Genomic DNA, 144,179 nt, shown 5'->3' with positions numbered 1-144,179 from the left:
TCATCTCCAAATGTTTTCTCTATCCTGGATCTTTTACTCCTCCTAGGTTCTGCTTCTACTTCTATTGTTCTTGTCCTTATTCTACTAGAGCTACTAGCTATACCGCTATCTACTCTAGTCTTAAGTGGAAAGGTGTCTTCAAAATATGTTGCATCTCTGGCTTCTATGATAGTGTTGTTACTAATATCATTTATTTCTGAACTTATTACTAGAAATCTATTGGCATTACTATTGGCTGCATAACCTATGAATATGGCATCCACTGTTTTAGGGCCTATTTTCTTTCTCTTAAAATCAGGTATTTTTACTTTTGCCAAGCACCCCCACACTTTTAAATAGCTAAGATTAGGTTTTCTATGTTTCCAAACTTCATATGGGGTTAGATCATTATTTTTAGAGGGAATTCTATTAAGGATATAACAGGCTGAAACAAGAGCTTCCCCCCACAAATTTTCTGGTACTCCTGAGCTTATAAGCATGGAGTTCACCATATCCATTAAAGTCCTATTCTTCCTTTCTGCTACTCCATTTGATTGGGGAGAATAGGGTGCAGTCACTTCATGAATGATTCCATGATCTTCACAGAATTGAGTTATGTCATTTGATGTATATTCACCTCCCCGATCTTATCTAAGAATTTTAATTTTCTTTTCCTGTTGGTTCTCAGCTTCAATCTTAAAAATTTTAAATTTGCTGAGCACCTCATCCTTGGTTTTAATTAGGTAGATATAACAGAACTTCGATAGATCATCTATAAATGTTACAAAGTATCTGTTACCTCCCCTAGAAGTTCTACCAGAGTCACAAACATCACTATGAATCAACTCTAATAGATCAGAATCCCTATTAACAGATTTAAAAGGCTTCCTAGGGAGTTTGGCTTCTACACAAGTTTGACATTTCTCATGGTTCTTGAGATCACTTTTTGGTATTAGATTTAGGTTCATAAGTTGCTTAATTGAATTATAATTTACATGACCTAATCTACCATGCCAAATAGAAGGAGGCTCTATATTCATAATCAAAGGATTTTCATTTATTGAAGGAGCTATTACATTCAATTTGAACAATCCTTCACTAAGGAATCCTTTTCCAATAAACATAACACCATGAGAAATTACAACCTTATTGGACTCAAAGACAAGACGAAAGCCTTGCTGGACAAGCAAAGAACCACTAATGAGGTTTCTCCTAACAACTGGAACATGTTGGACGCCGTGCAGTGACAGAACTTTTCCAGAGGTAAGCTTTAAGTCCACACGTCCTACTCCTAACACACGTGCCTCCGAGCTGTTTGCCATGATCACAGCTCCTCCACTTGAGATCTGGTAAGAAGAAAACCAGGAACGATCCGAACAAATATGAATACCAGCTCCGGTATCAATCCACCAATCTAGTGCTTGTAAAGTCATGTTAACTTCAGGAGTGAAGGAAACAGACCTGAAAGCTGTCTCAGAGGAGCCAGCGCCGGAAGTCACCATGTTGACTTGAGCACTGGATGTATGTGGACCCTTCTTCTTAGATTGAAGAGGTGCAGTCTTCTTATAGAAGCACTGTGGAGACAAATGGTTGGTCCGACCACACACATAACAGAAACGAGCACCACCTTCCTCTTTCTTCTTCTTCTGCTCCTGGGATTGAATAGGCTTCCCATTGTAGTGGTGGTTAGGGTTTCTAGGGTTGTAGGGTTTCTTCTTGAAATTCTTACGGAAGGGTCGGTTCTGATTTTTCTTAGGAGGAGCTTCTACATTATATGCATTATTTTTAGATCCAGTAGAGGTATTATTTCTGAGCCTATGCTGCTCTTCAATCCTAATGGAGTTTAAGACTTGGGTTAGGGTGAGAATTCCTTGGGTATGGCTCAGGGTCTTAGCAAAATCAGACCAGGAAGTAGGTAGTTTATCTATCAAACAGGCTACCTGGAATGATTCATCCAAATTGGTTCCATTAGCCCTAAGCTGGTGGATCAGGGTTTCAAATTCATGAATTTGGTCATTCATAGGCTTTGAGTCCACCATCCTAAACTTATTGAAATCGGAGGCTTTGAACCTCTTTACCCCAGCATCATCAAGACCATATTTGCTATCTAGGGTGTCCCAGAGTTCTTTGGCACTCTTGGCTGTGTAATAGACATCATACAGCCTCTCAGAAAGAGCACCTAGAATTCTATGGATACAATGATAATCTATCTCATCAGGTGTCCTAGAGGGTGTGCTAGTGGAGGCAGAATGTTCGGTGTTGGAAGAGGTAGTTGGGTTGGACCCGTTATCAACTTCGATCGTACTTTCACCTATGGCTGAGATTAACCCTAATGTGGTGAGCCAGAACCGCATTTGGTTCTGCCACCTCCTAAAGTTATGGCCATCAAATTTTTCAGGTTTGGCACTAAGATGGTCACTAGTGTTTGAGGCCATAGGATCAGGGTTACAGAATAGTGACAGAAACATGATTGAAATCAAAAAATCTATGTCAAAAGATTGCAGTAATATTTATATTGAACTTTGGATGTCTAATTGATATATCCAAAAAACTAATAGCCAGATCAGCTCCAGATCGGTGGTGGAGCACTAGGCTCACTTAAGTACCAGCCTTTCTTAGGCACGTATGCCTTTTTGACAAGCTTTTCTTAGACACTATTAGTTAGTGGATATAATCACTAGAAATCACACAAATTCAATATTTAAAATAACCTAAATGCAAATTTAAATTAGATATTGTGGATTAACTAATTTCAAAATTTTTCGTTTGAATTTTCCGAATTAGCAATAATTGATTACTAATTTAGTAGTAGCAAATCAATTATTTTAATTGAGATCTAAAATATCAATTTAATGAATTATATGTTAGATTTGAATTATTGCCTTATTGAAATAATTGATTACTAATTTTATGGCAAATCAATTATTGTAATTAAGATCTAAAATGTCAATTCAGCGAATTAAAATATTTATTCCTTTATTAGAATAATTTATTGAGATCTAATAAGTCAATTCAATAGATTAACTATTATGTATCAACCAATTTCCGAATTTCCCGTTTGAATGGGATCTGGAAATTACTCCTTGAGAAGTCCAAATGGAGGTATAATAAATCTCTTGGAGGTTAACCAAATTATTAACTCTTTAGAATAATTTATTATTGATGATGTGCTAGCAAAAACAATTATTGCAATTAAAATCTAATATGCCACAATTGCAATAAAGAATTTAATTAATTATATATTACTAACAAAAATAAATACTTCTTTGGATTGATAGCAATATATCTCCTAACTAAATAAATAAATCTATAAATTCAATTAATAAAAAAAAACTTAAAGGAAATAATATACATGCATATCATTCGACATCCAAATAATTCTATTTTAATACAAAATAAATCTATTCTAGCACAAAGTAAATCTATGCATTTAATAAGTTTATATCATAGAATTTCAAATCCTACCAATCTACTAATATTAAATTAAAAATAAAGGTAGAAGAAAGTAGCCTGATTGAAAGCAGGTCGAAGCGCGTAGACGCTGTCCCAAAGAAGTATTTGCCCCCACGTACGGGTCACCCGGCAATCCTTCTCGGAGATACGACGACCCTACAACCTCTTCTTCGGCACGTCTCGGAAGAAGTCAAAGTGAACCCGATCGGACTTGCAGATCCAGCAAAGAACGGAATGAAAAGAACTAAATAAACTGAATAAAAAAATGTAAAATAAAATTTGGAAGTGGCTAAGAGGGAGAAGAATTTTTCCAGAATTTTTCCACTATTTTTCTGAAATTTTTCGTGTTCCTAAAGAGATGAAATGGAGGAGTTTATATAGGGATTTAATCGGGGGTAATATGGTCTTTTCGGCGGACGCGTCCGCGCCTTCCACGGACGCGTCCGCGCAACGTGCGCCAACGGGCGCACGCGTCCATTAAATGCGAACGAAAACGCCCGTTGGCGTTTTCGTTTTTAAATGAGCACGCGGCCGCGGCCGCGGCCGTTTCCAAAGCGTAACGCCCGCTGGGCGTTACCCTTTTATTTTTTTTTCTTCTCTCAAACGCGCACGCGGCCAAATTTCGGGCCGCGTGCGCATTTAAATTTTTCCCAACAAATTTTTCCATGGGAAGACTAAAATGGTTTTGTGTGGTACTCGTGTCTCACTTTCATGGCTGCTGCTGCCACGTTCGAGCACTGGAACAACTGCGGAGTTCTTTGCATAGTGACCTTCATACTTCCCAAGGAGTAGAATGCCAGCAGCTAAGATTCTGTGGTCCAGTTGTAGCAATAGCAATGACATTTAATCTCACAGCAGCTGTTGGAATTATCATGGCAAACAAAGTGGTTGGTACTACATATCTTGGTTGCTCTGTTCCTTATCACTTCAGTCAGTTGCTAGGATCTTTACACTAACTGTACTTCCTGTTAATTATCTTCTTCTGCAAAAATTAAAATGCTTGCTTATGCAGTACATTCTATGATAGGTGATGGGCAAGGTTGGATTCAATTTCCCAGTGACGCTGTCACTAATCCACTATGGGACTGCTTGGTTTCTGATGGCCATCTTCAATGCTCTTTCACTATTACCTGCCTCCCCTCCCTCTAAATCCACACCTTACTCTTCTCTGTTCATCTTGGGTGCTGTCATATTTCTTTCCACTGGTCTGTCTAACATCAGCTGAAAACGTAAGAGGTATAATTATGCCTGTAATTGCTGAAACAACTGCAGAAACCATCAGTGATTTTTGATGCTGAACTGCCACTGTAAATTGTTTTTAATGCTCATTAATTTATTCTTCAATTTTTCTGAGTGTTGTTTTCCTGTTTGCAGTGTGGGGTTCTATCAGATGGCTAAGATAGCTGGGACTCCAACCATCGTTTTAGCTGAGTTCATGCTTTTCAGAAAGAAAAAAAAAAGTTTCTTTTCCGGAAGGTGTGTTCGGATTCTTTCATATACTATTATCTCTATTGTTTTTGGTTATTTGTCCACTAAATTGGAGTTTCCTAAGGATGTCTGTTCCGAAACTTTCGGGTGAATCATATGATGATGCTCGTTGGTTTTCTGATTTAGTGGACAAATAACTGTACTTGTATCTTATCATCTGGGTGTTATTCTAAAATGTTTTTTTTTTTTGTCATTATTTTTTTAACAACTTTCGTAGTTCTTGTAATTATCTACCATTATTTTTTAAAATGGTAATGAATTATAGAAGGATTGTTAGAGTAAGAGATAGAGTTAGAAGTTTGAAAGCATTCGGCTTGTTGAGTAATAGAGAAAAGAAAAGTAACCATAAAATCGAGTAAAATAAACTGAAATTTAAAGACATCTTTTTTGATGAGCTATATCAGTTCGTTTGATTGGCTAATTAAACTTCGGGTGAAATGACTTGCACATTCCTCGTTTTGTTTTTTTGGTGCCGTCTGCATTTTGTTATAACACTACATTAAGAGTGGCAATCGGGTTAGGTTGGGCCAGATATGGGTCGAATTGGATGCGAGTTGGATTAAACATTCATCAATCTAAATCCGATCTGTTTATTAAATGGGTTAAAATTTTAAATCTAAATCCGACTTGTTTATTCAATAGGTAGCTAGATCAGACCCATATAACTCATTCATTGAATAGGTCAAACTAAATTAAATGACAAGACAACTTGTAATTATTGGGCCAGACGGGCCAACCTGGATCGTAGTCGGTGGCCCATCTGGAGGTCCAACAGTGGGAGCTTCGGGAAGGAAGCTGTTGAGGCGGTTATAACCACTCAACAGTGGCCGTTTTCCCTCCCCCTACCTTCTGATGAGGCTATAAATGCCATGGCTCCTCTGTGAGATTCCATCGACCATCCTTCACTGCCTCTTACCCTCTTTCTCCTGCTACAAGGAATTGGATTGAGAGCGGCGGCGCCGGAGGAGGAGGCACCCCAGCTCGACATCATCGCTCACAGCCCCTTCCCGGAGCTAGGTGAATCTTCTGATCACTCTATCCTTTCCATCTCATATTCCGACCTGTCCGGATAAATGATTAGAACAAAAAGAAAATTAGAGAAATAAAAAAAATAATAAAAAATGGCTGTGGGCCGAAATGGGCCTGATTCCGAAATGGGCCTGATTCCGGAGTGCGCTTCAAATAAACTTGGCTTTAGAAGCCTGAAGCCGGGCTGGGCCCTGATTCAAGCCTAGTGTTCTTAAAACTAAAACTAACTGGGCTTGAAGAGCTCAAATTTTAATATAGGAACTAAATTGAATATAGTTTGAGACTAGGCTCCCTTTTAAATTAATTAGAACTGATAAGGGTTAATTATAAATTAACTAATTGTGTTTCTGGGCCTGAATACAAATGGGCCCAGTAATTGAATCAGGCCACGGGCCTGATCCAGAAACCAATTAAACTTTGGGCCTGAATGCAAATGGGCCCTGACCTGAACCAGAGAGCAATTGGGTCAAACCCGAACCAGAAGGTAAACCAGACCTGAATCAGGAATTTAATCAAATCCGAACCAGGAAGTAGATTAGACCATAACCAGAAATTGAATTGGGCCATGGGCCTGAACCAGAAATTAAATTGGGCTATGGACCCGAAAATGAAATTGAGTCCTAGGGATGGGTTGTAAATGACTTTAAGATTATAAATAAATAGAAATTAAATATGTCAGTGATATGTAATTTAATGATCTTGCTAGGTATTGAAGAATTGGCATTTGATGGGCAAATTAAAGTAAGTAACATGTCTTAATCTTATTATGGATCATGTATCACGTTTTATATGGTGAAAAAGTATTATTTATAGAATTGGAATTGTGTATATAAATTGTGGAAAATATAAGTAACCCGGATATAATCTTATGTTTTATCAAATACTTGTGACTATTTGATTATGAAATTGTATATGATTATTTATATTTTCACAAAATTAGGATCCAACATGTGTTAGCAAATGATTGCATGATTTTGGATAAATAGCATCCATAATGATTATTATATTATTTACACATTATTATGATGAGGTAGAAAGATGCATGGAAAGAAAAATAAAGTTTTCAGCATGATCATGAATTTTATTCAGCATGATGCCATTACTCACTTTCCAATGTACCGATGAGAAAAGATTTATGAAAAGCATGATATGTTTTTAAGAACTCTCAGATCGCTATGTACGGCCCTCGCCAGCGGGTTATAGTAGCTTGGTTTAGACCCTGCCAACGGGGAACAATAGTTGGCAAAGATTATGGCCCTCGCCAGCGGGTTACAGTAGCTCGGCATACGGCCCTCGCCAGCGGGTTACAGTAGCTCGGCATACGGCCCTCGCCAGCGGGTTATAGTAGCTTGGTTTAGACCCTGTCAACGGGGAACAATAGTTGGCAAAGATTATGGCCCTCGCCAGCGGGTTACAGTAGCTCGGCATACGGTCCTCGCCAGCGGGTTATAGTAGCTTGACTTAGACCCTGCCAACGGGGAATAGTTGGTAAAGATTATGGCCCTGTCACGGGTAATAATAGTGACCATAGCTGCACTATCATCTGAGAGCACGAATTTCAAAGTATGAATAATGATAAGTACGGATTTCAAAGCATGAATAATGATGAGTACGGATTTCAAAGCATGAATAATGATGAGCACGGATTTCAAAGCATGAATAATGATGAGCACGGATTTCAAAGCATAAATAATGATGAGCACGGATTTCAACTCATGGGATAATGACAAAAGTTTTATGATGCATAGCCATGTTTATGAAGTTGCATAAATGGACATGCATAGTTTATATGACTGGTTTGTTATATGAAATGCTTACTTTGTTACAACCGTTAGTTTCTTAAATTAATGCACTAGTATGAGAAAATATTATGATTGATCAGATAAGATTATGCATGGTTACTTACTGAGCTTTATAGCTCATACCTATTTATTTATGTTCTTACAGATGAATAGGAGATGCTAGGAACGAGGAGCGTGACATGCTTCAGGGTTATGGGGAAAAGAAAATGACACATTAAATGTTGCTATTTTTAGATGCTTTGTAATCAATCTTTTATTGATGAAACATTTGATAACATTCAAGAAAGAAATTGTTCATAATTGATTTAAAGTTTTAAAGTGGCTGCGTGTTATTGTGGGCAAGGGTTCGCAATAGCACGGCCGTGTCATGAACCAAATTCGGGGCGTGACACAACTAATGTGAAGATAGCTGTGAATCTTGTTTGAGAGAACAAACCCTCGGCTTGTGCCGCACGTGCCAACTGACTGTTTCACTCCTCATGTTAACTTTTTGTCCCTCTGTTCTTTCTTTTTGCAATTTTGATTTTTTTTTTGAAATTTAACTTATGCACTGCAATAACCTGATTTTGGCAATTTTGGATGCTTATAATTCATTATCAGTTTCCATGTAAATTTGTTATACACCTCTGAACGGAATGACTTCCGTATTATCTGATAGCTTTTTTTGGTGTTTTACGCAGATACAGCGGTCTTTAGATCGAGAGTATAAGGTGGACACGACACACCCAAGCAAAGCCCACGTAAACAAATGACTCCAAATGGAGGAAACAACTTTGTGCAATTTGCTCTTGATCATTTGCTCAATGATCGTGATATGTTTGCAACCTCCCCCCTCAAAGGAATAGTTTATAGCTTCACAACAAAACTCATACATTGGACTTCCTACAAATGTTGATAATTTTAAAAGATATGATTTCAAATCTTAAAATATTCTCCAATAGTTTTGCTTGTCCAATTTTTTGGATGAAAACATCTTTTCTATTAATTCTAAAATACCTCGTGCGCATAAAAAAGAGAAAATTATTATCAAATATCATCAGCGGTTTATTATTTGTCTTTAAATTATCTTATTCTTGATTTACATCTGAAATTATTTATTAATTTTTATACTTGATTTGCATGTGCTGTGAATTCATATAATTATGAAGTAGAGGATTTTTTTGGCTAAACAGATACGAGTTTGTGAGTTTAGTACAAAATTCAATATTATCATTTAAAATTGTAAGAAACCATAACCCCGAATAGCTAAGTGGTGTTCCATAGCAGCACTCGTGGCTTTTTGCAGTTTTACGTAGCTTTTTCTTGATATACTTCGAATTTGTATTACCTAAAAATCTTGGTTTTGTTCCTTTTTGTGGAGGAACAAGCTTTTGTTTGATCCAAAACTTTTGAATGAAAGGCATGTTTACAAAAACAAAGGAACTATGATGATCTTTCAGTTTGGTATAGCCTTGTTGGATAGTAACGTGTTAATTAGGGATAGTAAAAATTAACTTGCACTACCAAACGTCGAAACCCACCTAGAATAAATTAGTTCAAGCACAATCTTTTGGTTTCGGGTCAACACAAGATCAACCTAATTATAAATAAGCGAATTTGGATTTAAGTGACCTAAGAGGTCATCGTGGATGAACCAGCTAGGAACCAACCAGCCCCCATACCTAACATAGTTTTCATTATTTTTTTCATGTGGTTTGGTTCACCTATTTCTCAAAAAAAAAAAAAAAGGTTAAAGGAAGCATTGGATATGACATACAAGTTATGTGGTTTTGAGACATGGGATCGCATTTTAACTAGTTTTATTCTTAATTAAACTATGGTTGCTATACGCCAAAATTTAAATTGATCTTTAGTTATGATCATACCTATGGATACTAATTGGTCAGGTCATGTCAGATAAGGACAATATACATAACCTTGATGTACTTGACTTAATCAGAAAGCATGTCGAGATCTAAAAGCCCATACCCACTCATGAGTCATTTTGGGTCACCTAATTTGACCATAACCTAAGCTATTCTGCAAGACTCGATCCTTAACAACCACAACCTAACTTGTCTAAGTCCATTCTTTCCTATTCTTATCAATTAACTTCCCAAAAATATTTAAATAATTAGAACTAGTATCAAGAAAAAAAAAAAAACACAGCAATTCTTATCCAAGATCATAACTCGATCCAATTTAAATTATTTTCATTAAATATGACTATATATCCATATCAGATCAAAGCTTCAACCCAGACCCAACCCTAATTAAAATTCCTGATCTAAATCCAACCATTTAGCTTTATCCTTTTCTAGCCATGCACATGATTGATGAGTAAAAACTTGAATATACTGGTGGTTGCTACGGGATCGTGTAAAATAAATCGATTAGATATAATTTATATTTTTTTACTTAATTATGAATGACTCATATGTAAGTTTAGAGTTTTTTGTTTTTTTATAAAAAAACCCAGAAACTAGCTCAACTAGTTCTTGACTCGACGTATTGCCGCTCTTAATAATTTTGAGAAGGCTTGTAGTGAAAAAATATGCACATTCAACATTTGATGATGACCACAACGATACTACAATTTTTAGCAACATGTCATGATAAATATATCATAAGAACATATGCTCATAAATTATTTTACTAATCTCAATATCCTTTGATTTTAAGATTCATTGTAGATAAGCCTTGAGGTTTAGATTGCTAGCTTGCATGAAATATTTTTAAATTCAATATTAATTCTAATTTCTATAAATAAAGATATAATTAATTCTATCATTACTTTATTATGGTCAATACTTTTTTACTATGCATCACATAATGCATTAAAATATTTTTTGAATTAAATCAAGAAATTCCCATTCATTATCATTTTTAATTCATTTTGTTTTATAAATTATACATGAAATAATTTTTTTACAAATTATTATTTATATATGTAAATAAAATTAAATTACTATATTTAAAATTTATTATATAGTCTATTTTATATTGTTATAATTTATAAGTGCCTCGTACTAGTTTAACTATGCAAAATTGCAAATCTTAAAATCCACACTTTTCGCATTGCAAACCACCACGTGGACTGATATTCCTTGAGCCCCCTTACAGATCAGTCCATGCTACACAATACATTTTGAGGGTTTCTTGATTGTTTGGAAATGACTTTAAAAATGCTAATATTTTTGTTTTCAAAAATTGTTATTTTATATTATTTGGATAGTGAAAAATATCATTTGGAAATAGTCCAAACAACCGCATACACAATGCATCAAGGCTTATTTCATGATCATTTATGTACATGTGCCTTTTTTTTTTTTGCCCCAAGGAGGGCATCAACAAGTTTGATCCCACTTCACCTAAGTTCGACCAGATTTTCTCAAGTGTTATTTTTTTTCTTATATAGTATAAATAAAACCATTCAGATTTTCTCAAGTGTTAGATTTTCTTATAGTGTCCCCAGGGTTTAGCTTTCATATTTTTTATCCCCATAGCCTCAACCATAATTAGAGGTATCAATGGGTTGGGTCGGTTTGGATTTGGGTCAGATTGAAGCAGGTTCATGTTCAAAAAACTTTGGATCCATACTTAACCCATTTATAATGGGACTGAAAAATATCAATACCGAACCTATTTATTTCATAGAAACTCATTTAATTTTTTTATTTATTACTTATATATAACTAAAAATAAAGCAAAACATAGCATTCAATGATCATAAGTGAGAAATCAAATTTAATTAGAAATATATTATCATAATCACGGTAAACCTAGAAATTTAGGATACAAGCATAAATTAGCTAAAATATAATTTTATATCCTAAAATCTAATGGCCCGTTGGCCTATTTATAATCGGGTTAATTTCGGATCCCTTGTAATTGATCCGATTACGAAAGACACGACCCAAATTTATTTATTTCTGATGGATTAATGGGGCAGAGCCATAAGAAAGGCTGACGACCGGACGACCGCTAAGCCGTCTATGCCGACCATTCGATAAACACGATCAATCTCAGCAAGATGGAAGCTTCCGGAAGGAAAGCATTCCAAGGAAAATATCACACGTGACCTGGTGGTTGCCATAGGCGGTCGTGACTCCTCCATTTGGGCGTCGGACCCCAAGCCTCTATCCCAGCCCTCGAAACCCCGAGCCCTAATCTCGCTCTCCTCCCTCCCCCTCTCGAAAACCGTAGCCTCTGCTCCAGAGATCCGGTGGCCGCCATGGGTTCCAAGGACGAAGCGAAGGCCAGGGAGCACGACGGAGCGAGCCCCGGGTGAGATCTTTATCGATTCGTCGTTTTTTTTCTTTTTATTCAATAAAGATTTCGATCCATCGTTTTATCCCGGTTTTGCGGTTCGTTTAGAGGGTCTCTAACGCGTTCCTCCTCTTAAATCTTCTCTTTTGGCCGCAGAAAGATCTTTGTTGGAGGACTTCCCAAGGACACGAGCATTGGTGAGTCTCCTGTGCTATTCCTCATTCCTCTAGGGTTTCTTCCATATAAATTTTGGATATTTTTAATTCCAGTCAACTAAAGTGTGGATTCATTGCTATTATTATCATGCGGTTTTCGTGTGTTAATTCCTTTTTTCAAGAAAAAATGAAATATTGGAAGGGTTGTAAGCACGTCGAGCTGTTTTAATTGTGATATGATTCATCGGTTTTTTTTGCTTAATAAATCGGATTTTAATGCCTGATTTCGGTGCGATGGATCCGTGTTGTCGAGATCTAAACTCAGATGATGTTGATTGCCCTCAGCATGTGTCGTTCCTGATTTGGTTGTCTTTCTCCCTTGATTACACTTTGATATCCTGACTTTATAATTATTCACAGATCTGGCCCTTGTTCAATGCTTGATTTCTTCTTCTGTTACTCTAATGATGTTGACCATTTTCCAGAAGGTGAAATTGTCCCTTTTTTTGACTTTGGTAATTATTCTCCCTATCAATGCTTTTACTGCCTGTGTAACCTTGTTTCAATGTTAGTCATTTATTAAGTTTTGATGAACCAAATACAGGTTTTTCTTTTTCTTTTTCTTCTTTGTATCTCCAGTGCAATTTTTGTTGGTCTATGTGGTTGGATATAACACCATTTAAGTTTTTTTTGGGTTTAGCAAGCTATGCTAGGCTATTGTGTCTATTGGTTTGTTTGTTGCAGTTTTAAGGATCCCATCCGCCTTCAGGCCATTTTTGCTGTAATATACTTATAATCAAGGAGATGATAGCCTTAAAGGCTTAAACCATATTTCTGGGCACTGCTTTTGTTGTTGTTCTTTCCATCAGGACGCTGAAGCCTTGGTGTCAAATACACTCCTTTCAAATTGTTATTTCCAGTGGCTTTACTTATATGGTGCTTCTAGTTTGTTGATAGCCCTACGCCTGATCTTTTTTTTATCTCTTTTTTTTTAATTTATAGAAAAACCTGGTTTCTATTTTAGCCCAAGGCATTTTTCACTTATTGCTGTACAATCACAATTTATTTTGTCACTTTATCTTTTACATCATGTGTCTTAACATCCATGTAATGCACAGTTTCTTCTCTCATGTGTGCCTTACTGGGAAAGAGAATTTATGGAAGGAGAGCATTGAAAGCCTTAAACTGTAGAATGTCTAATAAACCACACATATATAATGTTTATGACATGCATTAAATTTTAATATGTAAAAGAACATGCTTATGGTCTCATATCCCTACCATATCCTATCCCACTTTTTTTTTTTTTAATTCAAGATTTCCATTTTCTGTATGACCGTGTATGTGTTTCATAGAGAAATGATCCTCTTATCCGCACCTGGCAAATACAAACACCCCACAACAATGTTGTTGCTTACTCGATATTGTAGTGTTTGTTTGAATTGTCCTGTTTTCCTCCTCTTTTTTTTGTTGTACTATATATCCTTGTTGGCCACTAATATGCTAGGGCATAATTTCTTTATGCTTTTTTCCTTATCAAGACCATTTAAAATTTTGGGCTGATTCTATCAATATTATATGCTTTTATTTTTTGGATATCGTAATTTTCTTGTGATTATGTTGTATTTTCTATTATGTTTTGCGTGGTTATTGTTGATTATCTATTTCCTGGAGTACTTTTTGATATTTGTATAATATCCACATGCCATGTTAAATGTTTCTCCTGAAACTGCATTATCTCTATTCCCCATAACAGCTACATTTACAAAGCATTTTGGGAAGTATGGCGAGATTATAGACCATGTGATAATGAAAGATAAATACACATCGCAACCAAGGGGTTTTGGTTTCATCACCTATGCTGATCCTTCCGTTGTTGATAAAGTAATTGAGGATACCCATATAATCAATGGAAAACAGGTAAATGTCATTTGCAAGCTGAGAATGTTATATTTAGCTTGATTCAATTATTAGCTTATTCTTTCCGGTGCTTTCCAGTTGAGAAATTAGTTGTATGATGAAACACATTTTTCCCCTCCTTTAAAATCTCATGTGGATGCGTTTTCATTTTATATTCGAAGTTACTTGCATAATTTGGATGCTCAGACGCTTTACTGAGTCTTTATCAATTATTTCCTTCATCTATTGCTAATAGTTTTCTACTATTTATCATCAGTGTCATGGACATGAGAATCAGATAGGTGAAGTTTCTGAGTATTCGATTCAGCAAGTGGAAAAAAATTGGATACGGATATATGTAGAAAAATTATTATTAATAAATAAATCATATAAATTTTTTGAATAGAAAAATTAATATGTTGTATCTTTTACTTTTGTTTTGTGTGATGCTTCTTTTGTTGACAAGTTGGAACTTATTAGTATGAATTATACAGGCATGATGCAGTACTTTGTAGTATTGGACTCTTAGTTTCGACATTCATCCATTGTTATTAATCACACAATTACCATGTTGTTTGGTTTGTATGTTGAGATGCAGAATGCTAGCTAAGTGACCTTAGAAAGCTGCACAAGATAATTTTGTTCATTTATAGTTGATTACAACCAGAAGAGTATAACATCTAGGACAACTGCAACAAACTAGTCAGATATTATCTTAAACTAAAATGCTGATGTTGTATTTTTTGCCTTACTACTAGTATCTTTGTCATAATATATGACCTATATATCTCCAAAATTAAGCAAATGTCCAAGATTTTCATCAACTGAAAACCAAGATTTTCATCAATAAAGTGCGAATATAAAAACAAAAAGTTGAAAAGTTAACATGTAAAACCTTTAGCAATGATATAGATTTTCACATTCTTGTGTACTAGTGCTTCAGTTTTTATTCCCATGTTTGATAAAAAAAAATAAGCTACCAATTTGGGGGAACTTGTTCTTCACATTTTGAGAACAAAAATCCATTCATCTCTTGTTCGTGTAGATTTCAAAAAGGATCAGAATAAGACAAAATATAATGGCAACATTGCACCTTCATTCCCTTCACTGTATAAGACAAGCAAATAAGTTAGAATGTGTGACATCACAAAAGAGACAATATACTCATTCTTTTGACTTATTATATTGAACATGAAAACGCAAAAAGAATAACTTCAAATATAAATATTGAAATACAAGCACTTGTTATGATAAAGCTATAAAAAGAAATATACATACTTACATAATATTATGTTGCCCAAAAATGGCAAAATGTTTCATTCTTTGAAGTTAATTATTCCTTCCCACCTCTTGTTGGGTGAGATCCTTATACCAATTAACATAAAAAAGCCTTTTGGTGTAGTGATAGGTTCACCCAGTGAACTATTAGCTATTTCTAATTCTGTGGCCTTTTCCAAACAAACATCATCAGTTCATCACCAATAATATCCCAAAATTGGTATGGGCCTTGTGAGTATTCTTTGTCCTTGAAACAAGTCTGAGATTGCCATGGATATCAACATGAGCAATTGCTCATTGAGATTTCAACTTCTTCCTCTTAAGATTCTTTATAATGTGTTACATACTCCAATTCCTTCCACAACATAAGAAGAGGTAAGCTGACAAAGCAATCTGCACATTGAAATTCTCAAGCTTAAAACACATTCAAATAATCCAAAAGATAAGAAATAAAGCATTTAGGAGTTATTGATAGTTTAATTTTTCAAAATTAGGAAATGGTAGCCTTACCTATCAGTTGATTATGCTAACGTTGGAGCATGAGATCCATGGTTAGCCCATCATGATTGTGGAGGAGAAAAGTATCTTTCACACGTCACATCTCATTGTCCAACATAACCTTCACATTTTCTTTGGCATTACGAATTGTACTTTGAATTTAATAGTAGCCCCATCGTGCATTAATGACAGGTATATCTATGAATTTCTGATATTGGCATTTCATGGCTTGCCATCTCTTTTTCATTTGTTAGTCAGTTAGTGCTTCTGAAATCCCCAATTTGTTCCACACGCATGAAAATAGATAACATTATTGGGATATATTTTCTCATTACATGTGTCTCTAAAATTGCACTTTCCAGCAAAGTGAGAAATCCTGTGAAGTTTACTTATTCTTGGACTCTGAAGCTTAGAAACTTTAAAGCCATTTTTCAAATGGGTCTGATTGTAGGAAAGAGAAGAGAACTCTGATCATAAAAGGTTTTCACGTTTTTATTGCATTGGAGTTTTTGCATACAAGATGACAGCTTGTCTTGATCAATGTTGGAAGCATAAACTCTGCAAACCTGAACATTTTTTTTGATTGAAATTGTTGCTGGAAATTAGACCCGGGGGCTGCCGCGAAGCCAGGGGAAGGAGGAGCTCCGCTGCCGGAAGGGCGGACGGCGGTGCGCCGGCCGGTGACGTCCTCCTGGAGGGGTGTAAGTCCTGCAAAAAAGCCGGTGGCCGGACTTTCCGGCGCCGGCCCTCCGATGCTTAAGTCAGAGGGGGCAGATATGTGGAGAGAGCAAGGAAGAGAGTATATGGAGAGGACAGCCGGAATATTTGAATAAGATGAAGAAGATGAAGAGGGTGATATCCTCTATTGTGTCTGTGCTGTTTGCTTCTTTTCACCCGGTCCAGGAGGGTTCTGTCCCGGGGCCCCCAGTTTTTTCTCCCTTTTCCCTTTTTCCCCCAGGTTTCCTTTTATAGGAGGATTTTTGTTACCTGGGAGGTGACAGGAGGTTTGTCCTGTTTTGTAATAATTGGGCACGATTTGGCCCATTAATGGCGTGGTGGAAAATAAGGCCGAATCGGACCGGAACCAGGGAGTTGTCACGGTCGATCGGACCTGTTGGGGTGGTAGAACCGCCGGCCGTGGTAGGCCTGGGGTCCGTGGATGGTAAGTGTATTTATTACCGAGTGAACCGGCGGTCAGGGAGAGCCATACGCTTTGATGGTTCGGTGATCCGGAGATCGCCTTGAGCCGTGTTCATTAAATGACTGAGTGCATTGGAGACTCGAGGGGGTCTCATGCATTAATGGCAGGTCGTGCCGAATACCTGCGGAGATCTTATGCCTTGATGGCTTGGAGATAGCGGCAGGTTGTAGTGGAGTTGTCAGGTCCCTCAGGCTTAGAGGGTTAGGCAGAAGTTGAACATTTGGTCCAAGGCAATCGGCTCGGCAGGGGTGCCGAGCTGAGCTGGTCGCCCAATGGGGCGCCCTGTGGCGGGGTTGCTTCATAGTACTTCTGCTCGGCGCCCTTTGGGCGAGTACCTCCTAGCCGAGCGCCTCTATTTGGCGCTCTCTAGTCAGCGCTTTCTAGTTGAGCGCTTCTCTGGTCGGCGTCCGCTGGTCGGCTGTTCCTATCCGAGCATCTCTACTTGGCTATTTTGATTGGGCGCCTCTTGGCGCTCTCTCTGGTCGGCGCTCTTTAGTCGAGCGTCTTCCTGGTCGGCTCTTTCTAGCCGAGCATCCCTACTTGGGACGTTGGTTGGTCCGAGCGCCTCTTGGCGCTCCGGTCGGCATTCTTGGGCCGAGCATCTTTTCAGATTGGCGCTCTCTAGCCGAGCACCCCTCTGGTTGGTGCTCTCTGGTCGGCACTCTTTGGCCGAGCTCCTTTCTGGTCGGCGCTTTTTGGCCGAGCGCCTCCGTGGTGGTATGACTTTGGGGTTTTTTCCCCCAACACTACCCCCCGACTTCCGAGTTCCAGTTGGCTACCAGCTGGAGCGCGGGAAGTAGCTTTAGTTGGGCCGTTACGGATTCCGAAAATTTTTTAATTTACTGCGCATTTTGAATTATCGGAGGTTTCGAGGTGCCTTTAATAGGCGGCGTCTCTTCTTTCCCGAAAAGCCTCATTATTGGGGCACCTTTCGCGAAGCGTCCTCGCGTCGTGGGCTCATGATGGGGCCACACGATCTTCGATTGCGGACGCCTTTCCACACGATCCGATGGGGCGCTTCAGCGTCCGAAGCGCTAGCCCTAATTAAATGCGTCGTTCTGTCTTTTGGACCGACACGCGTCGCCATCTAAACAGGATACAGCGTTTTTCTCGCTGATCCGGGCCGTTGGGGAGGTCTATTTAAACTCTCCCCTGGCCCCTTGTCCTCTTTCTATTGCCTTCTGTTTCCAGCTTTCCTTCCAGTCTTCCTCAGACCGAAGTTCCTTCTCTCCGGCGTTTCCCTCAGGTCCCTCTTCTTTTTGATTTCTTTTTCTCGCAATGGGTTCTCTCCCTAGCGAAGTCGAGTCCACCATGAGCGTCCTGGAGGTCGAGATGACCGAAGAGTGGTTCTTCCCTCTTCACGGGTTCCGTTTGGAGCCCGCCAGGCGGAGGGACCGGATAACCGATCCTCCGGTAGGCCGGATCGGAGTGCATCTGGAATCGCTCTGGGCCGGCCTCCGATTTCCTCTTCACGGCTTCGTGAATGAGTTGCTAACGGTGTGCCAGTTGGTTCCGGCGCAACTCACTCCGAACGCCTGGAGGACGGTGGTCGGTTTCTATCCCTGTGTTTACTGCAGGGGATTCCGACTTCTGTCAACGTCTTTCGGCGACTTTTTATTTTTAAGTCGAATCCGGGAGACGGGGAGTGGCTTTACATCGCCCTTCGGGCGGGTCGGCCACTCTTTCATGGTGCCCCCTCGTCCATTCATGGCTGGAAGGAGAAATTCTTCTTCCTTGGTTCTGCACAGTCCTGGGGGTTTGACCCCCGGTGGGGACCGGCTCAGCTCAAGTCCATCAACAAACCCCCCAGACTTTCTCCACGTGAGCAGGGGATCCTCGACGCCATCCGCAGCCTCGGGGACGGCATTTTACTAAACGGCCTCATATGTGAGGACGCTTTGGTGAACGTGGGCTTGAGCTCGGCACGTCCCCACGGTAAGGGTAGTTACAGTGTCTCTTTTTATTTCCTCATTGTTCTAATGTTCTAATCCTGTTCGCCTTTGCAGATATCGCAAAGATGGTGACGAAAAGCGAAGTTCTTTACGCCCGCTTCCAGAAGAGAGCGGCCGAGCTCTCGGGAGAGCCCACCGAGCCGAGAAAGAAGCAAAAGGTCTCGGCAACTTCGACTCCCTCGGCGGCAGCGGTGGCCGAGGCAGGTCCTTCCCGCCCTGCGCATCCCGAGGCGGGGCCTTCTCGCCCCGCTGACTCTGAGGCGGGTCCTTCTCAGCCCGCGCGCCCTGAGGCTGATCGGGGAGAGGGCGCGGGTTCCGGGGGCTCGGGCTCCAGAGGAGCCCCGATGGCGCCCCCATGCCCGGCGCCCTTGGCGCAGATCCCTGGTCGGCAGGATGCTCCAGTTGCCGACCAGGGGAGGAGTTCAGCGGGTCCCGTGCTTGCACGCCCCGCTATAGTTGTGCGGCGGTCAGATCGGCCGCTCGTCCGACCCCAGCCCCCTAGCTTCGAACCGGGGGGCAGTCAGGGAGCTTCGGGGTCGGCTCTACCTAGGCCAGCCGATGCTGGCCTTCCGGGCCCATCGGGCTCGGGGGGACGGGTGCCCCTTGCACCCACCTGGTCGGTGTTCGAGGGTGATTCAGCCCTCGAAAACCCTCGAGTAGCGCTGGAGGTATTCTGGGTCGCGCTGCTCCCAGCCGACCGGGCAATGATGCAGTCCATGAGCTATAATGCTTTCATGGACTATACCCGCTGCAACGCCGTCCGGGTAAGTAAAATCTTCCACTTGTGTAATCCGTATAGATTTTCTACTAGTGGCGCCTTATGTTTTTCTTTTCGTCTCTTTTACAGCATTTGCACGAGACAGAGATGCTGATGCACCTAGTCCAAGAATACCGGGAGAAAGCCCGGAGGTGCCAGCGCAGTTACGAGGAGGCCCAGAAGAGGTACATGGCCGCCGAGGCGAAGTACCAGGCCTCCGAGGAGAAATACCAGGCCTCTGAGGCCGAACGACAGGTGTTCCAAGGAAAGGTCGGAGCATCTGATGAAAAGATTCGAGCTCTGACCGCTGAGCTCGGTGAAGAGAAGGGCGCGCATGCATTGGCGAGGTCCGAGCTGCGCGCCGCAGAGGCTCGATTGGCCAAAGCGGAGCAGGCGCTGGCCTCCCGCGAGCAGGAGGTGGGGAATGCCCGCCTCCGACATTCGGAGCTCGAGCGGGAAATAAAAACCCTCGAGAAGAAGGCCACCTACCACGAGGCTTGGGAGCAAGCTCAGAGCGCGGTGGCGCTCTTTCGCGAGTCGGAGGAGTTCCGCGACCTCCTGGAAGAGGAGGGCGTGAATGGGCTGATCCAGGGCTTCCGGGATTTCCGCAATCAATTGCGGCGGCTCTCGGATTTTGACGTGAACTTGCTCCAACCGGGAGCAGGGGTCGAAAGGCCGGATGCGGAGGCGGATGCTCCGGAGGCCGAGGCGACCGAAGCCGCCCCCGAGGCTACTCCCATCGCTGTCGAGGCCACCGAAGAGGTTCCGGCTGCTGAGTCAACCACTCCCGGTACTGCCGAGGCCGAGGTGGTCGAGCTCGAGCCTTTGATGTAATTTTTGTTATTTCTTGTAAAGTCGGGATGGCCTCCCATACTTGTAAGGGTCAAACCCGAATTTTGTACTTAGCCTACGGGCCTTTTTGAAATGAATATGCATTTCTTTTTTGGAAACTCGTCTGTCATAGTCCAAGTTTTTCTGCTCGGATCCGTTTTAGGTTCCGAGGATATGGGCTCTAGGGCCTCAGCTTTTTCCGCCACAGGGTTTGAGTTTAAGTTTGGCTTGCCGAGCTCCATTGCTCGGTCCTTCAACCAGTGGTATAGCAACGCTTGTGCTTATACCAAAGGATTTGGGCTCGGAGAGTCTTCCCGAGCTCAGTCCAGAATTCGACCGAGCCCTAAGGCGGTCTCTAGGACTTAAAATTTTTGCGAAGTTAGTGAACTTCGATCCTCGCGTTGCCGGGGCGGACCAGATTCGTTTCCAACGAATGGGTCGAATGCTCGTCAACTCGTGACGGAAATTCACCGGACTTAGTATAATAATGTGCTGGTGTCATGAGCACTCCTTCGCCGAGGCGATTGAAGACGCTCCTCTGCTCGGCGTCCGTTCTTTGAGGACATCGGCAGAGAAAAATCCAAGAACAGAATAGATGATGTAGAAACATTAAATAAATGGGTACCTTGTACCGTGTGCGTCTTTGCGCCAAGGCGACTGAAGACGCTTCTCTGCTCGGACTCCATTCTTTGGGGACGTCGGCAGAGAAATCCGAGAATAGAATAGATAATGTAGACATTAATGTAGAAACATTAAGCAAATGGGTACCTTGTACCGTGTGCGTCCTGGCGCCGAGGCGACTAAAGACGCTTCTCTGCTCGGACTCCGTTCTTTGGGGACGTCGGCAGAGAAATCCAAGAGCAGAATAGATAATGTAAAAACATTAAATAAATGGGTACCTTGTACCGTGTGCGTCCTGGCGCCGAGGCGACTAAAGACGCTTCTCTGCTCGGACTCCGTTCTTTGGGGACGTCGGCAGAGAAATCCAAGAGCAGAATAGATAATGTAAAAACATTAAATAAATGGGTACCTTGTACCGTGTGCGTCTTTGCGCCAAGGCGACTGAAGACGCTTCTCTGCTCGGACTCCATTCTTTGGGGACGTCGGCAGAGAAATCCAAGAACAGAATAGATAATGTAAAAACATTAAATAAATGGGTACCTTGTACCGTGTGCGTCCTGGCGCCGAGGCGACTAAAGACGCTTCTCTGCTCGGACTCCGTTCTTTGGGGACGTCGGCAGAGAAATCCAAGAGCAGAATAGATAATGTAAAAACATTAAATAAATGGGTACCTTGTACCGTGTACGTCTTTGCGCCTAGGCGACTGAAGACGCTTCTCTGCTCGGACTCCGTTCTTTGGGGATGTCGGCAGAGAAATCCGGCGATGGAGAACGAGCCGAGCTCGTTTGGCCAATAAAGACAACATCCCAACGTATCGGGGCATCCCGATGAACCGGGGCATCTCGACGTCTCGAGGCATCCCGGCCGAGGTCGGGGTAGGAGCACGAGCCGAGCTCGTCCGGTCAGAGAGGACCGCTACTCAATAGTCGATGGAGCACGAGCCGAGCTCGTCCGGTCAGAGAGGACCGCTACTCAATAGATGGAGCACGAGCCGAGCTCGTCCGGTCAGAGAGGACCGCTACTCAATAATCGATGGAGCACGAGCCGAGCTCGTCCGGTCAGAGAGGACCGCTACTCAATAGATGGAGCACGAGCCGAGCTCGTCCGGTCAGAGAGGACCGCTATTCAATAATCGATGGAGCACGAGCCGAGCTCGTCCGGTCAGAGAGGACCGTTACTCATGTCTCGACGTCTCGAGCTTCCCGGTAACCGGGGCATCCCGACGTCTCGGGGCATCCTGACCGTGGCCAGGGTAGGAGAACGAGCCGAGCTCGTTGGTTGATGGAGAGCGCACCACGAACTCACGGACATCTTTAGGAGGTCCACGCAGGTACTCCATCATCCCGAAGCATCGAGGCATCCCAACCGTGGTCAGGGAAGAAGAATGAACCTTATGCCATGAGATAATCAGGAAAATTGGTGAGCTCGGAATAAGTTCGCAAACCATCAGTTTATTGTGAAATGAAATTCATAGAATGAAATTCAATGGTTGAATAATGGGGAACCCCTCAGGGTTCTACTGGTGGTACACGCGGAGATTTTCAGAGCTCCAGCTCCACGGAATGGGAGTCCCATCTAGAGACTCCAATTGATAAGTTCCGGGTCGGCGAATGCGCGTGACTCGGTATGGTCCTTCCCAATTCGGGGCCAGCTTCCCTCGCTCAGTTGGTCGGGAGGTTTCAGCTCTTCTTAGGACAAGGTCCCCTGGTCTGAAAGATTTGACTTTGACCCTGGCGTTGTAGTACTGAGCTGTCTTTTGCTGGTACCTCGCCATACGTACTCGGGCGACCTCCCTTGTTTCCTCGATCAGGTCGAGGTTGCCTCTGAGCTGCGAAGAGTTGGAGCTGGCATCGTGGTGCTTGACTCTTGGAGAGGGGAGCCCAATCTCTAGTGGAATGACGGCCTCCGTCCCATATGTTAGGTTGAAGGGAGTCTCGCCGGTGGGGACGCGGAACGTAGTCCGGTAAGCCCACAGGACATTGTATAGGTCTTCGACCCATTGTCCTTTGGATTTGTCGAGCCTGGTTTTGAGACCCTGCAAAATAGTACGATTTGTTACCTCGGTTTCTCCGTTTGTCTGAGGATGCGCGACCGAGATGAAGCGGTGGTCAATGCCAAGCTCGGAGCAGAACTCTCTGAAATGGATGTTGTCGAACTGGCGACCGTTGTCAGAGATAAGGATGCGGGGAAGCCCGAATCTGCAAATGATGGACTTCCAGACGAAATCCCGCATCTTCTGCTCAGTGATCCAGGCGAGGGGCTCAGCTTCCACCCACTTAGTGAAATAGTCGATGGAGACGATCAGGAACTTCCTTTGCCTGGTGGCCAGTGGAAATGGCCCAAGGATGTCAATTCCCCACTGGGCAAAAGGCCAAGGGGAGCTGATAGAAGTCAAAGGAGCCGAGGGCCGGCGCTGAACATTGGCGTTCCTTTGGCACCGGTCGCATCTTTGGACGAAATCCATAGCATCCTTCTGGAGTGTCGGCCAATAATATCCTTGGCGCAGAATTTTATGGGCCAATGCTCGCCCTCCCAGATAGTTTCCACAAATTCCTTCGTGGACTTCGCGCAGGGCATAATTAGCTTCCGTTGGGCGAAGGCATCTGAGGAGGGGAGAGGTGGAGGATTTCCGGTAGAGCTTTCCCTCGTATAGTATGTATCGGGTGGCGAGGCGCTTGATTCGGCGAGCCTCTCGTACATCAGCAGGGAGGGTTTCGTTTTGCAGATAGCTGATGAGTTCATCCATCCAGCTTGGCTCGAGCTCGGTGCAGAAGGTCTGCTCGGGCTCGTCTGTGCTGGGCTTTTGGAGATATTCCAGTACTGCTTCTTTGGGAAGCTCGCTCATGCGAGAGGACGCCAGCTTTGATAGCTGGTCGGCCTTGAGATTCTTCGACCTGGCAATATGTTGAATGTGGAAAAAGTTCAAGGTCGAGGCGAGATCCCGTACCTTCTGGAGATACTTCTGCATGGTCGGGTCTCTGGCTTCGAAGTCGCCCACAATTTGGTTGACGACGAGCTGAGAATCACTGAAGGCCTTCAAGTCCTTCAGTTCTAGCTCTTTGGCTAGCTTAAGCCCGGCGACGAGCGCTTCATACTCCGCCATGTTATTGGAAGCAGGAAACTCGAGGCGCAGGGCCTGCTCGGCGACCACCCCCTCCGGGCTGGTGAGAATAAATCCTGCTCCGCTACCCCCCGAGTTTGAAGAGCCATCGACATGTAGAGTCCATGTCAAACTCGGGTTCTGCTCCAGCGGTGGCTCAGGTTCAGGCTCGACCTCATCCGGTATGGTGCACTCGACAATAAAATCTGCGAGTGCTTGTGCTTTGATCGTCGGTCTGGGCCGGTACTCGATGTCGAATTCTCCGAGCTCAATGGCCCATTTAGTGATCCGACCCGCACGATCTGATCTCTGCAAGATCTGCTTGACCGGCTGGTCAGTCAGCACAGCCACTGTATGAGCTTGGAAGTAGGGTCGGAGCCTCCGAGCCGAGATGACCAAAGCATAAGCGGTCTTCTCAAGCTTGGAGTATCGGGTCTCAGCGTCCCTTAAGACCCGGCTGGTGTAATACACTGGTTTCTGAAGTTTCCCCTCTTCTCGGACCAGGACCGAGCTTACTGCTACAGGGGAGACAGCTAGATACAAGTAGAGGAGCTCACCCTGTTGAGGCTTCGTGAGCAGGGGAGGGGAAGCCAGCAGGTGCTTGAGCTCTTCAAAAGATTGCTGGCACTCGTCCGACCACAAGAAGCTCTTCGGCTTCTTGAGGGCTGCAAAGAATGGAAAGCAGCGCTCGGCCGAGCGGGAGATAAATCTCCCGAGGGCTGCCACTCGGCCTGTGAGCCGCTGTACCTCCTTGACCGTCCTGGGAGGCGTCATCCCTTGGAGGGCTCGGATCTTCTCTGGATTGGCCTCAATTCCTCGTTGTGTAATGATGAAGCCGAGGAATTTGCCGGAGGTGACCCCGAATGCACATTTAGCTTGGTTGAGCTTCATCTGGTATTTTCAGAGTGTGGAGAATGCTTCATTGAGGTCGGCTATGTGGTCTTGCGCCGCCTTGCTTTTTACCAGCATGTCATCCACGTAGACCTCCATGTTTCGGCCTATTTGGTCTTTGAAGATCCGGCTGACCAGCCTTTGATAAGTTGCCCCGGCATTTTTTAGGCTGAACGGCATCACTTTGTAGCAGTAGGTTCCCCCGTCGGTGATGAAGGCTGTCTTTTCCTCATCTTCTGGCGCCATGCGGATCTGGTTATATCCGGAAAAGGCGTCCATGAATGCCAGCAGCTCGTGACCCGAGGTGGAGTCCACGAGCTGGTCGATGCTGGGAAGTGGAAAGCTGTCTTTCGGGCAGGCTTTATTCAGGTCGGTGTAGTCCACGCACATACGCCACTTTCCGCTAGCTTTTTTGACGAGGACCACATTGGCGAGCCATTCCGGGTAGGATATCTCCCGGATGAAGCCGGCTTCAAGGAGCTTGCCGACCTCCTCGGCTGCTGCTCGTTGTCGTTCAGGAGCGGCGCCTCGCTTCTTTTGTCGCACGGGCTTGCAGGTCGGCTTTACTTGGAGCCGGTGGACCATGATCTCTGGATCTATCCCTGGTATGTCTGCAGGCGACCATGCGAAGACATCCATGTTGTCTCGTAGGAAGTTGACGAGGCGACTCCTCTCGTGTTCGCCAAGGCCAGAGCCGACCTGCACGGTTAGCTCGGAAAAGTTCTCTCGTAAGGGAACTTGAATTAACAACTCACCAGGCTCTATCCGCTCTTTCTGGGGGTTGACCCGTGCCTCCATAACTTCAGTTGAGGACTGGTCAGTCGTTGGGGCAGGCACCTCGGCTGGTCGTCTTGCCTCGTGGGTCGCTAGGTAGCATCGCCTTGCCACCATTTGGTCCCCTCGGGCTTCACCGACTCCCTGGCTGGTGGGGAATCGCATCAGCAGGTGGTGAGTTGAGACCGCTGCTCGGAGGGCGTTGAGTCCTGGCCTTCCGAGGATGGCGTTGTAAACCGAGGGCAGGCGTATCACAAGGAAGCTCATACCCACGGTACTTTCACGAGGGGCGAGCCCGGCTGTGACCAGAAGGTCGATCTCGCCCTCTACTGGGACTGAATCCCCAGTGAATCCAACTAGCGGAGCATTCATTCTCCGTAGCTGTTCTTTTGTCATCCCCATTTTACAATAAGCACCAAAATACAAAACATTCGCCGAGCTTCCATTATCAACCAGGATGCGTTTTACATCAAATTTATTTATGATCATGGAGATGACCATGGCGTCATCATGGGGAGTTTCGACTCCCTCTAGATCGTCATCTGAGAAGGAGATGGCTTCAGAGGTGCGCGGGCGCTTCGAGGAGGCTTCTTCCCCTGAGGCTTCCCCAGCCGAGGTTCCGCCTCGGATAGTGTTGATGACGCCGGCGATGGGCCTGTTGGCATTTGAACCTTCAGGCTGTGCTGCTCCTTCGGCTGGCTTCTTCCCTTCACGCCGGCCTTGCACAAACCGATCGAGCACCCCTCGGCGAATGAGTACTTCGATCTCATTTCGGAGCTGATAACAATCCTCGGTATCATGGCCGTGATCCTGGTGAAAACGGCAATACTTCCGGAGATCACGCCGGATTCTGGTGTCTGGCTTTGGAGGGGGGAGCCGGATGCAATCCCGGCTCTCAATTTCCATGAGGATTTCAGCCCGAGGAGCATTGAGGGGAGTATACTTTTCATACCTCCCTTGGGGTGCACGGGCCTGCAGTGGGAACCTCGGGCGGAGTGGTGACCTCTGCTGTGGCGGTCCTCTCAACCGGGGTGGACTCTTCGGGCGGGGCGGATTCTTAGCTCGTCACGGAGACGGGCTTCTGGGCCGGCCGCGCTCCTCGCGGCATCTTTTCTTGGGGTTCTGCTCGGTCCCACCCCGCCTAACTGCCACGGCCTCTTCTGCCTTGGCATACTTCCGCGCCCGAGCGAACATTTCGGTGAGGTCTATGGGGAAATTCTTCTCGATCGAGAAGAGGAATCTGTAGGACCGGGCTCCAGTCTTCAATGCTGACATGGCGATTGACTGGTCAAGCTCCCGGACCTCCCATGTTGCGGCGGTGAACCGGTCCAAGTACTCCTTGAAGGATTCTCCCTCCTTTTGTTTGATGTCAAGGAGGGAGTCGGATGTTCGCCGCTGGGGCTGGCTGGCGGCAAAGTTGCCAGCAAATTGTCTGCCGAGCTGCTCAAAGGAAGAGACAGTACTCGGCTTCAGCCCGGTGAACCAAAGCCGGGCTGGCCCTCGGAGTGTCGCCGGAAAAGCTTTGCACATCATGGCCTCCGAGGCTCCTTGTAGGGCCATTAAGACTCGGTAACTCTCCAGGTGGTCCAGGGGATCAGCCTTGCCGTTGTAGGGCTCCACCTGGGGCATCTTGAACCGTAGTGGGACCGGTTCATCTTCGATCTCCGGGGAGAAGGGAGACTTCGTAGTGAACTCGAAGTCGTTATCATGTCCTGATTTTCTCCCGTGGAGTGCCTGGATTTGGCGCTCCAGCTTCTCGACCTTCTTGTCGAGTTCATCATTCTGGAGGATCGCTGCAGCGGTTCATTCGAGCGCAGGTTGCCCTGGAACCGACTCAGCTTCTGAAGGCTGTGGCCAGCCTCCATAGCCTCTGGCTGGGTGCTCTCTCCAGAGGGAGGCCTGGACTTGGGAGTCCTGACCTCGAAGGGGAAGTCCGCTTGTAGGAGGCTCCGGTTGAGCTGGAGCCGGAGGAGGCGGTGCCGTTGGGATGCCCCTGGGTTGCAAGCTTTGGACAGCGGTAGCCAAGAGGGGTTGACTCGGCCGGAAGTGGTGAGTTCCGGACGGAATGCCCAGGGCTGGGTGGAGGACGTCGAGAGGCGTTGGAAGCCCCTTTGCTTCTTAGCTTCATGGCAGCGAACTCGGTGCCCTTCCTCTAGCGCCAACTGTTGCTGGAAATTGGACCCGGGGGCTGCCGCGAAGCCAGGGGAAGGAGGAGCTCCGCTGCCGGAAGGGCGGACGGCGGTGCGCCGGCCGGTGACGTCCTCCTGGAGGGGTGTAAGTCCTGCAAAAAAGCCGGTGGCCGGGCTTCCCGGCGCCGGCCCTCCGATGCTTAAGTCAGAGGGGGCAGATATGTGGAGAGAGCAAGGAAGAGAGTATATGGAGAGGACAGCCGGAATATTTGAATAAGATGAAGAAGATGAAGAGGGTGATATCCTCTATTGTGTCTGTGCTGTTTGCTTCTTTTCACCCGGTCCAGGAGGGTTCTGTCCCGGGGCCCCCGGTTTTTCCTCCCTTTTCCCTTTTCCCCCCAGGTTTCCTTTTATAGGAGGATTTTTGTTACCTGGGAGGTGACAGGAGGTTTGTCCTGTTTTGTAATAATTGGGCACGATTTGGCCCATTAATGGCGTGGTGGAAAATAAGGCCGAATCAGACCGGAACCAGAGAGTTGTCACGGTCGATCGGACCTGTTGGGGTGGTAGAACCGCCGGCCGTGGTAGGCCTGGGGTCCGTGGATGGTAAGTGCATTTATTACCGAGTGAACCGGCGGTCAGGGAGAGCCATACGCTTTGATGGTTCGGTGATCCGGAGATCGCCTTGAGCCGTGTTCATTAAATGACTGAGTGCATCGGAGACTCGAGGGGGTTTCATGCATTAATGGCAGGTCGTGCCGAATACCTGCGGAGATCTTATGCCTTGATGGCTTGGAGATAGCGGCAGGTTGTAGTGGAGTTGTCAGGTCCCTCAGGCTTAGAGGGTTAGGCAGAAGTTGAACATTTGGTCCAAGGCAATCGGCTCGGCAGGGGTGCCGAGCCGAGCTGGTCGCCCAATGGGGCGCCCTGTGGCGGGGTTGCTTCATAGTACTGCTCGGCGCCCTTTGGGCGAGTACCTCCTAGCCGAGCGCCTCTATTTGGCGCTCTCTAGTCAGCGCTTTCTAGTTGAGCGCTTCTCTGGTCGGCGTCCGCTGGTCGGCTGTTCCTATCCGAGCATCTCTACTTGGCTATTTTGATTGGGCGCCTCTTGGCGCTCTCTCTGGTCGGCGCTCTTTAGTCGAGCGTCTTCCTGGTCGGCTCTTTCTAGCCGAGCATCCCTACTTGGGACTTTGGTTGGTCCGAGCGCCTCTTGGCGCTCCGGTCGGCATTCTTGGGCCGAGCATCTTTTCAGATTGGCGCTCTCTAGCCGAGCACCCCTCTGGTTGGTGCTCTCTGGTCGGCACTCTTTGGCCGAGCTCCTTTCTGGTCGGCGCTTTTTGGCCGAGCGCCTCCGTGGTGGTATGACTTTGGGGTTTTTTCCCCCAACAGAAATAATGACCATATGTGGTTTAGTTTGCTTCTAGCTAACCTGCTCGAGCAATTTGCTCTCTAGCAATTTCTTTGATGAAGTGCAGTTGCCTTCATGTATAGTCTTTTTATTTATTCACCAAGTAATCCAGCATGTATTGTTCATCCCGTTGTTTTATGGGCTTGTGCTTATTGATTTTTGGTCATGTGCAACATATCCCCAATGTTTGTGAAATCATTTTTTGCACTGATTACTTTAAGCTGTCTTTGACCCATTGTTAATTTTGCTAAATGTTTGGATTGTGATTTGTTGGTTAAGTCTTAGAAATATGGTTTTGTATTATGCAACTATTTGTAGGCTTTGTCTGGCCTTCCATGTTAGGAGCTGTATACTTAAGTGGCACCAGATCCTCTTCTTCAATTTTCCTTTAAGCAAAAGTACAATTGAGTTATTAGAAAGAGATTGTAGGTGAAGTTTCGGGCTAGGTAACAACATCTTCAGTGATGGGAGATTAGTTGCAACTGACTAGAACGCCTCTATGTCAGTCCTTTCTTCTTCCTCCTCCTCTTCTAGCAATAACATTAGTTGCAGCCTTGTAAACTATGACTGCATGCTTCTTGCACATCTGCGTACCAATAGAATATATGCCATACATCTTGCTGATTGGATGCCGTACTGCATTCTTTTCTTTTTAATTTTGCTTGTTAATTCTTTTCCTCATTTTCTTTTGAGTTTGCTTTAGCTTGATCATTTTCAAGTCTTTTATATGTTATACTGTTTCTTATGCATGTATTTCAGTAGCTAGTGCTGGATGATAATGTGGGAGGTAAAGTAATATTGTTGTGGTTCCAAATATTTAAACACTTGGTAGCTGATGAGTTGTGACCTACAGGTTGAAATCAAAAGAACCATCCCAAAAGGCTCTGTGCAATCGAAGGATTTTAAAACAAAAAAGATCTTTGTTGGTGGGATCCCATCAATGGTTACAGAAGGTAATTTAGTTTATATATTATGTTTTTTTTGAGCAAATATTATACACTTCCTGAATGTTTCTATTGCTTGCTGCTCATTCTTTTTGGTGCTTTATCTATTGATTAGATGAATTCAAGGATTTCTTTTCAAAATATGGGAAAGTGGTTGATCACCAGATTATACGTGATCATGCAACCAACCGCCCTCGAGGCTTTGGCTTTATTATTTTTGATTCTGAACAAGTTGTAGATGATTTATTAACGAAGGGCAATATGATTGATCTGGCTGGTTCTCAGGTGAGTTTTCTGCAACCTTATATGAAGGATATGGAACTGAACCTGATTTTGGTGTGCTCCCTGTCATGCATTGTTTTTGTTTCATTGTGGTTTATAGAGCTATTATACTTCATATGATTTTGCGTATATCACTGATTTTTGTCAAATTTATTATGTTCTTAGGTTTAAGGTTACTGTAGGTTCAATTATATTCCTGAGACGAGGCTTACTAGACTGTGTAACAGGAATTAGGTTAATGCTGTTGCTTTGTTGTAGGTGGAGATCAAGAAGGCTGAACCAAAGAAAGCCTCAAACCCACCACCTCATGCATATGGTAGTGAACCTAGGTCTCGTTCTTTTGGTGATGGCTTTGGTGATTTTGGCAACTCTTATAGCAGTTTTGGTGGCGGCGAATTTGGCCCGGCTTCCTATAGGACCTCTGGAGGTCTTGGTGGTAGGTTTGGTGGTTATGGTGGCTATGGTGCTGGTGGTGGTGAATTTGGTGGTGGATATGGTGGTTTTGGTGGAGGATTAGGGGGTTACCGAGGAGAATCTTCTCTTGGTTACTCCAGTCGCCTTGGATCATATGGAGGGTTTGGTGGGGGATATGGTGGAGGGGGCTTAGGTGGCTATGGGCGTGGCGACGAGGGATTTGGTGGGTATGGAAGTTCTAGCTATGGTGGTGGATATGATTCTGGCCCAAGTGCTGGTTATGGCTCTGGTGGACTGTATGGTAGTAGGGCAGGCTATGGTGGTGGTGCTGGTCGATATCACCCATATGCAAGGTAGGAAAGAGGCCAGTTTCTTCCAGCTAAACTTTGTTATAGACATTTTTCATTACAGGTTTCACTAGTTACTGGGATGCAAGGTTGTGCCAGGTTCCGTAGATGCTATAGAAGGGTCTCTCAGACTGTTGAGCTCCGGCTTGCTAGTTTGCTTATTTAGAGTGCTATCAGAGTCATGTAATGTTTAGAAACCCGAACTAGATGATCTATGGATTGTGTTTTTTTGTTTGGTTATTTGTAGACTTTAGAATTTCATGTAGCTTGGGATGTACTCTGTAGAATGCTGTAGCATCAATATTTTAGGCCTTTATGTGTGCCCTTTGGTTCTTAAGTTTTGTATGGCGGCACGGCTAGATTTTCTAGTCTGAAATTTTGACAGGTTGGGACAATACTAATTTCTGTTTTAGCTGGTAGCAACCTGAAACGTTGAACAAAAGCTACTCAACATTAGTATTATGTTGACTGTGGCTTCCATTGTTTCGTGCTGGTTCTGCAGCAGAGGGTTTTTTTTAACCCTTAAGAATTTCAAGTTTTTACTATTTAGCGCACGTTTTCATGTTATAGTGAGCCGGCAAAATGGTTTACTAGATAACAGTTTCAGTAAGGGAGTGATTTAGGCTCACTGCATGGTGGAAAGAAGAGTTTCCATTGGAGCGGGATGCCACTCATAGTGGACCTAGAGACTCATTCTTGGCAGATGATGTTGGGATTTGTATCCTAAATGTCAATCGTCAGCATATTGATGATTGAATTTTGTAAATGAATTGACAAATTAATAAAGTGTTATTCGGCATTATTCATCATTTCATCTTCAAATGAACTCTTATATGATGAAGTCCTTAGGACTTATGTTATGATAAAGGAGGATTTATCTTTGAGTTCTTAAACTTGTTCGCGACCAAATGATATGTTGTTACTAGGACGACAGCATTATCGAGATTAGGTCGTTATGTGACATATACGTTGGTTGTCCTCTTAACCAAGGAGTGTGGAGACACTGGTATGCCACACAGGTGAAGTGTAGGAGTACATTTCACTGAACGTGACCAATTCCGGAATGCTCTACTGTCGAGAGATGTTCCGAGTGGATATGGGTATAAGTTTGGCCCTCTGACCTGAGACCGCAACCTGTGACTAGAAGCAACTCACTGTACTTTGGTACCGGACTATCTGAATTTCTAATTCAGTGACGGAAGGTCACTGGGTGCAGTCAAGTACTTGCGTAGTCAGTTGTGAGTCAAGATGGAATTGACCCCTCCTGAAAACAGGAGATAATGTCTTGTGATTAATTTAGCAAAACCTTGGCCAGGGTAATCCCAGTGAGGAGTCACGGGATATCTAAAGTTAATCACATAATGGATGTACTAATTATAGGGTTGACAGTGAGCTCTAAGTCATCCTGGCATTAGGAGTCAAAGGGATTGAATTATACAGTAACCATAGTTCAGGGTTCCAGAATATTTGCTTCGCATATATTCGGCCTATCCGGACGTTGGGTACCATTGCTAGATGGTCACATCAATTAGTGTAGGAAATTGTTCCTATACTACCGGCTTAGGTTCGAACCTATGAGGTCACACGCATAGAAGATTCCTGATTGATCAAGAAAGCTGATGAATGATTAAGAATCATTCAGGGATAATTTGGTCAATTTGATTGGCAAATTATCTTATAAGATAATTAAAGTAATTATTGAAGGATTAATTAGTAATTAAATTACTAATAAACTCAATTTGATTGAGTAATTGTGCTAAGGATGAGCCAAATTGAATTGGATTCAAGTTTGGGCTCAATCAGGATTTTGACCTGATTGGATTAGGTTAGAACCAAAAAGGACTTAAGCTGATCAAATTAATTTTAAATTAATTTGTTCTTAATTGGGGATTGACCTAATTGGATTAGGTCCAACACAAAGTAATTAATTCAATTTGATTGAGTTTGCATGAGCCAAAATTGAATTGGATTCAATTTGAGCTCAATCAGGGTCTGACTTGATTAGATTGGGTTCAACCAAATTGCTTTGTTTTAATTTGGGTTTGACCAAATTTGATTAGGTGCAACCCAAGAGGATTAGGCTCAGATGATGTGGCAATTATTGGTGACATGGAATTGGATTTCATGAATTTTAAATAAACCAAAATTATTGCATGGCACATGGACCCATTGCTTGACACATGGCGACATTGTTTGTTATTTGAATTTAAATTCAAACATTAAGCAATGTGTTAAATGATTTTAATCATTCAAACCATCAGCCAAGGTGGCGTATGAGTTTTTGAATGGATTAAATTTGAATTTCAAGAGGTGATTTCGAAATTATGAAGTGTTTTACCTTGCCGCATGGATTTCAAATTCCTTCCCTCTTGCACATGTGTTTAAAATTTGAATTTAAATCAGATTTGGTTGAGATCTGATTTGGGTTGTTCCTATTCCTTTGCATGTGCCAACTAAAAGAGGTTTTCTGAAAATAAATTTCGAAATTTGAATGAAAATTCGGAGGCCATTAAAAGGGGTCAAACATGGGCACCAAAAACAGATCCATTGCAGCCTTCTTCCTCACCCGCCTCCTCTTCCTCTTCTTCTCCATTTTAGATAGGGTTTTCAGGGTGAATATCTAGAAGATTCAAGATCAGATCTGAGTCCTCTACTTCTCTTACAAACCTCATCTCCATCTGCTTCAAGACGATTGATCAAGAGTTGATTGAATCCCGACGGGCAGATTTCAGCTTTCAAGAAATTCTGCGCAAGCTAGCACTTCCGCAGGATTGGATCTCTTCAGGAACTTCGCGTGGACTTCTCGTAGAGGCCATTCGTGTGCGTGGCTGCGAAGTCGAGGATCAGATCCACAAGTTTCTTCCATCATAAAAGGTATTAATCCTACATTAATCTTTTATTATGGTGTCAAGATCTAGGTCTGATTCCCCGAGGTTTTACCCTCTTTTGGGGCTCCTCACGGAGATATCTCCAGAATCCATTCAATGGATATTCGGAGATTAATCGGAATAGAGTTCTTAAATTTCAGATCTGATAGTTAATCATGCATAAAAGTTTTAGCATAATTGTTTAAACGATTCCGGCATAATCCTATGTGTTCTTAAGGTGCTGATTTCTAGATTTGATCTTGTAAGCATGCATGAATTAAATTGTTTGATTCGATTTTTCCGCTGCGTTTTAAAACTTAAAAAGAACTACGTATGGCTTGATCCCCCTTATGAAGGGGTACGTAGGCAACCCGATCAGGTTCAGCCATGGTTTTTTTTTAAAAAAAAAAAAAAAAATCAGCATGCTTAACACCGAAGAACCTAGGATTCACTTTCAGTGGTATCAGAGCCAGGTTTATGTTTAAACTTTTATGTTTTAATTCTTGCAATTAAATCTGAAATCATTAACATGTTTAGATTAGATCTAAAGTGCTTTTTATGATTGATTTAATTGCTGATTATGCATGATTAAGTAGATCTGAAATTTTGGATGCATATGATGCATGTTTGTGTTAGGATTAGTAACATGAATAAATCTAAAATCATAATATTGTTTAGATTAGATCTAAATAAAGTTTATGATTCATATGATCTCTGATTTTAATGAACAAATCAGATCTGAAAATAAAAGTGAAAAAAAAAAATACATAAGATGTATGTTGTTTGTATTAATTCATGTTGTTATGTATATGTGATGCATGAACATAAAACATAATGACTTAAACATGAATTAAATCTGATTACATGTGATTAATTACAAAAACTCAGATCTGAAAATATGTTTTAAGAACTGAAAGATTGTAATTAATATGTAATTAAAAAGAAATATGCAATGATCAAAACTTTCATAAGTCTAAACTTAATTGAGAATTAAGTGTTATGAAATAGAATTGTAACTCAATTAATTGACATTGCATAATTCTTTGGGCATATGGGTTAGCTTGAATCAAATTCTTAGGATTGGGTTAGACCTAAGGTTAGAATCATACATGGAGAAATAGAATTAATTGATCAAATCTAATTAAGTAGTAACTAGATTAGGTCAAGAAAATTCTAGATCAATTTACAATAGTTGTAGATGGATCAAGTCCATGTCTTTGATTAGACCAAGATGGAACTTGATTTAGGCTCAGAGGTGTAGCCCGAGTCATTTGAGTAATCAAATCGAAATTGATTAACCAGTCGGTGTCTAAGGTAAGTTTGGCAGTTTTGACCGGTGGTTTTTAATTGGGAGCTACTCGCACTGATTCGTCTTTGCCGAGTTAATGGCATATCCCTTCCACCGATCTCACTTACCTGGCCGACATGGTCAATCACATTTTGATTGGATCACTTAATGATTCGAGTTAGCCCATGCCTATAAGGAAAATCAGTTTGACTGATTTAGGTGTCTCCTTAACCGGTTTGAGTCTAATCTGATTTGGTGAAGTCAGTGGGAGAAATTAGACTAACCGGATCTTCTCATCTATCCTAATTATGAAATCCTCTAAAATTATTAGGTCCTTAAAATGAAATGGTTATGGAGATAACTAGGTCATAGCCTCCCATTAAGTTGGGTGATAATGGGTCCAATGTTTTGATAATTATTGGAGGCGCGACACGCCTGGTACTTATCAAGCATTGGAATTGTCATTCAATATATGATGAGTTAAGTGTACCTTCAATAGGCGATCAGGTGAGCCGAGCCACACTCGGGCTTGGTCGTCTATTAGTTGATTAGACTTAACCCTATCATTTAATGGTTGGACCTGACTAGGGTATTCGGTGGAGGCGCCACACGCCTGCCGGAAAACCTAGGGCAAAATCATCACTAGAAGTTGCTTGGTGAAGCAATTGGTTAAGAACCTACCAATAGGTGCATATGGGTTGGCCGAGCCACACTCGGGCCTATATGTGATCTATTGGGTTCTAGTGCCCACTAAAGAATTAGGAGTAATTTTTCGAATTAGAGGTAGAGGCTACCAATTTGTATAAAATAGTGGGAATACCTTTAGACTAAAGTCCAAGTCTATTGAGTTTAGTCAATTCATATACTAATAGCCAAATTTTCTTTTTATGCAGAAATGGCCACTCATTTGTCACTTCGCTCATTGTTGGACAATGACAAGTTGACTGGTCCAAATTTCAATAATTGGCATAGGAAACTGAAAATAGTGCTAGAGCATGAGAGGATCCTTTATGTGATAACGGATCAAGCACCTGAGCAACCCGCTGCTAATGCATCAAGATCGGCCAGAGACACTTATCAGAAGTGGCTCAGTGACCGGATCACTGTTCGATGCATCATGTTGGCAGCAATGAGTGATGAGTTTAGTAGGCGTTTTGAGAATACGCAGCCGGAAGATATCATTCAAGTGTTGAATGAATCATTCGGCGTTCCTGACGACGTTGAGAGGCACAAAACTAGTTGTGCCATCTTCAGCGCCCGAATGAAAGATGGGACCTCGATAACTGATCATGTACTGTACATGATTGAGTTGATCGAGCGTCTAAGCTCTCTTGGCTTTCCCCTTCATGATCAATTGGGGAAGGATGCCATACTAAACTCATTGCCTGGATCATACCGTCCTTTTCTCACTCATTTTCGTATGACGAAACCTGTAGTGAATTATCACCAATTGTTGGGGTTACTACAAACGTTTGAGAATGATCACCAACTTCTTAAGAAGACGGTGAACTTAGTGGGAGGTTCATCCAAGGGTCGCTCCTTTAAGAAAGGAAAAAAGAAAAATAAAATCCAAAAGAAACAGGTGCACCATGCTCAGCCTAGTCAGAAAAAGAATAAAAAGGCTGATCAGAGAAAGGCGGAGTGCTTCTTCTGCAAGAAGCAAGGACATTGGAAGAGGAACTGTCCTCTTTACATTGCATCCCTCGATCCGAACCGGCCTAAGAAAAATGGGCAATCAGTTGCCAATCAAGGTACTTATATGATAACACCTTGCAATTTTTCTATTTGTGATAATTCGACCTGGGTATTGGATACCGGTAGTCCTTTTAATATTTGCAATTTGTTGCAGGGGCTACAAGTCAGTAAGAGATTTGAAGAAGGAGAAAGGTTCCTGAATGTTGGAGATGGAAGACCAGTTCCAGTTCTAGCTTTAGGAATTCTTAAACTTAAATTCAGCTCTCATGTAAATGTCCTTAGTGATTGTCACTATTGTCCAAGTTTTCTATTGAATATCATTTCTGTAGGCCTTTTGGCCAAAAATGGTTATGAAATATCAATAAAAAAGGATTATTGCAATGTCATTTGGAATGGTGTTGTTGTAATGAATGGAATTCTGAGTAATGGCATTTACATTTTGTCACAGCCTGTTCATGTAATGTATAAATCCAATAAGCGCCCTAGAATAGATAATGTCACGGATGTCTACCTTTGGCATCATAGGCTAGGTCATATTAACAAGAACAGGATGAACAGGTTAAGTAAAGAGGGAATCCTTGATTTTAATGATTGTGAATCATTGACAACCTGTGAATCATGTCTTCTTGGTAAAATGACCAAATCACCTTTTACCGGAAAAGGTGAACGAGCCAGTGATTTATTGACCCTTGTACATTCTGATGTATGTGGGCCAATGAGCACAGATGCTAGAGGTGGGTATTCATATTTCATTACGTTTACAGACGACCTTTCTAGGTATGGTTATGTCTATTTAATGAGACATAAATCTGAATCATTTGAAATGTTCAAATTATATCGTAATGAAGTAGAAAAACAAACTGGAAAGTGTATTAAAACTCTTCGATCAGATCGAGGAGGTGAATACCTCTCCAGTGAATTTTTGACATATCTAGGAGAAAATGGGATTCTCTCTCAATGGACTCCTCCTGGTACACCACAATATAATGGTGTGTCAGAAAGGAGAAATCGAACTCTGTTAGACATGGTTCGATCCATGATGGGGTTTGCTAATCTGCCCATATCCTTTTGGGGATATGCTCTTGAGTCAGCCTGCTATATTCTAAATAAGGTTCCAAGTAAGTCTGTAAATAAAACACCACATGAGATGTGGACTGGACGTAAGCCGATGCTCTCTCACCTTAGGATTTGGGGGTGTCCGGCGTACGTCAAACGTTTGAAGACAGACAAACTTGAACCCAAGTCTGACAAATGTTTCTTTGTTGGTTACCCTAAAGAAACTAAAGGATATTACTTCTACTTTGCTGAAGAACAAAAGTTGTTCGTAAGCAATAGAGCAATTTTCTTAGAAAAGGAATTCCTTGGTGAAGGAACAAATAGCTCTAATGTTGAGCTTAGAGAAGTTCAACATGTAGAAGATCCGACACCATCTACTGAACCAGTTGAGTCGGATTTGATTAGATCAGATCCAGAACCCATATTAGATGTACCATTAAGGCGATCGGGTAGAGTACCACGTCAGCCGGACAGATACTACGGTTTCTTGGTCCGGGATGGGGATCCTATCGAACTTGATGAAAACGATGAGGATCCGATCACATATATGGATGCAATGCAGAGGTATGACTCTGATAAATGGCTTGGAGCCATGCAATCCGAAATGAAATCCATGAAGGTCAATGATGTTTGGACATTAGTTGACCCACCCGAAGGAATTAAACCCATAGGGTGTAAGTGGATATTCAAAAGGAAACGGGGCGCAGACGGAAAAGTAGAGACCTATAAAGCCCGTCTGGTTGCCAAGGGATATCGTCAACGTTATGGTATTGACTATGACGAGACGTTTTCTCCTGTGGCAATGCTCAAATCCATTCGGATTATGCTTGCGATAGCAGCACACTTAGATTATGAGATCTGGCAGATGGATGTTAAAACTGCTTTTCTAAATGGAGATTTAGAAGAAGAGGTGTATATGATGCAACCTGAAGGTTTTATATCTGCAGATGAGTCTAAGGTGTGCAAGCTTCAAAAATCCATTTATGGATTAAAGCAAGCTTCACGGAGTTGGAACATACGATTTGATAAGGTGATCAAATCATATGGCTTCATTAAGAATGAAGAGGAACCTTGCATTTATAAATGGGCAAATGGTTCAATTATTATATTTCTTGTTTTGTATGTGGATGACATTCTTTTAATCGGGAATGACATTCCTGCATTACAAGGAATAAAGGTTTGGCTGTCATCTCAATTTGCCATGAAGGATTTGGGAGAAGCATCTTACATCCTAGGGATGAAGATCTATAGAGATAGATCTAGAAGATTGCTTGGATTATCCCAATCCACATACATTGATACTATACTGAAAAGGTTCAGTATGATTAATTCCAAGAAAGGCTATCTTCCAATGGGCCATGGAATTAACCTCTCTAAAAGGGATTGTCCGACAACCTCGCAAGAAAGAGAGAGTATGGATAGAACTCCATATGCTTCGGCAGTGGGATCTATAATGTATGCCATGACATGTACTAGACCAGACGTGGCATACTCACTAGGAGTAGTGAGTCGATACCAGTCTGATCCAGGTAGCAACCACTGGAAGGTTGTCAAAACCATCCTTAAGTATTTGAGAAATACTAAAGATCAGTGGCTTGTCTACAGTGATTCTGACTTAAAACTTGAAGGATATACCGATTCAAGTTTTCAGTCAGATCAAGATGATAGCAAGAGCGTGTCGGGATATATCTTCACTCTTAAGGGTGGGGCCATCTGCTGGAAGAGTTCCAAGCAGCATACAGTGGCAGATTCTACATGTGAAGCAGAATATATCGCAGCATCTGATGCCGCCAAGGAAGCTGTATGGTTGCGAAAGTTCATCACCGAGCTTGGAGTGACACCCTCAATTGATGGTCCAGTGCCTGTATTTTGTGACAATACTGGAGCCATAGCTCAAGCAAGAGAACCCAAAGCACATCAGCGGACCAAACATATTCTACGTCGCTACCACTTGGTTCGAGAGATCGTCGAACGAGGTGATATTGATCTTCAGAAGATCGACACAAAAGAAAATCTGGCTGACTCATTTACCAAAGTCCTCGGCATCAAAGAGTTCGACGAACACAAGTCGAAGATGGGTATTAGATACTGTGCCGATTGGCATTAGGCTAAGTGGGAGTTGTTGGGATTTGTATCCTAAATGTCAATCGTCAGCATATTGATGATTGAATTTTGTAAATGAATTGACAAATTAATAAAGTGTTATTCGGCATTATTCATCATTTCATCTTCAAATGAACTCTTATATGATGAAGTCCTTAGGACTTATGTTATGATAAAGGAGGATTTATCTTTGAGTTCTTAAACTTGTTCGCGACCAAATGATATGTTGTTACTAGGACGACAGCATTATCGAGATTAGGTCGTTATGTGACATATACGTTGGTTGTCCTCTTAACCAAGGAGTGTGGAGACACTGGTATGCCACACAGGTGAAGTGTAGGAGTACATTTCACTGAACGTGACCAATTCCGGAATGCTCTACTGTCGAGAGATGTTCCGAGTGGATATGGGTATAAGTTTGGCCCTCTGACCTGAGACCGCAACCTGTGACTAGAAGCAACTCACTGTACTTTGGTACCGGACTATCTGAATTTCTAATTCAGTGACGGAAGGTCACTGGGTGCAGTCAAGTACTTGCGTAGTCAGTTGTGAGTCAAGATGGAATTGACCCCTCCTGAAAACAGGAGATAATGTCTTGTGATTAATTTAGCAAAACCTTGGCCAGGGTAATCCCAGTGAGGAGTCACGGGATATCTAAAGTTAATCACATAATGGATGTACTAATTATAGGGTTGACAGTGAGCTCTAAGTCATCCTGGCATTAGGAGTCAAAGGGATTGAATTATACAGTAACCATAGTTCAGGGTTCCAGAATATTTGCTTCGCATATATTCGGCCTATCCGGACGTTGGGTACCATTGCTAGATGGTCACATCAATTAGTGTAGGAAATTGTTCCTATACTACCGGCTTAGGTTCGAACCTATGAGGTCACACGCATAGAAGATTCCTGATTGATCAAGAAAGCTGATGAATGATTAAGAATCATTCAGGGATAATTTGGTCAATTTGATTGGCAAATTATCTTATAAGATAATTAAAGTAATTATTGAAGGATTAATTAGTAATTAAATTACTAATAAACTCAATTTGATTGAGTAATTGTGCTAAGGATGAGCCAAATTGAATTGGATTCAAGTTTGGGCTCAATCAGGATTTTGACCTGATTGGATTAGGTTAGAACCAAAAAGGACTTAAGCTGATCAAATTAATTTTAAATTAATTTGTTCTTAATTGGGGATTGACCTAATTGGATTAGGTCCAACACAAAGTAATTAATTCAATTTGATTGAGTTTGCATGAGCCAAAATTGAATTGGATTCAATTTGAGCTCAATCAGGGTCTGACTTGATTAGATTGGGTTCAACCAAATTGCTTTGTTTTAATTTGGGTTTGACCAAATTTGATTAGGTGCAACCCAAGAGGATTAGGCTCAGATGATGTGGCAATTATTGGTGACATGGAATTGGATTTCATGAATTTTAAATAAACCAAAATTATTGCATGGCACATGGACCCATTGCTTGACACATGGCGACATTGTTTGTTATTTGAATTTAAATTCAAACATTAAGCAATGTGTTAAATGATTTTAATCATTCAAACCATCAGCCAAGGTGGCGTATGAGTTTTTGAATGGATTAAATTTGAATTTCAAGAGGTGATTTCGAAATTATGAAGTGTTTTACCTTGCCGCATGGATTTCAAATTCCTTCCCTCTTGCACATGTGTTTAAAATTTGAATTTAAATCAGATTTGGTTGAGATCTGATTTGGGTTGTTCCTATTCCTTTGCATGTGCCAACTAAAAGAGGTTTTCTGAAAATAAATTTCGAAATTTGAATGAAAATTCGGAGGCCATTAAAAGGGGTCAAACATGGGCACCAAAAACAGATCCATTGCAGCCTTCTTCCTCACCCGCCTCCTCTTCCTCTTCTTCTCCATTTTAGATAGGGTTTTCAGGGTGAATATCTAGAAGATTCAAGATCAGATCTGAGTCCTCTACTTCTCTTACAAACCTCATCTCCATCTGCTTCAAGACGATTGATCAAGAGTTGATTGAATCCCGACGGGCAGATTTCAGCTTTCAAGAAATTCTGCGCAAGCTAGCACTTCCGCAGGATTGGATCTCTTCAGGAACTTCGCGTGGACTTCTCGTAGAGGCCATTCGTGTGCGTGGCTGCGAAGTCGAGGATCAGATCCACAAGTTTCTTCCATCATAAAAGGTATTAATCCTACATTAATCTTTTATTATGGTGTCAAGATCTAGGTCTGATTCCCCGAGGTTTTACCCTCTTTTGGGGCTCCTCACGGAGATATCTCCAGAATCCATTCAATGGATATTCGGAGATTAATCGGAATAGAGTTCTTAAATTTCAGATCTGATAGTTAATCATGCATAAAAGTTTTAGCATAATTGTTTAAACGATTCCGGCATAATCCTATGTGTTCTTAAGGTGCTGATTTCTAGATTTGATCTTGTAAGCATGCATGAATTAAATTGTTTGATTCGATTTTTCCGCTGCGTTTTAAAACTTAAAAAGAACTACGTATGGCTTGATCCCCCTTATGAAGGGGTACGTAGGCAACCCGATCAGGTTCAGCCATGGTTTTTTTTTAAAAAAAAAAAAAAAAATCAGCATGCTTAACACCGAAGAACCTAGGATTCACTTTCAGATGATTTGACCAAGGCTGTGTTGAGGTGATACAGAAGTGATCATCTGTGTTGAACAACTCTTAGCATCCACCAATAATGGCATGCCCCTCCAGTTGGAACTCAGTTTCACTGCATGTAATACTTGGATTGTAGCCTTTTCAGTAAATATGTGCTAGTTATTTCCATGTTACATCAGTTGGACTTCTGTCAGTTTATTTTGAATATTTTTAATCTGCTACTTTTCTTGAAGTTGTTCATCCTAATCTTTTCGTTTTCTAAAAAAAGAAAAGATCTGTTCTGAATATCTGGCCAATGGTTTTATTTTAGCAAAGTCTGAGCTGCTGGACTGCTGGTAAATATACATCATTCTATCGAAGTTCTCCTGAACAATGATATAGAAATAATCTTTACCTTTATTTTTGGTTTTCCCCCTTTTTGTTGCTTGATTGGGTTATTTGGTAATGAAAATCCAATAAAGTTTTTTCCATATACAATTTGTTATTCCTCTCTTTAGTTTGCTGGGCTATCTGAGCTCATGATGTGCCTGGCTAGCTAATACGTTACATCAAGCTTAAACCTAAGCTTAGCTTAGTTCATGCCTAACTCTCGGAGGCCTCTGTTAGACAAAAGCCTGCAGTTATAAGGTGACCTCAGTCTGTTCTCTCATTTCTTCTTTTCCTTTTGAAAAATTGTCTTAAATAACTTTTTACTTTTTTGAAAATGATATTATCTTCATGGTATTTTAAGCATAAATTTTGATGATATCAACTTGTCCCGTTTGTTCTCCTTCAGAATAAAAAAGGGTTTGTTCCCTTTGTAATTTTTTTCTTGGTTCTAATTTTATGGAGATCCATTAATCAAGACTGGAGATGCTCTTAGAAGTAGGGAGATCCTGGCCGCTGATCCTCGCACATGTTTGTGCTTGATAGTTGTAGTGTGGAATTTTTGGACCCTCTTTACCGCCGTCAGGATGGCACTCAATGATCCCTGCATGTATGAACGAGTGGCTGTAGACAACCCATGAATGCTTGCGGCTCGTGCTGGTGTAATGACGATTTCCACGGCTCAAATTGTACTTGAAATTTTTGTTAAAATATTGATCGGTGGCTGGCAAAATGTGGAAGATAGGCGTTATCCGACTTCGTATGGGCTTGTTAGCTAGCCAGGATAGCTGATCTTTATATATCTAAATTGGACATTGTTCGGCGAAACTTGCCATGTTTTCGGATGGTTGCAAGTTGCGATGTTTTGGCTTGCATGTTGCTCTTGTAGCATATGTAATTCACGGGGTCCATTGCGTGATTGCCTCTTGCTAGCTTTGTCCTTTATGTGGATTATTTTTCTGGATGGACGGATAAAGTCTAATCTCATTGTTCATCGTTCGAGGTACGCTTGTTCAGTGTATTCTATTTTGTATATTAAAAAAATTTATTAACACTTGGTGCGGGGCCGCTCTTTCTGCACGTTTAATAGGAAAATGAGTTGTCGTTTGATGGTGCCGAGTAAATATGATTTGATCTAAACAACATTAGTTTTTGATAAATTCGGAGTCCAAGCTACTTGTGAAGGATGCTGTGAGGGCAAACAATCTCTCTTCATAAGGTATAAATTGTACGGTGCTTCTCCTTTTGTCTATTTCCGAGCGCATATTTTACATTTATTGCCAACAAACGCCCGCTATGTGAGTTGATGGTTCATTCCTTAGAGAATGGGGGTTTCATTGTCCCGTAAAGTCCCTTATATTCTCTTTTCGTGAAAAAAATCTCAGCCACTTAATCTTTCCAAAGTGAAAATATTGGGCGTTGTGTGACATCCTCTAAATTAAACCACAGTGAGTTTTCCATGAGGTTAATTTAAGCCGTATAAAGATCTGTCGATACCTCTTCTCAGAAAAGAGGCCGCAAAGTGGTCTTTGATAACGTGCAATCTTTCAACGTTTCCAAGCCTTTAAGAAACTTATCTTCTTCTTCTTCTTCTTCTTTTTTTAATTTATTTTTTATAAAGAAAGTAAAAAAAACTTTCTGCTCCTTGCCGTGCTGTTGATATGGTGGTGGATGGATATTAAATGGCTGAATTTCTCTTGAAAAATAGCTGCATTTCAAGCAACGTTTATCGTCGTCTCATATGTTGTGCCAATTCTTGATTATCATTGTAGGATCGAGGAAGTGAATAGGACTAAAGATCAAAATAGGAAAAGATGATAACCATCTTTGAATCGCTACTTAATTGGCATGTGCATTGTCTGAACTTATGAGAGCAACGAGTATGTCTGAACTTATAACTTTTTTGCATCCTTGCAGTCTTGGAAGATCGTGATAACACGTAAACGGCACAAAGAGAAAGTTATGGGCTAAGTTATCTGGTGGCATATAACTGGAGTGCATTTCTCAATATCAGCAATCTATGGCTACCACGAATTGCAAGTGAATCAGCGAAATTACCTTCTCGTTTGAACTGCATAATTAATCCATTTTGACCTAAAATTCCCCGGCGTGATTTCATCAGTTTCTTTTTTTTGTTCCCGTTTTTTTCCCACCATTCTGTGTATACTTAGATTTTCATTGTTAAAAGAGGATAAGCACAATTACTCATGTTCATGCTTCCATTTATGTATGTATGTATGTAGGTAGATTGGTTTAGAGTGGAGGCCGGACTGATCCACATCTCTCCCTACCCTGTGTTTGTTATTGTTCTCTCTTAATTAAAACACGGTGGAAATTAGAAGTGTTTTAAACGTAAATACCATCCACATCTCTCCCTACTCTGCGTTTGTTATTGTTTTCTTTTAATTTAAGCACGGTGGAAATTAGAAGGGCTTTAAGCGCAAAAAACCAAAAAATGACCAATTTTAGGAATACGAAGCACATAATTAAATCATCCCATCTCCCACTCGTATTATAACGATAATATGTCGCAAGGCAGCTATATTTATTACATGTAACGTCGCGGCTGACGGCCGGACTGCGGCCGCAGTCTCCCGCTCTCTTGAATAAATCACGTGCACGGCACGTGCAATGTACTCGTGGACCCCCCTTTTTAACCCCTCCCTCGTCCCATCCCTTTTTATGGTTTTCCGCTATAGGTCGTAAACCCCTTTTTAAGACCGGTCAACGGGGACTTTTTGTTATAGCGTGGTCTAAAAGAGGGTGGGTGATTAATTTCCCCTATTCTTTTCTTCCCCGAAACTCTTCGACTGTTCCTCTCTTTGCCGCCCTCTCCTCATTCCCGCTGAACGCCGATGGCTTCTCGGAAGCAGCAGGAGAAGGATGAGGAGGAGAGAGACCTCCTCTCTTCCAAACCTGTCCATGACGTCGAATCCCTCGACGGCGCTTCCGGCCCCGAGGACGAGGAGGAAGAAAATGGCAGCCAAGGGTCCGACCTCGAAGACGAGCTATCTCGATCGGACGTCTCCTCCGATGGGGACCCCTTCACCAATAACTTCCTAGGAGGCAGCGACAATGGTCTCATCTCTATCTCTGATTTATGCCTTCTTTTGGAGGTTTTGGGTTTGGAGGTGGGATTTGTTGTGATTATTTTTTGTTGGGTTATTATAGAGGAAGGAGAGGAGTCGAGGTCGGAGTCGGACGAGTCTGATTTAGAGGCGAAGTCCAGAGCGATTGATGAGGCAAGGGCGAGGGCAGAGGCGGAGGCAGAAGAGGAATTGAGGCTCAATATTAAAGAAGAGTCGGATGTGTTCAGATTGCCGAACGACAGAGGTTTTGTGAATATGCTGCTTCTTTTGCTCATTTTCAGCATTAGTTTGGATTTATTAGCTCACGTTTCTTAAAAATTTTATATTACAGGAGCTCGAAGAAGAAGCTCGTCAACCGCCGAATCTTCCGAATCTTCAGCGGAGGATAAAAGAGAGTGCGTAGGATTGATCTCCGATGCTCCGTGCCTTTTAAAAAAATTCTTCTTGTGATTATGTAATATTTTTTTTTGGGGTTTTGGTTGATTAAAATCTTCTGGGATTGTTGTCTGTCCAGTTGTTCGTGTTCTCACGAACTTCAAGACTCTGAGGCAGGAGGGGACCTCTCGGAAGAATTACATTGGCCAGCTCAAGGCGGACATAATGTCTTATTATGGCTACAATGAGTTTCTTGCCGATGGTTTTATTGAGGTATGAAGCTCTTCCATTTGTCTTTGTTTGTTTATATAATTCGGGATTTCCTCCCTTTTCCATGTTTTACGCTTTGTTCTTTCTCTATGTCTAGATGTTCTCGGCTGCTGAGCTCATTGAACTGTTGGAGGCTTTTGAAAAGAATCGACCTGAATGCTTGCGTACAAAAACTATAAAGGTACCTGTTGTTATTTTTCTTTCATTTAATGTGACATGATAATTGGTATGCCATCATACCCATTTATGTTTTCTTAAAATAGCTAACTTTCACCTAGTGATTTCAAAGTAAAGTTTAACGCTGTTTTTTAGTTTTGTGTAAATTGCTTATTTAGCTGTATATGCTTAATCACTCCATATTTTTTTTCTGGTATAGACTCGTAGGCGGGATCTTGCTGGTGTTCTAATAAATAGAGGGGTCAATCTAGATCCAATAGGGAAGTGGTCAAAGGTAGAGATGGGTTCATGCGGCCGGTCGCGTACTGGACCCGGGTGATGGGTTTGGAGCGTGACAGAGATGTAGGGATTCTTACAGAGATTGTAGACTGACTCAAACACGGATCCGAATCACAACCTACGTGCTGGGGTACTGAGTCCCCTGATCAAAATCTCCTGGCACCGCTGACTCTTCCCCTGCAATATCAATTATATTTTATAGACTAAATTATTCAATATTTAAATATTCTAAAACATAATTCACATCTACTATGAGGTCCATCACCAGGTTCCCAAACATCTCAATCCCTCCAAATATAGGGCAATCGGGGTGGGCTGACTCCCACCTTGTACCACCGGCCTACGTCGTCGCCAGCCGTGGCTGCTGCCACGCCGGCGATGATGGCCGGTCTGATTTATCGTTGGACTTATTTCATAATTATGCTGTGATTGTTTTATGAGCTGATGCGATACTTATGAGGCGTGCATTTTGTTTATTATGAAAATATTGAAATAAATTCATTTGGGAAGAAATAACATATTTTTGAGAATTTAGGAAAATATGTGATGTGATTGGAATTTGATTAAACATGTAAAACTAGACATGTAGAATGGTTTGGACTAACCTTGTCATGAGATAGCCTCTACGAGCTTATGCGTAGGATAGCTGCCACGAGCTGATGTGTGGGATAGCCTCCACGGGCTTACGCGTGGGATAGCCTCTACGAGCTTATGCGTAGGATAGCCTCCACGGGCTTACGTGTGGGATAGCTGCCACAAGCTTATGCGTGGGGTTTGTGCAGTCTTGGTCTGGGACATGAACTTGGTTAGTCCAAAGCCAGAAGTGATAAATTATAAAACTTGGGAATCAGAGTAATACGTGAATGGATCACATAATGTGAAAATGGATTTATGTATATGAAATGGTTATATAAACTTGTTGTTTGTTGAGCTTTTGAAATGATGAAATGACATTTATTTGTTACTTTGATGATTTTATCATTATTATTGTGTGTGGCTGTTGGGATTCTTACTGGGCTGGAAAAGCTCATACTATACTCTTACTTTCTTTTTCAGAGGCACTGGATTTGTAGAGTCCATCGGATGGGACGAGAAATGAGATCAGCATGGAGTCTGACTGCTAGATAGATAGAAGTTAATTTATTTTTTGCTTATGGACATTTGAAATTATGTAATAAATCAGTACATTTTAGTTAGTTTGGTTTAAATACATTCGAGCTCAGGCTCATCGACTCTTTTCGGAGATGGACTTCTCCATCCTTAAAGCCAACCTCGGCGATGAAGATGATGAAGGCAGCAACGACGAATAATGAAGTCATTTGTTTCTTTTTTCCTTTTGTTTCTTTTTGCTCGAATAGACTGAGCTCAATGTTTCCAAGTACTTGTCTTTGGTTCCTTCTTTCATGATTTATTTTTTTCAATTAAGTTTGGTTCATCATACCAAACTTCTTTTTTATGCCTTTTCTTAGCTTAATTCCGACTAGAGAATTGGCAAGGATTTTTAGCCAATTTTGGGCTCCTCGAATAATTTCTTGATAATTCCGACCAGATGATCGAAGAGGATTTTCAGGCAATCTTACACTCCTCGGTTGATTTTTTGGCGTTCGTCTCCAAATTTACTTCGAATTCTGAGTGAGCTCGGCTTAAAAAGGTCTCGGACAGGTCCGAGGTGTCTCCATAGAAATGGTTGGTTTTGTTGCCGAACTATCGTTGACCTAGGAGGTCTTAAGTTAGGGCCTAGGCATTTTTGGGTTGTCTCTTATTTTGTCTGAGTCGAATATGCTTGTCATAATTGTCCAATCTAAAAGATAACATGACCAAGTCGGCCCAAGATTGTATTGTAGGCTGAGGGGACCTGAACCACGAGGAAGTCCAGTTTCAACATGCTGCTTCGAGGCTCGTCCCATGGTGATCGGCAGATTGTTCACGCCTTCTATAGGGACAGAATCTCCTAAGAAGCCGGCCATGAGTGCATTTAATTTTCAGAGTTGTTTAGCATACAGTTTCACTCGTTGGAATGCATCGTAGAACAATACGTCGGCCGAACTTTCATTATCAATAAGGATTCTCTTTACATCATATTTTGCAATTGTAAGAGAAATGACTACAGCATCATCGTGAGGAGTTTGTGCTTTTCTCTGGTAGGCATCAAAGAAGAAAATGATGTCTCCCATATGCTGTCTCTTCGAGGCAGCTTTGGCTCCCGAGAAGCTGGATCGTCTGAGGTGCTTGGAGCCTCAGCAAGTCCGCCAGCAATGGCCTTGATAACCCCCTCTGTCGGACGATTATTGATCCATAATGGGGGAGGCAGATCAAAGGCTGAGGTAGGCCCTTCTCGGTCACGCCAGGCCTCGATCTCATCCTTGAGTTGAATGCGCTCCTCAGTGTCATGGTTGTGGTCTTGATAGAAACGGCAATACTTCTTCTTATCTCTCTTTCTCATCGAAGCCTTCGTTCAATGTGGGGGGCACATATAGCTTCGGCCTTCGATTTCTATAAGGATCTGACTCCTCGGGGCAGTGAGGGGAGCATACCTTTTAAACTTTCAAGGAGGGCTTTTGGGACGTCGCAAGCTCATTTCATGCTAAGATGAAGTACTCTGTGATGCCCCTCGCTCTTCGTGCCTTCTTTTGCCTCCTCGGGGAGGTTTTCATAAACAGACTCACGATGGGAGGCCCTAGCTTCCTCATATTGACATATTTTTCTGCTCATGACAACATTTCAATGAAGTTGGCAGGGTAGCGCTTCTTTAAGAAGAAGAAGATGCGTGACAATCATAAACCGTTCTTCAATGCCGACATCGCGACCGATTCATCCAAGTTGTAGACCTCCAATGTCGCCACATTGAAGTGGTTGACATGACCTCTAAGGAACTCTTTCTCCCTCTGCTTGATGTCGAGCAGTGCATCAGAACCATGACGCTACCTTTAGCTAGAGATGAAGTGTGCCATGAAGATACATTCGAGCTGCTCAAAGGACTGAATAGATTCAGGCCGAAGCCCTAAGAACCAAAACGAAACCACTTTGTGAAGAGTTGCGAGGAAGGCCTTACAAACAGCATCGATAGCTCCATGCGCGTCCACACACCAAGCTCTCCTGTTCTGGATCAACCTCATCCGCAAGCCATCCCGTGATGCATATCTCTTCCTCGGCTTCATCCTCCCGTGAACCCCGACTCCTTCATCCACAGAAAAGATCCAGCTTTATCCCTTCCGAAATGCTCTGCATCCTTCCCACGTCTCTCTACCAAACAGAGCCCATCTACATCTCCCAGCCATTTCCTTCTTTCCGTGACCCAATCCTCTCAAACATTCCACCGTCCGCTTGGATCTAGGTCCCATCTCCTCCCACGTCCGGATACTCCGCAAGCTTCATCCTTATCCCGTTCATAATCATCTCTTCATCTCCACAGATTGCGTCTCAATCAAACTCCCAAACATGGATCTCCTTCTATCTTGGTCCCACGCTTATCTTCCCATTCCGGTATCCATCTTCCTTCAACCCCTATTCCCATGCGCTCCCAGCCAACCGAAAATCAAACTCAAAGTCATTCGTATCCCCTGCTTCTGAACAGATCTCAACTCCTCTTCACCCACGGATCACTCCCTTCCCAGCTCCCATGCATTCAAGACATTCATCTAAAACCAAGCCTCATCCTCTTCTCCCGTATCCAAACAAAATCCCATGAACCCAGCAACCGTATTCATTCTCATCTCCCGTTCGCATATGCTGTGATTCTCCCCTGTTTCACGTACATCCCGTTCGTGAGTTCCTCCCAGAACAGCCGAGATCCTCTCCGCTTCATTCCTTCCACAATCAAAGCAACCCACTCTCATCTCTGCTTTGGATCACATCTTCTCCGTGATCCGACTTCATCCTTTCCGAACCAAATCCGAAACCAAGCCAACTCCATCTATCTTCTGCATCCAATAAACAGGGCTCTGTTTTGGAACAGAGCCAAGACTTTTTCCTTCCCCCTTCCGCATGATTCACGGGATAGACTCAAATCCTAGTTTCTTCCGGATTGATCCCAACATCCCAAGCTTATCCCCTGCTTCCCGTTCGCATTCAACCATCCGAAATCCTCTCAAACTGCCATGTCTCCTCTGCGTTCAGCCGTCCCAGATCCCGTTAACGAAGTCCCAAACTCCCATCGTATCTTCATCCCATTGTGATCCATCTTCATCCAAGTTTATCCCAGCATCTTCTTCTCTCCCGCTGCATCCAAGGAATAACACTGACTCCTTCAATGCGATCAGCTCCCTGTTCCAACAATCGGATCAGCTCAAGCTTCATCCTTATCCTATAGCCAGGCGGGATGAAACCTGAATCCTCTGCATCCTCCTTCCGTCCGCATCTTCTTCCTAGATTTCATCTCGTTCAACCAAACTCCCAGCTCTCGTATCCCTTGTATCTGCAAGAAATCTCCCAGCGCATCAAATCCCCTACAGCCGAAGATCAAGCAACACAACTCCCGGATCAGCTCCAACTTTATCCCGCGTCCGGATCTCCCGCGGCCAACAAATGTCAGCTTCGATCCAACCTTATCCCCATGTGAAATAGGGAAGAGGAGCGAGGGGGAGTTGCAGCCTATAAAAGGCCCAGCGTGAACCGAGAAGGGCATTCCCTCTTGCCCACCGGGGACTGCTCCCATTCCTCCTTCCCCATCGGGGGGGGGGGGGGGCTGATCCCAACTCTTCTCAGGCCAAATTCCCACAAAAATAAGAGGGAGAAAATTTTGGGCATTTCGAGAATAACTTCCCATATGAAGAAATAATGAAGTCCACGTTCGTAGGGGAGTTGCCGGAGGAAGAGAAGGAAGGAATGGGAGCCTGGTGCTGTGCTGCTGCTGCCGTCCACCACTGCATGGAAGCCTGATCTCCTCTCTAGGGCCGGATGCAGCCCTAACAAAGGGACACGGGTTTTATATTTTATTTTATATTCTTGGGGTTGTATAAACTTATTGTTTTCAATGGATATCTTCTTTTGAATCATATTTAATTTATGTGATTTTAAGTATGATGTTCGTATAATTGTTCTTCATGATCACTAAGTAAATATAAGATAGTCCATGCTTAGGGAAGATGCAGTGTCCTGCCACATTAGTTTAGGGTAGACATTTCGTGCCAACTGAAGATGGATTATTTCCAAATTACTTTTGTGAATTTCTATTTAAATGCTTATTAGGCTTGTAGCCAATTTGTATGTTTATCCAAGAATAAATTAAAATACAAATAAACCTTATTCCGATGTTAGCGGTGAATTCCTTGTCCTAGGTTTCCTCAAACTGATATCATTTTAATTACATTTTTCTTATTTAATTCCTTAGTTTAATTTTCTTCACAAACTCTTCCTTTTAAATATTTTTATTTTTTTAAAAGAAAAGCAACTGTACCCCAATCCCTGTGGATCAATACCCGTAATCACTATCCTACCAGATACGTGCTATTGCGTGGTCTTTAAAGTTGACTATCATTATCCACGAACCTCAGGCCCTCCATGGCAGGCAGTTGAACCACTCCACCACGTCTGATCAGCCACGACGACTCACTGACTCCGATATGATCTCCCATGACACTATTAATGCGCATGATCGTGTTCAATTATGGCAAAAAGGACAATCTGCCCCGTCACTTCACAGGTAATACAATACCCCTCTATAAAAGGGAAATCCCTCCACCTTGGAGGGGGTTGGACGCTGAAACCCAGAAAAACATCTCCCATCTTCTCTTACATATTAGCCCCCTCTGACTTAAGCATCGGAGGGCCGGCGCCGGAAACCCCGGCCACCGGCATTTTGCAGGTCCTCCGGAGGACGCCGTCCGCCGACGGACCGCCACCTGCCATTCAAGCACCGGAGCTCCTCCTCCTCAGCCGACGGCCGCCCCCGAGTCCAATTTCCAGCAACAATAGTATAAATAAAACCATTTAGATTTTCTCAAGTGTTAGATTTTCTTATAGTGTCCCCAGGGTTTAGCTTTCATATTTTTTATCCCCATAGCCTCAACCATAATTAGAGGTATCAATGGGTTGGGTCGGTTTGGATTTGGGTCAGATTGAAGCAGGTTCATGTTCAAAAAACTTTGGATCCATACTTAACCCATTTATAATCAGGCTGAAAAATATAAATCCCGAACCTATGTATTTCATAGAAACTCATTTAATTTTTTTATTACTTATATATAACTAAAAATAAAGCAAAACATAGCATTCAATGATCATAAGTGAGAAATCAAATTTAATTAGAAATATATTATCATAATCACGATAAACCTAGAAATTTAGGATACAAGCATAAATTAGCGAAAATATAATTTTATATCCTAAAATCTAATGGCCCGTTGGCCTATTTATAATCGGGTTAATTTCGGATCCATTGTAACTGATCCGATTATGAAAGACACGACCCAAATTTATTTATTTCTGGTGGATTAATGGGGCAGCCGCAGCCATAAGAAAGGCTGACGACCGGACGACCGCTAAGCCGTCTATGGCCCTGTTTGGGGGAGCTTTTGGAGGGCCAAAAAGCACTTTCTGGCCCTCCAAAAGTACTTTTAGATAAAAAACTGTGTTTGGTAAATTTTTGGAAAAGCTGTTTTAGCTTTTGCGGGAAGCTGAAAACAGCTTTTGAGAGGAAGCTTTTGAGGGAGCTTCCTCTCAAAAGCTGTTTTCAGCTTTTTCGGAAAGCTATATGTTTGACAAAAATGCCCATATTAAAATATAATAATTACACAGTTTGTCCCTTTATAAATCTAAACCTAATAATTAAAATATTTTATACCTTTATTATTGTATTATACTATAAATATAATATTATAATATGTTATATCATAATATATTAATACGTTATTTTAAATAATATAATATAATATAATATTATGGGAATTATTTTATACTAATAATTATAATATTTTATACCTTTATTTTTGTATTATACTATAAATATAATATCATATTATATTATATCATAATACATTAATATGTTATATTAAATAATTTAATATTATGTTATATTATGAAAAATTAATTTATACTAATAATCATAATATTTTATACCTTTATATTGTATTATACTATAAATATTATATTATATTACATTATATTATAATACATTAATATGTTATTTCAAAAAATACTATGTTATATTATGAAAAATTAATTTATACTAATAATTATAATATTTTATACCTTTATTATTGTATTATACTATAAATATTTTATTATATTACATTACATTATAATGCATTAATATGTTATTTTAAATAATTTAATATTATGTTATATTATGAGAAATTAATTTATACTAATAATTGTAATATTTTATACTTTTATTATTATATTATACTATAAATATAATATATATTACATTCCGAAATAATACATTAATATGTTATATTAAATAATTTAATATTATATTATATTACCAAATATTAATTTACTCTAACAATTATATTACTATTATGCTATATTATAATAATATTATTTTATATTACAATAATATTATACTATATCGTATATTTATGTATTAATATATGTTATGTTTTATTATGTTCTGTTGTATAATATTATGCAATGTCTTTTATAGTAATTTTGTTATGCAAAAGTACTTTCTCAGTTTGTTTACCAAACACAAAACAAAGTACCACAGCACTTTACGAATGTAGTTACTAAACAGCAAACAGCTTTTTATAACAGCTCTACTTCAGATAGCTCTACTTCAGACAGCTCTACTTCCAACAGGTCTACTGCTAACAGCTTCTCCAAATAGGGCCTATGTCGACCATTCGATAAACACGACTTGCTAAAATAACGTAGCTAAGAGACAGCAGGGAGCTCTTGGGGGGGGTATGAGCAGGTGTAGGAGCTTTGAGATTCGTGCACGGAGGGGGGGGGATCAGTGGGGAAATTGGTCGAATAGGTGTGGGGTGTGTGCCATGGCTGAGCCTGGAGCTGGGCAGCCGGAGACGCCGGTGCGGGGGACGGCTGGAGGGGCGAATCCCACTGTTCCTAAGGCTGCGGCAAAGGGCCCTTCGTGGGCGGAGGTGGCGAGGGGAGCGCCGAGGCAACCGGAATGGACAAGCCATCGGATCTCCCCTCGTGAACTGGAAGCTATGCAAAGCAGGTTCTCTGAGGTGGTGGTGGTGCCGGAGGAAGAGCTGGAGGCGGCACGCTTGGAGTGGAGGAGCACCACTGTCTTGGTGAGGAGTCTGGGGAGGAGTGTTCCCGGTGACTGGGTGGCGAGGGAAATGCAGAGGGTAGGGGGTCTGAAGTACAAAGTTGGGTGTTTCCCGCTGACGGAGGGCTGCATCGCCGTTAGGTTTGCCAATGAGGCGGATAGGGAGGCGGCTCTGCGGAATGGCCCGTGGGTGGTCGGAGGTCAGATGCTGGCTGTGGACCGGTGGCGGCCAAACTTCATCCCGGGAGCTGGAGGAGTTGGGCGAGTGGTTGCTTGGCTCCGGTTGCCTGGATTACCATTGGATTACTGGAGGAAGGAGACCATCTTTCGGATTGCGGCGAGGGCCGGCAACCCGTTGGCTTTGGATGGCTTCACGGAGAAGGGCAGCAGGTATGGCTTCGCCCGGGTAAAGGTCGAGTTGGATAGCTCTGTTCCGCTCACACCGGGAACTTTTGTAATGGGTAGCTCGGCAGGGGTAGAGATGAAGTTTCGGCAAAGCTTCATATATGAAAACTTGCCGGCCCCATGCTCCAGATGTGGGAGGATCGGCCACTCGCAGGCAGAGTGTCTGTTCATGCGCCCGGCGATGGGGACGGAGGCGGTGGAGGAGACCAGTGGTTTGGGGAAGTCGGCAGCTGAGAAGAAGGCAACGGAGACCTCTGGGCAGGAGGCCAGGAAGGGAGATGGATCCGGGGAGGAGGAGCCGGTCTACGGCCCGTGGATGGTAACCAATCGGATCGGATTCCGGCGAGCGCCGGTGGCGAAGAACCGGAGGAAGGAAGTAAGCGAGTCCAGGGCAGGGAACTCAGTGCCCACATCTCCACATCTCGGTCCTAGCGGGAAGGGGGATGGGCCGTCCTCGCCGTCCTCATCGTCCTCTCTGGTGGATCTTGAGGGGTGGCAGAAGACCATCGGATCGGATTCCGGCGAGCGCCGGTGGCGAAGAACCGGAGGAAGGAAGTAAGCGAGTCCAGGGCAGGGAACTCAGTGCCCACATCTCCACATCTCGGTCCTAGCGGGAAGGGGGATGGGCCGTCCTCGCCGTCCTCATCGTCCTCTCTGGTGGATCTTGAGGGGTGGCAGAAGCCTACTAAGGTGGCTCGTCGGCGGACGCCGGAGAAGGACGTGTCCTTGGGTGAGTCCACAGTCGGTCCGAGTCAACCCGCGCCAGAGTCCGGGTTGGGAGCCGAGTTGGGCGAGTGTCCTGTAGACCGGGCCAATGTTGACTTGGGCCAGGCTGCGGGGGGGCCCAGCTCCGGAAGTGGGCAGGGTGTGGGTGGGCCGGGCCCGAGCCCGTCGAAACGAGCGAGGAGCCCACCCAAGTTAAAAGGCCGTGCGATGGGAGGTCCGTCCAACACCGGTGGAGGGACTGTGCCTTCCGTGGAGGAGTTTGAGCGGTCGGTGGTTGGCTTCCGCCGGCGGTCCAAGAGTTCTCCCCCGCCCCTGGTGAAGGATCGAGGACGGCCTCCCCGGCGGGAAGCGGTGCACAGGGCCGGCAGTTTTGGCCCACTCTTGTTCGGGAGAGCGGAGAAGGCCGGGAGGCGTGCGGCTCTTGTCCCTTCCGTGGCAGCGGAGAAGGAGGCGGCGGGGTTGTCCGGCACCGGCGCTGATCGGGTGGAGTGCAGCGACGCAACGGCAAGGGGTGGCGGATTAGGTGGTGCGGCGAAGGAGGGAGCTGATGTGGGGGAAATTTCCAAGCAGAGGGCATGCCATATGGCACGGGAGCACAGTGGGATGGTTTCCGAGATGGGAGTGGGGAAGAAGGTCACGGGTGAATCAAGCTCCCCAAGGCCTGTGGGTGGTGTCAACACTGTGACAAGAGGGGAGCTGACAGCGGGCCTTGGGGCAAGAATGGGTACCAATGGAGACTTAGAGTGCCATTTGGCACAACCCGGGGATGGAAGGGATCACCATCGAATGGTGGCTCAGTTGAAGGCTGCAGCCAAGGGAGTGGTTTCTACGGGCTCGGAGAGTGGAAGAGCTAGTGAAGAGTTAGTGTTTCACGATTGTAGCCCCGGGACAGGGGGCAGTGATGGACTCCTGGGTGACCAATGAAGATCATCTTATGGAACTGCCGTGGCGCGGGGAAGCCTTTTTTTGCTCCGGCTTTCCGCAGGATGGTGCAGCAGCATAGGCCGGATATATGTGTGTTGTTTGAGACCCGGCTATCTGGAAGGAGCTTACAGAAGGCTAGGAGAGCGGTTCCTAGGTCATGGGGATTTTATGCAGTGGAGTCCCAGGGGTTGTCGGGTGGAATCATTGTCACTTGGGCGCAGGATTCTTGCAGGTTGGATGTGTTCCATGTATGTACCCAGGAGGTGGTTATAGTGATTTCGGAGGGTAGTAGAGTTTCATGGGTGCTTGCTGCAGTGTATGCCCGTACTGATTTCAGGGAGAGGAGGATATTGTGGGAGGAGGTGTCTCAGTTGATTATTCAGGGGTTCCCTATGATGGTGGCTGGTGACTTCAACTGTATTACGGGTCCTCAGGAGAAGATGGGGGGGAAACCCTTTTCATATGAGAGGAAGGTGAAGGAATTCCAAGATTTTCTGACAACGAATGGGCTGATAGATCTGGGGTTCACGGGCTCTAGGTTTACATGGTGCAACAATCAGCAGGGCCAGGCTAGAGTATGGGAGCGACTTGACAGAGCTTGCGCGACCGCCGGGTGGGTTCAGTGCTTTCCGGATCACCGAGTGAGTCACTTGCCCCGGATCGCGTCGGACCACAGTCCGTTACTGGTAAGTACAGACACTTATATTCCAGTCCGGTCTCCCTTTAGATTTGAGAAAATATGGCTTGATTACCCGAGATCATGGGAGATGGTGAGGGAGGCATGGAGTGCACCAGTTAGAGGAGACGCTATGTATCGGGTGTCTCGGAGATTGGAGTTGACGAGGAGACGGCTGAGGAGGTGGAACCGTGAGGAGGTGGGAGATATTTTCAGGAGGATTGAGGAGTCTGAGGAGGCTATTGCTAGGCTACAGAATCAGGAGGACCAAAGGGGAGGCCTAGCGGATGAGGAGATGGGGGAGCTTAGATCACTATTGACACTGCATGACGGCCTCTTTAGACAGCAGGAGATTTTTTGGAGACAGAAATCAAGGGTACAGTGGATCGTGGAGGGGGACAGAAATACCAGTTTCTTCCACCAGGCGATAGTTATCAGGAGGCACCAGAACAGAATTAGAGTTATCAAGGATGAGGAGGGGCAGCTGTTGGAGGAGCCGGAGGTGATTCAGAGGATCTTGGAGAGCTTCTTCAGGGCCAGGTGGACAGAGCACCCTATAGGTGGGAGCCTATTGGACATACCTTCGCCTTCAGTTGGGGTGTCAGAGGGGGAGACAGCAGCATTGATCAGACCGGTGTCGGAGGAGGAGGTTAGAGAAGCAGTGAGGTCCCTCGCGGGGGACAAGGCTCCAGGGCCGGATGGATTCCCACCCTTATTCTTTCAGAGATACTGGATGATAGTAGGTCGAGATGTGACGGCGGCTATACAGCAGTTCTTTCGCACAGCGGTGATGGCAGCAGATTGGCAGAGGACTTTTATCACTTTGATACCGAAGCGGCAGGATGCCACGGAGCCGACTCACTTTCGTCCGATTAGCCTTTGTACGACTCTGTACAAGGCTACGGCGAAGATACTTGCCGTCAGACTGAGGGATGTTCTTCCCAGGCTTATTAGCCCGGAGCAGGGGGCTTTTTTGGAGGGGCGGAGTATATCTGACAATGTGCTTATTGCCCAGGAGTTTATGTTTGATCTGGGTAGGGCTCCGGTGAGGAGGAGTTTTATGGGGATCAAACTTGATATGGAGAGGGCCTATGACAGGGTGAGGTGGGATTTCTTACAGCAGTCCTTGCAGGGTTTCGGTTTTCCTGAGCTGTGGATCAGATGGGTGATGGGTTGTATATGTGCCCCGTCCTTTGCTATCTTGGTAAACGGGACGCCGTCTCGTTTTTTTGTGTCGTCAGGGGGGCTGCGTCAGGGGTGCCCCCTTTCTCCCCTATTATTCATTATGTGCTCAGATGCCTTATCTAGAGCCCTACGACGGGCAGTGGACTCTCAGGAGCTGGAGGCTTATAGGCCGGCGGTGAGGGCTCATTCGATCTCCCACTTGTTGTTTGCTGATGATTGTTTGCTCCTGGCTAGGGCGTCACGGCAGGTGGCCCGAGTTATTTGTCAGATTATGCGGGATTACTGTGCAGCATCGGGACAGCGGGTCAATCGGACCAAGTCAGCTGTTACTTTCAGTCCGAAGACCAGAGTGGCAGAGAGACGGGCTATAGTGGAGATTCTGGGGGTGGGAGAGCAGGAGGGCATGATGACATATCTGGGGGTCCCGCTCTCCGGTCAGCGGTTGAGGCGTAGGGACTGTACTTCTCTGGAGCTCAGTATCAGACGCAGACTAGAGGGGTGGCAGATGCATACACTTTCTATGATGGGTAGGATCACTCTGGTCCGATCAGTTCTTACATCGGTTCCCATCTATCTACTTTCCAATACTCTTATCCCAGTTACTGTCCTAAGGTCCCTTGAGCAGCTATTTAGGAACTTCATTTGGGGGAGGTGCAGTGGCAGGGGGGGAGTCCACCTGATGGCGTGGGATGTTGTGTGTCAGCCGATTATTCATGGAGGTTTGGGGGTGCAGTCCCTGGTGGCGATGTGGGAGGCCCTAGTGGCTAGACATGCAGTTAGATTTGTGCTTGAGCCCGAGAGTATGTGGTCCTCACTGATGAGGGCCAAGTATGGTGCTTTGGCTACTGGGGTGCGAGCTGGTCGACGCCATTCACCGATGTGGAGGGAGATCTGCTCGAGAGCAGGGGTGGTGCTTCCAGAGATCAGATGGACCATAGGGGACGGCCGGTCTATTGATGTGTTGGAGGATAGCTGGGTGACTGAGTCTCCGATTTGTCGCATGCCAACTATGGTGGACTCATCGAGGTTAGCTGGATGCAGAGTTAGTGAGCTGCTGACCGCCGAGGGGGATCGATGGAGGGAGGAGATGGTCCGGGAGGTCTTTGGGGAGCAGCTGGCGGAGTCGGTTCTGTCTCTCCCGATTCCCGGTGGTGGGAGGGCCGATAGGCTAGTATGGGTCCCGACGGGACGGACGAGGGTGCGTACCAGTGATCTTCGTGCATTGATCGGTAGGGAGCCCGCTCGCCGGATTGAGGGTGGCTGGATATGGAGGTTGCGGATTCATCCGCGTGTGGCTTTGTTCATCTGGAAGGTGGCCTGGGGTTGCCTTCCTACGAGGAGTTTGTTATTCCGGCGTGGCATGATGGTCTCTCAGTTTTGTGAGGAGTGTGCAGAGATTGAGGAGACGATTGAGCATATTCTTCTGCAGTGTCCCAGGGCCAGAGAGATATGGAGGAGGTCACCGGTCCTACTACCAGACTCGATAGTCTCTGTGCAGGATCTGATTCAGATGCTGAGAGCTTCTATGCAGAGTCCCCGATCTACAGAGGTAGGGATTCTGATGGCATACCTGTCCTACCACATTTGGTTGGACAGGAATGCCGGCCTTTTTGAGGGGAGCAGGGTGACCCCGAGGAGGGTGGTGGATAGAGCTGCGCTATATGCGAGGGAGGTCATAGCGGCTACCGTTCAATTTTCTTCTGGGATAGTCAGGGACACCTGGGGTACTCTCTACGCTGCTTCAGCGCCCCGGTTTGCCTGTGTTTCTTGGGTACCCCCACCCCTTGACTATCTCAAAGTAAATTTCGACGGCAGTCGGTCAGTGGATGGTGTAGCTGGAGGGGTTGGATTTGTGATCAGGGACCACTTTGGCAGATTGATAGCAGCAGGAGGGAGGCGCACGCCAGGACTCACAGTGGTTGGGGCGGAGCTGCAGGCAGCCTGGGAGGGTATATCCTATGTACGGCAGGTACTTGGTGCGGAGCGGGTCTGCCTTGAGGGAGATTCATCTGTGGTTATCGATTGGATCTGAGGGGCGGACCGGTTTGGGGATGGTCACCCCCTCATTCGGGAGATCCGTAGGGTGGTGCTGCTGTTGGGCGATGTTCAGATAGGACATGTGTTCAGGGAGGCGAACAGGGCTGCAGACTGGGTCGCCTCTTTTGTTGCTCGGCACTCCGGGGATTTTACTTGGACGTCAGCTTCTGATGTTCATCCTTTGTTGCATCTTTTACTTTCCCGTGATTTAGCATGTTGTACTCACGTTAGAGCAATATGAAATGAGTAACCGTTTTTAACCAAAAAAAAAAAAAAAAAAAAAAAAAAAACACACGATCAATCTCAGCAGGATGGAAGCTTCTGGAAGGAAAGCATTCTAAGGAAAATATCACACGTGACCTGGTGGTTGCCATAGGCGGTCGTGACTCCTCCATTTGGGCGTCGGAACCCAAGCCTCTATCCCAGCCCTCGAAACCCCGAGCCCTAATCTCGCTTTCCTCCCTCCCCCTCTCGAAAACCGTAGCCTCTGCTCCAGAGATCCGGTGGCCGCCATGGGTTCCAAGGACGAAGCGAAGGCCAGGGAGAACGACGGAGCGAGCCCCGGGTGAGATCTTTATCGATTCGTCGTTTTTTTTTCTTTTTATTCAATAAAGATTTCGATCCATCGTTTTATCCCGGTTTTGCGGTTCGTTTTATCCCGGACGGCCGGACTGCGGCCGCAGTCTCCCGCTCTCTCGAATAAATCACGTGCACGGCACGTGCAATGTTCTCGTGGACCCCTTTTTTTAACCCCTCCCTCGTTCCTTCCCTTTTTATGGTTTTCCGCTATAGGTCGTAAACCCTAGGGTTTATTCTTTTCTTCCCCGAAACTCTTCGACTGTTCCTCTCTTTGCCGCCCCCTCCTCATTCCCGCTGAACGCCGATGGCTTCTCGGAAGCAGCAGGTGGCTGCGAAACCCCCGAAGCCAAATTCGAAGAAGAACAAGAAGCCGCAGGAGAAGGACGAGGAGGAGAGAGACCTCCTCTCTTCCAAACCTGTCCATGACGTCGAATCCCTCGACGGCGATTCCGGCCCCGAGGACGAGGAGGAAGAAAATGGCAGCCAAGGGTCCGACCTCGAAGACGAGCTATCTCGATCGGACGTCTCCTCCGATGGGGACCCCTTCACCGATGACTTTCTAGGAGGCAGCGACAATGGTCTCATCTCTATCTCTGATTTATGCCTTCTTTTGGAGGTTTTGGGTTCGGAGGTGGGATTTGTTGTGATTATTTTTTGTTGGGTTATTATAGAGGAAGGAGAAGAGTCGAGGTCGGAGTCGGACGAGTCTGATTTAGAGGCGAAGTCGAGAGCGATTGATGAGGCAAGGGCGAGGGCAGAGGCGGAGGCAGAAGAGGAATTGAGGCTCAATATTAAAGAAGAGTCGGATGAGTTCAGATTGCCGAAGACAGAGGTTTTGTGAATATGCTGCTTCTTTTGCTCATTTTCAGCATTAGTTTGGATTTATTAGCTCACGTTTCTTAAAAATTTTATATTACAGGAGCTCGAAGAAGAAGCTCGTCAACCGCCGAATCTTCCGAATCTTCAGCGGAGGATAAAAGAGAGTGCGTAGGATTGATCTCCGATGCTCCGTGCCTTTTACAAAAATTCTTCTTGTGATTATGTAATATTTTTTTTTGGGTTTTGGTTGATTAAAATCTTCTGGGATTGTTGTCTGTCCAGTTGTTCGTGTTCTCACGAACTTCAAGACTCTGAGGCTGGAGGGGACCTCTCGGAAGAATTACATTGGCCAGCTCAAGGCGGACATAATGTCTTATTATGGCTACAACGAGTTTCTTGCCGATGGTTTTATTGAGGTATGAAGCTCTTCCATTTGTCTTTGTTTGTTTATATAATTCGGGATTTCCTCCCTTTTCCATGTTTTACGCTTTGTTCTTTCTCTATGTCTAGATGTTCTCGGCTGTTGAGCTCATTGAACTGTTGGAGGCTTTTGAAAAGAATCGACCTGAATGCTTGCGTACAAACACTATAAAGGTACCTGTTGTTATTTTTCTTTCATTTAATGTGACATGATAATTGGTATGCCATCATACCCATTTATGTTTTCTTAAAATAGCTAACTTTCACCTAGTGATTTCAAAGTAAAGTTTAACTCTGTTTTTTAGTTTTGTGTAAATTGCTTATTTAGCTGTATATGCTTAATCACTCCATATTTTTTTCTGGTATAGACTCGTAGGCGGGATCTTGCCGGTGTTCTAATAAATAGAGGGGTCAATCTAGATCCAATAGGGAAGTGGTCAAAGGTACCGATGGATGTCCGGTTGTTTAATTCAGACATATAAATCAGTTACTTGGAGTTTAAAAAGCTATTCATGATATAAAATGACAGGTTGGGCTTGTGGTATATGAGTCACAAGTGCCTACTGGTGCAACTCCTGAATATCTGGCCGGGCACTACATGGTATCTAATGTTTCAACTCCAACGATCTTATTGTATTTGTCCATCGACATTTCTGGATTTTCTTAAGAGAGATGATTAATGTTTATTTTGTGCAGAGACAAGCTGCAAATTCTTTTTTACCTGTCATGGCACTTGCTCCTCAAGAAAAGGAACGAATTGTTGATATGGCGTAAGATATTCTGGTCATATGCTTGAAGAAAGTTGTTCATTCTTATATCAATAAGTTCATTCAGTTAACTGCTATTCATCACAGACTACTACTCTAATTACAGAATAACTTAAAGCATGGCCACCGTAGATTTTATCATAATTGAAAAATATACTAAGAAAATCAGTCAGGCATTTGGATGAATTAGGCTTCACTGTGTTGTCAAAGTTCCAATTGCTCTGCTATAAAAACAACAATTTTTCTTGTGTTTCTGACTATAAGAGAAAGTATGTTAGAATGGACAAGGCAACAGAGGTACATCATTTCCTTATCTGGACCCCAATCTTGTTCTAAGCTTGAATAGTTGTGGTGTATTTAAATCTAGTTGGACCCAACACAAGCTGAGATCTCTGCCAGGTCTTGAAGTTAAACTGCAAATCTATTTGTGAGCTTATTGCTTCCACTCTTCAAGCTCTAACGCACCTTTATAGGCAAAGAATAATCTTAAATTTATATGACAAAAGGCGTTTGCAAGGAACAAAAAAATACTTCTAACCGAAAGCTTCTAAACCTGTGGAGTTATCCACTGTAGCCTCCCCAAACTAGTCAGTTGCTACAAACCAAAGAAAATGACTCCTGAAACATTGATTTAAAAAAAGAAAAGGAACCTTTGAGACACACCCTATTTGGCGATATTCTGAATGGTTTGTGCCTGCAATAGTATCTGGTTACAGCTTCGGTTACTGATGGCACTTGGTAGGCATCTTCAAGAGCCCTAAAGTAGTCTTGATCATGCAGTTCTTACAATGAGAATGACTTGATAATTGGATATGTTTAAGTATTTATAAACCTAGAGTTTGATAATGCAAGTCGTTTAGTGTTTCTCATCCAGACCGGTTGCTTTATTACCTTTTTTTGAAAATTTTTAGTTTGAAATTTATTTTTATTCCACACTTATCTGCTTATTAATTTTATTATATGCTCCTCCAGGGCTGCTCCAGGAGGTAAGACGACGTACATTGCAGCTCTTATGAAGAATTCTGGTAAATGCAATGCATCCTACCTAAGTGTTTGCATGCCTAGCTAATATGTTTCTTCAAATAGATTCTCCTATCTTGTTTACATTATTTTGGATGGGTTCAGATGGGCTGGTGGGCCCCGGTCAGAAATTGCCATCCCTAGTTGTAGCTATGCACACTATATACGTTTCTGTACTAGTATTAAAACAATTTAGTATTAACAGTATAGAAGTATATGTATCTCCTAATCTGAGTTACCTTTTTACGAAAGGCAAAAAATAGCGTGGCGGCCAACATTTCCCAAACAAAATTCTCTATTTGAAGAAATGCATGAGTGGATCAGTTGCAAATCTTGATAATTTGAAAATGGCTTTGTAATTTGTCAATTACAACTTTCGAGGATCTCATACACGCCTTCCTTAGTTATGTGGACCTTTTCTCATCTTTCCTATCTGTGATGCATATAGTACTAGTAATGATCTGCCTTTCTATTCTTTGCATATAAATCAATCAGTTGAATAACTTAAAGCTGTACATTCTAAATGATTGATTAGATAAGCATGTTATCAAATCAATGTTTTTCTAAGCTGATTTTGGCCTTTTCATTTCTAAGCTGTTAATCTTGACTATATCCTGTCATCATATATTACAATTCTGTATTATCTCTAGTTTTATTTTATTTTATTTTATTTTTTGAAAATCTCCTTAATCTCCCAGGAATAATTTATGCAAATGAGTACAAGGAACCAAGGCTTAAGTCACTGCTAGCAAATATACATCGTATGGGTGTGACAAACACTGTAGTGTGCAACTATGATGGGAAGGAGGTTAGTATATTTATCTTCTATATGGTATTGAATATCAGCTGTATGCTGTTATTTCTTATCATGAATAGCTGATTGGTCGTCTTTGTTTTGTGGCTTTTATGTTTTGTGCTTGTTCTCTTGACGTCAAATGAATTGAAATTTTTAGTCTTTGATATTTTTAAAAATATTTTCAATCAAGGTCTGTAGTATTGGAACTGGCACTCGTGCCAGTAGGGCAGTGGTATGGTATGGTACTGTGCCGAGCTGTTCTGGCATGAACTGACATGGGAGAGGGAGAGGGAGAAGAAGAGAGAGGAAGAGAGGGAGGGAGGGAGGAAGGGAAAGGGAGAAGGAAAGAATGGAAAAGAGAGAGGGAGGGAGGAAGGGAGGAGGAGGAGAGAGTGGCGGAGAGCGAGAGAGGCGGAGGGGGTGGGGGTTGAGGGCTTTCGAAGCCTTCTCTCCTCCACGATGTTGGGATGCGGGAGGAACCCCGATTTTGAAATGAAACAGGGGCGTTGGCTCCTTTATTTTTATTTCTTTTGAAATTTTTTAAGTAAAATCATCTAAAAGGGCTGAAGCCCCTGTTCCGGCACCGGTACGGCTCTGTCCTTCCCTCTTCCTTCCTCCCTTCCTCTCTCTCTTTTCTTCTCTCTCTCCTCCTCCCTCGCTGGTTTCTCGATCTAAATGCTGGTATTGTTCCGATTGGCCGCTGGTACGTCTCGGTATGCCTCGATTCAAGTGGTTCGGGACGGTACCGGCGACCTTGTTCTCAATTGATGATTTTTGTTATATCTCATGTTGTGCAGACCATATTCTTGTTTTCAGATGTCTAGTAGTTTTTTTAAGGAAACATCTCCTCATTTTTATACATATCTCGTGTGTTGTTTTCCTTCATCAATGAATTTGATTTATTGTGTCAGCATACTTCATCAGCCTGGTGATTTTTGTGTACACTTGCTTGTCCAGTAGAATAAAATATTGAAATAATTACTGAGGATTGTTTTTGCTGAATGCAAGAGATAGAGCAGTAGGTAATTAGAAAATTGAAGTTATTGATGATGTGGTATCTTTTGAGTTCAGCTATCGAAGGTTCTTGGGTTAAATTCTGTTGATAGAGTATTACTGGATGCCCCCTGCTCCGGCATTGGAGTGAGTTTAGCTTGTCACCTTCTCTTACAGCATGTAGTTCTTATTTCTTGTACGAACTGTTCAACTAATGAGTGCCTTGACCTTTTTGTTCTTTGAAGACTATCTGCCCAGAGCAACAATCTATTAAAACATCCAAGTCCATTGAAGATGTACAAAATTGTGCTTTCCTGCAAAAGGTAAGTTGGCTTTTTCTTTAGCGGGTGATGTTTCTTTGACATTGTTGAAATGATCAGATCACGACTTCTCCATTTTTGGGAATGAGGCTTGATTAACACCTTTTTTTATTTATTCTCAGCGGTTGATGTCCCTTAAAAAGGCCTGTCATGGGTTTTTCGGTTGAGTTTAGGGTGCTCTTCAAGTCTCATTTGTTTAAATGTCTTCTACATTTAGGAAGTCTAGATTCTAGCGAGCCTATTAGTGCTTTAGGTTCACAATATTAAAAATCATGCTTGTGTCATGCACATTGTATTCTGTTTTCTCTTGCAAACTGCTACCCCCCCACCCCCAAATCCACCCACCCGCGCGCGCGCGCGCGCAGAGAGAGAGAGAGAGAGAGAGAGAGAGAGAGTTACAAGAGTTGTAAAAGATACAATAATATATGCTAACATTTGCATAAGTGACCGAAATTCTTCCTATTCTAGATATTTTAATGTTATCTCAATTAGTTAGAAGAACAATTGATTTGTCTAACCAAATAACATATTCTTTATCATCTCTAATGTGCCTGCTGATAATAAAAAATATAAGATGCACACCCTGCTGACAAACGGTCTCTCTTGTTAGATTAAGATTAGCCCCTTTTGTTGTGACAATGATATTATTTTTCTCCAGCTACTCCATTCTCTGAGAAAGGTATCAGTTGTGTATATTTGAGAACACTATCTCTTGATTCATTTAGCACACGAGGGTTTTATTTGGGACCTATTACCACCTTGCCAATCAAATCCATTTGCTTGATATCCAATTGTCTATTTTTGTATGTGCATTCTCTGATTTATGTTCATTGAATAATCAGATTCAGATGGGCAATTATATATTGATTTCCTGAATGTGTATTAATGTTCTTGCAGCAACTGATTTTAGCAGCAATTGATTTAGTGGATGCTAATTCAAAATCAGGGGGGTACATAGTTTACTCAACTTGTTCTGTGATGATTCCTGAGGTTTGTATAAAACGTGAATGCCTCCTAAGTTAATTAAAATTCAAGATTAGCATGCTATTGTTTTAAGGCATTTCTTTATGTCTTGCAGAATGAAGCAGTTATAGACTATGCACTCAAAAAGAGAGATGTAAAGCTTGTGCCATGTGGATTGGACTTTGGTCGCCCAGGGTATGTTACAATTAATTTTTTACATTTTTTATACTCTTATAATAGCTTGAACTTTATGGCAAGTTTCTCTGTTGTCCAGATTCATTCGCTTTAGGGAGCAGCGGTTTCATCCTTCTTTAGAAAAAACAAGGCGGTTTTATCCCCATGTAAACAACATGGAAGGCTTTTTTGTGGCCAAGGTAAATGATTTTCTAAAATATATCAAACAAAAGGGTTCAACTCAATTTTTTGGTGATTTATATTCTAAAAATAGTAACTTGTGTTATTTCATGTAGCGATACACACAAAGTTGACTCTTTGGCTATGAACCTGAGCTGTGCTTTACCTGCATTTCTTTATCTGCAATAATATTGTTTATTATTGACATAGAACATCTTAACACGAGTTAATGTCAAACTATTTTCTTAATGTATGCCCTAAGAAATTGCATAGCATACCTTTATAATGAATAAGTTGTCTGTGTACCTATCCCTTGAAGATACATTGATGTTGTATCAGCATTGGTTAAATATGGCGACTTTGAGACACATGGGTAGTGTATAGTAGTTAAAATATAAAGCACAATATAAAGGAGGTGCAATTTTCCTTATGTTATTGCACAGATATACACCAAGATTGGATGTGATTAAAGTTGCACCATAGCTATTTTAATCGCTTGTCTCTTCAGACCTGTCATAAATGAATTATGGAGAAGGGGCTGCATGGTTCATGTTATTTGTGAATAATGCTGTCGGTAGGGAAAATAAACATGTGATTGGTAAAATTAATATGATGGAAGGAAGATCAAGGAAGGTTATAAATAACAAATGAAACTGAAATCTGAAGTACATAGAAAACCACAAAGCATAATTGATGTCTGAAAATCTGCCATAAAATTTTATTTATTATCTGGGATCAGTTACACCAAAGACTGCAAGGATAGAGCAGTGCTGATGAAATTTTGAAGTCTTACATGAGATCAGCAAGCCGTAGGAGTTTGGAAGATCCAAAACAAGAACAAGGTTGATATTATTATTGTTGTTAAAATTTTCCATGATACGAATGATGCATATATTTAAGGTAATACATATGAAGATGAAATCACTTCATAGGATACGTGTTACGGTTTACAAGGATATGGTTTGAATAATTACATTAGAGAGGTGATGGAAACCTGTTGGGTTTTTCAAACGTCTTGAACTAATATCTCGAAAGGCCTTGGTTAGAGATGCCTAAATTTGTGTAGTACAGCTGAATGGGAAGAGTTGACATAGGACATCTTGGACGGAAATTGCAGGGAACAAGTTGGAAAGGCTTGAGCTGACAAAAGGTGTGTGATTGGTGGAAGGAGTGATGAAACTGTATTTAATATGAAAAAAAACTCTTGGTGGTTTATGATTTATAATTTGTTTTACTGCATTGAATTGTCTTGATGGCCTAGAAACGCCTGATAGCTAGGCAATCATCCCTTTCTGGTCCTAGCAAATTTTAGTGGTTTTGTTGCTATCATGGGCTTTATTTAAATCAGTTTAAATTTTAAGTTAGTTGGAGCTATATATACTAGTCTCAGGCTGTTAGTAAAAGTTGTTTGTACTAGATGTAGTAGTTGAAATCATGCATTTTAAATTAAATGATCTAGATTACTTCTAGGGTTTCTTCAATTGTAAGCCTGATATGTTTATCCCTTTTCTTATCTTTTAATCCACAAGGCTTATACAAAATGGTTATCCTAGGAAACTCTTGCCAAATAACTGAAAGAGTTCACTCTTGCCTTTCCGCCATATTTGCTGCCTATACATTCTGCCTCTTCTTGCCATGCATTGAGCATTCATATTAGATTCTGAAGGAACACGTGACAAGAGCCTTAGAAGTTCTAGCGGTGGCACATTTCCTTTCTCAAGCTTTCCAGCTACTTAGCTAGCCAATGCTTTGATGCTCAAGCTTCTGTCTCCATTTGGCTAAACAGCTCTTCAGTGCTTGAGTATCTATTGCCAGCTCCTTTGGCTAAAGGGTATGATATGAGCATCTCTCCTGCATGCTTTGCAGTTTCCACCTCCATTAAGTAATCTTACCCATAATGGCTTCACCGCCACTGCACAAAGAAGTAAAAAAAAACAGTAATTCACACACAAAAGGGAGAAAAAAATTCAAGCCAAAAATTTCAGTCCTCATTCTGATGCGTCATTCCGAATATATATGAATTTCTTTTTCTTTCTACTTTAACATTTAGGCATTCTTGCTTTAACCCAAAAGAAGGGAACACATTTAGACTTTCTTTATTTCCTTGCTTGTTATTTAATCCGAATTTTTCCCACCTGAGTATCCTGTTCCTTACTGCATTTGCCCTTTGCATATTGATACTCTTTCCATCGTACAACTCTCTTAACTTCCAAGCTGTGATCTATCACACAACACATTGTCATGCCTTTTTTCTTTCCCCCAATCCCTTTGGGAATATCTCCATTTATCTTCTCATTTTTTCCATGACTGTGCTGATGCCTTATGTCAATTAATCTTCCATTAAAGTTAGTTGGTCATCAATATTAAGCTTCCTAGTTAAACTGTATTTTACATTAGAACTTGACAACTTCTTCCATCATGATGTATTTTATAAAGTAATATAGCACTTCAACTACAAAATATCGATCAAAATGAGAAGAAACATGATGAAGTCTTTTAATGCATCAACACGAAGCACCAGACTCCAAATTTTAGATACCTTTCCATATGTCAAAACAACATACTTCGTTGTTCTATTCCCCAGACTAGTATATCCTGTTCATCAACTATAGTTATGTGTAGACAGAAGTGCACATTTGACCGAATTGTACTCAATTTATCTGCAAGGCTTGCATCTCTCTTTTTCTCTGTGTAGAACAATTGGTAATATTGCTACCATGTATATATATTGATGTGTGGTCTAACTTTCGCAATTTTGTTATAATTACTTCCTACAGCTGAAGAAGCTAAGCAATTCCAAACCAGCAGCTTCAGAAGCTCCTAAGACATCAGAAAAAACAGAAGAGGCAGCAGTTACTGATGACAATACGGATGTACAGACTGATGTCCCAAATGGAAAACCTGAAAAGCTAAAAATTTTGAAAAAGGGTAAAGGAAAGAAAAAGAGTGGTTCTAAAAGGGGAACCCCAAATGAAGGAAAGGTATCACCTACATCCAAAGCCAAGCTGAGGAAAAAACGGAAATTTCCTTCTAGAGAGGAAATTTCCCAAGCTAGGTAAGGCTTCTGTGATCTGCATCATCCTATCTTCCCTGTTATTCATGGTTATTAAATATCGTTTCCATACAGTTCCCTTTTAGATTAGAGTTTTTAATTATGAATCCAAGAGCATATTCTCTCTCTGTCCTGGATGGATATTTTCTTTTTAAAATCTTACATATGAATCACTAACAGAGAGGAGAAACGGAAAGCCTTGAAGAAGAGAAAGGTCTGAGGAGCAATGGAAGAGCAAGGGAGAACAACCTGATGAATTGATGCAGGGAGAAGAGGGAACCCTCAGTTGCTCGGTTGACTTGTTGCTAGCTATCAACTGGATTCAGATCGGGCCACAACAAATTTTGGATGCGAAAAATTGATATAGTTTTGGGTCTTCCGTGCAGGCTTTTAATTTATCCTGAGCCATTCATGCTATCATTTCCCATTTTTTATTGGAAGTTGCCTGTCGGGACTGCCAAAATATACTGTTCTACGATTTCTAATATATATCTAATTATTGTTGTTTCTCCCTCGGATATTTACCTGTAGCATGAAGTGGTCTGCTTCAATAATTTCTCTAGAACATGTGTACAACAATATTATGATTGTTTTTGCTGATTCTTCATGATTGTTTTATTGCCACATCATGGCTCCAGTAACGGAACATGTAAGATGGTCTAGCGAGGTGGTGCTCTGCCGATCAATTAATGGATGTGCGGTCTGTGGTTCTTGGGTCTACCAGTATGGGCTGAATTTTTGGTTTTTTTTTGAAATTTTGAAATTTTGGGACACAGTTTTTGGACTCCGATGCACTGAGATGACCTGTTAATGGGAGCTTATGAGCTGAGTCTATTTTAGAGTTCTTCGACTAATTTTCAGTTGAAAATTAACTGCCTTGCTATGATATCCTGGCAAGTCATGGTTGACAAAATCCAACCTTGAGCACATATACGGGAAACATTAAGGCTTGAATGGTTTGCGCAATTTATATGTAGTTCATATACCACAACAACGATTCTCTCCGGTTGTACCTATACTAGAATGGGGTGGCTGTACTTATAGTAAAATAGGTGAGCAGTCATTGTATCAAAAAAAAAAAAAAAATTCTCCCTCTCGTGTATCTGTTTCTTTTCATGGTTTATCAAGGCTGGACTCCTATATTTAAACCTTGTGGCATCTCTACGGTGTAGGATTCCTTCTTATACCAATTTGTATTGTGAAAGTTGGTGCGCACAAAAAAATAGAGTGAGAGATTCTTTCATAACAAATGCAGAATATTATGATCCAATGAAAATTGATACATCAAAGTGCATCAAAGTGTGGTTCATTGTATTGATATGTATTGATGGTAGAAATATTGAACATCTCGACTTTGGATTAGGCCGATCTCGTTGACCTTGGCATAAATCGAGGTGAACAATATCTCGACCTCGGATTAGGCCGACCATGTTGACCTCGGTATAAATCGAGGTGAACAACTTAGGCGATAGTGGAGGAGCCAATCAGCATGTGTCGATAGAAACTGATAATTTTGGCAATCGGCAATCAAGGCAGCACTGCAGTCGGTGCACGATCAGCGTCGTATGCCGCCCACGCTGTAAACGTATAACTGGCTATTAATGCACATTGCATCAAATTAGATAACGACAAAATAAATTACCCTAAAGGTGTAGTCTAGGAGTCCTCAAGTATGTGAAGTTCGTTTAGAGAACTCTACTATGTAAAAATTTCTCTTTTCTACACTATTGCTTCTCTATTCTAAATTAGGCGTTGGAGGGTTCTCGCCGGAAACTTTTCTTACAGGCTACTAGATGGTCACATCAATTAGTGTAGGAAATTGTTCCTATATTACCGGCTTAGGTTCGAACCTATGAGGTCACACGCATAGAAGATTCCTGATTGATCAAGAAAGCTGATGAATGATTAAGAATCATTCAGGGATAATTTGGTCAATTTGATTGGCAAATTATCTTATAAAATAATTAAAGTAATTATTGAAGGATTAATTAGTAATTAAATTACTAATAAACTCAATTTGATTGAGTAATTGTGCTAAGGATGAGCTAAATTGAATTGGATTCAAGTTTGGGCTCAATCAGGATTTTGACCTGATTGGATTAGGTTAGAACCAAAAAGGTCTTAAGCTGATCAAATTAATTTTAAATTAATTTGTTCTTAATTGGGGATTGACCTAATTGGATTAGGTCCAACACAAAGTAATTAATTCAATTTGATTGAGTTTGCATGAGCCAAAATTGAATTGGATTCAATTTGAGCTCAATCAGAGTCTGACCTGATTAGATTGGGTTCAACCAAATTGCTTTGTTTTAATTCGGGTTTGACCAAATTTGATTAGGTGCAACCCAAGGGGATTAGGCTCAGATGATGTGGCAATTATTGGTGACATGGAATTGGATTTCATGAATTTTAAATAAACCAAAATTATTGCATGGCACATGGACCCATTGCTTGACACATGGCGACATTGTTTGTTATTTGCATTTAAATTCAAACATTAAGCAATGTGTTAAATGATTTTAATCACTCAAACCATCAGCCAAGGTGGCGTATGAGTTTTTGAATGGATTAAATTCGAATTTCAAGAGGTGATTTCGAAATTATGAAGTGTTTTACCTTGCCGCATGGATTTCAAATTCCTTCCCTCTTGCACATGTGTTTAAAATTTGAATTTAAATCAGATTTGGTTGAGATCTGATTTGGGTTGTTTCTATTCCTTTGCATGTGCCAACTAAAAGAGGTTTTCTGAAAATAAATTTCGAATTTTGAATGAAAATTCGGAGGCCATTAAAAGGGGTCAAACATGGGCACCAAAAATACATCCATTGCAGCCTTCTTCCTCACCCGCCTCCTCTTCCTCTTCTTCTCCATTTTAGATAGGGTTTTCAGGGTGAATATCTAGAAGATTCAAGATCAGATCTGAGTCCTCTACTTTCCTTACAAACCTCATCTCCATCTGCTTCAAGACGATTGATCAAGAGTTGATTGAATCCCGACGGGTAGATTTCAGCTTTCAAGTGTTCTGCAACTGCTAGCACTGTTGCGGAAGAAGATCCTTCAGAACTTCGCGTGTACTTCTCGTATAGGCCATTCGTGTGCGTGGCTGCAAAGTCAAGAATCAGATTCACAACTTTTATCCATCATAAAAGGTATTAATCTAGCATTAATCATTTATTATGGTGTCAAGGTCTAGGTCCGATTCTCCGAGGTTTTACCCTCTTTTGGGGCTCCTCACGGAGATATCTCCAGAATCCATTCGATGGATATTCGGAGATTAATTGGAATAGAGTTCTTAAGTTTCAGATCTGATAGTTAATCATGCATAAAAGTTTTAGCATAATTGTTTAAACGATTCCGGCATAATCCTATGTGTTCTTAATGTGCTGATTTCTAGATTTGATCTTGTAAGCATGCATGAATTAAATTGTTTGATTCATTTTTCCGCTGTATTTTTGAAATTTTAAAAGAACTACGTGTGGCTTGATTCCCCTTGTGAAGGGGTACGTAGGCAACCCGATCAGGTTCAGCCATGGTTTTCAAAAAAAAAAAAAAAATTCAGCATGCTAAACACCGAAGAACCTAGGATTCACTTTCAGTGGTATCAGAGCCAGGTTCATGTTTAAACTTTTATGTTTTAATTCTTGTAATTAAATCTGAAATCATTAACATATTTAGATTAGATCTAAAGTATTTTTTATGATTGATTTAATTGCTGATTATGCATGATTAAGTAGATCTGAAATTTTGGATGCATATGATGCATGTTTGTGTTAGGATTAGTAACATGAATAAATCTGAAATTATAATATTATTTAGATTAGATCTAAATAAAGTTTATGATTTATATGATCTCTGATTTTAATGAACAAATCAGATCTGAAAATAAAAGTAAAAAAAAAATAAATACATAAGATGTATGTTGTTTGAATTGATTCATGTTGTTGTGTATATGTGATGCATGAACATAAAACATAATGACTTAAACATGAATTAAATCTGATTACATATGAGTAATTACAAAAACTCAGATCTGAAAATATGTTTTAAGAACTGAAAGATTGTAATTAATATGTAATTAAAAAAAATATGCAATGATCAAAACTTTCATAAGTCTAAACTTAATTGAGAATTAAGTGTTATGAAATAGAATTGTAACTCAATTAATTGACATTGCATAATTCTTTGGGCATATGGGTTAGCTTGAATCAAGTTCTTAGGATTGGGTTAGACCTAAGGTTAGAATCAAATATGGTCTAATTAGAGTTAATTGATCAAATCTAATTAAGTAGTAACTAGATTAGGTCAAAGAAACTCTAGGTTAAATACAATAGTTGTAGATTGATCAATTCCATATCTTTGATTAGACCAAGATGGAACTTGATTTAGGCTCAGAGGTGTAGCCCGAGTCATTTGAGTAATCAAATCGAAATTGATTAACCAGTCGGTGTCTAAGGTAAGTTTGGCAGTTTTGACTGGTGGTTTTTAATTGGGAGCTACTCGCACTGATTCGTCTTTGTCGAGTTAATGGCATATCCCTTCCACCGATCTCACTTACCTGGCCGACATGGTCAATCATATTTTGATTGGATCACTTAATGATTCGAGTTAGCCTATGCCTTAAGAAAAATTAGTATGACTGATTTAGGTGTCTCCTTAACCGGTTTGAGTCTAATCTGATTTGGTGAAGTCAGTGGGAGAAATTAGACTAACCGGATCTTCTCATCTATCCTAATTATGAAATTCTCTCAAATTATTAGGTCCTTAAAATGAAATGGTTATGGGGATAACTAGGTCATAGCCTCCCATTAAGTTGGGTGATAATGGGTCCAATGTTTTGATAATTATTGGAGGCGCCACACGCCTGGTACTTATCAAGCATTGAAATTGTCATTCAATATATGATGAGTTAAGTGTACCTTCAATAGACGGTCAAGTGAGCCGAGCCACACTCGGGCTTGGTCGTCTATTAGTTGATTAGACTTAACCCTATCATTTAATGGTTGGACCTGACTAGGATATTCGGTGGAGGCGCCACACGCCTGCCGAAGAACCTAGGGCAAAATTATCACTAGAAGTTGCTTGGTGAAGCAATTGGTTAAGAACCTACCAATAGGTGCATATAGGTTAGCCGAGCCACTCTCGGGCCTATATGCGATCTATTGGGTTCTAGTGCTCACTAAAGAATTAAGAGTAATTTTTCGAATTGAAGGTAGAGGCTACCAATTTGTATAAAATAGTGGGAGTACCTTTAGACTAAAGTCCAAGTCTAATGTGTTTAGTCAATTCATATACTAATAGCCAAATTTTTTATGCAGAAATGTCCACTAATTTGTCACTTCGCTCATTGTTGGACAATGACAAGTTGACTGGTCCAAATTTTAATAATTGGCATAGAAAACTGAAAATAGTGCTAGAGCATGAAAGGATCCTTTATGTGATAACGGATCCAGCACCTGAGCAGCCCGCTGCTAATGCATCAAGATCGGCCAGAGACACTTATCAGAAGTGGCTTAGTGACCGGATTACTATTCGATGCATCATGTTGGCAGCAATGAGTGATGAGTTTAGTAGGCGTTTTGAGAATACGCAGCCGGAAGATATTATTCAAGTGTTGAATGAATCATTCGGTGTTCCTGACGACGTTGAGATGCACAAAACTAGTTGTGCCATCTTCAGCGCCCGAATGAAAGATGGGACCTCGGTAACTGAACATGTACTGTACATGATTGAGTTGATCGAGCGTCTAAGCTCTCTTGGTTTTTTCCTTCATGATCAATTGGGGAAGGATGCCATACTAAACTCATTGTCTGGATCATACCGTCCTTTTCTTACTCATTTTCGTATGACGAAACCTGTAGTGAATTATCACCAATTGTTGGGGTTACTACAGACGTTTGAGAATGATCACCAACTTCTTAAGAAGACGGTGAACTTTGTGGGAGGTTCATCCAAGGGTCGCCCCTTTAAGAAAGGGAAAAAGAAAAATAAAATCCAAAAGAAACAAGTGCACCATGCTCAGCCTAGTCAGAAAAAGAATAAAAAGGCTGATCAGAGCAAGGCGGAGTGCTTCTTCTGCAAGAAGCAAGGACATTGAAAGAGGAACTGTCCTCTTTACATTGCATCTCTAGATCCGAACCGGCCTAAGAAAAGTGGGTAATCAGTTGCCAATCAAGGTACTTATATGATAACACCTTGCAATTTTTCTATTTATGATAATTCGACCTGGGTATTGGATACCGGTAGTCCTTTTAATATTTGCAATTTGTTGCAGGGGCTACAAGTCTGTAAGAGATTTGAAGAAGGAGAAAGGTTCCTGAATGTTGGAGATGGAAGACCAGTTCCAGTTCTAGCTTTAGGAATTCTTAAACTTAAATTCAGCTCTCATGTAAATGTCCTTAGTGATTGTCACTATTGTCCAAGTTTTCTATTGAATATCATTTCTGTAGGCCTTTTGGCCAAAAATGGTTATGAAATATCAATAAAAAAGGATTATTGCAATGTCATTTGGAATGGTGTTGTTGTAATGAATGGAATTCTGAGTAATGGCATTTACATTTTGTCACAGCCTGTTCATGTAATGTATAAATCCAATAAGCGCCCTAGAATAGACAATGTCACGGATGTCTACCTTTGGCATCATAGGCTAGGTCATATTAACAAGAACAGGATGAACATGTTAAGTAAAGAAGGAATCCTTAATGTTAATGATTGTGAATCATTGACAACCTGTGAATCATGTCTTCTTGGTAAAATGACCAAATCACCTTTTACCGGAAAAGGTGAACGAGCCAGTGATTTATTGACCCTTGTACATTCTGATGTATGTGGGCCAATGAGCACAGATGCTAGAGGTGGGTATTCATATTTCATTACGTTTACAGACGACCTTTCAAGGTATGGTTATGTCTATTTAATGAGACATAAATCTGAATCATTTGAAATGTTCAAATTATATCATAATAAAGTAGAAAAACAAACTGGAAAGAGTATTAAAACTCTTCGATCAGATCGAAGAGGTGAATACCTCTCCAGTGAATTTTAGACATATCTAGGAGAAAATGGGATTCTCTCTCAATGGACTCCTCCTAGTATACCACAATATAATGGTGTGTTAGAAAGGAGAAATCGAACTCTGTTAGACATGGTTCGATCCATGATGGGGTTTGCTAATCTGCCCATATCCTTTTGGGGATATGCTCTTGAGTCAGCCTGCTATATTCTAAATAAGGTTCCAAGTAAGTCTGTAAATAAAACACCACATGAGATGTGGACTGGACGCAAGCCGATGCTCTCTCACCTTAGGATTTGGGGGTGTCCGGCGTACGTCAAACGTTTGAAGACAGACAAACTTGAACCCAAGTCTGACAAATGTTTCTTTGTTGGTTACCCTAAAGAAACTAAAGGATATTACTTCTACTTTGCTGAAGAACAAAAATTGTTCGTAAGCAATAGAGCAATTTTCTTAGAAAAGAAATTCCTTGGTGAAGGAACAAATAGCTCTAATGTTGAGCTTAGAGAAGTTCAACATGTAGAAGATCCGACACCATCTACTGAACCAGTTGAGTCGGATTTGATTAGATCAGATCCAGAACCCATCTTAGATGCACCATTAAGGCGATTAGGTAGAGTACCACGTCAGCCAGACAGATACTACGGTTTCTTGGTCCGGGACGGGGATCCTGTCGAATTTGATGAAAACGATGAGGATCCGATCACCTATATGGATGCTATGCAGAGGCATGACTCTGATGCATGGCTTGGAGCCATGCAATCCGAAATGGAATCCATGAAGGTCAATGATGTATGGACATTAGTTGACCCACCCGAAGGGATTAAACCCATAGGGTGTAAGTGGATTTTGAAAAGAAAACGAGGCGCAGACGGAAAAGTAGAGACCTATAAAGCCCGTCTGGTTGCCAAGGAATATCGTCAACGTTATGGTATTGACTATGACGAGATGTTTTCTCTTGTGGCAATGCTCAAATCCATTCGGATTATGCTTGCGATAGCAGCACACTTAGATTATGAGATCTGGCAGATGGATGTTAAAACCGCTTTCCTAAATGGAGATTTAGAAGAGGAGGTGTATATGATGCAACATGAAGGTTTTATATCTGCAGATGAGTCTAAGGTGTGCAAGCTTCAAAAATCCATTTATGGATTAAAGCAAGCTTCACGGAGTTGGAACATACGATTTGATAAGGTGATCAAATCATATGGCTTCATTAAGAATGAAGAGGAACCTTGCATTTATAAATGGGCAAATGGTTCAGTTATTATATTTCTTGTTTTGTATGTGGATGACATTCTTTTAATCGGGAATGACATTCCTGCATTTCAAGGAATAAAGATTTGGCTATCATCTCAATTTGCCATGAAGGATTTGGGAGAAGCATCTTACATCCTAGGGATGAAGATCTATAGAGATAGATCTAGAAGATTGCTTGGATTATCCCAATCCACATACATTGATACTATACTGAAAAGGTTCAGTATGATTAATTCCAAGAAAGGCTATCTTCCATTGGGCCATAGAATTAACCTCTCTAAAAGGGATTGTCCGACAACCTCTTAAGAAAGAGAGAGTATGGATAGAATTCCATATGCTTCGGCAGTGGGATCTATAATGTATGCCATGACATGTACTAGACCAGACGTGGCATACTCACTAGGAGTAGTGAGTAGATACCAGTCTGATCCAGGTAGCAACCACTGGAAGGTTGTAAAAACCATCCTTAAGTATTTGAGAAATACTAAAGATCAGTAGCTTGTCTACGGTGATTCTGACTTAAAACTTGAGGGATATACCGATTCAAGTTTTCAGTCAGATCAAGATGATAGCAAGAGCGTGTCGGAATATATTGTCACTCTTAAGGGTGGGGCCATCTGCTGGAAGAGTTCCAAGCAGCATACAGTGGCAGATTCTACATGTGAAGCAGAATACATCGCAGCATCTGATGCAGCCAAGGAAGCCGTATGGTTGCGCAAGTTCATCACCGAGCTGGGAGTGGCACCTTCTATTGATGGTCCAGTTCCTATATTTTGTGATAACACTGGAGCCATAGCTCAGGCAAAGGAACCTAAAGCACATCAGCGGACCAAGCATATTCTGCGACGCTATCACCTGCTTCGAGAGATTATAGAACGAGGTGATATTGATCTTTAGAAGATTGACACAAAAGAAAATCTGGCTGACCCATTTACCAAAGTCCTCGGCATCAAAGAGTTCAACAAACACAAGTCGAAGATGGGTATTAGATACTGTGCCGATTGGCTTTAGGCTAAGTGGGAGTTGTTGGGAATTGTATCCTAAATGTCAATCGTCAGCATATTGATGATTGAATTTTGTAAATAAATTGACAAATTAATAAAGTATTATTTGGCATTATTCATCATTTCATCTTCAAATGAACTCCTATATAATGAAGTCCTTAGGACTTATGTTATGATAAAGGAGGATTTATCTTTGAGTCCTTAAACTTGTTCGCGACCAAATAATATGTTGTTACTAGGACGACAACATTATCAAGATTAGGTCGTTGTGTGACATATACGTTGGTTGTCCTCTTAACCAAGGAGTGTGGAGACATTGGTATGCCATACAGGTGAAGTGTAGAAGTACATTTCACTGAACGTGACCAATTCCGGAACGCTATACTGTCGAGAGATGTTCCGAGTGGATATGGGTATAAGTTTGGCCCTCTGACCTGAGACCGCAACTTATGACTAGCAAGCAACTCACTGTACTTTGGTACCGGACTACCTGAATTTCTAATTCAGTGATGGAAGGTCACTGGGTGCAGTCAAGTACTTGCGTAGTCAGTTGTGAGTCAAGATGGAATTGACCCCTTCTGAAAACAGGAGATAATGTCTTGTGATTAATTTAGCAAACCCTTGGCCAGGGTAATTCCAGTGAGGAGTCACGGGATATCTAAAGTTAATCACATAATGGATGTACTAATTATAGGGTTGACAGTGAGCTCTAAGTCATCCTGGCATTAGGAGTCAAAGGGATTGAATTATACAGTAACCATAGTTCAGGTTTCCAGAATATTTGCTTCGCATATATTCGGCCTATCCGGACGTTGGGTACCATTGCTAGATGGTCACATCAATTAGTGTAGGAAATTGTTCCTATACTACCGGCTTAGGTTCGAACCTATGAGGTCACACGCATAAAAGATTCCTGATTGATCAAGAAAGCTGATGAATGATTAAGAATCATTCAGGGATAATTTGATCAATTTGATTGGCAAATTATCTTATAAAATAATTAAAGTAATTATTGAAGGATTAATTAGTAATTAAATTACTAATAAACTCAATTTGATTGAGTAATTGTGCTAAGGATGAGCCAAATTGAATTGGATTCAAGTTTGGGCTCAATCAGGATTTTGACCTGATTGGATTAGGTTAGAACCAAAAAGGACTTAAGTTGATCAAATTAATTTTAAATTAATTTGTTCTTAATTGGGGATTGACCTAATTGGATTAGGTCTAACACAAAGTAATTAATTCAATTTGATTGAGTTTGCATGAGCCAAAATTGAATTGGATTCAATTTGAGCTCAATCAGAGTCTGACCTGATTAGATTGGGTTCAACCAAATTGCTTTGTTTTAATTTGGGTTTGACCAAATTTGATTAGGTGCAACCTAAGGGGATTAGGCTCAGATGATGTGGCAATTATTGGTGACATGGAATTGGATTTCATGAATTTTAAATAAACCAAAATTATTGCATGGCACATGGACCCATTGCTTGACACATGGCGACATTGTTTGTTATTTGAATTTAAATTCAAACATTAAGCAATATGTTAAATGATTTTAATCACTCAAACCATCAGCCAAGGTGGCGTATGAGTTTTTGAACGGATTAAATTCGAATTTCAAGAGGTGATTTCGAAATTATGAAGTGTTTTACCTTGCCGCATGGATTTCAAATTCCTTCCCTCTTGCACATGTGTTTAAAATTTGAATTTAAATCAGATTTGGTTGAGATCTGATTTGGGTTGTTCCTATTCCTTTGCATGTGCCAACTAAAAGAGGTTTTCTGAAAATAAATTTCGAATTTTGAATGAAAATTCGGAGGCCATTAAAAGGGGTCAAACATGGGCACCAAAAACACATCCATTGCAGCCTTCTTCCTCACCCGCCTCCTCTTCCTCTTCTTCTCCATTTTAGATAAGGTTTTCAGGGTGAATATCTAGAAGATTCAAGATCAGATCTGAGTCCTCTACTTTTCTTACAAACCTCATCTCCATCTGCTTCAAGATGATTGATCAAGAGTTGATTGAATTCCGACGGGCAGATTTCAGCTTTCAAGTGTTCTGCAACTGCTAACACTGTTGCGGAAGAAGATCCTTCAGAACTTTGCGTGTACTTCTCGTAGAGGCCATTCGTGTGCGTGGCTACGAAGTCAAGAATCAGATTCACAACTTTCATCCATCATAAAAGGTATTAATCTAGCATTAATCATTTATTATGGTGTCAAGGTCTAGGTCCGATTCCTCGAGGTTTTACCCTCTTTTGGGGCTCCTCACGGAGATATCTCCAGAATCCATTCGATGGATATTCGGAGATTAATTGGAATAGAGTTCTTAAGTTTCAGATCTGATAGTTAATCATGCATAAAAGTTTTAGCATAATTGTTTAAACGATTCCGGCATAATCCTATGTGTTCTTAATGTGCTGATTTCTAGATTTGATCTTGTAAGCATGCATGAATTAAATTGTTTGATTCATTTTTCTGCTGTATTTTTGAAATTTTAAAAGAACTACGTGTGGCTTGATTCCCCTTGTGAAGGAGTACGTAGGCAACCCGATCAGGTTCAGCCATGGTTTTCAAAAAAAAAAAAAAATTCAGCATGCTAAACACCGAAGAACCTAGGATTCACTTTCAATTTTGTGGTAACATATTGGCACTAGAGAAAGGGCGCCAGTTACACTGACATCAAGCGAATGGAGAAATTGTCAACATGAGGTCGCGAGGGGCACACAGTGAGTCTCATGCATCACAATGTCGTGCTCCGGCCTCACGAGGATCTTTGCAGAGCCCAGAACTCTTTTGGCCAGCACAACCCCTTGCGTCTGTGAATAATGAGCAGTTCAACCTGTACATACAACAGGTGCAGGCTTTGACCACAATAGTTCAGGGCTTGTAACAAACAGCAGCACGACTAGGACCAGACTGACCAAAATTTGTACAACCTAGCTACCACTCTTAACAACCAAAACGCCACATGCGCCTGATCAGTCAACACTCTCGACACCAAGGCTCGAAGATGTCTCGCCAGAGTCGGCACACCCGACGAAGTGTCTTGGTCGAGATGGAAAATGGCATATTCTAAGCCCCCATTCCGACAAGGATTCTGCTCCGAGTTTCTTGTGATGCTGCAAGGAGCCATTGATGCTGTTTGTAAGGCCTTCCTCGCAACTCTTCGCAAAGTGGTTTCGTTTTGGTTCTTAGGGCTTCGGCCTGAATCTATTCAGTCCTTTGAGCAGCTCGGATGTATCTTCATGGCACACTTCATCTCTAGCTAAAGGTAGCGTCATGGTTCTGATGCACTGCTCGACATCAAGCAGAGGGAGAAAGAGTTCCTTAGAGGTCATGTCAACCACTTCAATGTGGCGACATTGGAGGTCTGCAACTTAGATGAATAGGTCGCGATGTTGGCATTGAAGGATGGTTTATGATCAGAAATGTTGTCATGAGCAGAAAAATATGTCAATATGAGGAAGCTAGGGCCTCCCATCGTGAGTCTGTTTATGGAAACCTCCCCGAGGAGGCAAAAGAAGGCGCGAAGAGCGAGGGGCATCATGGAGTACTTCACCTTAGCGTGAAATGAGCTTGCGACGTCCCAAAAACCCTCCTTGAAAGTTTAAAAGTTGCGCTCCCCTCATTGCCCCGAGGAGTCAGATCCTTATAGAAATCGAAGGCCGAAGCTATATGTGCCCCCCACATTGAACGAAGGCTCCGATGAGAAAGAGAGATAAGAAGAAGTATTCCTGTTTCTATCAAGACCACAACCATGACACTGAGGAGCGCATTCAACTCAAGGATGAGATCGAGGCCTGGCATGACCGAGAAGGGCCTACCTCAGCCTTTGATCTGCCTCCCCCATTATGGATCAATAATCGTCCGACAGCGGGGGTTATCAATGCCATTGCTGGCGGACTTGCTGAGGCTCCAAGCACCTCAGACGATCCAACTTCTCAAGAGGCCAAAGCTGCCTCGAAGAGATAGCATATGGGAGACATCATTTTCTTCTTTGATGCCTACCTGAGAGAAGCACAAACTCCTCACGATGATGCTGTAGTCATTTTTCTTACAATTGCAAAATATGATGTAAAGAGAATCCTTATTGATAATGAAAGTTCGGCCGACGTATTGTTCTACGATGCATTCCAACGAGTGAAACTGCATGCTAAACAACTCTGAAAAGTAAATGCACTCATGGCCGGCTTCTTAGGAGATTCTGTCCCTATGGAAGGCGTGAACAATCTGCCGATCACCATGGGATGAGCCTCGAAGCAGCATGTTGAAACTGGACTTCCTCGTGGATCAGGTCCCCTCAGCCTACAATAGAATCTTGGGCCGACTTGGTCATGTTATCTTTTAGGTTGGACAATTATGACAAGCATATTCGACTCAGACAAAATAAGAGACACCCCAAAAATGCCTAGGCCCTAACTTAAGACCTCCTAGGTCAACGATAGTTCGGCAACAAAACCAACCATTCCTATGGAGACACCTCGGACCTGTCCGAGACCTTCTTAAGCCGAGCTTACTCAGAATTCGAAGTAAATTTGGAGACGAACGCCAAAAAATCAACCGAGGAGTGTAAGATTGCCTGAAAATCCTCTTCGATCATCTGGTCGGAATTATCAAGAAATTATTCGAGGAGCCCAAGATTTGCTAAAATTCCTTGCCAATTCTCTGGTCGGAATTAAGCTAAGAAAAAGCATAAAAAAGAAGTTTGGTATGATGAACCAAACTTAGTTGAAAAAAATAAATCATGAAAGAACGAACCAAAGACAAGTACTTGGAAATATTTTTACTTTCATTACTTTTTAAGTTTGTACATAACCTTGGAAAAAACTAAGCAAAAAGCAAAGTACATTGAGCTCAGTCTATTCGAGCAAAAAGAAACAAAAGGAAAAAGAAACAAATGACTTCATTATTCGCTGTTGCTGCCTTCATCATCTTCATCGCCGAGGTTGGCTTGAAGGATGGAGAAGTCCATCTCCGAGAAGAGTCGATGAGCCTGAGCTCGACACTCTTCAAAGGCCTTCGTGAATGCATCGATCGCATTCACGGTGACTCATCTTTGAACTAATCCGAGGAGAGATATTCCTCGACTGCTTTGGTGGCCTTCTCCTCAGCTTGGATGACAGGCTTCGTGGCCTTCTCCTTGGCCATGGCGGCTAACTCCTTGGCCTCGATAGTCTCTTGCTCGGCCCGAGCAAGCTTTGTAGAAAGCTCTACGACATTCTGCTTGGTAGCCAAGAAGGCCTCTCACAACGGACATATGGCTTCCCATGATCATTGCCTGGTTCACGTGGCTGAGGTTTGGGATTTCACCAACTCGACTTTGTCCTCGAATGTCTTCGCCCTCTCCTCAGCTTGCCAGCCTCCCGCTTCATCTTGGGCTCTGAGCCATGCCTCTTGAATGCCAGGATCAACTTATACATGTAGTTGACCTTGTGAGCATATTGAAAAGAAGAAAAATTAGTGACCGAAGTGAATGACTTGGCGAAAATTCACAAAACAGAAACTTACCCGGATGACCGAGGAGAAGGCCCCATCGATTAGGCTGTTGACGGTGAAGGAGTGCATGAGCTTCTAGTTGGCCTGAAGCCGGATAGCTCGGACCACCTCCACGGCCACCCCGGGGGTCGCCAACGTTAAATCGGTCTCTTGGATCGACCACCTCGGGACGTAGGTGTTTGAGGCGCGGGCCAAGGTTGAAGGGTTGTCCTCAGCTGGGGAAGATGAACTCAGACGGGAGCAAACTGAGCTATGAGCCTTGGAGGATGATAGATGTGAATACGTGGTAGCGGCAGACGGCTGGGTGAGGTCGACCCCCTATGGAGGGGCTGACCTGATCGGAGATACAATTTTGACCCTAGGGTCGAGCTCCACATTCTTTTCTTGAGGTATGACACCTCGGGGGAGATCACAGAAACTGAGGCCTCGGTAGCTTCGGCAGTAGAGGTTAAGAGGATTACCCCCTCGACTTCTTCCTTTGTGGGGCTTCACCCTCGGATGACATGGTCGACATCTTGTGTTCTTGCGGACCAATGCCAGGTCGGTCTTCATTGCTGCAATAGCTATAAGGCCAAAGACAAAGTTAGACAAGAATCCTAAAGAGAAAAGATAGAAAAATTTCTGAAGAAGTTTACCCTGGGGGTTGGTTGGGTTTACATCGACGTTGATTAGCGTCACTTTGGACAACAATTCTTGCAATGTAGGAATCTTGGATCGAGATTTAAGAAAAGCACCCAAGGACCTTTGATCGTCTCTAGACAATCTCGAGTGCTGATTCAATGATCTCTGAAGTATCCTCCATAGGGCTTCAAACTGCTATGGATGCTGGGAGAAAATAAGAAAGTATCTCCCTTTCCATCCATGAATGGAAGAGGGAGTACCTCGAATCAATTGGTGGCCCTTTTGAGGAGAAAAGTATCACTAGCCTCTTTAGAGTGGAGTATCTTTAAAAGAGAAAAATCGAGGTCCGAATGTTCAAAAAATGAAAAAGAGAAAAAAAAAATATTGAAGACCTGCCAAGAGTTCGAAATTGGCTGGGTCGGGACAAGGCTATAAACCCTCATCAACTGAACAAAGAAGGAATGTAGAGGTAATCTCAGCTTGGCCCTTAGAGTTTCCTCGTATAGGCCGAATCGAGATGGAGGAGGATTGGTTACCCGAAAGGTGAACTTGGGAGGTTAGAAGTGTTGAGCTCGGATGACATCCATTTTCTCTTGAGTGAGGACGGACACCTCATAGTTTGGTCTAGAGTGGACCTCAAGTTCCTTCCTCATCTAGAGGTAAAGACTGTCAAGCTTGAGTAGAATGGTTGGACGACCAACTCCTTGCCGAGATGTGGACCTTGACATCACTCATCATGGCAAAAAAAGGAAGAGAAAAGATTAAGGAGAAAACAAAGGAAGGAATCCGAGTAGCCAAGAATGGGTACCACTGGAAAGTAGAGGAACACGGAGGACGTTGGTGCTGGAGAGGAGGAACTTCACCTGAACACCACTCGGGAGCTTGAGCACTTGGGAAGATTTGCAAATGAATCGAGAAAGCAAACTGAGGGAGGGGGTTACCCTTATATAGAGGCATGGACGACCCTGCTCGAAGCAACGATTTGACTATTCGAGCGGATTCAACCACGAGTCAGCTGGGTATACGATGGGAGCAATTCTCCAGGATTGCTGCATTAATGGCCCTTCAGGATAGCTCAGATATGGTGATGCTTCGAGAAGATCAACCGATGCATTAATGCTCTCTTCCAAAAGCCTTATCCTCGATCGGGATGACGATATGACTTCCATCATCCGAACTAAAATATAGCTTGGCCTCGAAAGTGGGAGGCAAGTGATAGAAAAAAATGTTGGACATCTCGACTAAGGTGAACAATATCTCGACCTCGGATTAGGTTGACCACCTTGACCTCGGTATAAACTGAGGTGAATAAGTTTGATAACAACCGAGGAGCCAATCGGCACGTGCCGATAGAAACTGACAGTTTTGGCAACCGGTAATTATGGCAGTACTGCAATTGGCGCACGATCAGCTCCGTATGCCGTCCACGCGGAATGATTTCTATGTTGTAAACGTCCAACTGGCCATTAATGCACGTTGCATCAAATCAGGTAATGACAAAATAAACTACCTTATATAGAAGGGTAGTCCGGGGGTCCTCATGTATGTACAGTTCATTTAGAGAACTTCACTTTGCAAAAAATTCTTCCTTCCACACTGTTGCTTCTCTATTCTAACTTAGACATCGGTGGTCCCCTACCAAAAACTCTCCGATAAGCAGATTTCTTGCAGGCTATCTTTGGAGGAGATCGACTTTCCGCACCTCGGCTGCCTCGTTTAGCTTAGTTCTTGCCGGGGGTCCTCATGTATGTACAGTTCATTTAGAGAACTTCACTTTGCAAAAAATTCTTCCTTCCACACTGTTGCTTCTCTATTCTAACTTAGACATCGGTGGTCCCCTACCAAAAACTCTCCGATAAGCAGATTTCTTGCAGGCTATCTTTGGAGGAGATCGACTTTCCGCACCTCGGCTGCCTCGTTTAGCTTAGTTCTTGCCAATCTTAGAGTTAGCCCAGCTGTGCTCCAACCTCAGTTCGAGATTTGCGGCAACACGTACTGTCTCCTGTTGTATGGATATGCTGTATTAGTATTGCACTGAAATTTGTCAAGGAAGATATATTGAGTTTCAGTGCGTCGAACCTATCTTATATTGAGTGTATCAATATAGTACCGGTACGGGCTTTGATGTCGAGATGATGAACTTTGTACTATTTTTTTTTTCTTTTTCTTTTGTAACCTTATTTCCAAACAAAACACCTAACTCTAGGAAATAATCTGGCTGCATGACTCAACTGGGTCTGCTATACAAATGCTTAATAGTTTGTTTTTTCTTAAAAAATCTTCGCTTGGACCTCGAGAAGGAGATACTTTCCCCCAAGCATCTCCCTGAAAACTAGGTGGTCTGATCCAAGTCCGTGTCGCCAGCAGCATCCAAGAGTGGCTTTATTGGATTTCGGATCTGCCGATCCGCCGAATTCTATCGTGGAAGGTTTAGAGCGTCCGAAGCCATGCTGTCGCTGACCGTTTCTTCCCGCCAGCTCCCCCCTCTTCAGAACAACCAAAAGGGCCCAAACCCGTGTCCTCCCTCCAACCTCCCCACCACCCACTTCGCCTCCCCCTCCGAACTCCAGCAGCTGCACTCCCACCTCATCAAATCCGGCCGCGCCCTCTCCACCCTTCCCCTCTCCCAGGTCGCTGCCGTCTGCGCCCTCTCCTCCCCCTCCGCCTTCTCCTACGCCCGCGAGATCTTCCACCGCGCCGCCCACCAGCCCGAGACCGTCCTGTGGAACACCCACCTCAACTCCCTCGCCTCCTCGGCCTCCCCCGTCGACGCTCTCGCCCTCTTCGCGCGCCTTCGCTGCTCCGATATCGCACTCGACACCTTCACCCTCTCCTTCGTCCTTAAGGCCTGCTCCAAATTGTCCGCCCTGCCCCTCGGCCGCGCCGTTCATGGCCTTGTCGAGAAGCTCGGCTTCCATTCTGATCTCTTCCTCCTCAACACCGTCCTCCATATGTATGCTTCCTGCGGTGAGATGGATGTTGCGAGGCTCTTGTTTGATAAAATGCCGATGAGAGATGTTGTCACTTGGAATATCATGATCACCCAGTACACGAAGGTCGGAGAGATGGAGATTGCTCGCGAGCTCTTTGATTCGATGCCCGAGAGCAGCATCCTGTCCTGGACTGCGTTGATTGCTGGGTACGTCCAGTGCAGGAATCCTCGCGAGGCCATTCGCCTGTTCCACGAGATGGAGGCGGCCGGGATGAGGTCCAATGAGGTGACCGTGGTTGCAGTTCTCGCCGCATGCGCCGACCTGGGGGCTCTCGACTTGGGAAGGCGAGTCCACGAATACTCGGACCAGTGCGGTTTCCAGAAGAACATCCGGGTCTGCAACACGCTCATCGACATGTACATCAAGTGTGGGTGTGTGGAGATTGCTCGGAGAGTATTCGACGGGATGGAGGTGCGGAGCGTGGTGTCATGGTCCGCCATGATCGGCGGGCACGCGATGCATGGGCAGGGGGAGGAAGCATTAGAGCTCTTCTCAAGGATGACTCAGGCCGGCATCCAGCCCAATGCCGTCACCTTCGTCGGCCTCCTGCATGCTTGTAGCCACATGGGCTTGCTGGAGGAGGGCCGGCGGTTCTTTGCCAGCATGACCAGGGACTATGGCATAACCCCCGAGATCGAGCATTACGGCTGCATGGTCGACCTCCTCAGCCGCGCGGGGCTCCTCGAGGAAGCTCATGAGTTCATAAGCAACATGCCGGTGGAACCCAACAGCGTTGTGTGGGGAGCTCTCCTTGGAGGAGCCAGAGTGCACAAGAGCATCGAGATGGGAGAAGAGGCAATTCGGCACCTTTCTCTCTTGGACCCCCTTAATGATGGATACTACGTCGTGCTATCGAACATCTATGCCGACGCGGGGCGTTGGGAGGACGTGGCACGGATGCGGCGCTTGATGAGGGACCGAGGGGTGAAGAAGACTCCGGGGTGGAGCACGGTCGCTTTGGATGGTGCGGTTCATGAATTCGTGGCCGGGGAGAGCGATCACCCTCGAGCGGAGGAGATTTACAGGAGGTGGGAGGAGTTGCTGGAGAAACTGAGGCAACGAGGGTACGTCCCTGACACCTCGGCAGTGCTGCTTGATATGGACGAGGGGGAGAAGGAGCAGGTTTTGTATCGGCATAGTGAGAAGCTGGCGGTTGTCCTTGGACTCATGAGCACGCCACCCGGGACACCCATTAGGATCATGAAGAACCTCCGGGTCTGTAGTGATTGCCATGCGGCTCTCAAGTTGATATCTGAGATAGCTGATAGAGAGATCGTTGTCCGCGATCGAAACCGGTTCCATTGTTTCAGGGGTGGGTCCTGTTCTTGTAGAGATTACTGGTAGGTTCTTAAATGTTTGATTGTGCTGGGTTAAAATGGTGTAAAGCCTGTAGTTTTATGCCTACAAGAGTGAGCGACTGGGGAGGTCTTTGTGGTCGGATACTTTGATATTTAGGCTTCCAGACCTAGGAAGCAGTTTTCTAATTCCTCACTGTTTTCAACTCATTTGTTCAGTAATATTTGGTTGAAAATTTTGCTGAGTTTTGACAAATGAAATATTTCCTGCTCTTGCTTCAAATTTAGATTTTTGTGTTTATTAAAAAAAATAATGTTATAAAGGAATTCTGATTGGATGTTCATTGTCCATCTTAGCTGAACCTTGGTTCATGGTCACTTTCAAAGGGGTTGTTCTCATAAATATATCTCTTTTGACTTGGAATGCTCTCTTTCTCCCCTTCTTAGAAAGAAGTAAGAAAATATAGCAGCTAGGAGCAGAAAGATTTTATCACTAATGTATTTATCACAATTTAGTCTATAAATTATGTCCAATCTGTTTTGTTTTAAATAAATACATCTTTGCTTGCATTTATGATTTGATATTGTCCAATGTGATATATGTGATGTAGCCGTTTTTTTTAGGTAAGGGCTCGTTTGGTTCGCGGAAAAAGAAGGGGGAAAAGTGTGGTCAACGGAAAAGTAATAGGATGCCTCTTGTTTGGTTGGAGTTTTCAAAGGAGAGAGATGAAAAAGTTGTATTCCCATGGAAACATGATTCCCACATTTCGGGCTCGTTTGGTTCGTGGGAAGTATTTTTCCTCCTATGAATATGATTCATGGGAAGCAGATTCCTATAAAGAGGATGTCTAGGAAAGTACTTTTGGCATGTTTGGTTGACTATGGAAAAATGATAAATTTTCAAAGTGCTTATGTTTAGTTGACCATCCACTTTTCTGGGAAAGTTATGTATAATTTCTATTCTACCCCTTAATAAAAATTAGGCCTTTAATGCTTCTTTAATGCTGAAGGGCTTTTTTGAAAAAAAAATAAAAATATAGTGATTTCCGCCTCATGGGAAAGAAAGTCTTTCTCGAGAGGTGCTCAATTGCCGATGAGATGAAGGATTCACACCAGCAGATTATAAAAGATTGGATTTTTCCGGATCTCGTTGCATGCGATACGATGATTAAGGCCTACCAAAAGGAAGGAGATCTTGCTGGGGCAAAGCAGTACTTAAGATACTTATTGGAAGCAGGATGGGAAGCCGACACCTTTTACGTACAATTGTTTGATCCTAGGCCACTGCAAAATTCGGATAGGGCTTGTTGGGTCTTTGTGATGATGCCACAGTTGGGCTGCCAGAGGAATGAAGTCTCATACACCATTCGTGCCCATGGGCTCTGAGAGGCCTGTCAGATTGACAGATTTTGTGCTGTTCTTGAAGATGGGGGATGACGGATGCTGCCTGAGTGCGCGTACTTACACAATGATGATTGCTGAAGCATTGCTGAATGAGATTTGTAGTAGAGGTTTGGTTCCCAGCACCACGACTTACAATGCTTTAGTCGATGGGTTCTCTAAATGTGGAAACATGGAGGCTGCTTTGGGGATTATGAAGCTGATGGAATTGAAGGGGTGTAAGCCTGATGCTTGGACATACTCAATGATGATTCATAAGCTTTGTAAAGAGATTGGCCTTGAGGATGCTGAAGCCATGTTTACGAATGGCTCGTTTGCGAATATCTTTACTTACACTGCATTGATCGATGGGTATTGCCAGCAGGGAAAGTTTGGTGATGCTTGTAGGTTTGTAAAACTGATGGAGTCAAAGGGGTGCAAATCAGATGCTTGGACTTATACAAAGATGATCGATAGCCTAAGGATAATAGGCTACATGATGTAAAAAGCATGCTGAACGAGATGTTTGATAAATAAATAAGCTGGTTGTGACTATTTGCTGTAAGTTCATACTTACATATCTTCTACCCCTCCCAATTTTCAGCTGGAGGCTTGTTCTGGTGTCTGGAGCTTTTCGCATACATGAGCTGCACAAGAGATCGACTTGTGAACGATCAGAATCTCAGATACAGTGCTAAAATCATCCAGTTCAAAAATAATGTACATATCAGCTCTAACAGTGGCCAAACTGAAGTTTTTTTTATTGAACATATTATGTAATGCACCAAATATACTCAAATTGTTCGCAGAAATTTAATTGAAGTAAATCTAAATTGAAACAATCTATGAAAGGCTCAAACGTTTTTTTTTAATGCAATATAACTTGATACATATCATCTTTTTTTCTCTTAATTTGGCATTCATGCTTCTGTTTGTTAAATTAAGCTATGTAAAGCTCTAAGTCATTTGGTTTTTCACTGTAACTTGGGGAATGCATATCAATAGTCTTGTGGTGAACTGTAGTTACTAATTAGAGTGAAGTCATAGAGAGTAGAGGTCTGCATCAAACATAAGATGTATATGTAAATTCAGAAAAGAGTTGCAGTTAAACTGCACCTCTTTTCCCTCCCTATCAACAGCAAAAGTTGCACTATGGTGGCTGATGGTTGTGTTGATCTGGGCATATTCCAGAACTCTCAAAACTTGTATCAAGAATTTACAGAAGTCTTTTAGGTCAACAACTCAAAATTCTAAAGACAACAACAAATACAGTATGCCAACATCTTGCCTCCAAATCTCTTGACTTCTATCTGGTTGTGCTTACAACGCCATGAGATCTCGTTCTTGTCCAAAACCATTTTGGCTAACTTCTACAACCTAATTAGGGTTGCTTCTCTCATTGCTGAAGGTGATTCATTTTATTTTTCTTTCCTTTCATTTTATTTTGGGTTACATACAATCTTTTTGAGAGTAATTCCATCAATCCAGGTGATCTTTGGTAAGCTGATATAATAATTATTTCTCTGATAGAAAAAGCCTGAAGGTGATTTATGGTCCGATTTAAAAAATGAAAAATTCAAACCACCGAATGTAATTCATGCACTCATCTTGTTGCCATTGCCAGTCACGGTCTGCTAGTATTCCGTCATGCACATTCTCATATTGATTGATTAACACTTAACTGTCTTTTATGTCGTGCAACAGAGCTTGCTAAAAGATAACCTTAGGGCATGTGGGACTTGCTACAACCTGCATCCACTCTATAATTTGGTGCTGCCACGGAATTGAGGACAACAAATTGACATATTTGGCACATCCTGGTGGCTTTTGCTTTCTTGCTACAGAAATCTGAAAACCGAGCCCACGATTGCTGACTGCTTCCAAATTCTTTCTGTTTCTAAATTCCATTTGCACCCAGAATGCAAATTTAATTTTTTCTTGTGAGATGTTTACACTTCCATTTCATTCTGTCACTGCACATATCTTTTTCATTCAGATGCATGCATCTCAACATTAACTCATACAATCGGCTGGAAGTTTACCTTGGGAGTTTCAGGTTTTGAAATTGGAATGTGATCATGGGGTCTCCAAACTCCCATGGCGAGCTTTCATTCATCGATGATAAGAAGCTACTGCAACTGTCTTGCCGAGTCTGTTCCCTAGAGACCTTATTACAGTCCTCATGGACAAAATATTGCAATTATATTATAATTCTGGATGAGTAAATACTAACATGAAGTCCCTATAGAAAATTACTAGTTCTGGACAAGTAAATAATAACATGAAGTCCCTGTAGAAAATCAAATACAGAAGTCAAGCAGTAAGAAGATAACGATGTTAATAAGCAAAACTGGTGTATGGGATACCAATTACACTCTTCTTAACGGTTTTTAATTACTCCAAGGGTATTTGGTCCACAAACCCAGCAGGCTTCTGATCTTGATCTAACTATCATTATTGAGATCATGTAAGCACCACCTTGGAAGATGCAGGTGGTCAACCGCACTAATCTTCAAATATATTTGTTTAAGCTTATTTAATTTGCACGTTTCTGGCCTCTGTTTGTAATTTATTCTAGAGCATGTATGCCTGAATCCAACTACATGTCTTCCCTGCAGGTCTTCTGCCAAAAGCTGCATTGTCATTTGGGCATCTTTCCATTAAAACAAATACTGTAGATTTTCCTGCAATTCTTTAGCAGTATCCAAGCTTTGATCCATGTGCATCCCTATCCTAACATTCAGTCATCGCCATTTGATCAATGTCTGATATCCTATCATGCTCGATACACACTACTGATGTGATCACCAGTGCAATGCAATTCTTGAAAGTGGCTTGTATTAGCATTAATTGCGACCACCATCGATTGTGAGTCCATGCAGCATGATTAGTACTCGATGAGCTCGTAAGTGCTAGCCACGCAGTCTCAATCTGATGCTATAATTTTGATTATCCTCCACTATATTCATTGCTTCTTAATGAGCTGCAAGCTCGTCATCTTACACCCGTAATCTTTTCTTAGAAGGTCTGTACCTAATGTATCATATATATTGGATCCTAAATTAAAAATCATCCATTCTCATAATGCTTCCTATCTATCATGTGCGATGCACAAGCACCCTCAAGGTAGAACAAAGGAAAGGAGACTAATTAATGGCGCAATCTTTGGAGCTTTACGCTGCTGAAGAGGTTTAAGAGATGCCTACCAAGGAGAGCTCCATGTGCTTTAGCTCATGGCCCTATGCATAGGCTTCATTGGGTTTTGTTGTGTTTTCTTAAAGAAAGGATTAGATTAATGCTGGTCCCGCCCTCATTGGACAATGCTGCATTGGCTCTCTGGATGACCTTGTTGGAGGCATCATTGGCTGATATAGCCCTTTTAATTATCCCTATATTCTACTCTGAAGGATGGAGTTAGGCACTTAAGCATGCTTAATTGCCTAACATTGACCTAATCCCTAAAAGATACCTTTCAGAAATCCCATGACCTTGAGCTGCGACTTAGGACCACTTCAAAGCATCGAACATTGAGGGGAGAAAGAAAAAAAAGAAAGAAGAGGAGAGGAGAATATAGCAGATGGGAAGCCATGGGTTGAATGCGACTGCTTTGCCAGGATGAAAACACTTGGGAGGACTGACAGAATATTAAGACCTGAACAATAATAGATGTTGTGCCGCAGCTGATAGTGATAATTGGCATTTAGAAGGTACTCATTATTGCAAAAAGTGAAGCAAATACATGTGAGATTAATTGGAAATGTACCTCAAATGTCGACGTTTCTGTTGGCATTAGTGAAAGAAGCAATCAGGATTTCTAATGAGGTCATAAGCAGCATAATTTATAGGAAGTCACAATATTGAGTTCAGAGGAATATGGAAGCATGCTTAATCTAGGTTTTGTTCTCTGTTTTCCTATTTCCACAACATCCCCCAAACATTATCCCAATGTTGGAATTCAATGGCTGTGAGTCCACTGCGGCATTGATGGATGGGCTCCATCATTAATCAGGGTCTTGTCAGTTTGGGACCCTCCATGAATCTTGCTGCTAGATAGCTACAAAAAGTCCCACATGCTCCCAAGGGGGAGACTTCTACAGGTAAATAGACCCCCCAACTAAGCATAGCACAGCAAATCTCACACTCATGCCCCTGTCCATGTTTGAACTTCTCCTTCCCTCTCTACTATCTATCTAGTCCCTCCTCCTCTCTCATTTTAATGGCAATTAAGAAGCTCTGGTCAATGTGCACCAGAGCCACAGATGCTGCTGGCTGAGCTGATTTGGCTGCAGATTGTGCAGCACCAAAGTGCAGGTTTGTCGTTGCCCCACAACCATTTTGTTTGCATGACTATTTCTTCTTAGCATGACAATAATTTCCAAACCTGCATGCCCTGAGAAGCAATTGAAACAAATCCGGTGCTCGCAATGCCTGATTAAAAACATCACAAGTCATCCCCACACACCACCGTCACTGCGAAATGTGACCATAGCAATTAAGCTCTACAGAGCTGCATCATTAGTAAATCAAATTCAGTAGTTGTCTGGTGCCCTCGGGCGCCACCTCCGACAGGCTTCACGCAATGATCAGGCGGCCCGACTTAGCCTCCTGGTTTTTGCCATATGACTATTATTAGCCTCTCAGCCACTTTGATTTCTAGTACAAACTATAGAATGCATGGGGCGATCTGAACTGAGAAAGTGTCCATCTTTACTGATAGATTCTTATCCAAGTTCCAAAATGCATTGGTTTGATGGGAATGGGAACAGGAATCGATCGAACAAAGGACGTTTTTGTCATTTCCAAAGATCACAAATTGGCTTTTAGCAAGGTAATAAAGACATGAGAGGGGGGAGATGTGAAGGAGGGAATGTATGTTATCTAGAAAAGTTTCTTTGGGGGAGTTAAAGGGGCTATGGGGAACTGCACCTAGATATTGGGGATTGGGGGGTAAATTTGAAGGGCATTGAGGCAAGTGAGGGTGGGATTTTGGGAGGGAGGGGAGAGCTCCCCTATTTGCCGTTAACTCACTCATGGGCTGTGGCCTGTGGACAAAAGAAAAAAATATTGAAATAATTTATGAGAAAATATTTAGTTTTAGCCTTGACTCCTTTATTCTTTACACCCTCTTTGGGCACCGCACATACAAATAACCCCACAGCCAACGCCCACACGCTGCCCCAGCACCTTTCTAAAACTTCCCCCTTAATTTTTTTTTATTTCCCCTCCCTTTTTCTTCAGCTCTTCTCCTTTCCCCCTTTCCCTCTCTTCTTTGTGGATACTGGTAGGAGGAAGGCCTACAGCCTACCTTCCCGTCTGTCAAACTGAAGCTTTAAAGTTGTGATCTTTGGGGAGAAGGTATGCTTTTGTCCTCCCTTTATCTCACTTCCGTTTTGATTTTTTCACCCCCATCTTCCTTTACTACTTCTATTTTCTGTCTTTTTTGGTTCCGTGTGAGGGAGTTGGATCTGTGTTAGGGTTCGGATTTGCCTTTTAGATCTGTCATAATGTTTTGGAGGGAGGTGTTGGAGATTTCAAGGGAATAACATTCCATTAGGATCTGCATGACTCTCCAGATATTCCCTCTTTCTATTCGGGCTTGCTGAAAGGTCCTTCTTAGGTGTTATTCTGGTTTTTTGTTGCCTTTCAGTGGAGAAACAACGCATTTTGATGTCTCTGGCATGACCCCTGGACGTTGAATCACAGTTTTCACATTTTTCTGATCTTTTTGGTTACTGGGTTTTTGGGGTTTCCTGGAAAAAAAACATTATATAAAGGTGTGGATGTACTAATCCAGGCTGCATCTAGCTCTTTGTTGGAGAAGAAGTTATTTATTTTAAGTACGTCATGGTCCACCTTCCTCTCTGTTGTGGAAAGATGATATCTTGATGTTGCTTTCATGATCTTTACTTTCTTTAAGCCCTTTTATTTAGTTGATTTAGGTAGATGCCTTGTGGCCTTCCTCTCAACTATATTTGATCTGTGTACTGGTGCATTGTTGGAGATACCTTTATTTCTTTTGTTCTCAAGATCTTATACTACTAAGTGGGTTGGAATTGTGTATCACCTTTTGTTACATAAATACTTCATTCTTGTGTATCATGGTGAAGTTATTGGGTGAATCTGTCTGTTCTGCATTTTGAATCTTGATCGATGGATCAACATGGTTTTTCCCTCGAAGTGTTAGGTTTGTTACTGGAATGGGGGGGGGGGGGGGGCGCATGTTTTGAGCATATAGCTTCTGCTTTCCTGATCTCTTGGGATATTTTTTAAGCCACATTTTTCTTATGTTTGTTTCCCTTTCTTTGCTACTTATATGTTGTTAATTATCATGGATAGGAAGGTTGCAAGGTCTGTTTTCTTTCTTGCACAATTCATAGTGTTATGAACTTTATCTGATGGTGGAGCACCCCATGCATAGATCTATCAAAGATGGAGAACAAGGCATTTGATTCTCCAACAGAATGCTGCATGCGTTTCCTGAAATTACTGAGAGTTCATGGATTGGTTTAACCTGCTAAATGTACAAATTCAGCTTTTAGATCAATGGATTCCAAAACTGTTCCCCAAACTTGCTCTGAACAACAGCTCAAAACACTTGCTAACCGGATAATAGAGCCAAATTCTTGTAAGCCTTCGCCTTTGCAGATTCCTAAGCCAAGCAAATCAGAGCCTACCACACCCGAAAGAATGCCAAAATCTGTAAATCAGAGCATACTAAAGCAAACTGCCACAAAGGTACCAGACCAAAAACCAAATCACCATCGAAAGGGATCTGTTGATCCTTTACCAGATAAGGTTCCTCTGAAGACTGTACTTTCTCCAGAATCTAAAGATATGCATACTTCCTCTGGTTGTCTGAAACAACCAGTACAACAAGAAGATCCAGTGCAATTGCCACAATTGAATGGGACCATGAGCTTGGAAGGTAAAGATCAAGATAAGAAAATTTCTGAGCGGAGCATTGCAAATGATAGCTTTGTTTCTGCTAAAGTCAGTGATGGTACCAGCAGTGTCACAAAGACCAGTGGAAGTGCTAAGATCAGTGACCGAGCCGACTTTGTGGAGAGTGGAAAGAGTAGTATGTGCAGGGCCAGTACAAGCAGTGATGAGAGCTCATGTAGCAGCATGAGTAGTAGTGTCACAAAGCCTCATAAGGCAAATGATTCAACATGGGAAGCAATTCAAATGGTGCGAGCTAGAGATATTGTTCTGTGTTTGAACCATTTCAGGCTACTAAAGAGGTTAGGCTGTGGTGATATTGGTAGCGTATATCTATCAGAGTTAAGTGGAACAAAGACTTATTTTGCAATGAAGGTCATGGACAAGGGATCTCTGGCAAGTCGTAAGAAGCTGCTTAGGGCTCAGACTGAGAGGGAGATATTGCAATGCCTTGATCATCCATTTCTTCCAACATTATACACCCATTTTGAGACTGATAAATTCTTATGTCTGGTGATGGAGTTCTGCCCAGGAGGAGACTTGCACACACTTCGACAGAGGCAGCCTGGGAAATATTTTCCAGAACAAGCTGTGAAGTATGTCCTGCTACTTCTACTCTATAACTAAATCAAATTTCTACCCTTTGAAAACTATTAAGTGGACTGATAAGTTGGCTCATTGTTTATGTTGACACACACTCTCACATGTATATAGATATGTTTCTTGATATTTGCTTGTGCTAAAATGGATAGCAGTAATCTTCATTAATTTTTGTGTCGTGAAAAATTATGCACAGAATTTGAATCAGTTATTTTCGACATCTTGGTATAACTATGAAATCTTCCTTGTTTCTTTTACTTATATCCATGTGCACTGTCAGAATCATTTCTGAACTGCTACAAATTTTTGGCTGCAAATGCGTCTCCAGTGGTTCAGTTTGTAGGTAAACTGCTGGAGGTTTGGAGAAAGCATCACGAAGTTCGATAAAATCACTGAGTGTTAAAACTGAAGAATAAGCTGTGTGACAGAGCTGACAAGCATTTTGTAATCATCATGCAACCCTCCTATTGCACATGGCATCTCCTACCTGCTCGGTATGTTTGATTATGACCGGTACATTTTGATGGTAGAGATGCTTTACTCACAATCAAGATGTTTTACTCACAATCTGTAGTGAGTTCACATCAGTAGGACTTCAGAACGTCAAAGAGCTGTTGATAAGTCTCATTTAATTCAATGTCGAAGTAATGTTATGCCATGTAATTGCCAACTGATCTTGCACATATCAAGTGTCAGAAATCGCAGCCATGGTAAAATATGTAATCGTCACCCACTATGACCACAATTAATTCTTTTTTTTGTTTTCTTGGATAGTTCAGAAGGAATGCAGGGGTGAGAATGCATGCTAAAATTGGGTTATCAAACATGAGCTCTACCAGTCTTCCATAAAGTAGAAGTAATGTTAAAGTTACCTTAACAACGTACTGAAGATTGTCTGGGTTCCTGTTTGACTCAATGGCTTAAATTTTTTGCCTAAGAGATCAACAGGGTTCTCTTTATTGAACATTGTCATCTTCCCCTTTATCAAGTTTCTTTGCATGCCTAAGGAAATTTTAGAGGGTTGCCTTCTGATAGGTTTAAAGTGCAACCAATAAGGTAGATTGCCCGGCAGCCAATTATCATGGCAAGCCCATCTCTTGCTTAAAGTGTCCTTTAAAAAGGAAAGGGGACCAGTCGTAAAGTCTGCTCAATCATTCTCAAATTATATGCTTAATAGTTGACCCCATTTCAATGGTAAAGGTCCTGGATGACTATGCTGATGATTTTTACTACTTTTAGAAGAAACTCTTGGATGAGCTGAGTTAGCATGTTTCATTTACATTTTCACTTTCTTATAATGTCCCCAGCAGTACTATGTCGCTGTGCACAGGTCATGGATTACATAAAAAGTAATAGAGACTGAAAAAAAAGGATTGTATCACACATGTCATCACACTAGGGAAAAATTATATGAAACCAAAATTTTGATCAGTCAACTTCACACTTCATCTTGTAGAGTTATTATACAATTGATTTTATGTTTCTGTATGGCATCACCTTGAAGAAGCTAAGCTTCTTACTTGCAAGAACATCCTTTTGTGTGTCCTCTATCTGAACAACTGTATACCATCTTTCATAGATTCTTCTTCACAACCTATTAATGGTTAAGTCTTCAACCAATAACATTAAATGTTTTTAACTCCTTTCATCCTTGTGTTACTAGTTTCACCCATTTTCTTACAATTTTAATACAAGCCCAAGATTCTCTGCTCATCAATGCTTCCTTCACTCTTTGTTGCATATAAACATGCCATATTAAGTGGTTCTTCATTGTTTTATCTTCGATTACAGCAGTTTTTATGACTTTATAGTTTATACTAATAATTTGTTCTCTTAAATTCCTGACATAGCCTTACCATTACATCTTCATCAAATGTTCATATGTGCATCAGTAAAGGGGTTCAACTTTCTTTGGGATGAACTATAAATGACCTTAAACATAAAATTGGCTGTTTGCTGATATCAATCTATATATGACTATTAGATCTAGCAATAACTTTTTTCCCATTCACTTATAACTCTCTGATATGTTTCTAGTATGCAAAAGTGCTCATTTTCTGCTACATCATTATTTTAATTAGTTCAAGTTCTTTTATTCCATAAATGGACATGTATAACTGTTAATATTTTTCCACCATGCATATATTTTACCGTTGAATGTGGATGTTGGAATTGGTTCTATTTTCTTGTTGGTGCATGCTTAGATGTCCGCTTCCATCACCTAACACAACATACCTAGACGCTGAGATGTGCTACATGTCTACACCATCTTTCAAAATTTTGCTTATAACAAAGTTTATGTATTTTATCCTTATGATAATTGATCTGAGAGATAAATGTTTCTTCAAATATATTAACAACTTTGTTTATTAGACAGAAATGTGCATTGTTAAATGTAAATCTCTTTTAAGTATTCATAGTGCTAAAAGTTACCATCTTGGCTTGTTTTTCCTCGGGTAGATCTTAAATAGTTCTTTCGGCTGTTGTGAAATTACAGGACAATGTTTGGGTTTCGGTGGGAACTTTAAAATCGAAATTAAAGGTTCTGGTTTCAGCTGCAACTGATATGAAAATTTTGGCATATCAGACAATCTAAATATTTGGACCATATTAAGTGTATATAAATGAACTATTCATTTTATCTTTTGTTTTTCTCCTTGTTTGTTGAAATATTGAATAATATTCTTGTCACGCCCCATATCCGGAGCATGACATGGTCGTGCTACCGAGGGTACAACCCAAGATAACACAAAGCCAACATTACATTAGTGTTTCAAATCTATCTCAAATATAATAGAATAAATAGGAATCCAATTTCATTATCTATTAAATGCAACCAATACTGGTTTAGAGCGTCTAAATCCAAACATAAATACCAAACCCATAATCCTTAATATTTAGAAAATCATTGACTACAAATTCATAGTCAATTTAAAATATTAAAATTCTTAACTTCAAGCTTGGACCATCCTTCGTTTCTGTCGACTCTATTCATCTAGAGAGAGAAAAATAAAAATAGAAGTATATGAGCGACGTAGCTCTGTAAGTAAACTTTTCACTGTCTTACCGAATTAGGCATAAGTTTTTGCATGTCAATGCATCATTTAAGAAAAATAACAGATATTCCAAAACAAGCATTCATGGTACAGTATATTAAAATAAGTCATAAAGCAAATCGTGCATGAACAAATCATTCATTTTTCATAAACATAGTTTCAAGTTTGTATTGCAAATAAATTCGTAAATCATTCTTTACGTCATTTAATCCTATCATGGATCAAAACATTGCTCACAGATATTCGTGTCATGGTCACTATAATCTGTGACAGGGCTATCTTCGTAATCGACAAGATATCATAATTCGTATTCGATACCAACTTTAATCCGTTAGCAGAGGGCCATTTATGTTGGATGCTAGCTTCAGGATGTCGATTGACCCCCATTTCTAGGAGCGGTTATAGCAATCTGAGAGCCTTTAGAAAACTTATATCTTTTCTTAAACATATACACATAAATAGATGAAAAACACTAAATGGCATGATTTCATAACAAAGCTATTTTTATTAAACATTCATGAAACTATTTTTTATAATAAAGAATAATTTTTATAATACATATGTTGATTCATAATTTTAAGAAAAGCATAATATTTTCATAAGCAAATTTTATGCACAGAAAACATGATCATTTGAAAAATAATGAGTGTAAGATATACTTACCTCTTTTGTCTTAGGCTGTTAGATTTTGCTAGGCGACTCCGCTAGACCTATTTAAAATATTAACAACAAAATTAATTTCTAATTGATGGCTTTAATAAAATAATACGAGAAGACTTGACTGAGCGTACGGTGGTTTCAGATAGATCAGGTCTAGACGATTTGCTCAGTAAATCAGACTCAATCAGACTAAGATTAATCAATAAGGTTCATCAATGGGAATTTTAGGGATATTCAATAGGGTTGGAATAATCGGTCCCGTAGGCGGCTCTAGTATGAGGGTAGTTTAGGGCCTCTTTTCAGGGATCAACTCGGATTATAGATCAAGTCGATGAGACTCGGTTCGTGAATCCATGGGTCTTCTTAGAAAGAGAAATAGAGAGATGAGAGAGAAGAGAAAAAAAGAGAAACAAGAGGGAGATGGCTCTTTCTCTCTCTTCTCTTCTTTCTTCTTGGAAAAACAGAAGGAGGCGGCTGGTGGCTGTGGTCATGGTGGTCTAGCAAGGTAGCAGCCGGAGGTGGAGACACGAGGCGGAGGGCGGTCGGCTGTCCAAAAATCAAACTAAAAACAGGGTTGAGAAGAAAAATTTCTTGGCTCGGTGTACGCAGATCCTAGTCTGCTCGCCGGTGGCTGGGGGTTCGGCTTCGGCTAGGTACTGATGTAGGGAAGCGGCCGATGACTTCGGCGATGAATGCCTACGACAGACATTGCCGAAGAAAAGGAGAGGAGGAGATTAAAGGCAGAACAAGGGTGAGGTTTCATAGTAATTTTTGATCAAATCGTTGGCGGAATCCGACCGACAATGGATTAATAAAGAAAAGAGAGGTCGGGGAAGAAGGATTCAAGGTTCTTACCGGCTTCGGTGAGCGCTGCGACCTCGATTTTCGGAGGGCACGCTGACGGGATGCCATGATTTCGAAGGGAGAAAAGAGAGAGAAAGAAACTCGATTGCCGGTAGAGGTCCATCGGGGGGCTCTAAATAGGAGTGGAGGATAGGCTTATCCTTGTCTCTGATAGAGTTCGTGGTGGACGACTTTTTCTCCTCCGCTGCGATCAACCAGGGCTCTGCCTTGTTTTTGACTGAAACGGCCCTTCGGGTCAGGCCAATAGGCCAGCCTGATGAGGTTGGGCCTCACATTCTCCCATTCTTTAAAAAATTTCGTTCTTGAAACTTAACATACCTTCATTTTCAAGCAAATGGGGACACGAATTCATCTAATACTCCACCATGCTTGCGTTACGCACCTCTGATCAAAACTATTCTATACATGTCACATGCCTAACTATACGAGTCAAACCTAAGCTTAAGTTCTATCCATTATTAGACTTTTAAGTTTAACCCATGATCAAACCTATTGCCTTGATACCATATTTATCATGCCTTAGATCCGAAGCATGACATGGGCATGCTACCGAGGGTTACAACCCATGATATCACGAAGCCAACATTACATTTAGCTTTCAAATCCTTCTCAAAATATAATAGAATAAATAGGAATCCAATTTTATTATTCATTAAATGCAACCAATACTGGTTCAGAGCGTCTAAATCCAAACATATATACTAAGTCCGTAATCCTCAATATTTAGAAAATCCTTGACTACAATTTCATAGTTAATTTAAAATACTAAAATTTTTCTACAAAATCACCAAGCTTATTAGTGCGAACTCTGAGTCTGGACCATCCTTCGTTTCTATGGATCCTATTTATCTGGAGGAAAAAAATAAAAATAGAGGTATATGAGCGACACAACTTAGTATGTAAATCTTTCACTACATACCATTATCAAGTATAAGCTTTTTCATGTCAATGCATCATTTAAGAAAAATAACAGATATATCCAAACAAGCATTTCATAATACAGTATATTAAAACAAGTCATAAAGCAAATCATGCATGAACAAATCATCCATCTTTTATAAACATAGTTCCAAGTTTATATTGTAAATAAATTCGTAAATCATTCTTCACGTCATTTAATCCTATCATGGATCAAAACATTGCTTATAGATATTCGTGCCATGGTCACTATAACACGTTACAGGGCCATCTTCGTAATCGCGAAAATATCATAATTTGTATTCGTTACCAACTTTAACCTGTTGGCAGAGGGCCGTTTATGTTGGATGCTAGCTTCAGAGTGTCGATTGGCCCCCATTTCTAGGGGCGGTTATAGCAATTTGAGAGCCTTTAAAAAACTTATATCTTTTCTGAAAAATACACATAAATAGATGAAAAACACTAAATAGCATGATTTCATAACAACGTTATTTTCATTAAACATTCATGGAACTATTTTTCATAATAAAATATAATTTTCATAATATATATGCTAATCTATAATTTTAAGAAAAGGCATGATATTTTCACAAGCAAATTTTATGCATGAAAAACATGATCATTTGAAAAATAATGAGTGTAAGATATACTTATCTCTTTTGTCTTAGACTGTCAGATTTTGCTAGGAGACTCCGCTAGACTTGTTTAAAATATTAATGGCAAAATTAATTTTTGATTGATGACTTTAATAAAATAATACTAGAAGACTTAATCAGGCGTACGGTGGTTTTGGGTAGGTCAAGCCAAGATTATTAACAAGATTCATTTATTAGGATTTCAGGGACATTCAATGGGGCCGAGGCAATCGGTTTAGTAGGTGGCCCGGGCACTAGGGCAATTTAGGGCCTCTTTTTGGGGATCAACTTGGGTTCATAGATTAAGTCGATGTAGCTCGGTTCATGGATCTATGGGTCTTAGAAAGAGAAATAGGAAGATGAGAGAGAAGGAAGAGAAAATAAGAGAGAAGAGAGAGATGGCTCTTTCTCTCTTCTCTTCTTTCTTTCGTATTTTTTGGAAAAACAGAGGAAGGAGGTGGTTGGCTGTGGTCATGGTGGTTCGGTTAGGTGGCATCGGAGGTGGAGACATGAGGCAGAGGGCGGCCGGCGGCGGCGGCCGACTGTCCAAAAATCAAATTAAAAATAGGGCCAAAAGGGGAATTTCTTAGCTTGGTGTATTCAAATCCCAACCCGCTCATCGACGACTGGGGGTTTGACTTCGGCTAAGGACTGATGCAAGGAAGCGGCCGATGGCTTTGGCGATGAATGCCGACAACATGCATTGTCGGAAAAAAGGAGAGGAGAAGATCAAAGGCAGAACAGGAGAGGGGTTTCATAGTGATTTTCGATCTTGACGGGATTTGATCAACAATGAATCAATAGATAAAGGAGAGGCCGGAGAAGAAGGATTCGAGGTTCTTACTGGCTTCGGTGAGTGCTACGGCCCCGATTTCTGGTGGGCACGGTGACGGGATGCCATGATTTCGAAGGGAGAAAAGAGAGAGAAAGGAGCTTGATGATCATTGGTGGTCCATCGAGGAGGGGCTCTAAATAGGTGTGGAGGCTAGGCTTATCCTAGCCTCCGACAGAATTCGTGGTGGACTCTTCCGCCTCCGCCACGATCAACCAGGGCTCAGCCCTATTTTTGACTGAAACGGCCCTTCGGGCCACGATTGGATGCTGAGTCGGACCAACAGGCCGGCCCAATGAAGCTGGGCCTCACATTCTATCCTTTAAAAAATTTCGTCCTCGAAACTTAATGTACCTTTATTTTCAAAAAAATGGGGGTTTAAGTCTTCATCTAATACTCTACCGTGCTTTCGCTGTGCGACTCTGATGAAAATTAACTCTTCTATACCTGTCACTTGCCTAAATATACAAATCATAAGCCTAAGCTTACGTTCTGCCCATCACTAGACTTTTAAGCTTAACCCATGATGAAGCCTATTGTTCTGATACCATATTTGTTATGCCTCAGATTCGGAGCATAGCATGGCAGTGCTATCGAGCAGTACAGCCCAGAAGCCAACATTCTGTTTAGCTTTCAATCTATCTCAAATATATTAGAATAAATAGGAATTCAATTTTATTGGCCATTAAATGCAACTAATATTGGTTTAGAGCGTCTAAATCCAAACATAAATACCAAACCCATAATCCTCAATATTCAAAAATTCATTGACTACAAATTTATAGTCAATTTAAAATACTAAAATTCTTCTATAAAACTGCTAAGCTTGCTAGCTCAAACTCTAAGCCTGGATCATCCTTCGTTCCTATGGACTCTATTCATCTAGAGAGAGAAAAATAAAAAAAAGAGATATATGAGCGACACAACTCAATAAGTAAATCTTTTGCTATCTTACTAGATCAAGTATTATTTTAAAAAAATAACAGATATTTCAAAATAAGTATTTCATAGTACAATATATTAAAACATGTCATAATGCAAATCATGCATGAACAAATCATCCATTTTTCATAAACATATTTCTAAGTTTATATTGCAAATATATTCGTAAATCATTCTTCATATCATTTAATCCTATCATGGATCAAAACATTGCTCACAGATATTCGTGCCATGTTCACTATAACTCGTGACAGGGCCATCTTCGTAATCGACAATATAGCATAATTCGTATTCGTTACCAACTTTTACCCATTGGTAGAGGGCCGTTTATGTTGGATGCTAGCTTCAGGGTGTCGATTGGCCTCTATTTCTAGGGATGGTCATAGCAATTTGAGAGCCTTTAGAAAACTTATATTTTTTTCTTAAAATATATATATTTATATAAATAGATGAAAAATATTAAATGACATGATTTCATAACAAAGCTATTTTCATCAAACATTCATGAAACTATTTTTCATAATAAAGCATAATTTTCATAATACATTCGCTAATCCATAATTTTAAGAAATATATGATATTTTCACAAGCAAATTTTTTGCACGGAAAACATGATCATTTGAAAATAATGAGTGTAAGATATACTTACATCTTTTACCTTAAACTGTCAGACTTCGCTAGGCGACTTTGCTAGACCTATTTAAAATTATTAACAACGAAATTAATTTCTAGTTGATGACTTTAATAAAATAATACGAGAAGATCTGACCGAGTTTGCGGTAGTTTCGGGTAGGTCAGGTCTAGACGATTCGCTCAATTTATTAGACTTAATTAGACAAAGATCAATCAATAAGGTTTATTAATAGGGGTTTCAAGGACATTCAATAGGGCCGGCGTGATCGGTTTAGTAGGCGGCCCGAGCACTAGGGCAGTTTAGGATCTCTTTTCAGAGATCAATTCAGGTTTGTAGATCAAGTTGATGGGACTCGTTTCATGGATCCATGAGTCTTCTAGAGAGAGAAATAGGGAGATGAGAGAGAAGAGAGAAAATAAGAGTGAACCAAGAAAGAGATGGCTCTTTCTCTCTCTCCTCTTCTTTTCTTCTTTCTTTCTTTTTTGGCAAAACAGAGGAAGGAGGCGGGTGGTGGCTATGGTCATGTTGGTCCGGTGAGGTGGTGGTCGGAGGTAGAGACATGAGGCAGAGGGAGGACGACGGCGGTGGCCGGCCGTTCAAAAATCAAGCTGAAAAATAGGGCCAAGAAGGCGAATTTTTTGGCTCGGTGTACTCGGATCCCATCCTGCTCGCCGGCGGCTGGGGGTCTGGCTTCGGCCAGGGACTGATGTAGGGAAGCGGCCGATGGCTTCGACGATGAATGCTGACGACAGACATTACTAGAAAAAAGGAGACGAGAGTAGAACAAAGGCCGAACAACGGAGGGGTTTCATAGTGATTTCCAATCGATTCCTTGGCGGAATTTGATCGGCAATGGATCAATAGAGAAGGGAGAGGTTGGAGAAGAAGGATTCAAGGTTCTTACTGGCTCCAGTTAGCGTTGCGGCCCCGATTTCGAAGGAAAAAAGAGAGAAAGGTGCTCGATGATCGCCGGTGGAGGTCCATTTGGGGGGGGGGCTCTAAATTGGAGTGAAGGCTTGGATAAGCGACGGAGTTCGTGGGGGAGGAGGACTCTTCCTCCTCTGCCGCGATCAACCAGGGCTCTGCCCTGTTTTTGATTGAAATGACCCTTTGTGCTGCGATTGGGTGCTGGCCGGGCTAACAGGCCGGCCCAATGAGGCTGGGCCTCACAATTCACTTATAAAGCTTAGATTTTATAAGTATTGACAAGTTTCGAAAGTATTGAAACATTATCACATTGACATTTTGACATTAGTTTGTCTGTGATAGTAAACTCCTATAGGTATTCAATTTGTCTTATGTTAGAATGCCACCAAAAAGTAATGTGATACATAAAATCTGTAGTATGAACATGATCTTTTAGTATTTTACATTATTTTTTTCTAATTTTGATTGTTTAGTGAGAAAATCAACCAAATGCTCCATCCAGAAGTCCCCAAACAATAATATAAATTTCATAAGATGTCTAATTCTTTTTCCCTGTACTACTATTTATTACTTCTGATTTATTTTTAATAATTTTCAGCTAAAATTGTCAAAAGTAGCACCAAAACCACTAAAATTGACAAAGCTACTGAAAGTGAAACTCATTAGTCTAAGCAAGACCAAAACCAAGTATACAAATTAAAAACTTTGATTCAAACTTAATTATGGTGCCATGAGGTTTGTTGGTTTTTCAGTATGAAACTTATTATGTAGTGCATGAGTATTATCTGGGTATTCTAATAACAAGCACATGCATTCAGACATTCTTTTGGACATCTTTTTCCATATTCCTATTTAGATGGAAGCAGATAGCTAAACAATGACATGGAACCTCATATTTAGGTTACGTTGGGCATTCTTCTGGGGGTTATTGCCGCATCATGTTTACCAAACCACCATTGACATTGCTGGGAAGTGAGTTACTGAACCATCCAGCAAGCTTGAAATTTGATTCAGAATTAACAATATTATTTCTTGGTTCTTATCCGATTCCTTTTGTAGATGAGGTCATGATTACTGCATAATTTATGCTCAATTCTTTATAGTTCTTGAATTTTCATTTCAAACATGAAATGATTCATAGAAGAAACATGATGCAATTGTTTGAAGCTGCACCGGCATCTCCAATTCTATGAAAGCTAGAGTAGATACTGGTGCTTAAAGCAAGATTAGTCTGAAATGGTAAGGAAGCATCGTCAGAGAATGATGATAATAGGCATAAAGAAAGGATGATGGACGATGGGAGCATAAAGAATTAGTACAAATCTTGATTATTGCTCAATGAAATGCAAGCATAAGGTAGTGAAAATATGTGAGGAAGGAATTATGTAAAATGTGGGAACTAAAAGAGAGAGATATAATAGAAAAGTTGTTCTTAGAATTTAGTAACTTAGAAGTAAGGGACTTGACAATATTTTATTTGAGCACTACGATGTTGCGGCAGAAATTGCAGTGTTGAATCTGAAATGGAGAATCTTGAGGAGGGAAAAATAGAGAATCAACTAAGGATTTTTTTATCTTACTTGAAATGGTCAGAGCACTTTTCGGCTATGCAAGTGTATGGCAATCCTCATATTGAGCCTTTAACAATCCATTATTTTGAATTAAATATCTACCTTATTCAGGGATTTTGCTTGCCTTGATACATGGAGCTTGTTTGTTGTTTGTGGTGACCAACACAATCAATATATTTGATTACCATATTATTTTGGATAGGACTAATGGTGTTGACTATCAACCATTTTGAAGATTAATTCCTTAGTATGTTCTATCAACCATTCTTTTTGATACTTTTAAATTCTGCAGCATGGGAAATTGATGAGCATGAAAGTGTTTCTGATGATGCCAGTTTGCTGTGTTTATTGCTAATCATAGCTATAAATAAAATAGTATGATCTTGAAGATAGAAAATGGCATATTCTTGAAGTCAAGGAGGCTCTTATCTTATTAGAAGTGGCAGAGACTTTGTTTATCTGAAGCCTTCCTATAGTTTCCAGAGTGGGAGGCTACCATCTCAAAATTTAGGATGTGAAGGCACCTGGAAGCATCTTTATCAAATAATACTAGGTGTTAAAAATAATAATATCTGTTCATTTGCCTTTTGTATATTAAAGAAGTCACAGTATGAGCAATTAGAAAATGGCAAAATAATAATTGATAGGATTAGAGATTGAATTGTGGTTACTTTGAAGATTAAGGAAGCGGATGCAAAAAATTGAGCAACATTTTGGGTTGGATGTGACACTTGCGAAGTTTGTCTAATTAGGCACATTCTATATATGATCGATGTTCAATTTTAGTTTCACCTAATTTTAAAAATTCTTTTAGAAAAACCAAGATTTTCATCAATGGAATTCTCATGAAAAGAGGCAGATAAGGACCTTAAAGAACTGAGAGGTCAGAGACATTCGAGGATAGGGCAATAAGGAACTAATATCTCAAGCAGGTTATATATTTTGAGTAAATTATAAGAAGAGAAAAAGCTGCTAAACCTTTTCGAGGAAGCCATTTTGAAGGGTTTGATTCTCATTCCTGGACTTTGTTAGAGTTGTTTCAAAATAAAATCATAGAAGCCACCGAAAAGGTCTAGTTGCGGCAAATAATTGCCTTTTAGCTTAATCCACCAACCAGCTACTTGTGGTGCTTGATACAGCAGACAGTGACTCTTCCAACCTCACGCTAAATTTAAGGTTATCTAGTCAATCCAGGGGCTATTTTTTTTTTTTTTTTGTAGTCATTTTATCCCCATTCAGGATCTAACAAGCAATTATCTTCATTAGCAAAACTCAAATAGCATGGTTTGAAATTTAAGATGATCAATAACTTCCAGATATCATTTTGAGATGAGATAGTTTACCTAATAAAATTTTATTTCACCTGTTATATTATCAAACTCTTTTTCTTTCTTTTCAACTGTATAATATTCAATTTTAGAGAGAACATTAAGTAGTTGCATGCATATTACTCATTATTACTCCTGCTTAAATTGCAGATTTTATGTAGCAGAGGTCCTTCTTGCACTGGAATATTTGCACATGCTTGGAATCATATACCGTGATCTCAAGCCCGAGAATGTCCTTGTTCGGGAAGATGGCCACATCATGCTCTCCGACTTTGACCTCTCCCTGCGATGTACAGTGAGCCCCACCCTGATCAAGTCCTCCAACCTAGATGCTGACTCCTTCCGAAGAAACAACCCAGTTTACTGTGTCCAGCCTGCTTGCATTGAGCCATCCTGCATACAGCCGTCGTGCATGGCCCCCACGACATGCTTTGGGCCCCGCCTTTTCTCGAAGTCTAAGGATCGGAAACCAAAACCTGAGATTGGAAACCAAGTCAGCCCATTGCCTGAGCTCATAGCAGAGCCCACCGATGCTCGGTCCATGTCATTTGTTGGTACACACGAGTACTTGGCCCCAGAGATCATCAAAGGTGAGGGGCACGGGAGTGCTGTGGACTGGTGGACATTTGGCATCTTCTTGTATGAGCTTTTGTTTGGTAAAACTCCATTTAAAGGGTCTGGTAATAGGGCCACGCTCTTCAATGTTGTTGGGCAACCATTGCGGTTCCCAGAGTCTCCGATTGTGAGCTTCTCTGTGAGAGACTTGATAAGGGGTTTGCTTGTCAAAGAGCCGCAGCATAGGCTTGCATACAAGCGTGGGGCTACCGAGATCAAACAGCACCCATTCTTTGAGGGTGTGAACTGGGCCTTGATACGGTGTGCTAGCCCTCCAGAGATCCCAAAACCAGTCGAGCTTGAACGGCCCCCACGGCCACCAGCATCAACAAGTGAAAAGGTCGTGCCTACCACTAATCAGAAAGGGTCTGATATCTATCTAGAATTTGATATCTTTTGAGTTTTTCCTGAGCTGGAGAGATTGGCTGTACCAAGGGAAGGTGTAGAGTTTTCTCATATCTTGGATGGCAGGTGATTTGAATTATAGATTGTTAGATTTCTCTCACGCTGTTTCGGTTGTTTCCAAGTGACAATCCAAGATCCAAATTTGTATGCGTTATTGAGTGCTGAATATTTTTATTTCTCTTCATTGATCCTAGAAAGCTTGAAACTTTAAACATCTCTTTTTCCATCCTGTCATCAATTTCTTTGAGGTGTTCTGGGTCATGTAGTCATTATATTCCTGTTGGTTCTTAAGCTTGGTATGGAATATCTAGTATATCCAAGGTGTAATTTAGAGTGTTGAGACCTATGCGGATTATCTTGGAAGCACTTGCAATTGCAACTGAAGCAGGTAAAACTTCCTGAAGCCTTTGTTCCTGTTGTCTAAATTCATGTATGTTCAAATAATTCTTTTAGACCAAGACATGTAGCTCATCTTTCACAGCAAATTCCTTCTTTACTCAGGTGATAACAAGCTGGTGTTATAAATAAATCTGCAACACCATTTGGAACATTTTCCCATGTGCGTGAGCGTTGTCTTGATTTATCTTTCTGCATATTGTTATTATGATACTTCACCGGCAATTTTGCAGGTCTTGAAAGGACCAGTTATTTCAACCCCAAATAACTACCTGGAGATGTCAACTCTTCTATTATTAGCGGCGGCCTCAACATTTCCCTTCCTTTCCTGTTTGCTTTCTGCACAAGAGGCTGCACGGTACAATAAAACGTAAGAAAAAGCGCAAACAATCTCAAGCTTTGCGACTTTTTAATAATTTTCACCTTTCATATTGATGCAGGAGCATGGGCTCAAGCATGCATGGAGATCGAGTCCTCTCCTTGAGTATGCATCGAATTATATTGGGTCGAAGAGTTTTAGTGCTAAAACACATTGGATCCACGAGTTTTAGCGCCAACACACACATTGAGTCCAAGAGTTCTAGCACCAAAACATATTGGGTCCAAGATTTCTAGCATCTAGTTATATTGGGTTTTAATGTTTCAACGCCCTATTACATTGAGACCTAGTAGCGTTGAAGAGTTCTAATTTATTTGGCATCTTTGTAATGGGTCCATGTGTCGTAAAAGAGTCTTAGCTAATTTAGATACTTAGTCATATATCAATTAGAGAGTTCAAGTTAATTAGTAGTCTTAAGTTTAGAAGTTTGTGTCCAACATTGGGTGTGTCTAATATTATATTGAGTCTTTTTGTTTGGGCATATTAAGTTCTCTTGAGTTAGTGTCCAATGCCTAAATCACATTGAGTCTAAGGCGTTGAAAAGTTCTTGTGTGTGTGTGGAGTCTAGTCATTTAGTCCTCGTGACATTTGGGAAGAGTCCTAGCCGACTTGGACTCTCATTCCATGCGCCATGAAGAGTTCAAGTCGAGTGGGAGTCCTATCTTGTTAGTTAATTTAGACAATTGTTTAATTTAAAAGAGTCCATGTCAAGTAGGAGTCCTAGTTTAAGTAGGAGTTTTAGTTAAAGGAGTCACTGTTAAAGTAGTTCTTTAAATTTCAGATTGTAAGAGTCCAACTAATCCTAACCTCTAACTCTATATAAAGGAGAGATTAATTCAGAGATTAGAGTTTTATAGAAAATTTGAGAGCCTCTCTCGTGAAAGAAGTGAGATGCTTTCTTTTTCTTTTTCTTGGTGAGGCGTCAAGTCTTGGTAGGAGTTGGTGAAAGCGAGACTCCTTTTTTGCCATCTCTCTCATCCAAATTTATATTTATTTTTCCTTCCCTTATTTTCAGCATTCCTTTTCTATTTCTTACGCTATATCCTCTTCTTAATTAAGAGTCCTAGTAAGAGAAGGACTTCTCCCTTCTCCTCATGCCATCCTAGTCATATCTCTTCTTTTCCTCACTTGATATCCTTTTATTTAAGAGTCCTTGTGACAGAAGGACTCTTCCTCTTATCTCATGCTAACAACCATCCTTATCTTACGCCATATTGTTTTCCAAATAGAAACAACTCAAAACAAGGTGAATGTATAGTCACTTGTATAGAGGCCTAGGCTCGGGGGTCTGGTCGTGAGGACAGGGGGACTCGTGCCGCCTACCTAGCCTATCACTACTGGCTAGATAGGAACGCTCGAGTCTTCAAGGGAGGCGGCCTTCATTTGGGGGTGGTGGCGGCCCGAGCGCTACAGCACGCAGCGGAAATAACAGGCATCATTGAGGTATCACTTACTAGGTTGGCCAGAGACATTTGGGCCCCTCATTTTGCTCTTACAGCGTTCAAGACTATACATGTCACCTGGGTGCTTCCACCCCCTAGCTTTCTGAAGGTGAACTTCGATGGCAGCGTTATCGAGGATAGGCAAAGCGGCGGTGTGGGGCTCGTCATCAAGGACCATGATGTTAGACTAGTAGCAGCAGGGGGTCGGTAGATCTTCGACTCGTCAGTAGTATCCGACGAGCTGCGAGCTGCCTAGGAGAGTGTCTCCTATGCGAGGTGGATACTAGGCGCGGACCGCCTCCTCCTCGAAAGAGACTCGACCACGGTGATCGAGTGGATCCGGGGTCGAGGCCGCTTAGTCGAGAACCGGCCGCTTCTCCACGACATTAATAGATTATTAGGGGAGTGTGCCTTCCATCAGGCCTCGCACGTCTACCGAAAGACGAATGATGCGATGGACTGGATGGCCTCTTTTGCGGTGCACCACTTCACCTGAGCAGATCACGGATCGGTGCTAGAGTCTTTCTGTACAATGTGCCTTCTGATTTTGTTGGCGGCATTCACATCCGTTATATGTGAACCGCTGATGTACCCAAAAATTTCTACATACAATTTTTCTTATTACAACATTCATTAACAAAAAGTTCTAGAAATAAAGTAGGGCTCACACAAGTTGAGTCCTGACACCAGTACGGTGGAGATAGCGGAAGCAAATAAACTTCTAAGTCATTCTATTTTGATACGGAGGTGGAGAATAGAAGAGAATACTAGGGAACGCACGCTAATATATTCTTCAATCACTTCTTCCTTGCACAGCGATATGTTACAATACATTATACAGAAACATAGTGCCCCTCCATATATCCCTTGCATAAATGCATAACTATAATCCAAAAGACCTATCTTCTAAACACTTGCATAAAATAGTAGACAAATTCTAGGGGACACTTATGTAAGAGACATGAATGATTTAATTCTGGGGACTAATTCACTTACCATGATCCCACTTACATTATTGACCTCTTGGACCATACCCATAAGATGATGCCTCCTTGAATGCCACCGAAGTTGCTTCAAAATGAGACCACCACTAAATTTGGTTTACTCACCAACAAAAGGAAACAATCTCAGCTTCATCGCATCTTTAGCATACCGATGAACTCTGCCAACCCCTTACCAGAGCTCCCATCCGCAGCCACGGCCTTCACAGCCTCCTCCCCCAGTCTCGCTGCTGAAGCCTGCAGGCCGTCATCCTCCATCAGCTGCCTCACTCGCTCACCGATCTCTTCCCCCATCACCACTTCCTCTTCACCATCCCAGCTCCACTCCACCCAAATCCCAAGCCCACTCCTAGCCACCACCTCTGCATTCACCCTCTGGTCCCCTCCTCTCGGCCACCCCAGGACTCGAACACCATGTAACGCCGCCTCGCTCAACGAGTTCCACCCACAATGGCTAAGAAAGCCTCCAATGGCTCTGTGCCTCAGAATCTCCTCTTGATCCACCCAACCCTTCACCACCAACCCCCTATGCTTCACTCTTTCTAAATACCCTTCACCCAACAACCCCTCCAACTCCACTTCTCCATCTTCTCTATCAACTATCTTACTCTTCGCCACCCACAAGAACCTACACCCACTCTTCTCTAAGCCGACTCCCAACTCCCTGATCTGTTCCTTCGACATGGCAGTCCGGTTCCCGAAGCAAACATAGACCACCGACCGTGCCGGTTGGCCGTGGAGCCAGGACAAAGGCGAGCCTTCATGACCAAGACTCGCAGCTTGCAGTGGTCCAATGGCGATCACTGGGGGGAGCCCTGGCGCCACCTTCCCCCGGTTGAGTGCTGCTAGCGCCACTGGCTCCAGTGCTTCGAACGTGTTCACCAAGATGCCACTAGCTTTTGGAAGAATTCGACCATTTTCCACGAACTGGGTGGTGAAGGGATGACTAAGGTTGTGAAGTGCCCGAGGGATCGATGCCTTGGGTACTCTCCAAAGCCCAGGGATCTCGAAGTCGCTGACGCCAGCACTGCACGTAGGGAAGCAGGCCAAGAGTGAAAGCATTGCGGCGGAGGAGATGAACCAAATGTAGCTAGGAAGGCCGATGGCAGCGGCGATGGGAATACAAGTGGAAGCCAAGAAGATGTCGATAACAAGGGCGGAGAATGGAGGAGATGAGGAGGCGAGGAGGGCGGGGAGGAGGTGCGCCGAGCCGCGAATTGCCTGCACACGGAGAAAGAAAGGGTCGGTGGAGGCGAAGCCGGAGGGATCGTATGCGACGAGGTCGAAGTCGAGACGACGGATACGAGGGAAAGCAGCAAAGAAGTCGGCGATGTGGCAGGATTCGGCGGCGGACACGGTGGGTTGGACGGTGATGAAGGAGACGTCGCAGCCGCGCTCGGAGAGAGCGGCCGCGAGGCTGCAGAAGGGCTTCAGATGGCCCATGCCCGCGCTCGGGAGAAAGGCAAGGTGGGGTTTTTCCGGGTCGCTGGAGGATGACATTTCCAATAGTGGCACGATGGAGAAGGAGAAGTCTAACTAATAATTTATAGGTGCAGGAGAGTCTGATAATGACGATTGGGTCCCTGTCACAGGGTAGGGGAAGGCGTGGCCACAAGGGCAGTTGAAAAAGAAGGGTTTTATTATTATTATTATTTATGCATTCTCCTAAATATTAAAATTTATATAAATATTTTTAATATATATATATATATATTTATAAAATATTTGTTTTTTGTGTGCATTTTTTATTTTTTTTGTTTTGCATATATGCATATACCATCTAATGCCCTTAAAAAATTAGTAGTTTAAAATAAAAAATAATTAAAATATCTTTAATAGGTAGATATGCAAAAATATTAACATTTGATAACGGTATATACACAAATAACATTTTGCAAGAATATTCATATAATTTCACATATTTAGAGTTTATATAAAAAAAATCTAATTTTATCTTTTTTTCTATTTTAATCTATTTTAAAACTCGGATTTATTTAGTGCCTATTTCTCAATATTTGACAATTAGATAACAAAAATAATCATGAGATTATTCTACTTTATAACTGTTGCTGGTGGTCCAAACCGAGAACGATTGGCACAGCGGTGTGAACGGGGTTCCGTTTGGGTTGCCTTGGTTGGTGTTGATTGCGCTCCACTTTCCACCGGGAAACCTGCAAGCAAGCCTCGCACCACCACTGGGGTAGTGGGGGCCCTCCGACGATCAAGTCAGAGGAGATTGGAGGAGAAGGAGAGATAATAGTAGCAAGTAAGAGAATGTACTGGAAGTTCTTGCTTACCTCCCCCCTTCTCCCCCCAGCCGCATATATACCAGGCTGGGGGGTCCTTCTGGGGGGTTGGTCATCGTGTGGCACGATGGAGTTGCCACTGACATGGCCGTTACAGGGCGTCGTGGGGCAGCGCTGGGTACGGCCATGACAGGGCGTAGTGGAGCTCCGCTTTGTACGGCTGTTACAGGAGATCGTGGAGCAGCGCCGGATACGACCGTTGCAGGGAGTAGTGGAGCAGAGGGTCGCGGCGTGCTTCAGGGGAACAGCCTGTCGTTGTCGAGAGATTGCCGACTCGGGGTCGGATTGCTGGATCAAGGGGCAGCCGACTCGGGGTCGGGCTGCGAAGTCGAAGATATCCGACTCGGGGTCGGGTTACTGGATCAAGGGGCAGCCGACTCGGGGTCGGGCTGCGAAGCCGAAGATATCCGACTCGGGGTCGGGTTACTGGATCAAGGGGCAGCCGACTCGGGGTCGGGCTGCGAAGCCGAAGATATCCGACTCGGGGTCGGGTTACTGGATCAAGGGGCAGCCAACTCGGGGTCGGGCTGCGAAGCCGAAGATATCCGACTCGGGGTCGGGTTACTGGATCAAGGGGCAGCTGTAGTCTTCTTGGGCGCGCGTGCCGGTCACGTGGGGCATGGTGGCTGAGTTCCCCCGTAACAGTAGCCCCCCACTTCCGAGCCTGGAACCAGAAGGGGAACGGGTGAAGGAAGTGGTGCTTCGAGATTGCCGCCATCCCTCGGAGAGGCGCGCGCGTTTCGAGCTCCCCGCCTTCTTTATGGCGTATGGCGGTTGTTGCTGACCTGGCAGTCTGAGGATTTCGGCGGACATCCTTCCTTAATGGCGTCGATTCGACTTTGGGGCGCGAGCGACTCTTCGGCAGCCAGGCGTTCTCTGGCGTCACCCACCTTTCCGCCTATTTAACCGGGGGTCCTCCTCCGTCCGCCTTTCTCTTTACAGACATCTTCGAGTTTCTCCTTTGCGCTGCCGTCATCGCCGTCGGACTGTTCGCTTGCTCCTCCTTTGACGCTCTCGGAGCCGTTCTTCCTTCTCTTCTGGTGAGTTGCCCCATTCTTTAATTTAGGGCTTTCCATACTCTCCTTTTGTATTAGTGTACTCCAGTCGTTCTGGTCCTTTCCCCCTTCTTGACCCTGTCCTGACCGTAGATTCACTGGCCATTAGGGATGGGCGAAGTGAGAGCAGACCGCATTAAGTCGGAGTTAGTCGCCGAAGACCTAGATAGGTTCGTGGCTCGATACCACCTTCCCGAGGCCTGCAATGTTACGCTCCCGGGGCCTGAGGAGAGGATGTCCCATCCTCCTCCAGGGAAGGTTGCCATCAATGAGGGCATTCTTCAGGACGGGTTCCGCTTTCCCCCCTCGGACTTAGTCGTTCAGGTGCTTCGGGGTTTAAGAGTGGCGCCGACGCAACTGGTGCCGAACTTATGGCGCGCCCTGACGGCCTTTCAGGTTCTCTGCCGCATGCACGAGGTTCCAGCCACCCTGAATGTCTTTTGGGAATGCTACGGCCTGAGCGGCCACCCCCAGGATAAAGGGTGGTGGTGCTTTGCGGCGCGGCGAGGGTGCGGCCTCGTCAAGGAGGCTCCTACCTCCATTCACGGCTGGAAGGGGCGCTTCTTTTTCGTTGACGCGGATCCCTCTTGGGGAATCAGGGCAACCTGGGAGACGCCGATGAAGTCCCCGATTGGCCTATCGAGGTTGTCGAGGGAGGAATCCGATGGCGTCGCCGTCTTGAAGGAGTTGGTTGCCGAGGGCCGGCTCCCCCCGGTGGCTCGCCTTATTTCCGAGGATACCTTGGTGAACGTCGGTCTGAGCTCGGTCCCCGCTGACCGTGAGCCCGCCACCATTTCTTTTTTAGCTCTTTTCTCCTCTTTCGTCTCGTTCTTTCCTTCAGTTTCTCAACCTCCGACCACCTCGTCCTTTTTGCAGAGATCGACGACGTCATGCGGTCGGACAAGGCAACGGCTGTTGGTAGGACGTCCCTACTGGAAGCAGTCCGGAGGAAGAAACGAGCTCCTCCGAGCGGGGCCCCACCGGCGAAGAAGTCCCGCCGGCAGGCGACTCCGACGCCGACAGACGGGTCCGGACCCACTGATCAGGGGGACGCCGCGGGCGCGGACCGGGAGTTGACGCTGTATCAGCCCTCCGATGCCGAGACTACCGTTTCTCCGGAGGCATCACCCGGGCGCGCCCGAGATGGACGGGTCGGACGTGATCGGTCCCCAGCCCAGCCTTCGACTCGGTCGGCTCCGGGCGATACGAGGAGGGACGCGCCGAGGCCCCGGCCGAGCGGGACCCTGTCAATTCCAGGGGCGGTCCCCGCCCCGAGCATGGTCAGCATGACTCTTCCCCAAGCGATGGGTAAGGGTAAGGCTGCAGAACCACCGTCCGACTCCGGGGAGAAGTCGGGGTCGGCTTTCACTTTCGCCGGCGCCCGAAACCTCATCGAGACGGTGCTGCTGGAGAAGGACCGCAGGCGGGTCCGGGAGATGAGGGTCCCTGACGTCGGGGCTGCCAGCTGCGTCTGTCTCATGTCGGTGAGTGCTCTTTTGGTCACTTTCATCATTTATAGGCTCTGTTGATCCCCGCCTGACGCCCTCGTTTTTCCTATCTCTTAGCTCGCCCAGTACATGATTCGCCTGGAGGAGTGCTACGAGGAACAGGCGAGGCTTCTGGCGAGGGCCGAGAGCCAACTGAAGGCAGTAGAGGAGGGAGGTCAGGCTGCGGCGGGGAGGACGACCAGGGACCTCGAGACGAGGCTCCAGGTGGCCGAAGAGCGGGCACTCGGCTTCGCCACCCTCGAGAAGCAACTGTTGGAGGCTCAGGAGCAACTCAAGGTTGCCTCGGGTCTCGAGGGCGAGATCAAGAAGGCGGAGGAGCGGGCCGAGAAGCAGTCCCGGAAGGCTGCCGACTACCGGGAGAGGTGGGAGAAGGCCCAGCGGTCAGCCGACAACGCCCGCAACCGAACCCGGTCTCTTGAAGCCAAGCTGGGCGAATTGGAGTCGGCCTTGGAGAAGTTCCGCGCGAGCGACCAGGAGCTTCATTCGCGCCTGGAGGAGGCTGAGGCTGCTCGCATTGCCGCCGAGGCGAAGCACAAGGAGGCTCAGGCTGATCTGCTGAGGGTCTCCTCCGAGGCGGATGACCGGATTGTGGCGAAGGTCTTGGAGGCGAAGGCTCAGATTATGGAGCGGGCAGAGGCGGCGCTGGCCGAGAAGAGTGCGGAGATCGGGCGTCAGGCGGTATAGGCTTATCGTCAGTCCGCCGAGTTCACCCGTGATATGTCGGAGGCGGTACAGGCCTATCGTCAGTCCGACGAGTTCGTCCGTGACATGTCGGACGCGGGGTCCGACTCCTTTGTCTTAGGCTTCGAGGAAGGCCTGGCAAGGGTGTCGGCTAAGTACCCCGAAATTGACCTGAGTGGGATCTCCCTTCTCGACTCCCCTCCGACGCCGTCGCCTGCTGATTCTCCAACCGTCTCCCTACCCCCTGCGGACGTGCCCGGCGTTCCCGACCCGGGGGTTCCTCCAAGCTGACCTTCTGTATTTTTGTTCTTTTCTTTGTGTGTTGGCGTTTTGCCAAGTTGTATGGGTCTCGGCCCTGAAACAATGAAAGTTAATGCAAATAGAGTTTCTTTATTTCACTTTCGTCCTTCTTCTTTTTAACTCTTGGTAGCGTCTCGCTGACTCCCGACTCTTGAAATTCTTCTGGCGCTAGGCCAGGTATCTGAGGGTTAGGCCTCAGGAAATTCTTCCGGCACTAAGCCAGGCGCCCGAGGGTTTGGCCTCAGGAAATTCTTCCGGCACTAAGCCAGGCGCCCGAGGGTTTGGCCTCAGCAAATTCTTCCGGCGCTAAACCAGGCATCCGAGGGTTAGGCCTCAGGAAACTCTTCCGGCACTAAGCCAGGCATCCGAGGGTTAGGCCTCAGGAAATTCTTCCAGCACTAAGCCAGGCATCCGAGGGTTAGGCCTCAGGAAATTCTTCCGGCACTAAGCCAGGCATCCGAGGGTTAGGCCTCAGGAAATTCTTCCGGCGCTAAGCCAGGCATCCGAGGGTTAGGCCTCAGGAAACTCTTCCGGCGCTAAGCCAGGCATCCGAGGGTTAGGCCTCAGGAAATTCTTCCGGCGCTAAGCCAGGCATCCGAGGGTTAGGCCTCAGGAAATTCTTCCGGCGAGGGGTAGGCCTCAGGAAATTCTTCCGGCGCTAAGCCAGGCATCCGAGGGTTAGGCCTCAGAAAATTCTTCCGGCGCTAAGCCAGGCATCCGAGGGTTAGGCCTCAGAAAATTCTTCCGGCGCTAAGCCAGGCATCCGAGGGTTGTCAGGCCTCAGGAAATCTGAGGGTTGTCAGGCCTCAGGAAATTCCGCTCGTTGGTCGGCCAAGGCTGTCGCAAGCCGAGGCGACCGGTCGGGGCTTCAGGCTAGTCTGCTCCCGGGATGATCATCGGGTTAGCCTGGCATCTGAGGGTTGTCAGGCCTCAGGAAATTCCGCTCGTTGGTCGGCCAAGACTGGCGCAAGCCGAGGCGACCGGTCGGGGCTTCAGGCTAGTCTGCTCCCGGGATGATCATCGGGTTAGCCTGGCATCCGAGGGCCGAGCCTCGGGAAATTCCGCTCGCTGGTCGTGCGCCTGTCGCTTGCCGCCCGACGGGATTTCTCCATGGCCAGCTGCGATCGTGTTTCTCCTCCTCTCCAAGCGTCGCCTGGGGAACACCAGATGGGCATTAAATGCTAATTAAGGGGTTACCTGGGAAATCGGATCGCCAGTTGCTGCTTGCGAGGAGTGTCAGTTAAGCGGCCGCGATACGCGCGTTCTTCGAGGCGGATGCGGCCTGGGGCGCGAGCGGAGATACGTGGACCTAGGGGTACAGGCCACCCGGAGTGTCCTGCACAAAGAATGCGATTAAGGAAAATGACGCTTAGGAAATCGCAGGAAGATACGCCTCGAGAGCCGGATCGGCTCCGGATTCAATGCGCCCGCATTTATTGGAGCCACCCGCATCGGAACGACCGGGGGGCCGCAGTTTGGCTATAAATACAGGTGCAGGTGCGATGGAGCCTGCCAAGCCGGAGCTGTTCAGGTTGCCATGGATCGTGGGCCTCCTCTCCGGCGCATGGTTGAGAGACCCCTACCGAAGGAACGGGAGGCGCGCCCTTCGCGACTTCTGCCAACTAGCCGTTTCATCTGGGATCAACAAGGAGGTTCTCCCCGGCGGAACTCCGCTCTAGGCGTTTCATCCGGGATCACGTCTCCCCTCCTTGAAGTTCGGCCTCCCGATTGAGCTCCGCACCAGGTGCTTGATCTGGGACCGCGCCTCCATATGCTCTTCCCCCTTGTATTCCTTCTCTCCCCTAACACTGGGGAGGACCGGAATATCCCTTGGAGGTGGCGTTCCCCTGGAGGCAGAAAGAGCTTCGTCTGCGGCGGCTCCTCGTCTTTTTCGTGAGGCGTGGATGGCGCCTCTGGGTAGGAGCAGTGTGGACTTCTCCTTCGTCTACTTCTTCTTCATCCGCGCCGGCTCTTCGTCTTCTTCGTGAGACGCCGATGGCGCCTCCGGTTGGAAGCACCCACTTCCGGCGGGATTGCAGCCGCTTCAGATGGAGGTTTCGGGATCCCAGATCTTCAGCTCCTCGGAGTCTCCGCCTCTTCTTTACTTTCTTTACACCCTAATTCCCCTCTGGGAATTCCTTGTAATCACACGAGCACGCCATTGTAACCAGAAATTATTGAAATGAAAAGTGTTATACATTTTTGAACTGTCTTTCTGGCATTGTCGTTCTACTGGTAATACATCCGCAGGTTAGCGGAATTCCAGCTCCTTGGAATTTCTCGACCATCTAGGGCCTCCAACTGGTAGGAGCCAGGTCGGTTTACCCAGCGAACCCTATACGGGCCTTCCCAATTTGGCGCTAGCTTCCCACCTTCCGCAGGTTGAGATGCTTTAGCTCGCCTTAGCACCAGATCTCCAACTCTGAAAAGCTTCGGTCGGACCTTGGAGTTGTAATATCGGGCCACCCTCCGCTGATACATCGCCATCCGAACCTGCGCCATTTCCCTCGCTTCTTCCAAGAGATCCAGGTTCCCTCGGAGTTGCTCCGAATTGGCCTCGGGTCGGTGCGCGGCCACCCGAGGTGAGGGGAGTCCGAGCTCCACGGGGACAACGGCTTCCGTGCCATAGGTTAGGCTGAAAGGCGTCTCCCCGGTAGGGGTCCGATGCGTGGTCCGATACGCCCAAAGGACATTCTCGAGTTCTTCGACCCAAGCTTGCCCCGTCCGACCGATTCGCGCTTTGATTCCTTGGAGGATTGTCCGATTTGTGACCTTGGCCTCGCCGTTGGTTTGGGGATGCGACACAGATGTGAACCGATGCTCGATCCCGAACTCCTCGCAGAAGTCACGGAAATGCTTGTTGTCGAACTGTCGGCCATTATCCGAGATGAGGACCCGAGGTACCCCAAATCGGACAATGATGTTCTTCTTCACGAACTTCCGGACTTGCGCCTCCGTGATAGTGGCCAGCGGCTCTGCCTCCACCCACTTGGTGAAGTAGTCGATTGCAACAATCAAAAATTTCCGCTGAGCTGAAGCGACGGAGAATGGTCCGAGGATATCCATTCCCCACTGGGCGAAGGGCCAGGGTGCAGTGATTGGTGCCAAGGGGACAGAAGGGACTCTCTGGACGTTGGCGTGGCGCTGGCAGGCGTCGCATTTCCGTACATGATCCTTTGAGTCCTCCAACAAGGTAGGCCAATAATAGCCTTGCCTCATGATCTTGTGCGCCAAGGACCTAGCCCCCAAGTGTGATCCGCAAACGCCTTCGTGGACTTCGCCGAGGACGTAGGCCGCTTCCGAGGGGCGGAGGCACTTTAAGAGGGGGGCGGTGAACGAGGTCCGATACAGCCTCCCTTCATAGAGTACGTAGTGGGCGGACTTCATGACAAGTCGCCGAGCTTGATCTTCGTCTTCAGGGAGGATCCCTTCGGCGAGGTAGGCGACAAGCGGGTCTATCCAAGACGGCTCCGGATCAATCGCCATCACCGCTCCAGCCTCGCCGATGCTCGGGGCATCCAGGGTCTCCAGGTAGATCGCCCTCGACAAGTTGTGCGCGTCTGCGCTCACTAAGCGGGACAACCTGTCGGTCCTGGCATTTTCACTTCTTGGGACCTGCTGGATGTCGACACTGCCGAGGTCGGGAATGAGTGCTTGCACCTTTCGGACGTAATTCTGCATGGTCGGGTTCCGGGCTTCGAACTCCCCACGGACCTGCCCGACCACCAGCTGGGAGTCGGTGAAGACCTTTAGGCGCCGGATGCCGAGCTCCTTGGTGAGTTTGAGTCCCGTGACTAGGGCCTCGTACTCCGCCTCGTTGTTGGTCACTGGAAATCCGAACCTCAAGGCATACTCGGCTATCACTCCATCAGGGCTGGTGAGGACCAGCCCGGCCCCTCCACCTTCGGGGTTCGACGACCCATCGATGTGAAGCGTCCAAATCGGGAGGTCGAGGCTGGGTATTTCCGGCGATCTAGGTTCCGCCTCCTGCACCGTGCACTCAGCGAGGAAATCCGCGAGCGCCTGGGCCTTGATGGCGGGTCGGGGCTGGTAGCGGATGTCGAACTCACCAAGTTCTACTGCCCACTTCACCAGCCGTCCCGCATTCTCAGGATTGCTGAGGATCTGCCGCAGCGGTTGATCGGTCAAGAGGGTGACAGAATGGGCCTGGAAATAGGGGCGAAGCCTCCTGGTCGCGGTCAGCAGCGCGAAGGCGATCTTTTCAGCCTTCGTATACCGCGTCTCGGCATCCCGTAGGACCCGGCTGATGTAGTACACAGGCTTCTGGAGCTTTGCCTCTTTCCGAACCAGTACCGCACTGACTGCGGTTGGGGAGACCGCCAGATAGAGGTAGAGCATCTCCCCTTCTTGCGGCTTGGACAGCAGGGGAGGAGACGCCAAGTATTCCTTGAGCTGGTCGAATGCTGCTTGACATTCGGCCGTCCAGAGGAAGTCTTTCGGGCGTTTCAACACCTTGAAGAAAGGTTGGCAGCGTTCGGCCGATTTTGCCACAAATCGTCCGAGCGCGGCGACCCTCCCAGCGAGCTCCTGAACCTCCTTCACTTTGGTCGGAGGGGACATATCTTGGATGGCCTTGATTTTGTCCGGGTTGGCTTCGATCCCCCGCTGGTTGACAATGAAACCGAGGAACCTCCCGGCCGAAGCGCCAAAGGCGTACTTCGCTGGGTTCAGCTTCATGCAAAACTTCTGCAAGGTGGTGAAAGTCTCCTCCAGATCCGCGATGTGCTGGTCTGCATGGCGGCTCTTCACCAGCATATCGTCCACGTACACCTCCATGTTCCGGCCGATTTGCTCTTTGAAGATTTTGTTGACGAGGCGCTGGTAAGTGGCGCCAGCATTCTTCAGACCGAAGGGCATTACCTTGTAACAGTACAGCCCCTGGTCTGTTATAAAGGCAGTTTTCTCCTCGTCCTGTGGAGCCATCATTATCTGGTTGTAGCCGGAGAAGGCGTCCATGAAAGACAGCAGCTGATATCCGGAAGTCGCGTCGACCAGTTGGTCTATCCGCGGAAGCGGAAAGCTATCCTTGGGGCATGCCTTGTTCAGGTCGGTGTAGTCGATGCACATCCTCCACTTTCCGCTCGCCTTCCGGACAAGTACGACATTTGCCAACCATTCGAGGTAGCTGACCTCCCTTATGAATCCTGCCTCCAAGAGCTTGTCTACCTCCTGGTCGACCACTCGGATCCGATCCGGGGCACAGTGTCTCTTCTTCTGCTTTACTGGTCGGTGGGTTGGGTCGACGTTGAGGGCGTGAGAAATGACCTCCGGGTCGATCCCAGGTACATCGGCCGCCGACCAGGCAAATACATCGGCGTTGGCTCGGAGGAATTCCACCAACCGAGCCCGAGCTCCCGGGTCGAGATTGGTGCCAACCCGGACCGTCCGGTCCGGGCGACCTTCCTCGAGGGGAACTTCGATCACACCTTCGGCCGGCTCCCCGTGCCGCAAGGCCACCTCGTCTCTGGCGTCGAGGGACTCGACGCTTAAGGCTTCTACGGGCTTCTTTCCTTTGAGAGTTGCTAGGAAACATTGCCTTGCGGTCGGTTGGTCACCTCGGACCTCTCCAATCCCGGCCGCCGTGGGGAAACGCATGAGCAAGTGGTACGTAGAGACCACCGCGCGAAGGGCGTTCAGTCCGGGTCGTCCGAGGATAGCGTTGTAGGCCGAGGGAACACGGACGACCAAGAACCCGAGCCGCACCGTGGCTTCTGCGGGTGCAACGCCCGCAGTCACAGGCAGCTCAACGACACCTTCAGCCGAGACAGCGTCACCAGTGAATCCTATGAGGGGGGTGGATGTTTTGTGCAACAATTGTCTGGACAAGCTCATCTTTTGGAAGGCCTCGTAAAACAAAATATCAGCTGAGCTTCCACTATCCACAAGAACACGCCTTACATCATAGTTTGCCATAGTGAGGGAGATCACCATGGCGTCATCGTGGGGGGTCTGAACCCCCTTTACATCTTCATCACAAAAATGATTACATTACCGACCCTCTGCCTCTTTGCGACGGCTGTCCCTGATGCTTCAGTCGAGCCCCCTGCGTTCCTCTCGGGCCGGGGGCAGCCCCCAGTGATAGTATGGATCACGCCCGCGACGGGTCGATTCTGCTCCCGAGGCTCCGGAGGGGCCGAGTCGGCCGGACGCGAGTCTGCGGGGGGACGTCGGTCGTTCACATATCGACCGAGACGCCCTCGGCGGATGAGAGCCTCGATCTCGTCCCGAAGCTGGAAGCAGTCTTCGGTGTCGTGGCCGTGGTCCCGGTGGTACTCACAGTACGCCCGAGAGGGCCTCCTCCCAGGGATCTTCTTCATCTGTCTCGGGACCGGGAGGTCCTCCCGCCCCTTGATTTCCATGAGGATCTGGGCCCGGGGAGTCAGGAGAGGAGTGTACCGGTTGAAACGTCGGGGCGGAGAACGAGGGCGTAGGGCGCCGTGGTTCCTCGCTGGCGACAGGCTTCTGCGCCGATGTTGAGGCGTCGGGCTCCTCCTCTGGCGTGCCTCTTTTCGCCTTTTCTTCCCGAGCTTTGGAGGGATCTCGGCGGCCTCCTTGCTCCGGTGGGCGGCCGCCTCCTCGGCGTCCGCATACTGGTTCGCCCGGGACAACAGCTCCGGGAAGCTCCGTGGCAGGCGTTTGTCCAGGGAGAAGGTGAGTCTGCCCTTTCGGAAGCCACGCTTCAGGGCTGAAAGAGCCACTTCCTGGCTCAGGTTCCGGACTTCCAGCGTAGCCTTGTTGAAGCGGGTAAGATAATCCCGCAAGCTTTCTCCCTCGTTTTGCCGGACATCAAAGAGGGAGTCGGAGACCAGTCGCCGCCGGCTACTGACGGCGAAATGGGTGATGAAGAGGCGAGTAAACTGGTCGAAGGACTGGATTGAGTTAGCCTCCAAGCCGGCGAACCACGCCCTTGCCGGGCCACGGAGGGTCGCCGGGAAGGCCTTGCAGAGGAGAGGATCTGATGCTCCGTGGAGGAGCATAAGGGTCCTGAAACTCTCGACGTGATCCCGCGGGTCCGCCGCCCCGTCATAGGGCTCGATCGCCGGCATTTTAAACCCCGGCGGATTCGGGGTCCGCAGGATCCTCGAGGCAAGCGCCGGCTGGGAGGAGATCTCCAAGTCGGCGAAGGGATCTTTGGAGTGGCCCTTCAGGACCTGGAGTTTTCGGTGGAGATCGTCCACCCGCCGGTCCAGGGAGCGCGACCGATGGGTGGGAGACAAGGAGCACCGAGAGGGGGACCGACTGGAGCGCGGGTTCCTTGAGGACTGGGGGGTCTGGGAACGCGCCCGGGCCTGCCTCTCGTACCCCGCGCAGCTCCGATGGGAAGGTCCCGGCAGAATGGACCGTGCTCGAGAATCTTCCTCGCGCCGGCGCCCCTCCCCATGGGAGAGGAAGGAGCGCGGGTTGAGGAGGGCAGGTGAGCGCTCAGGGAGCAGCGGCTCCTGGGCCCGCTGCGGTGCCCGAGACATCACACCCTGCAGGTTCTGCACTGCCTCCGCGAGGGTGCGAACCTGCTGGGCTAACTGGTCGAACTGAGCGGCTTCGACCATCTGAATGGGGGGTGGAACGGTGGAGTGTTGCTGAGAATGTGTTGGAGACGCAGCGGCCTCCCGGCCGGAGGCGCGAGAGGCCCCGCGACCGGAGGCATTGGAAGCTCCACGACCACCTCGCCGTGCCATTACGATCGCTCTGAGATTCGGCCCTTCCTCTAGCGCCAACTGTTGCTGGTGGTCCAAACCGAGAACGATTGGCACAGCGGTGTGAACGGGGTTCCGTTTGGGTTGCCTTGGTTGGTGTTGATTGCGCTCCACTTTCCACCGGGAAACCTGCAAGCAAGCCTCGCACCACCACTGGGGTAGTGGGGGCCCTCCGACGATCAAGTCAGAGGAGATTGGAGGAGAAGGAGAGATAATAGTAGCAAGTAAGAGAATGTACTGGAAGTTCTTGCTTACCTCCCCCCTTCTCCCCCCAGCCGCATATATACCAGGCTGGGGGGTCCTTCTGGGGGGTTGGTCATCGTGTGGCACGATGGAGTTGCCACTGACATGGCCGTTACAGGGCGTCGTGGGGCAGCGCTGGGTACGGCCATGACAGGGCGTAGTGGAGCTCCGCTTTGTACGGCTGTTACAGGAGATCGTGGAGCAGCGCCGGATACGACCGTTGCAGGGAGTAGTGGAGCAGAGGGTCGCGGCGTGCTTCAGGGGAACAGCCTGTCGTTGTCGAGAGATTGCCGACTCGGGGTCGGATTGCTGGATCAAGGGGCAGCCGACTCGGGGTCGGGCTGCGAAGCCGAAGATATCCGACTCGGGGTCGGGTTACTGGATCAAGGGGCAGCCGACTCGGGGTCGGGCTGCGAAGCCGAAGATATCCGACTCGGGGTCGGGTTACTGGATCAAGGGGCAGCCGACTCGGGGTCGGGCTGCGAAGCCGAAGATATCCGACTCGGGGTCGGGTTACTGGATCAAGGGGCAGCTGTAGTCTTCTTGGGCGCGCGTGCCGGTCACGTGGGGCATGGTGGCTGAGTTCCCCCGTAACAATAACAACTACTGTATCTTATTTTATCGAAACATAGCTTATAATAATTATTATTATAGATGCATATATGAGGACATATATTAGAATATATAAAATAATTAGAATATCTTAAAAGCACATGATAGATTGTCATAATTAGGCTTCCTTGCATTGCTATGCTCATGGGTGGAAGAATAACATCAATTATCCTCAAACAAAATTATTGAAGGACTTCGAACCCTTCAGACTTATTAACAATCTCTACGGCCATATGGTAGAAAGCCACCTCTTATGTTGTGTATCTTAAACCACTTTTTTTGAAGCTTTAATTTTCTAGAAGAAGAAAATTTCTAGTGTATGGGGCCTATCTTGTCACAATAATTTTAAGCCAGCCACCGGCCTGCACATGAAAAATTTTTCAACTCTAAAAGATAAACATTGTAAATCTCATACGCTAAAAGATAAATATTGCAATTCTTTCACAATATTTTTTTTAAATAATTCACAAAACTACAAGCAAGACCTAACCATCTTCATGTAAAAAAAATCCAATGATGGGCTGTCTATGGTGGAGAAAGGAGTCGAGAAAATGATTTTGATTCCAAACAAAGAAGTGAAAGAGAGGGTCGAGAGAGATCGAAAAATTTCTCAAAGGAGATAGAGATATTAGTTTCCAATGAAACCTGTTAACCTGTTATTCGCTTCAAAAATAAAAAGATACTTTCATAATTTTAATTAATTTTTAATTTAAATAAATATATTTTTGGCTAATTACGTTAGTTGAATCGCTATGTCAAAGGTATTAATACAAAAATAATATTTTGTGAGAGTATGCAGTTAAATATCAATTTGGAGGGCATTCATACAAATTTCAATATTTAGAAGGATATTTATGCAAAAATTTAAGAATTTTTTATATATGTATATCCTCCTAACTATATAAAATTACATGAATACCTTCAAAATTGCTATTTGTATATATATCCTTATATACGTTTCTTTTTACATGTTTACCCATTAATGATATTTTCGTCATTTTAATTTTAAACCGCTAACTTCTTAACGACGTTAGATGGCATGGATACATACATAAAAAAAGAGTTTTTTGCATGGATACCCTTCTAAATACTGGATTTTGCATTAATATCCTTCCAAAATTGATTTTTGTATATATACCCTTGTAAAACTCTGTTATTGTACAAATACTCGTAATAAAATGGTTGTTCTAACGGTGTACAAGAAAAATCATATTTATATTAATTAAAAATAAAATAAATTTTAAAATTATGCTATTGTCTCTATCTTTTTCTCCTGCTATTGGAATCACGATCTATTTGCATGTCTACCCATTAAGAGTATTTTAGTCATTTTAATTTGAAACCGTTAATTTTTTAACGTCGTTAGATAGCATGCGTACATATGCAAAAACAAAAATTAAAAAAGGATAAAATGGAAAAACAAGTGTTTTATGAGGCTATACATGCAAATATAATTTTTAGAAGGGTATTCATGCAAAATTCGATATTTAGAAGGGTATTCATGTAAACCCCCCCAAAAAAAGAGTATGCACACAAAATAAGTGTTTGATGAGGATATACATATAAATATCAATTTTGGAAGGATATTCACGTAAATATATATTTTTTTTATAAATTTAGAGAACCCATCTACTGAAATTTTTAATATAGGAGAGCGACTAGAAACATCGTAGTACAAGTTCTCTTAAATTAAAATTTATTTAAATTAATATTTTATTTTAGATTAATGTTAGAATTATGAGGTATTGTAAGCTGTGTTAGATAATGAAATAAAATTTACATATTATTAGTTAATATTCATGATGTTATGTTAGAATGTTTTATAAAAAAAAGATATATACAATTGATGCGACATCTGGTTTCCGATCTTCGGCGGAGGCGTGGCTCGTCGGAAAGATGTAGCATTAACGCCAACGGTGAGACTGATGTTGACTGGCTACCGTTTCGTTGCAGCTGCCCTTCATCACCCACCCGTCGTTAATGAAGCAACCGAAGTAGATTTGTCGGCATGTTTCTGTTTTTTTACATATTATTAGTTAATATTCATGATGTTATGTTAGAATGTTTTATATATAAAAAAAAGGATACGATTGATGCGACATCTGGCTTCCGATCTTCGGCGGAGGCGTGGCTGGTCGGAAAGATGTAGCATTAACGCCAACGGTGAGACTGATGTTGACTGGCTACCGTTTCGTTGCAGCTGCCCTTCATCACCCACCCGTCGTTAATGAAGCAACCGAAGTAGAAGATTGTCGGCATGTTTCTGTTTTTTTTTTAATTTTTTGTGTGGACCGCATCCATAAAAAGGACAAAATGTGTGGAAACAGAGATCTGGAAGGACGTTTATGGTCTGCATGTGCCTCCCAGCATCGGCGGCCAATGGTTCTCGCATTGGACCGACCGGATCGTGGTTCTATCCATCGGGCGAAAGTAGGATCGGACTCGTTTTAGCTGTTTGCTCCGCCGTGGGAGGAAAGGGACAGGAGAGGAGCACCGCTACCACCAGCACCGCCTTTGGAGTCGGACAAGGAAGGGGGCTGGCTAGTCTTCGTCGTTGCCTTTCCTTCTTTTGAAACTCACTGGGTTTCCGGTTACCGTTAGGTGCGGACGGAGAATGGAGATTTTATTTCCTTTGAAAAGAGAGCGGAAAGGTGAGGAGAGGCATTTGATGATCAAACGAAATAGGTGACCATACCCGAGGCCGGTACTTGGCACAATGGCACCGAGCGAGTGTACTCTAAGGAAGACTCGTCTATGGTGATCGATTGGATCTGTGAGACGGATAGATATGGTAATGGTCATCCCCTTATCCGAAAGATTCGCAGGCTAACTCAGATGATGAGCGTTTTTTCAGAAAGCATATGTGTTCAGGAAGGCGAACAGGGCAGCGGACTGGATTGCCTCCTTTGTCGTCCGGCACTCCGAAGATTTTTTTTGGATATCTGTATCGAACGTCCCTCTTTCTTTATATTCTTTACTCTTCCATAATCTGATAAACTCTACACACCTTAGAGTTATATGAAATGAGTAGCCATTTTCACTAACAATAATAAAAAAATAAAATAGGTGTTTTTTTTGGGAAATGGAGAGATTTTATTTATTTATTTAATATGGAAAGTGGGGGAACAGATGAGGAGGCTATGGTTATGGTTGGGGAATATTTAAGGAAAAGAAGAAAGAGTCGCGTGTGTGAGAGAGGAGAGAGAGATGGCATGGGTCGTCCATGATCCGAAGCTGGCAGCAACGAGAAGCGTGGTGGAGGCAGCAAGGTGGCTGTTGAGAATAACTAGGAGTCATGAGGGGGTTTACAGTTCGAAATGGGTTAGGTTTGTCTTATCTTTGATTTAGTCCATCTAGGGTAACCAGACCGAGGCGATATAGGCCTAGAATTTGCGACTTCAAGTGAGCCTGAAGCCCATTTTCTATCAGGCCAGGACCGGACTGCCAAACTTTCATTCATCTTGAGCCCATTAGAAGTCCTACGGAACCAACTAATAAAACCAATTCTCAAGTAGCTTGGAAGTGGTTTGTGGGTTATCATTATCCTATGATCATATCTAACAGGAAGAAAATACTGGAACAATTGATTTTCGAGTGTTACCATCATGCAATGCTAACTTCAAAATATATATTGCAATTTGCGGCAACATTAGGCTTTGGCTTCCGGCAGTAACTTTTTTTTTTGGCTAGGATCTTGCAGTAACCTCTGAAGTTGATATTTCTGTTGGTACATTTTAATACTAAAATGACACCAGTTGCTAATGATTTTGAGATAGTTGAGGGGCACTATAAGAAAATCAGGAATTGCTGATGCTTTTTAATGTATATACCGACACTTATAAGCATCAATAGTTTTATTCATGACACTTTCTAAAGTGTCGCAAAAGCGTCCGCTATATTGCTTCGAAAATCAACTTGACGACACTTTTTGAAAGCATCGCTAATTGCAGCTAGTTATAAGTGTCGGTAATACATCTTTTAATGGTGGTTTAAAGCAACATAAGAGTTATTTTTTCAAAAAAAATAAAAACTCTAGCTATATTTACCAAACACATATACAACAAAATTCGTATAATAACACATGTCACAATCAAACTGATCATTCAAAATATTTATATTATCAAATATGATTGCATTTATATTGTCAATTTACATTTATAATGTGCCTCAAAAAATATAAAAAATATATATGAAACTCTTAAATAAATAGTCTAAGAACTATTAGAGGTTGATGACATTATCATCATCATCATCTCTACGAGTTATCAGAAACTTTAAAAAAAATAAAAATGTTAGAAGTTAAGAACATAAAAATTATTATTATTATTATTATTTTTTCTTATTTCACTGATTTTACTTCATTTATAGCTTCTGTCTACATCAGAGTTGGGAAGATATGATGAAAACGTTTGATTGCAGACCCCAATACTGATCCCTCAAATCATCTAAATACTCAACCTTTTAGCTAGAGCTTCTGCTAACGCTGCTTTCCTCATTCTCTAGAAATATATAAACCAACATGTTTTTCTATTCATCCTTAATTGCTAAAGTTTCTAGTTAAATCTGGTACAATATAGAGTTGGATGACAGACCAGGAAATTCCATTTCTCAACATATTAAACCATATCAAACAGCTTATATCCAAGCTACTGGGAGACCGAGAATCATTTATTTCAACTTTTTTTGGCCTGTTGATGACATCCGAGTGCCAGCTATAGTAAGTGTTTTAATTTCTCTTGCACAGGTCATCATAGAGCTCATTCAAAGAGCCATCTTAGAAAACCAGTAGGATAAGCAAGATCGGGAGACCATGTAGAAATTTAAGAAATCTCTAAGTTTTTTAAAATTCTAGGTCAAAATTCAAGTGGCAACTCAAAAGAAAAATATTCTAGAAATAAAAACTCACTACCATGGAGGAAGGCTGGTTGAGATCCACAGCGGAGGAGGCAAGTCGACCGGAGGAGGATGGTTGGCCAAATCTTCGAAGAACACTGCAGATTGGCGGTGGGTACGGGCAGCAAGGAGGAGGAGGAGGAAAAAGTTGGTAAGGGAGAAGGAGGCGTCGGAGAGGGGGAGGAGGAGAAGGAGACCTGCGCGGACGGGTGGAGGCGGAGCTCGGAGGGGCGGTCGGTCGGTCGATTTGGGCACTGGAGAGAAAAGAAGGCTGAAATGGGGATGATCGATGCTGGGTCAAGCGAGGGGTTAGAGATTTAGGGAACCCGACGACGCTTATAAGCGTCGTCTTAGTTTTATTCTAGACGACGCTTACCAAAAACCATCGGAAATAAAAATTTTATTTTACTTCCAATGCTTTTAAGCGTTATACTATATAGATGCTAGTAAAAAGTATCGGCAAATTTTGGTGCGATAACTAAATTATCGATACTTTTTTCTAGCATCGGCAGGTCACAGTCGGAAAAACCTATTTTTTTGTAGTGGTTGTTGGCTTAAGACAAGGGAGCAACAAGCACTGCACTGGACACTTGGATAGTGAAGATGTCTTTGAGTTAATATGTCAAACACTTGGCGGCTCTCAAGGAAAAAATGTTCTCACCATTGAAATAAAGATGCAGAGTGGTTATGGCCACTTCCAAACAGTAAGGAATTTTTTAGAGGAAGACAACCTAGTCTATAATTGTAAGGGAAAGAAGAGATATAAGGTTGAAGTCTTAGCCTTGGTGAGGGAAGGTGAAGAGTTGTAGGCATCCAGTCAAGAGAGAAGCTGCGAGTCCAATCATGGCTGAGGATTGAGACGATTCAAAATTGATAGGCATCAGCTTGTTGGTGCTGAGAACAATTTGTAAAGGACGTGATTCACCAATGGGACTGAAAGAGAAGTTTCTTAGGGTTTGTCAACAGTGGGAGCCAAGAGCTATTTGGTGAAGACTAGTTTATGATGGTTGAGAGGCTGATGGTGGAGAGCACCTGAGCTTAAGGAGAGTGGCAGGATGATGAAAGCCCTCAAATGATGGATGGTAGGTGATGTGTTGATGGTGTGCTGAGTGACTAGGATTTACCAAAGTGTTAGATGAATACCCACGGTAGGATGGTTGGTAGGGGCTTGATGGCATGATGGATGGATGGGATTAATGGACCACCTCGGGGCAGCACCAAAAATCAAAGGATGGCGGTGGAATTTGAAGATAGGACTAGCTCAAGCTAGCACCTGTTTCTATGGGTCGGTTTAGAGCTAATGCCCAGATTTTTTTTATTCATTCAAAAGATCCTTTCAAATTACATGAGAGGCTTATTTATAGGACCCCCTAGTGATCTCAGCCATCTCTTCAAATGAAAGACAATTCAAACTCAACTTTCAAATTCAAAACAGCAAATCTAAAGCCTAAAGATCCTCCTTCTTTCAACGGACCAAGTCAACCTCCAAGCCCATGCATATGTCCTTAAATTCAAATGGCTCATCCGCATACCTTTTAATTTAAATTCAAATGGTTGATTACTTCCCCTAAGATTTTGGAAGCCACATGCCATGCTCCACGACATGCTCCTCCCCATGTGCCATGCTTCCTTGCTGGTCTTTTGTGCCTTGTATGCCTCCTTTCAAAGTGAGCTCAAACCTAATTGCATTGGGTCCTTGCAAGCTGCCATCCAAGCAATACATGTGCTTGGCTTTCTTTGCTTTGGCTCTCATTGCTTTTCTTGCTGCATTCCTCATGGCTTTCTTCATATCTTCATCATTCCTCCCCCTTCAAGACCGACCTTAAGGTCCAACTCTGAAAATTGCTCCTTGAGAACTTGGATGTTTTTCCATGTGGCATCTTCAGTTGTAAGTCCCTTCTATTGCACCGAAGCTTCGGTTCGGATTTGACCTCCTTTCCTCACTTGTCGGTATTCTAATACCTTATTTGGCTGAACATTCACTCTTCCTTCTTCATCCACCATTGGCCAATCATTGACCACCTTGCTTGGATCCCCAATTCTTCTTTTAAGCCACAGGACATGGAAAATCGGGTGGATAAGGACTCCAGTTGGCAAATCTAACTTGTATACAAGCTGCCCACATTTTTCTAATATTTGATAAGGCCCAAAATATTTAGCTCTTAATTTGCTAAGTGTTGCCTTTGATAGTACCTTATGCTTCCTTGGTAGGTATTTGAGGTAGACCCACTCATCCGGCTCAAAGGACTCCATTCTCCTTCCTTTGTCAAAGTGCTTCTTCATTTGTTCTTGAGCTCTTGTCAAGTTCTTCTTCAGCTCCTTCAAGACTTCATCCCTTTTCCTAAGCTCCATATCCACCAAATGATTAGGTGAACTTCCAGCTTCATAGGATTCAAGTATAGGGGCCGGCCTCCCATAAAGAACCTCAAATGGTGTTGTCTTGATGAAACGGTGGTATGAAGTATTATACCAAAATTCTGCCCAAGATAAATGCTCCTCTCACCATTTGGGATATTGATGCACATAACATCTAGGATATTGCTCAAGAGTCCAATTGGTTACCTCACTTTGGCTATCGGTTTGGGAGTGGTAAGTGGAGCTTCTTGCCAACTTCATGCCATGCATCTTGAAGAACTCCCTCCAGAAATTACTCATAAAGATCCGATCTCTATCCGTCACGATACTCCCTGGCATACCATGTAGCTTCATAACATTGTCCACATAGAGCTTGGCTATGGATTTGGCGGTGTAGGGATGCATTATGGCCACAAAGTGAGCATATTTGGATAGCCGATCTACCACCATAAGTACTCCATCAAACCCATTGGAAAGGGGCAGCCCTTCGATAAAATCCATGGTGACATCTTTCCATGTGTTAGAGGGTATCAGTAAGGGTTGCATCAAGCTTTTTGGTTTGCAGCTCTCACTCTTCATCCTTTGACATGTATCACACTCCCCCACATTCCTCCTTATGTCACCTTTCATGCCTTCCCAAAAGAACAAGTTAGCTACCCTTGCCCAAGTTCTAAACACACTTGAATGTCCTCCCTCTTTGGAATCATGAAAGTGGCTCATGACTCTTTTTCTAAGCTCCCCTACGTTCGGCACTACCACCCTTTCTTTGTATTTTAAGAGTCTATTTTGCACTTCATAACTTTTCACTCCTTCTCCCCCTACTTCTAACTTCTCCATCACCTCTTGGCACCTTGGATTAGCCCCTAACACCCCTCTAATATCTCCCCAAATCTGCCATGAAGGTCCTGAAATTGCAGCCAACAACTCGCCATCATCCCTCCTTGAAAGTGCATCGGCTACCCTATTTTCTTTGCCCGGCTTATACATCCCTTGGAACTCAAACCCCAACAACTTTGCACCCATCTTTGCTGATTCGGAGTGGTGATTTTCTGCTCCAAAAGGTGCTTTAATGGTTGCTGGTCCGTGACAATCAGAAATTTTTTGCCTATGAGATATGGCCTCCACACCCTCACGGCCTCCGATATAGAAAGCATTTCTCTAGCATACACACTTCAACCCTTCTTTTGCACCCCCAAGGCCTTTCCAATGTAGGCTAGAGGCCTCTCATTTTGAGTCAAAATAACACCTACTCCCACATTGCTTGCATCCGTGTGCACCTCGAATTCTTCTTCAAAGTTTGGCATGGCAAACACCAGTGTTGTTGTCATGGCTTTCTTGAGAGCTTCATAGGCTGTCTCCTTCTTCATTCCATCTGAAATTATTCTTCTTTAACATGCTTGTGAGTGGCTTGTCGATGGATCCATAGTCCTTGACAAACTTTCGGTAGTAACCGGTAAGTCTCAAAAACCCTCTCATCTCGGTTGGAGACTTTGGCTTCGGCCGCACCACCATTGCTTCCACCTTCTTCGGATCAACCCTCACTCCCTTGTGTGAGATCAAATGGCCAAGATACTCTAGCTCTCTTTGACCGAATGCACACTTGGACAACTTGATGAAGAAAGAGTTGTCAAGTAGCACCCGCATTACCAGCTCCAAGTGCTTCAAGTAGTCAGTCCAACTTTTCGAATATACCAATATATCATCAAAAAAAACCAGCACATACCTCCTCAAGAATGGTTTGAGGATCTGATTCATACATGCTTGAAAAGTAAAGGGGGCGTTGCAAAGCCCAAATGGCATAACCAAGTATTCAAAGTGGCCATTGTGAGTTCGAAAAGTGGTCTTGTGAATATCACATTATGCACCCTAATTTGATGATACCTGGCTCGGAGATCTAGCTTGGAGAAGAACATAGACCTTCCAAGCTCATCCAACATGTCGTCAATGGTAGAAATTGGAAACCTATCCTTGACAATTGCTGCATTCAAAGCCCGATAATCTGTGCAAAAGTGCCAAGTGCCATCCTTCTTCTTCACCAATAGAACCGGACTTGAGAATGGACTAGTGCTTGGCCGGATGAGTCCATTGGCCAACATCTCATCCCCTTGCTTCTCTATCTCCATCTTCTGAAAGTAGGTATACCGGTAAGGGTCGACAATCACCAATCTTGCTTCCTCTTTCAGTGGAATCCGATGAACAAACTCCTTTGAAGGCGGCAAAGACTTGGGCTCCTTCATAACTTTAGAATATTTCAGCAACATCTGTTGAGTTGAGCCCCGTGCAATGCGACGATCGCAGCGGAATCTCGCACGGGATGTCTTTCATCGTATGAACGCGCCACGGATCGTAAATTTCAAAAAATTTTCTGGATCCAAATCCAGAGGATCTTTGAACTCATGAGGAAGGAGAGATTAGGATTTGAAGGAGGTTGATTAAATATCATATAAACTGAAACAAAAATCGGAAACAAAGATTTGAAGATCCCATCTTCAAACTTTATGCGGGTGGAAAGACACCGCAGCCTGATGATCTTTATAGGTTCATGTTTGAGCCGCACACGTGTCCGGCCTCTACAGGTATCCACACGAGAACTTGACTATCTGAGATCAGATCTCACCGGAGTGCTAGCTCCTTGCAGAGACCTCTCATGACTATCAAAGATAATAGAAGAAGATCAGCAACATACCTCCTTGAAGAAGAACTCTTTCTTCTTCAACCTTACTCGCGATGGAGGAGGAGGAAGTAGGAAACTTTCACCGTTGATCTTCCTTACCTTGCTGCCGTGGAGGAAGAGGATGGAGAAGACCCTCTTGCTGCCGTGGAGAAGGAGGAAGAAGATGGGCTTGGGGTGTGGGAGGAAAGGACTCTCCTTTCCTTGGCGTATGGCTCTCTCCACTTTGGTTCTTCTTCTCACTTTCCAACGCCTTAGAAGAAGAGGAAGAAGGTCTTCACCTTGCTGCCGTGGGAGAAGAGAAGGAGAGGGAGAGAGGAGGCGTGAAGAAGAATGAAGGACCAATGCTCTCACATGCCTCCAATGCCTTTTATTTATAGATGGTGGCTTAGGGTTTTCCAAGGTTTATCATGATTAGAGATAAACTCTCCCTTTGCCGCCCACCCTTGGATCTTTGCCAAGTGTCCATGGAGCCATGATAAGAGGATTAAAATCCTCTTAGGTGGCGCCTCAAATGAATGCATGACATGTATCCTTGGATCAAGAGCTTAGAGCCTAATCACATTGGGCTTGAACCTCTTTTATGGCGCCTAGTGATGAGAGCACAAAAGTGCGACCTACATATCACCTAAATTAGTATTATTGCTAACCGATAATGATAAATTCACTGGATTAATATTATATTTGGGTCTGACACAGATTTTCATAAATTAGAGATAAAATGCACATTAAGTACAAATTTGACTAAAGAAGGATCCCTTCCCAGATCCGACCCGGTTGAAGATCGGGTCGGGTCCGAGTCAGAGTCGGGTCCGAATCGGGTCCAATTTTTCTGTGCTTTTGGGAAAGAATTTTGGGAAAATCTAATTTGGCCATATCATAACTATAAGGTGCTAGGTGACCCATGACTTGAAAGACTTGAAATTGACCTCCAATCAGAATAGATGACCTGTGACGAACTTAGTCCATCCGTCTACAAGCCAAATTTCATATCATACTTTTTTTTATTATCCATATGACTAATTGGACGGAACTTGGTGTCTCCCAGCTCCCTCTCAGGAGGGCAAAGAAAGGCCCAGATCTTCTTCCAAAATTCAATTCCATTGCAGAAACCGGCACATGACCCATGGCGAGATCCAAGCGCCCGATCAAACGCAGCCAACACCCTTCCTCTTCCGTGATCCCAGCCGTGGCATCCGTCCCATTCCTTCCGCCCGTTTCAAGTGCAGCCCGGATCCGCGTCCCCACCTTCCATCCGCGTCGTGCCAGCCACCGTGCCAGCGAGCAGCCGCGTCCAAGCTTCAGCCGATCCCTCCATCCGTGCCTTCCTTCTGTGCACCCTCGGATCAGCCCCTCCTCCTCCGCATTCATCTCCCTCCCAGCAAGGAAAATCCCAGCAAAGAAGATCCTCCGAACCGGAATCCCAGCTCTTCCGTGATCCCGCCGATCCCGCTTCCAATCCGGCACCCAAAGAAGGGAAGATCAGCAATCCAACGCATCTCCCCCCTCCGTTTTTCTTCCTCTTCCGCGTGCAATCCCGACGATCATGCTCCCAGCCATCCGTGCCTTCCTTCCTTGCATCCACGGTCAACTCCTCACAGCATCCCGTGAAGGAAATCCACGGACCTCACGCGTCCGTGATCTTCTCCTCCGCAATCGTAGCATCTCAGCTCTTCCGGCTTCAGCCCTTCCTCCGCATCGAAATCCCAGCAGCCGTCCACGAAGCTTCCGCCCGGATCTCATCCGTGATCGACTCCTCCCCGTGTCCTCACCGCGTCTGCCATCTCCCTTCCGCATCAGGCGTCCGTCCGCGGCTATAAGAAGAGAAGGAGGAAGAGGAAGGGGGGTGTGCTCGGTGGAGGCTAAGAACCAGGGAGGAGGGAGGCCATCGGCTTGGGAGAGAAGAGAGAAAGAAAAGAACAGGGGATGCTCTGTTCTTTTGGAAAGAAGAAAGAAAAAAAAAGGAAAATTAGTATTTTATTTTCCACCGTGAGAGAGAGAGAGAGAGAGAGGGAAAAGAGAAGTAATTTGTTTTTTTTATTTTTCTTTCTTTATTTGATTTGCAAAATAGAAGGAGAATTAGGCCTCTAATCTCCATTTTTATTTGTAATCAGTTTTCCCTTTTATGAAATCCATCAATTTTCTTTCATGCAATCCCTGTTCTAGATTCAAATTAATTTCTATTTTTTATGCAATCTTTTAATTTTTCTTTGATGCAATATATTTAATTTTCTTTTATGAAATTTATGTTTCATGCTTCAATCTTCTTAGTGTCGTCTATTTTAATTTATGCCAAAACTCTTTTTTTGATTAATTAAATACATGCTTTTCGAATCTAAGTACCTGTCTTTTAGTTAATTTTAATTAGAAAATATTCAACATCCTCAAAATAATGTTTTCCTTTTATCATTCAAAAATCGATTTCAAATCCGAGTGAACGTTCTAATTTTTATGCAACTCCAATCGCCTCCCTGTGGATCGACCTCTTACAACCGCTATTCTTCGAGTAGGAAAGGTAAGAGTAGAATTAAATTTAAACTTTGTTCGTCGGTTCTAACAACGATCTGTCTAGCATATTTTTAGGTAGACAGGAAAGGACGAACAGAATTTTGGCGCCGTTGCCGGGAAGGCAAATCGAGAAGCAAGAACGATCACGAAGATCAAATTGGATTTTGGATGCCCGGAGTGAACGCACTCCGGTAGTAAGTTTTTATTTTTATTAATTTTTCTTATTTTGATTATTTTAG

The 144,179-nt window shown here is 43.5% G+C and overlaps 3 protein-coding genes, 1 long non-coding RNA gene and 2 pseudogenes across 12 annotated transcripts; 5 read left to right on the top strand and 1 right to left on the bottom strand.

The window, feature by feature from the left end:
• The first annotated feature begins 4,093 nt into the window (after positions 1-4,093).
• On the top strand, positions 4,094-9,479 carry LOC113462830 (uncharacterized). 2 transcript variants are annotated; one of them, XR_015971239.1, is made up of 3 exons: positions 4,094-4,668; positions 4,807-4,908; positions 8,432-9,479. It is a non-coding gene; the product is annotated as an uncharacterized LOC113462830 (long non-coding RNA). The 2 variants fall into 2 exon arrangements; XR_015971238.1 differs by having other exon boundaries at positions 7,897-8,436.
• A 2,242-nt stretch (positions 9,480-11,721) lies between these two features.
• Positions 11,722-31,817, top strand: LOC120105605 (uncharacterized). Its single transcript, XM_039122480.2, has 6 exons — positions 11,722-12,017; positions 12,156-12,196; positions 13,911-14,074; positions 30,347-30,446; positions 30,553-30,722; positions 30,978-31,817. The coding sequence occupies exons 1-6, from the start codon at positions 11,965-11,967 to the stop codon at positions 31,488-31,490; spliced, it is 1,041 nt and encodes a 346-aa protein (XP_038978408.2). The 5' UTR covers positions 11,722-11,964; the 3' UTR covers positions 31,491-31,817.
• A 14,510-nt stretch (positions 31,818-46,327) lies between these two features.
• LOC103708715 (26S rRNA (cytosine-C(5))-methyltransferase NOP2B-like) lies at positions 46,328-72,409 on the top strand. Of its 4 annotated transcripts, XM_088707074.1 has the most exons (18): positions 62,184-62,371; positions 62,599-62,963; positions 63,057-63,217; positions 63,305-63,368; positions 63,487-63,620; positions 63,715-63,798; positions 63,993-64,067; positions 64,154-64,225; positions 64,321-64,394; positions 65,364-65,416; positions 66,110-66,219; positions 67,279-67,347; positions 67,446-67,523; positions 68,418-68,510; positions 68,599-68,678; positions 68,758-68,857; positions 71,615-71,892; positions 72,070-72,409. In XM_088707074.1, exons 2-18 carry the CDS (start codon positions 62,690-62,692, stop codon positions 72,107-72,109), a joined length of 1,839 nt encoding a protein of 612 aa, XP_088563200.1. In that variant the 5' UTR covers positions 62,184-62,371; positions 62,599-62,689; the 3' UTR covers positions 72,110-72,409. The 4 variants fall into 4 exon arrangements, with proteins under 4 accessions (XP_088563202.1, XP_088563201.1, XP_088563200.1 ...); XM_088707076.2 differs by lacking the exons at positions 62,184-62,371; positions 62,599-62,963; positions 63,057-63,217; ... (2 more) ...; positions 63,715-63,798; positions 63,993-64,067 and adding exons at positions 46,328-46,565; positions 46,659-46,820; positions 46,908-46,971; ... (1 more) ...; positions 47,319-47,402; positions 47,598-47,672; XM_088707075.2 differs by lacking the exons at positions 62,184-62,371; positions 62,599-62,963; positions 63,057-63,217; positions 63,305-63,368; positions 63,487-63,620 and adding exons at positions 46,330-46,565; positions 46,659-46,820; positions 46,908-46,971; positions 47,091-47,224.
• A 17,066-nt stretch (positions 72,410-89,475) lies between these two features.
• LOC103708716 (pentatricopeptide repeat-containing protein At5g66520 pseudogene) lies at positions 89,476-91,825 on the top strand (annotated as a pseudogene). The gene has a single exon (XR_015971236.1). The product of XR_015971236.1 is annotated as a pentatricopeptide repeat-containing protein At5g66520 pseudogene (transcript).
• A 6,087-nt stretch (positions 91,826-97,912) lies between these two features.
• On the top strand, positions 97,913-114,089 carry LOC103708717 (serine/threonine-protein kinase D6PK-like). Of its 3 annotated transcripts, none has more exons than XM_008793773.5 (3): positions 97,913-98,304; positions 99,286-100,484; positions 113,006-114,089. In XM_008793773.5, exons 2-3 carry the CDS (start codon positions 99,493-99,495, stop codon positions 113,868-113,870), a joined length of 1,857 nt encoding a protein of 618 aa, XP_008791995.2. In that variant the 5' UTR covers positions 97,913-98,304; positions 99,286-99,492; the 3' UTR covers positions 113,871-114,089. The 3 variants fall into 3 exon arrangements, with proteins under 3 accessions (XP_008791995.2, XP_008791996.2, XP_017698717.2); XM_008793774.5 differs by having other exon boundaries at positions 97,984-98,304; positions 99,368-100,484; XM_017843228.4 differs by having other exon boundaries at positions 97,984-98,304; positions 99,290-100,484.
• A 2,768-nt stretch (positions 114,090-116,857) lies between these two features.
• LOC103708718 (UDP-glycosyltransferase CGT pseudogene) lies at positions 116,858-118,705 on the bottom strand (annotated as a pseudogene). Its single transcript, XR_015971237.2, has one exon. The product of XR_015971237.2 is annotated as a UDP-glycosyltransferase CGT pseudogene (transcript).
• Positions 118,706-144,179: the final 25,474 nt, after the last annotated feature.

The sequence above is a fragment of the Phoenix dactylifera genome, chromosome 11 (genome assembly GCF_051530095.1).
Source record: "Phoenix dactylifera cultivar Ajwa chromosome 11, Ajwa_hap1_PhDact_Kaust_v1.1, whole genome shotgun sequence".
NCBI classification, from domain to species: domain Eukaryota; kingdom Viridiplantae; phylum Streptophyta; class Magnoliopsida; order Arecales; family Arecaceae; genus Phoenix; species Phoenix dactylifera.
This window is presented reverse-complemented; position numbering and strand designations above follow the sequence as displayed.

Excerpts from the sequence above, each read along its gene's own strand:
- LOC120105605 (XM_039122480.2), top strand. The coding sequence starts at position 11,965 with ATGGGTTCCAAGGACGAAGCGAAGGCCAGGGAGCACGACGGAGCGAGC. Across the intron at positions 30,447-30,552 it reads CCCATCAATGGTTACAGAAG|ATGAATTCAAGGATTTCTTT; the intron begins GTAATTTAGTTT and ends TCTATTGATTAG. Across the intron at positions 30,723-30,977 it reads TTGATCTGGCTGGTTCTCAG|GTGGAGATCAAGAAGGCTGA; the intron begins GTGAGTTTTCTG and ends GCTTTGTTGTAG.
- LOC103708715 (XM_088707074.1), top strand. The coding sequence starts at position 62,690 with ATGGCTTCTCGGAAGCAGCAGGTGGCTGCGAAACCCCCGAAGCCAAAT. Across the intron at positions 62,964-63,056 it reads TCTAGGAGGCAGCGACAATG|AGGAAGGAGAAGAGTCGAGG; the intron begins GTCTCATCTCTA and ends GGGTTATTATAG. Across the intron at positions 63,799-63,992 it reads TGCGTACAAACACTATAAAG|ACTCGTAGGCGGGATCTTGC; the intron begins GTACCTGTTGTT and ends TTTCTGGTATAG.
- LOC103708717 (XM_008793773.5), top strand. The coding sequence starts at position 99,493 with ATGGATTCCAAAACTGTTCCCCAAACTTGCTCTGAACAACAGCTCAAA. Across the intron at positions 100,485-113,005 it reads TTTCCAGAACAAGCTGTGAA|ATTTTATGTAGCAGAGGTCC; the intron begins GTATGTCCTGCT and ends CTTAAATTGCAG.